Here is a 144179-nt window from a genome sequence, read left to right on the forward strand (position 1 = left end):
CAAATAATAAGTCTAACATGAAAATCAGAGAAGTGCTATGACGGCTCGGGGTAGGGCCTCATAGGATTGTTGTTATGCATTATGTGGAGAGTAATCCTAGAGGTTTTGATATTGAAAAGGATGATTGACATTACTAATTATAGGAATCATAAAGTTATGAATATCCCATTCATGGACTAGACTCTCAAATAATAGGTTATCACAATGTATGTAAGTGTACATTGCACTATGATCATATATAAGACATATATAAGTTGGATGGAATCCTCGTGCACTCAAGTTATTTATAGGGAATTGATTGGAATACACAAAGGATGGGCCACACAACTATACTAGCATACTCAAAGTGAATTCAATACTTGTTGGATCACACACGAGAAACCATCAAATGTGTCATACCATAAAAATTATGCCCTGGCAATGTACACCAATCCAGACATACCAAGATATAGTATGATCAAGGTGTAGTATCACAAAATTGTGACCCTAGCAATTTTTGACTGCATTAGGGTCCTCAAGCACGTGAGTTCGAATCCTCTAGCCTGATTGGAGACGGTGTTGACAAATGTACACTCCAATGAGAAATTGTAGGTGATTGAAGGTATTGTCATTTATGGCAACCTTGCAATCATATGGCACCGGCACTGACAAACTCTACACCGGGAGATAGCTTACCAGTAGCGGCAAAAGATGATTACCGACACCCTAGCCGATAGGATTTTGTTTATTGCTTAATGTATTTAATTGTAATATCTTTTTGTAAGCCGACAAGGCATATTGTAATAAGGATCATATATAAGTATGAGATATCGTAAAACATTTTGTAGGAGATATATGCATGGAACATAGATGAATATTATGTGCGAATATTAAGGCATATTTTGGAGTAAGGTTTATGATTATTGCAAGAACTTAAACCGGTACTGAACTTGGCATAGCAGATGCTTTTTGTAGTAGTACATCACATTGGATTTCTATAATCAATTTTTGTAAGTCAGTGAGACTTCCTTTTGTAATTGAGCAGTGAGCTCTAGGAAGTTGGCCTTCCTGCATGTGCAGGCATACATTTTGTAAGTAATATTCACTTATTGGCCAGTGAGAAAATATTGTGGGTCACAAATCCCATCCAGGTTTTTCCCACACCGTGTTTCCTTGCCAAAAATATTGTGTTATGGTGTGCTTTCTATGTTGTGCTTATTATTCTTACTTTTGCATTAATTCTGGTTTACCGACACACTATTTTGAAATGCATTTTGTTTAATAAGTTAGGAAAATCCTTATATCGGAAAGATATTGATTCACCCCCCCTCTCAGTATCTTTGGGAATCCTAACAATTGGTATCATAGCCTGGTCCTCTATTTTCAAAAGCCTAACAACTTGAGGAAGATTCTAACATCGGTAGAGATGGAAAACTTGAGAAAGCAATTGGAAACAACTCTTTCAGATTATGATGTAGAAAAGTTGAAGAATATGAAACTTGAAGATGATCTGAAGGCTGGACAGGATATCATTCAAGGACTTCAAGAAAATCTCACTATTGCTAGGAACAAAAGAAAAGAACTTTATGAGAAGATGCAAAATGATGACGGTGAAAAAGAAACTCTTAATGACCTTGTGAACAAATTGAGACAAGAAAATAGTACTACAAGGAATGAGATGCAAGGTATGACTATGAGGTTTTGTAAAGACACTGAAGACAGAAAGAAGAATGAAGATGACTTGGTTAGAAGAATAAATGATACTGGAAATGAAAACACAAGGCTTAGTCATGAAAATGATATGTTGAAGACAGATTTGATGCATACACAAAATGACAAAACTAAACTCATGAGATAGAAAGGAATCTTGGAAAATGAGTTGGCTGTTGTAAATCAACACAAAGAGAAATTCAAGAAAATTTTAGAGGAACTTGATAACATGTTAAAAAATCACCTGATGGAGATACAAATGGCCTTGGATTTGAAGTTAGTGAAAGCTCCGGTACTGAAAACAATCATGATCACAATAAACTGGTAAGACAACCTAATGCTTACAAATTCAATGGGAAATGCTTTAATTGTAACAAGTATGGTCATGTTGGGAAAAATGGTGTCTCAACCTTGCATTTATGTGAGGTTACTATTTATATTAAGTTTTCATTTGAGCACGAAATGGTGCGAAACTCTCCCTGAAGATTTTGGTTGGCTAGATAAGCATTCCGGTAAAGTTGCGTCGCAAGGTCACAGCTAGTTTTGAAGATATTAAAGTTTTCATCTTGGAGGGGTGCGATAAAATGTCTAAACTTAATTTTGGGGGCTTTAGAGGCTCTGAAACACCCTAAAAAGTGGCCATAACTAATGCAAGGGGTTACGAGGTGATAGAGCACTTCGCGAGCTTTCTGGCGCTTCAAACGGTTCATCAATCGGACACCCGGTTCTCAAGTTATGGCCTCCGGAAGTTTGTACTCCTGAAATAGGAAAAATAATTTGTATCGGATATATAAATGAGCTGTAAAAGGGAGCGACATGTGTTGATGTGTGCTTTAACATGTCATAGGGCATCTAGAAGGGAGATAAGGTTGGTTACACCTTATTGGGTGGTTTTAGCCCATCGTTTTGTAATATCGTTTGACGGTTTCTTATATTGTATCTCCTATTTAAGAGGTGTGTGAGATAGAGGTTGGGTGTAAGAGAGTCTTATGGCTATTGAGTTGCCTCTGAATCTCTGATTAGTGGTACTCCTGTGAAGAGCTTGCTCTGCAAGTATGTTGTAATCTATTTTTGATTGCTGAATAAAATATTGAGTTGCTTTTGGAGTGTGGGGTTTTTCTCCCGAAAGGGTTTTCCCCACATAAATCACTATGTTGTGGTATAAATGCTATTATATCTATTTCTATTTTCTATAACTTTGTAATGATTTGAAATTTTTTTGCATTACCCTGCTCTCAAGGTTAGTGTAGGAAGTTGTTTCCGCTACTTAACTTCCTTACAAGTGGTATCAGAGCCTGATCACCTTTGGTTTCAATTGTGGGCAGTTGGGTTTTTTGAACTAATCCAGATTTGAGTGGGAGCTTGTGCAGAAGACACTTTTTGATCTTGTTGTAGGAATATTCAGATGGCGAGTTTGTCAGGGAGAATAGAGGTGGAGAAATTTAATGGAAGTAATTTTGAGATGTGGAAGTTGAAGATGGAAGATCTGCTAATAGATCGAGATCTTTGGGATGCTATTGATGTGAATGTCCAAATGCCCTCAGATCCTACTGCGGTAGCTCAGTATGATGTTATGGACCAAAAAGCCAAGGGTCTAATCAGACTGTGCCTAACAGACTCTGTTCTAATCAATGTCCATGAATAAAACTCTGCAAAGAAGCTATGGACTAAGCTTGGTGAGATGTATCAAACGAAATCTTTATTAAATCAAATTTTCTTAAGAAAGAAATTGTATTCCTTGAAGATGGAAGAGGGTGGACGAATTGCAGACCACCTGGAAGCATTCAATATGTTGGTGGCTCAATTAGTATCCATCGGTGTTAAGATGGACGAGGAGGAGAAATGTCAGATCTTGCTTTGTTCTTTGCCTGATTCGTGGGATTCTCTTGTTATGGCTATCGGTAGTATTTCTATTTTTTTGAAATCTGAAGACATGGTGGGTGCCCTACTCGGTGAAGAGATGCGAAGGAAGGTATCCATCAGTTCAAAGGAAGCCCTAATCGTTCGTGGAAGACCTAAGGAGAAAGGCAAGAAGAATGAGAAGCGCGACAAGTCCAAATCCAAAGGGAGATCGAAATCTCCTAGAAAGTCCAAAGTCATTTGCTGGAACTATGGTAAACCGGGTCACATCCGTAAGGACTACAAAGAAGAAAAGAAGAAGAAGAAAAAGAAAAAGTTTGATTCTGATTCTGAGTCTGACAAGGAAGATGGTGATGCATTTATTGCGGCTTTGGCGACTCATGCAGGTAATGATGCCTGGCTAATTGACTCAGGTGCATCTTTTCATATGACTTCCAATAGAGATTGGTTTTCTGAATATGAAGGATTTAATGGAGGTAAGGTGTACTTGGGTGATGATTCACCTCTAGACATTGTTGGGCGAGGTAAAGTTAGAATCAGGTTTTCTGATGATAGAATAAAAAGGATTAATGGTGTGCTGCATATCCCTGGATTAAAACAAAACCTATTATCTGTGAGCAAACTGATAAATGTGGGTGTGTAGGTAGTCTTTTCTGAAGTAGGATGTAAGATAATTAAGGGTGCTATGGTAGTTGCTAGAGGTGTCAGGTTTGGCACTTTGTATAAGCTTGAAGCATACACTGTTGAGTGTAATAGCACTTCTGTAAAAAGTAAATCTGCGGATACTTCACTGGAAGATTTGAAGGTTTCACCTTCAGCAGATGGAAATGGTTTTTGGGTACCTAAGGGTGCTCTTTCGTCTGAAGCAAAGTTACCTGCAGAGAAGACTATGTTATGGCACTAGAGACTTGGCCACATTGGAGAAAAGGGTCTAAGGACCTTGAAAAATAAAAACCTTGTTGAAGGTTTGAATGATTGTAATTTTGACTTTGATTTCTGTGAGCATTGCATTTATGGAAAATAAAACCGCGTTCAATTTTACTCGAGTTCTCATAAAACTTGTGGTGTTTTGGATCTTATCCATTCTGATGTGTTTGTTCCAGTAGATGTCTCTTCGATTGGAAAATCCACATATTATGTTTCATTTATTGATGATTTTAGTAGAAGGACATGGGTATATTTTCTAAAGAGTAAATCTGAAGTTTTTAGTCGTTTTAAAGAATTTAAAGCAATGGTTGAGTTTTAGACTGGAAAGAAAATAAAATGTTTGAGAACTGATAATGGCGATGAGTTTTGCTCTAATGATTTTGATAGATTCTGTAAAGACTGTGGAATTAACAAGCAGAAGACAACTCTGTATTCTCCACAGTAGAATGGAGTTGCAGAAAGAATGAACAAGACACTGATGGAGAAGGCTAGGAGTATGTTGAGTGGTGCTGGTCTCGAACAAAAGTTTTGGGCTGAAGCTGTTGCCACTGCTTGCTACCTGATTAACAGGTCTCCTACATCAGCTGTTGTTGATAAAATGCCTATGGAAGCATGGTCAGGTCACAAGCTTTCATTGAGACGTCTTAGAGTTTTTGGTTGCGAGGCACATGCACATGTGCCAAAGGAGAAGCGAACAAAGTTGGAGAACAAGGCTGTGAAATGTATCTTCATCGGGTATAGTTATGGTGTGAAAGGATACAAGCTTTGGGACCCTGTTGCACAAAAGGTAATTTATAGTAGAAGTGTTATTTTTAGAGAAATTAAGTCTCCTTCTGTTACATTGCAGTTAGAACAGACTAAAAAAGAAGATGTGATTCAACTTCCTTCTACACTTGAAAGAGTTGAATCGAGACCCCTAGATAGGCAAGAAGTTGAGGAGAGCTCGTCTAGCTCTGAATCTTCAGAAGAGGAGGAAGATCCTCCAACTCAGCTTGTTCGAAGGTTTACAAGACATAGAAAACCACCTGAAAGGTATTCACCTAATGATTGGAGATGTATTTTTGCTCTAAATACTAGTGTGGATGAACCAAAATCTGTAGAAGAGACATTAAGTATGAATGATGTAGAATCCTAGAAGATTGCTATGGAGGAAGAAATGGCAGCTTTGAAAAAGAATGATACATGGGATCTTGTACCATTGCCTGAAGGACGAAAACCTATTGGTTGTAAATGGGTGTTCAAGAAAAAGATTGGTTCAGATGGAAGCATTGAGAAGTATAAAGCAAGGTTGGTTGCAAAAGGCTACTCTCAGGTTGAGGGTGTTGATTACGGTGAGATATTTTCTCCTGTTGCAAAAATGACGTCCATTACATTTTTGCTTTCTATTGCTACTGCTTATGATTTAGAGGTTGAGCAAATGGATGTGAAAACTGCTTTCCTTCATGGTGATTTGGAGGAAGATATTTATATGACACAGCTGGAGCACTATGTGGTGAAAGGCAAAAGTAATTTGGTCTGTAAATTGAAGAAATCTTTGTATGGCCTCAAACAAAGTCCTGGGATGTGGTACCATAAATTTGATACATATGTGTTGAGTTTGGGATTTGAACGTTCTAAATCAGATCACTGTGTTTATTATAAATCTGATGGTGATCATTTCTTATTCATTGCATTGTATGTTGATGATATGTTATTCATTGGTAAAGGGAAATGTATGATTTCAGAATTGAAGTCTCAGCTCGCTGCTAAATTTGAAATGAAAGATCTTGGTGCAGCAAAGCACATTCTTGGGATGGAAATTAGAAGAGATAGGGTGAACAGAAAGCTATGGCTAGGCCAGAGTAAGTATGTGAATTCAGTGTTACAGAGGTTCAACATGCAGAATTGTAAACCATTGAGTGTTCCTTTTATAGTTAGAATGAAACTATCTGTTTCAGATTGTCCTACATCCCCATTGGAGATGGAAGACATGAGCAGAGTGCCTTACCAGAGTGCGGTTGGAAGCTTGATGTATGCTATGGTCTGTACTAGACCAAACATTGCCCAAGCAGTGGGAGTACTTTCTAGATATATGTCTAATCCTGGTAGAGTTCATTGGGATGCGGTCAAAAGAGTCTTCAGATATTTGAAGGGTACTTTAGAATATTCTTTGTGTTATCATGGTAATTCAGTTGGAGACATGACTTCCCTTGATATCCATGGTTATGTGGATTCAGATTGGGCAGGTGATATTGATAGAAAAAGATCCACCAGTGCTTATGTGTTTACTTTGTTTGGTGGTGCAATTAGTTGGATGAGTAAGCGACAGGCTGTGGTTGCTTTATCCACTAGTGAAGCAGAGTATATGGCAGCTACTCATGCTTGTAAAGAGGCCATTTGGCTTAAGAGACTGTGTTTGGGTATTGGAATAAAACAAGGTACAGTGATAGTTTACTGTGACAGTCAGAGTGCAATTAGCTTAGCTAAGAACCCAACATTTCATGCCCAGACCAAACATATTGATATTCAGTATCATTTTGTTAGAGATATGGTCGAAGATGGTAGGGTGAAGCTGGTTAAGGTGGAAACTTTGATGAATGTTGTAGATGCTTTAACTAAGACTGTGAGCACAGAGAAGTTCAGATGGTGTTCAGAGTCTATGGGCCTTATGGCCCCTAGCAATTGATTCATTGTGTTGACATTCCCTTCCGCTCCTGCAAGGTGTTTGACAAGTGGGAGATTTGTTGGGAAAAATGGTGTCTCAACCTTGCATTTATGTGAGGTTACTATTTATAGTAAGTTTTCATTTGAACATGAAATGGTGCAAAACTCTCCCCGAAGCTTTTGGTTGGCTAGATAAGCATTCTGGTAAAGTTGCGTCACAAGGTCACAGCTAGTTTTGAAGATATTAAAGTTTTCGTCTTGGAGGGGTGCGATAAAATGTTTAAACTTAATTTTGGGGACTTTAGAGGCTCTGAAACACCCTGAAAAGTGGCCATAACTAATGCAGCAGGTTACGAGGTGATAGAGCACTTTGCGAGCTTTCCGACGCTTCAAACTGTTCGTCAATCGGACACCCGGTTCTCAAGTTATGGCCTCCGGAAGTTTGTACTCCTGAAATAGGAAAAATAATTTGTATCGGATACATAAATGAGCTGTAAAAGGGAGCGACACATGTTGATGTGTACTTTAACATGTCATAGGGCATCTAGAAGGGAGATAAGGTCGGCTACACCTTATTGGGTGGTTTTAGCCCATGGTTTTGTAATACTATTTGACGGTTTCTGGTATTGTATCTCCTATTTATGAGGTGTGTGAGATAGAGGTTGGGTGTAAGAGAGTCTTATGGCTATTGAGTTGCCTCTGAATCTATGATTAGTGGTACTCCTATGAAGAGCTTGCTCTGCAAGTATGTTGTAATCTATTTTTGATTGCTGAATAAAATATTGAGTTGCTTTTGGAGTGTGGGGTTTTTCTTCCGAAAGGGTTTTTCCCACTTAAATCACTGTGTTGTGGTATGAATGCTATTATATCTATTTCTATTTTCTGTAACTGTTGTAACGATCTGAAAAAGTTTTGCATTACCCTCCTCTCAAGGTTAGTGTAGGAAGTTGTTTCCGCTACTCAACTTCCTTACAGGTCATAGAGCAAATCATTGTAGATCTAGAAACTATCAGAACAATAACGCACCCACGGGTCAATGTTCTAAATGCAACAAAATTGGTCATAACTCAGAAAATTGTAGAATGAATGTAAGATGTTGTTCTTGTGGAAGGTTTGGACACTTATCTAATCAATACATAACACATACTGACATAGGAAATGGAAAAGTTATTCATAAAAACAATGTGACTTGTTATGCTTGTAACAAGATTGGACATATTGCAAAATTTTGTAGAAGTAAGGCATCATTGACAAATAACAAAGGACCTGTTGAAATGGGGTGACTGATCAGCAAAGTATTATACACTCAGCATGTATCCTCATCAGGGTCCGGGGTCGGGCTGGGCCCCGGGTAGGGGTTCGAGGGCCACAGCCCCTGAGGAAAGCGGGGGTTTGGGGGCGGCAGCCCCCGAGAAAGGTTTTTTTGCCATTTTTTCGTTGATGAAAACCGACATTGTAATAAAACCCTAAAAAGGCCGACTTTGTTTGTTGCCCTAAAAACTCATGTTATAAGCGGCTGGGATGCTTAAGACATTGTAAGGTTGATGTACTATTTTTTCTGGATAATAAGAAAGATTGGACGGCTATGTATGGTGGACGTAACCCATTTTGGGTGAACCACGTTAAATCTCTATGTTATCTGTGTCCTGTTTTATTACTTTATCTTTTTGTATTTAAATCTGCATATAATTGTTAGTTCATATTTGCTTCGGATCTGCTTGAAACCCTAACAATTGGTATCAGAGTGAGGTTTTCTGTAAATTGGCAGGACTTTCAGATTTGAGTGGGAGCAATGGAGGATTCCAAATTCAAGGTTGAAAAGTTTAATGACCAGAATTATCAGTTATGAAAAATGCAGATGGAGGATTACCTATATCAAAAGGATTTGTGGCGGCCATTGGAAGGAAAGGCAAAGAAACTGACCACAATATCAGATGAAGAGTGGGACATTTTAGATAGAAAGGCACTGGGATCCATTCGATTGTGCCTTGCGTCGTCTGTAGCATTCAATATAATAGAAGCAAAAATGACTGTAGATTTGATGGCAACATTGGCTAAGTTGTATAAGAAACCCTCGGCTTCGAATAAGGTATTTCTTATGAAGCATTTGTTTAATTTGAAAATGAGTGAGGGAGGATTTGTAGCGGAGCACTTAAATGAATTTAATACAATTACCAGTCAATTGTCTTCAGTAAAAATTACCTTTGTAGAAGAGGTTAGGGCTCTCTTGATTTTATGTTCTTTGCCAGACAGTTGGAATAACTTGGTTATGGTTGTAAGTAACTCTGTCTCTGGTAAAAATACTTTGGTATTTGATGATATTGTTGGTGTTATCCTAAGCGAGGAAATGCGAAGGAAAAGCACAGGTGAGACTTCAACATCATCGGGTAGTGTTTTGAATGCAGAAAACAGAGGAAGATCAAAGGAAAGAGGAAAAGGCCCTGGGAATGAGAAGTCACGAGGGAAGTCAAAGAAAGGATGCTCTCAATCTAGAGGAAAGAACGATTGCTGGTACTGCAGAAAGCTTGGTCATCTAAAGAAAGACTGTTCATCTCGAAAAAACAAAGAAGGAGACAAAAATGAAAATGATAGTAAGGAAGCTAATATTGCAAGTAATACTTTACAAGATGCTTTAATCTTATGTTTGGATAATGTTAATGATTCCTGGGTAATAGATTCTAGGGCTTCATTTCATGCTACACCCCATAGAAAATATTTTCTAGATTATGTTCAAGGTGATTTTGGACAGGTATATTTGGGTGATGATGAGCCCTGTCAAATTGTTGGAAAAGGAAAGATAAAGATCAAGTTACAGAATGGTAATGACTGGTTTCTGCAGGAGGTAAGACATGTTCCTAATTTAAGAAGAAATTTAATTTCTGTAGGGAAACTAGGTAGTGAAGGTTGCATAGTTACCTTCTCAGACAGTATGTGGAAGGTCACTAAAGGATCATTAGTAGTAGCTAAAGGTGCGAAGGTAGGCACATTATATCTGTGTACTGGTAACACTTACTCTACCTTAGTTGCTACAGATAAAGTTACTGCAGGGACAACAACAATAAATGTTGCAAGAATAGATTCGATAATGTGGCACCATAGGCTTGGGCACATGAGTGAGAAAGGGATGAAAATCCTTCACTCCAAAAATATATTGCCAGGACTAAAGAAGATTGATTTAGAGTTATGTGAAAACTGTGTTTATGGTAAACAAAAAAGAGTCAGATTTCTCAAGGTTGGGAAAGAGAAGAAGAGTGAGAAGTTAGAGCTTGTACATTCAGATGTATGGGGACCGGCTTAGGTATCATCTCTTGGTGGCTCTTGTTATTATGTTATTTTTATTGATGACTCAACCAGAAAAACATGGGTATATTTCCTAAAGCAAAAATCAGATGTTTTTGAAACTTTTAAGAAATGGAAAGCTTTGGTTGAGAATGAGACAAGAAAAAGGTTGAAGTGTCTCAGATCGAATAATGGAGGTGAGTATTGTAGCAAAGCATTTGAAGATTACTGTTCCTTAAATGGGATTTGAAAGTAGAAGACAGTTCTAGGAACTCCATAGGAAAATGGTGTGTCAGAGAGAATGAATAGGACTATCATGGAACATGCGAGGAGCATGAGATTGCATGCTGGATTGCCCTTACATTTTTGGGCAGATGCTATACATACTATTGTCTATTTGATAAATAGAGGACCTTCAACCCCTTTGGATGGTGGTATTCCAGAGGAGGCATGGACTGGTAAAAAAGTAAATTAATTTTTTCTAAAAACTTTTGGTTGCGAAGCTTTTGTCCATGTTGATAAAGAAAATAGAACCAAGCTTGATGCTAAATCTCAGAAATGTACTTTCATTGGATATGGGATAGATGAATATGGCTATCAATTATGGGATTTTGAAAATAAGAAAATAATTAGAAGTAGAGATGTTATATTCAATGAGAAGGTTATGTATAAAGAACAGATGCAAGAAAAGAAGCATGAACAGGACAAACAAGAATATGTGTTGGATGAGATTCCTAAAAATGAAATGCCACAGGTACCTGATGCTCAGCAACAACAGATTGTCCCACAAACTCCTGCAAGTGTTAGATGCTCTACGAGGACAAGTAGACCCCCTGAAAGATTTTCTCCTTCTTTGTATTCTATTTTATTAACAGATTCTGGTGAACCAGAAGAATATGAAGAAGCAATGCAGGTAGATGCCAAACAACAGTGGGAGCTAGGCATGAAAGAGGAGATGGACTCCTTGATGAAAAATAAGACTTGGGACTTAGTCCCTTTACTTGCAGAAAAAAGAGCCTTGCCTAACAAATGGGTTTATCGGCTGAAGAAAGAGGAAGGAGGTCAGAAAAGATATAAGGGCAGACTTGTGGTAAAAGGTTTTGCACAGAAAAAGGGTATAGATTATGATGAAATATTTTCTCCAGTTGTAAAAATGATTTCAATTAGAACTGTACTTAGTCTTGTGGCTACAGATGATTTACATCTTGAACAATTATATGTCAAAATAGCTTTTCTCCATGGAGATTTGGAGGAGGAAATTTACATGTTGCAACCATAGGGATATGAGGTCAAAGGAAAGGAGAACTTGGTGTGCAGGTTGAAGAAAAGTCTATATGGCCTAAAGGAAGCACCTCGACAATGGTATTTAAAATTTGATAGTTTCATGGTTGAACACGGTTATCATAGATGTCATTCTGATCATTGTGTATATTTTAAGAGATTTGATAATGGCAGTTATATTATCCTATTGCTTTATGTTGATAACATGCTTGTTGTTGGGTCTAACATGCAACATATAAATGATCTTAAACAGAAATTAGCCAGGTCATTTGCTATGAAGGATTTGGGTGCAGCTAAGCAAATTCTTGGTATGAGGATTACACGGGACAAGATAAATAGAACCTTGAATTTGTCCCAAAGTGAGTATATAAAGAAGGTGTTGAAAAGATTTAACATGCAGTATGCAAAAATAGTTAGTACACCTTTGGCTAGTCATTTCAAATTGACTAAGGAGATGTGCCCAAAGGCATAGGAAGAGGTTAATAAAATGTCTAACATCAGTTGTTGGCAGTCTGATGTATGCAATGGTATGCACAAGGCCAGATATTGCACATGCAGTGGGAGTTGTGAGTAGGTTTATGAGTAATCCGATATGGAACATTGGAATGCTGTGAAATGGATTCTTTGGTATTTGAAAGGAACTACTACGAAGGCATTATGTTTCAAAGGATCTAATGCTGCTCTGAGTGGATTTGTTGACTCTGATCTGGCAGGTGATATTGATTCATGAAGGAGTACTACAGGGTATGTTTTTACTATAGGGGGAACTGCAGTCAGTTGGATTTCTAGGCTGCAAAAGGTTGTTGCACTTTGAACCACTAAAGCTGAGTATGTTGCTGCTATAGAAGCCAGCAAGGAGATGATTTGGTTGCAATGTTTTATGGAGGAATTGGGTCAGACACAAGAGGATAGCCCATTGTATACTGATAGCCAGAGTGCCATTCATCTTGTGAAGAACTTTGCTTTTCATTCAAGGACAAAGCATTCAGCTCAGGTACCACTTCATTCGGACTGTTTTGGAGGAGGGTCAGTTACGGCTTGAGAAGATTCACACAAGTGAGAATCCTACCGATATGTTCACAAAGGCAGTTCCACAGGAGAAGCTGATTTCTTCATCCATTTCTATTGGTCTTCTTGATTGATAATTGTGAAATTTATACCAGTCAAGTCCTAGTGTTTTATCTAGCAGATGTTGCATGTACAGTGGTGTCATGCAGTATTAGTCTCCAAGTGGGAGATTGTTTGGTGTGGAGCCCGATCAGTCTCCAAGTGGGAGAATGTTGAAATGTGGTGACTGATCAGCAAAGTACTGTACACTCAGCACGTATCCTCACTGGGGTCCGGGGCCAGGCTGGGCCCCAGGCAGGGGTTCAGGGGCGGCAGCCCTTGAGGAAAGCGGGGGTTCGGGGGCGGCAGCCCCCGAGAAATTTTTTTTTGCCATTTTTTTGTTGATGAAAACCGACAATGTAATAAAACCCTAAAAAGGCTAACTTTGTTTGTTGCCCTAAAAACTCATGTTATAAGCGGATAGGATGCTTAAGACATTGTAAGGTTGATGTACTATTTTTGCTGGATAATAAGAAAGATTGGACGACTGTGTATGGTGGACGTAACCCATTTTGGGTGAACCACGTTAAATCTCTGTGTTATCTGTGTCTTGTTTTATTACTTTATCTTTTTGTATTTAAATCTGCATATAATTGTTAGTTCATATTTGCTTCAAATCTGCTTGAAACCCTAATAGGACCCAGTTTGAAAGGTAAAGAGAAGGTTGAAGAAGTAAAGCAAGAATTTTCAAAACAATGGATTAGAAAGTCAGATCAGAGTGTTAATGAAGCTATTCCTTCACCGATAGAACATAGTATCACTCCACCGGCAGGAGATTCTTCATCTAACTGAAAAGAAATCCTTTTGGGGTTATGACAACAAATTGAAAAAACATGCTAATTTACCCTTGGTTGATGGTGAGAAGTTGAATTACTTCTTTACTGGCAGATGTGTTAAGTTTCACTTAACCAGCAGGCATTTAATGTGGTAGTTGAAGGAAATGACATTATAAAGCAAGTGTTTTTGGCTCTTTTTCATTCATTGAGCATTCAAACTTCCTTAGATCGCAAAAAATTGAGCAAAGACATCCACAATGAGAAGTGAAGCAAATAATTCAAGCACTCATACCTAAAGGCAGATTAAGGTATTTATACAATGGCTTCCTCCTCTGCACCTGAATTCATGACAAACCCTACAGTAATTGAAGTGATTAAATGCCCTAGGCCCGTATTTAAAATCATTCCCAAAGTTGCGAAGAAGGATGATACCCTAGGAGCATTTTCTAAACTACCCAAAGGAGTTGCATATGTTGAGGACCCTAGAATTTACATACATTGTCATATTGAAGAACTAGCTGCTGATGAGATTATGAACATGTATAGGATAGTTATATGTGATGTTAATGGTAATGTAAAATCGGAACACAAGATAGTTGAAACCCTAGGTTTTGTAGAGATACTTAGCATCCCTGATTTTCCCAAGCATGTTATAAGGATTGTATTAAGCAGAGTACATGGGGAGTTCTTTTGGCTAGATTCCATTCATAAGATATTAAAAGAAGTAGTTAGGGTAGTGACAAGCTTACCTTCCATCGACAGTAGGACTGACAAGACTAAAAAGGTTCGAAATGACACTGTAATAACCCTAACCCATGCAACATATGACAAGAGATCCTTGAGAGTAAATAATGTAAAGGATATCAATGTAAGATTCATTAGCATGATTCTTGGATACAAGGCTAGACATGCCAATAGATTAAACTCTGTTTCTAGCTTATGTATCAAAAGTGCTTATGACATGGTAAACAATAATGAAAAAATTGACATATGTGAATGGTTAAAGGATGAGCTAATAGACAATCTGAAGAAAATCAAAGGTGATAAGAAAGGCATATTCAGATTTGGCAACTTACTTGTATGTCTATTGCTATATATCACCAAGGAAGTTCCTGGTAATGGTCGAAAGGATTTTGGATTTGACATACTAGTAGGAAAACAACTTTTGGATATTCTTAATAACATGGGAGATGACAGAGAGAAGAACATAATTGAACACTTTCAAGCATTAAAGGCTAGAATGAAAACTAGAGAAAGACTATCTCAATCCATAGTTGATAAATATCAAAAGGAGATATGTTATGTTATTAAGAAAGATGAAATTTGGATGGAGGCAGTAGTTCCAGAAATAGTTTGGGTTACAGAGATGGGTTATGAGGCAGATGAGAACATAATTGAAACTTATGCTAAAGCCCTTCTTGAAGCCCCCAAAGAACCAACAGAAAAAGTATTTGGAAATGTAGAAACTATTGAAAGCAAAGTTCAATCACATAAAAGAATAAAGAAAACAGAACAAATAATTAGAAAGGCAATAAGGTAGAAAAAAGTAATTAAGGAAGATATATTGAATAAAAATGGTATTAAGGAGAGTGACTTGGAAGGATTACAATTGGAAGCACATCTTTCACCGGTTGCTACCTCCTCTGACAGTGAAATACCGATAGAGTTTAAAAGGGTAGAAAGAAAAAGAAAACCCTCACCGGTACCCTCTCTTGCACCCAAGAGACCAAGACAAAAACAATAGGCAGTAAGGCTTCTGACAAAGAAACTAACCCCAAGGAAGAAGAAGGAAAAACAAGTTGTCCCTCCCTTAGACAACCTTTTGAGTGAGATAACTGAAGATGGTAACTTGTCAAATCTCAACAAGTTGTATAATACTTTTAGCAATGGAGAAAAGGGAAGTATAGAAAACAGTGTTATTCTACACTTAGATATTTACAAGAAATTTTTGATAGAAGTTGTAGATGATCTACCTAGTGACTTGTACAGAAGGTTAGAAGTAAGAAGGGTAGCAATTGTTGAATTGGACAAAAAGATGAAGATAGAGAAATTACTTGTAGTTCACCCAGTAAGATCAACAGAAGAAATTGATGAACTAATAAGTGAGGCTAACAGGACTGTATTTTCTACTGGTCACCAACATGTAGCATTAATGGTTGGCAGAGTAAATGAGATATCTAAAGAAACAACAGACAAATGGGATATCTTCTTTGTTGAGAAGGCAAAGCAAGAAGAGCTTAAACAACCAAAGACTCTCAGAGTCTATCAAAATGACAAGGATAAAGGTAAAGGCAAGGTAGGTGGTCCTCTGAGCATAAAGGTAATAGATAACTTGCCCCCACCTCCTTCTGATACTCCACTGGTTGTAAATATTGATACACCACCGGTAACAGATAATGTGGAGAGTATGGAGACAACACATGAAGACACCAATCCTGATTTAGATGTGTTGTATACAATGAATATTGACACACAAGAAGTCAACATTGTGGTTGATAAGGAAACAACTGAGAAGAGAGATGTGGCAACTGAGCCACTGATAGAAAACATTGCAGTTGAGACAAATGTTGAGGACACAGTTAGAAATATTGAGATTGGGATTGAAACACACACTGGACAATCAACTGATCCCCTGGATACTGGAAAGACAGATGCCACTGATGTACACACTGAAAAACCTACTGAGCAACCGACAACTGACAACACTGATAGATCTATTGAGATACCAGTAGTAGACAGTTCAGAGGTAAATAGAGAGAAACCGGTGGAAAACACTGAGACACAATCAGAGAAATCGATAGTGAAAAGATCAAAGAAATAGACAGAGGTACACATTAAAAAACCGAAAGAGAAAAAGGTTGAGGAAAAGGTTCAGATAGAGACTGTGCCACCAACATCAGCTGAGAAACCCAAACCCTTCCTAGTAGAGATGCAGACTCAAACTGACCTACAAGAAGTCACTACAAGAAAAGAGGTTATTCACACCGATGGATTACAAATTGTTAAGGCAGTCGAACAGTCATCTGGATCCTCCTTAACAGAATTTAGACCAATAAATGTAACAGAGGTATTGCTGGATTCCATTAAGAAAATAACCGATTGCAACGCACTTTCATACAAGGCAATTGATGATACCATTCCAATTTTGAAGATGATTGCACCCAAGTGTAATATAAAAAATAAAGATTCTTTAAGCCAATTAGATACATTGTCTAAGTACATAACCGACAATCTACTAACAATTAATCAGATCAATGAGGAGACTTTCAGTGAGAAAATGAATAAAGAGAAAGAAAAATTCTTTGCAGAGTCAATAAACAGATGTAAGGAAATTATTGATACATTATTACCGGCACTAGGAAAGACAATAATGGACTTCAAGAAATTGTACAGGGATTCATGTAAAACTAACATTTTGACAGAGGATATAGATAAAGAGATCAATAGAGCACAAAGAAAATAAATGATATTGCTGATAGTCTAATAGGTTCATCAGACCCCATATCAGTATTAGAGCAGGAAGTTGCAGGCTTTGAAGAGAAAATTGAAAACTTTGAAAAAGATAAGGAGAGAATAAAGTTTAAAGCTAAGGAACTCAAATGCAGACTAGGTCCAAAACTCGACATCCTCATCTCTTTGAGAAAAGAGATTTGTGAGGCTCTTGTTCTAGGACTTAAGACATTGGAAGAGAAAATGCACATACTCACCGATACCATCCAAAGGACATAAGCAACACTAAAGGATAGTGAGAGGTTCACTAACAACCTCAATTTTGCATTAGCGGATCTATATCAGATTGTAACCCATCGGTTATAGGGATCCAGACAAGAACTACACTCAATTGACAACCTTTTTCATTGATGCCAAAGGGGGAGTAGTAGAGGATGTGAAAAAGGGAGTAGTAGGATGAGAAAATGATTGACAAAAGACGTCATCTTCTCAAGGGGAGCACACAGTTTTGGTAAGATTTTTGGACAACACCTTTTGGATACAATTTTGGTTTTTTCTCATGAGTGTTGCCATCAATGCCAAAGGGGGAGATTGTGGGAAAATGCACACTCCAATGAGAAATTGTAGGTGATTGAAGGTATTATCATTGATGGCAACCTTGCAATCATATGGCACCGACAGGCACTGGCACCGACATACTCTACACTAGGAGATAGCTTACCGACAGCGGCAAACGATGATTACCGACACCCTGGCCGACATGATTTTGTTTATTGCTTAATGTATTTAATTGTAATATCTTTTTGTAAGCTAACAAGGCATATTATAATAAGGCTCATATATAAGTATGGGATCTTGTAGAACAGTTTGTAGGAGATATATGCATGCGACATAGATGGATATTATGTGCGAATATTAAGGCAAAGTTTGGAGTAAGGTTTATGATTATTGCAAGCGCTTAAACCAATACTGAACCTGGCATAGCAAATGCTTTTTGTAGGAGTACATCACATTAGATTTCTATAATCCATTTTTGTAAGTCAGTGAGACTTTCTTTTGTAATTGAGTAGTGAGCTCTAGGCAGTTGGCCTTTTTGCATGTGCAGGCATACATTCTGTAAGTAATATTCACTTATTGGCTAGTGAGCAAATATTGTGAGTCACAAATCTCACTGATGTTTTTCCCACACTGGTTTTCTCGCCAAAAATATTGTGTTATGGTGTGATTTCTATGTTGTGCTTATTATTCTTACTTAGTGCATTAATTCTAGTTTATTGGTACACTGTTTTGAAATGCATTTTGTTTAATAAGTTAAGAAAATCTTTATACCAACAAGATACTGATTCACCCCCCCCTCTGAGTATATTTGGGAATCCTAATAGATTGAAGATTGCTTAGCTTGCGGAAACAACCTCTTCCTTGGCCTCTATATCACCCCATCCGCACTCTGCCCTAGAGAAAGAGGTAGGACAAGGGTGTGGAACCACTATCCCCCCTTGGATAGGGGCATGGTGCCCTTTTCCTACCTAGACAGGGGAATGGAGCCCCTGTCCCTACCTTATTTTGGGGCAGGACCCTTCCTAGGGTTGCATTGTTGGTTGTGCATCGGGCGGGAAACTCCCCCAATGTCGGCCTATGATGAAAATCAGATGCACTAACATGTATTTAAGGGGGCATTCATCCTCTCATTTGAATAAGTGTGATGAGTGGGAAATTCACAAGCAATCAAGCATTCAAGCACTCTTTTCTAGCATTGATCACTCTTAAGTCTCCCTTCAAGGCTAGGTGTTGTATTCAAGTCAAGGATTCAATCATTGAAGAGGATATTGATTTCAACATTAAATTCCACACAAGCACTTCTATCAACATTGCTATCACAATCTCCCTTGAGGTGATTTACAATTCAGTCTTTCATTTACATCTACTTGCATGTACTTTCTTTCATTACTTGGTTAATTCTAAAACTGGGGTTTGACCTAAAAGTAAACCCCCAATCCCAACCCATTTCCCTCTTTTTTCTATGTGTAGATTTTAGGTGCACGACTGCACTTTTGGATTTGGGCTTCATTTGCAGAGGCAGAAAAATCTTTATTGTTTCATGAATTTTTTGGAGGATCATGTATATTCCCGCCATGGTCCGGACAACTTTTCCTTAAATTTGCAAGGCGACTTCATCTTAACATATTACTACTCGATATAGGTGCACAACTTCATCCCATATTCCAATCTCAAGTTATAATCAATTCTTTGTCACTTTTGCACTACATAATTTAATCAATTCCTTTCCATTTCAAACAAGGAAGAGGGGATCAACTTAACATTCCAAGTTCATTCAAAATTCAATTTACCATCTTCATGTGGAGAGATTGAATCTAGTGAATTATCTTCTCTTCTTCCTAATGTAACATGGTGAAAAGTGCTTGAATGGTAATTAATAGCGAAACTCTCATCTCTCTGTGAGGGAAAGGGTAGTTTCCTTCTTGATCTATCATTCACCATTTTCCCACCATTACATTTTGGTGAACCCAACATCTTGCATGCTTTCCTTGGAACAAAATTGCATATTTTTCATTTACAAGTTTCAACTTTCTGCAAACTTAGTGGTTAAATAATTTAAAACCCTAGTTTTTCAATTTAAAATTGAACTTGTTATTTGTAAAAATTGTTTGTGGTTATCTTATATCTGAAAATTGCTTTATTTGTCAAATTCAATTTCCTCTTTGCCTTGTTCAATTTGCAATTACAATTTACAAAATTAAGAGGTTATTTGTTAAAACCCTAATTTTCAAAATCATCTTGAAGCTGTGCAAAAATTGGATTTCCATTTAATTTTCAGATTTCTTATTGTTCTCAGATTTGTCTTCGATTCTACAATTCAAATTTTCAATTTCCCCCCTTTTCCCCAAAATTCAAATTTTAAAATTAAGTGGTTAGGTCATCAAACCCTAATTTTTAAAATTAATTGGATTTTGTGTGAATTTCAAATCAATTTCATTTACATTCAGATTTATAATTATTTTCCAAGGTGTCCCTATCCATTAGGTTTGATCCTTTTCAAAATTGCAATTCAATTCCTCTTTTTCTTCAAAACCCTAATAGGGTCCTATTTTCACATTTGTGCCTTCATTTCTCCCATGTAGAGATTGTAAAATTCACCAATTTTTTGGGGTTATCTTTAAAATCATCATAATATCCTTCCCTGAAAATTTTGAAAAAAGTTGGTCGGACTATGTGCGTTCCCGCCACGGTCCTCGACTTTTTTTCTGAAATTTTAGGAGACAGTTATGATTGTATTTAATAGCCTAAATCAAGAAGATTGGTTGATTTTATCGATTTTTGATCCCTCTAGAATCAGAAATACCTTCAAAATTAAACATTTCAAATTTCAAGAGTTTTTTTAAAATTAAAAGGTTAGTTATAGTTTTCCCTGATTTTAAAATTAAGTGGTATTCCCTTGGCCTTAATTTTAAAATTCCATTTTCCTTTCATTTTTGGAAATTTTGTCATTCTCTTCTTCCAAAAAAGTTCAAATTGTGTAATCATTATTTTTTTAAATTTTGCATTAATCAATTTTGTAAGCTTTGTTCCAAAATTTAAAATTTCAATTTTCCCTCTAGTGCCTGAGTTTTACAACTATTAGTCCTACCTATCCTATCCCCGTTAGACAAAGTATTATAATTAAGGCTTCCCAAGGTTTAATTACCGAGGAGATGGAGCCTAATTTGGGTGACTTCTTTAATGAAGATCATGCTAATTCTTCCCATCCTAATCATGTGCCTATTCACCCCATTGATGGATCTCATGATGAATAAGAAGCTTTAACTAGGGTTTCTTTAGATCAACTTTCCACATTGGACAATCAATTTGATAGCTTTCAACAATAGATGTCCCAAGAATACCCTAATAGTGAAGCTCTTCCATTAATTGAAGGCCTTAAGCACACGCTTCAAAGTGATAAGAATGTAATTGATATATTGCATGGCATTGCATATATTATTGATTCTAATATCATGCCTATCAAGAGTTGTGCCAAAACCCTAGGTTACTCACAACCTTCAACACAAGTCAATTCTTCTATTCCTTTGACTACTCCTATGACTAGTATTCCTACTTTCACATCCAACATCATGACTGATTGAACTCAAAATATCATCCCTACAACAAGTGGTCATGGGGGAAATCCCTCTTCTTCATTTAATCCTCCATTGTTACCTATGTCTTCCATAAGTATTCTTATTATTCCTCAACCAATCAGTGTGACACAAGGGGGCAATTCCTTCAACAACTTTATTCCTTTTTTAAGTGTCCCTTTTCCTATTCAATCATCACCAATTCCTACTTATCATAATGTCCCACCACCTTATTCTCAATCCATGCCTTCTTTCAATAACATCACACCATATTCTCAATCACCTATGTCTAACATCAACTCTTCTACCAAAATGACAATTAACAATCTTGCCCAAACCGTTTCTTCCTTACAACAACAAATTGCTTCCATAAGTCAATGCAAGTTTAGTGTGCCCACCTTTGATGTTGCGAGCCCACTTTCTCTTGATATTGTTAAAGGTGTGCCACCTAAATATGTGGAGATCCTATTGGCATATGTATAGAGTATGATGACATGTTAATACTGTATGTTGTCATTGATGTCAATATGCTGAGTGAACCGATATATTGAAGTTAAGCAACTGACAAAGAGAACCGGTATGATGTTGTGAACCAACATATGTGAAAAAGTGAAGCGGTATGCTTGTCCATGTGAACTGGTATGTCAAAAAGAGAACAAGAGAACCGGTATGATGTTGTGAACTAGAACCGGTATGTCGGAATGAGAACCGATATATGGAATGTTTTGTTTCAATGATTCATATGGCATGACTACTAGTCGGTAGTCTTAGTCTCAGGGTTTCCAATTGAAGTGAGCATTGTAATGGAGGTCAGATCATGTCGCCATGTCAGCCTTGTGCATGTGAAGGATCTTGCATGAAGAAGATTGATCCTATCTACCTCGGGAATGTGCGAAGTCTCTGCAAATGGTGGAGAACGTGTGATGGGTTATCGCCTCCAAGAAGTGGTGAAGAACGAATGATGAATAATGTCTTGAGATCTGATCAAGACCATTGTATTCAAATGTGAGTGTTCAATGATCAAGATTGAACTGACTAAATCTCTCAACCTAAGTGTTTAGGGTTTAGGGTTTATGCTATCAACCTATCTGTTTCCTATAAGGTCGATGTGGTGTTTCATGCTGAGGTCATTGGCAAATGTTGTGTGTGTATCTAAGTATAGAGATACATGATTCTTGCTAGACCAGTTGAGAGGATTGATACTTGCATAGTGTGTGTGCAGAAGAAAGGAAGTAAAGCGGATCTGCAATGGCATTGAGTGCTATTACCAGATCATTGTGATACCTGTTGATCTATAATCACTTCAATAGTTGGAAAATCCCTTAACAGGGTAGCTTTAACCAGCTTGCTGTAAATCCTTTAACAGGGTGACTCAAAGCCATTGAGTTCACAAAATCCTCTAACAAGGTAACCTCTAACAGGGTTTAACCCTTAACTGGGTATTCTAGCCATCCCTTAACCGAGTGATCCCTAACAGGATCAGTTCCTAACAGAACCTGTTGTAACAGTCTTTAACCAAACTTGGCTCCTAACAGAGAAGACTTCTAAAGAGTTCAAAAATAGTTTGTGGGTATTCATCCCCACCATGGTTTTTCCCAGTTGGGTTTCCACATGAAAAATATGTGTGTCATGTGTGATGCCTCTTTCATGTGATGTTTTGTTATTCTTGTATAGTGGTAAATCATGGTGATCTAGTAAATTATTGTATCTTTGATGATAGATTATCTATTTATGCACAAGGACAAAGTGGAAATGAGGGAGTAGGTTGTATGGTAAGCTAAGAATATTTACCGGTTCATGTCTTTCATAGTTACACTGTATTTAATCGGTAGTAATCTGGTTTGGACCGATGTTAGTGATTGCCAGTAGTTCACAGTTTGCAGTCAAACCGGTTTAGGAAAAGTTTTTGTGCCTGTACTGATTCACCCCCCCCTCTCAGTACCGGTTTGGTACTCACTGTTCATCATTGAGTTATCAGATCCCTCAATTGGAACTCTATAATGGAAAAGGTGATCCTCTTACGCATGTCAAAACATTTGAAATCTTGTGTACTGATTTTGTTTATGATCAATGATTGCTTGCAAAATTGTTTACAAGAACACTAAGAGATGAGGCTTTACAATGGTATTGCTCTCTTCCTTCTTATTCTATCACCTCCTTTCAACAACTAGCATATGCTTTCATCCAACAATTTCAAAACAATATTGGTCCTAAAATCACTTTGATTGATTTAATCCATTGTAAACAAGGTGTTAAGGAGAAAGTGACTGATTTCATTGGTAGATATAAGAATTTGTGTGCTCAAATTTCTTTTCATGTATCTAATAATGATATTCAAAGAATTTTCATTTCTAATTTGCAAAAAGATATCAGGGAAAAGCTTCTTTTGTCTGAGTTTGCTTCCTTTTTGCAGTTGTGTGCAACACTCCACAATTATCAACTGGCTGTGAGTCAAATGGAGTAATCCACTCCTATGGCTTTGAGTGATAAGGGGGAGTGTGTTCAACAACTATTTACAAAGTTGAAACCAACAAAAATCTTCATCAAACTCAACTATCCAATCAACAACAACCATGTGAATGCTACAACAGGCGTGCCTTCTATTTCTAAATTTTTCCAAAGAGAAAAACAGTTTACTCCTTTGAATGAATCTTTAAATAGTATTATGTCTTAGTTTTTGCACATAAATGTTATCAAACTTCCTCCTATAAAACAAATTGATCCTTGTAAACTTGCATCCCCTTATTTTGATAACAATTTTTTTTGCCAATTTCATCGTCAACCATGTCATGATACTGAGAAATGTTTTGCATTGAAAAATAAGGTTCAAGATTTGATTGATAATAATACTATACCTATGGTAGGTGTGAATGATAAAGGGAATAAATTAGTGGCTCCTCCTAATCAAAATCTTAATATTTTCACTGATCCCTTCCCATCTCATATCTCTAACGTTATTGAGATTGTGCCTAATTCTCTCTCTTATGAAGAATTCACCTATATGGCTCCAAACATGGTTAATATGGTAGAAACACAAGATACACCTAAAGATCCTTGTACTACATTTGACGCTAGTGAGACCATTAGAGTACCTGGTGGCCCTTTATACATAGTGGCGATAGTTAAGGACATCCCTTGCCGTGGTGCCCTAATTGATCCCTCCTACATGGTCAATGTTATCATTGAAGAGTATCTTTTCATGCTATGATTGCATAAGCCAATATATGATGCTTCTAATGTGGTTGTGAAGTTATTTGATGGCTTCTCTTGTCCTACCATTGGTTTTATCACCCTTCATGCTGAATTTCATACTAAATCCATGTATGTTGACTTTGTTATCATACCATCTTCTGAGCAATTCTCTGTGAAGTTGGGCTATCCTTGGCTATCTTCCATGAAGGCTATTGCTTCTCCAATCCAAAAGTGTCTTAAATTTCCTAACAATGGAGAAATCATAACTGTGAACCATAGCTTATTTCATCCATCCAAAAGAAGCTTGCTGTTCCTATTGATCTCTTTTGGCCTAAACAATTTTAATCTCTTCCATCAAGGAGCGATGCTCAATCTTATAAAAAATGAAAGAACAATATTGTATTATCCTTAAGTCAACCTAGATCCCCAACACTTGACATTCCTATTATTCTTCAAGATGAGGTTCTTCCCCTCACAGATAGAACTAATCTCCTTCCTAAGGAAGGTCATCCACCTAGACCTATGGATGTGACTTTACCTTCTCTTAAGGAGAAAAAATATATTCTTCCTAAGGTTAGACCTATATCTCCTCCTCATGATGGACCTGGTGTCCTTTCGACACCTAATATTCCTCCTTTCTATGACACAATTGCACCTCCTTCCTCTTATCGAGAGAAGAGGCATGATTCTCCTATTGTTCAACCAAAAAGACCTCAACCTAAACCTTCCACTATCAAGGAGAGAAACATTCCTACTTTTTCAAGTGTTCCTCCTCCTCCTCAGCCTTCCACTAAGACTCGATGGAATCATTGTGAAAGAGAACACTGATGAAGATGTCATGTTTGATCTTGTGAAGCTATCCCTCAAAATATTCAATCTCCTCAGACTCCGACAGTTGACATGATTCCATTTTCTCCTAAGCAAGATGTTCAACCTACATCTCCAAAGCATAAGTTGCATAAAACATGTGATGGTTTTACTCCTATTCATGTTCTTTCTTCTCTTTCTCTAAACTTTGATGAAGAAATGGGTGAAAATGTTATTCATAATGGCAATACAACTCCTAATGCTTCTGACAGTGAGTATGAGTATATGTTGATGTGGACAAACATTTATCAGATGAGTTTTCACAAACCCTAATCCTAGCTTCTAGAATCAAACAAAGTGACTTACAACATGAGAATAGTCCTTGTTTGGATCTTGTGATAGCTCCATTTGTTGTGCTCGATATCACTCCTCTAGCATGTTTCTCACCTTCCTGAAATAGTGATTAGGAAGATCGGGAGGCAGATGTCATGCTAGACTAGCAATATTAACACTACAATATTTCTCTCTCTCTCCTTTCGTTCTCTTTGTGACCATTCTTCTATGTGTATCCCTGTTCTTCTATTGTTCCCTTAATGTCTACTTGGGGATGATGCAAAGCATTGCGATCTTTTCCTAGTCTCTTTCATGTTGACTCAAAAGCATCCTCTCTTCCCTTTCTTCTAAGGTAGTGTCCTTCTTTAGGGAATGAAGATTATTATATGCATATACATACATGATATACATGAGTTATCATACAACATACTAACCCCAAGGAAAGTGACACTACCTTGTGTTTTGTGTTCATTATCCTTGGGTTTATTCCTCGATTGGGGGCTAAATCCTTGTGATAGTGTGTTCCCATCCTTCCTTCTCTCTCTTGGGTGTATCCTAACTTAAAGAAATCATTCTCGATAAGGTGTGTGCGATCACTTTAACATGGGGGCATACACTCCGCTCATACTTTCCTTCTTGTGATACTTAGAATTACCTAGTGAACTTTGTTTTTCTTGGTAATATTTTGTATCCTTGCTTTCATGACTCATAGTGAAGGGAACTTTGCTACTTGCAGCCTTGGTTCTCCCCTTCTCGATCTTCCCTTTTTCTTTGTCAATCAAAGTCGTAAGATCTCAAGTCTACTGGGGGCTTGGCTCATCTTGCCTCCTTGACGTTGTAAAAGTCTTTCAGTCTTGTTTCCTTAGACTTTACCGACAATATTGACGTACACTTATACTTTCGCTAAAGTGGGGGCTAAATGTAGTGTCATAAAATTGCGACCCTAGAAATTTTTGACTGCATTAGGGTCCTCATGCATGTGAGTTTGAATCCTCTAACTTGATTGGAGACTAAAGATTGCTCAGCTTGTGGAAACAACTTCTTCCTTGGCCTTTGCATCACCCCATCTGCACTCTTCCCTAGAGAAAGGGGTAGGACAGGGGTGTGATGCTCCTATCCTTCCCCTATTTTGGGGCAGGACCGTTCCTAGGGTTGCATTGTTGGTTGTGTATCAGATGGGAAGCTCCCTCGATGTTGGCTTGTGATGAAAATCAGATCCACTAACATGTATATAAGAGGGCATTCATCCTCTCATTTGCATAAGTGGGATGAGTGGGAAATTCACAAGCGATCAAGAATTCAAGAGCATTCAAGCATTCTTTTCTAGCATTGAGCACTCTCAACTCTCCCTTCAAGGCTAGGTGTTGCATTCAAGTCAAGGATTCAACCATTGAAGATGAGATTGATTTCAACATTCAATTCCACAGAAGAACTTCTATCAACATTTCTATCACAACCTCCCTTGAGGTGATTTACAATTCAGTCTTTCATTTACATCTACTTGTAAGTACTTTCTTACATTACTTGGTTAATTCTAAAATTGGGGTTTGACCTAAAGGTAAACCCCCAGTCCCAACCCATTTTCCTCTCTTTTCTATGTGTAGGTTGTAGGTGCGCAACTGTAATTTTGGATTCGAGCTTCATTTGTAGAGGCAAAAAAACCCTTTTCGTTTCGCAGATTTTTCGGAGGATAATTTACATTCTCGCTATAGTCTAGGCAAATTTTCCTCAAATTCACAGGGTGACTTCATCTCGACATATTACTGCCAGATCTAGGTGCACAATTTCATCCCATATTCTGATCTCAAGTTATAATCAGTTCTTTGTCACTTTTGCAATACATAATTCAATCAATTCCTTTCCATTTCAAACAAGGAAGAGGGGATCAACTTAGCATTCCCAATTCATTAATAATTCAATCTACCATCTTCATGTGGAGAGATTGAATCTAGTTAATTATCCTCTCCTCTTCCTAATTTAATATGGTGAAAAGTGCTTGAATGGTAATCAATAGTGAAACTCTCATCTCTCTTTGAGGGAAAGGGTAGTTTCCTTCTTGATCTATCATTCACCATTTTCCCACCATTACACAAGCGTAAACCATGAATATGTATAGCCCTAGGAGAAAAAATGAAATCAAAGAAAAAAGATCATTCAAGAAAATGACTTAGGTAGCTAACAAACACCTCTTGTCAAGAGTAGGACATGGATTTGGATAGGCTATGAGGCATGAGAAGGATGCATCTTGATGGGCATTGATTAATAGGATAAATTGATGGGAGACAATAGATAAGTTGACTTGGAGAGATGCTAGTCAAGAGGATATCTACTTGGATTTGGTTAGCACATTATTGATAGGTGTTTGGATTATGCACAAGTCTAGGTAAGCTTAGATGGATGGGAAGCTTAGTGTGATGGGTGGTAAGCTTAGTTTTATGGGGACTAAGCTCAATGTACTTTGGGAAAGCTCAGTTGGATGGGGATATCCTTATTCATAGTAGTGGATTATCTCGTCCTCTCATGTGGAAGGAGATTGTGATAGGATGAAAGTGGTGCGTGTTCTAAAAGTGTGTGACTAGGGTGAAGAATACCTGCACAAATGAGTAGGATTGGATTTGCACTGGAAGATGAGATGACTGGATAAAATGGAATATGCATGAATGGAATGAAGGGTTGGGGGAGAATGTGCTAAGTGTCCAAATAGATGGTGGATTCAATTTATTTACCTTAAAACTTGAAAATAGGTTTTCACCAAGGTACTTGCCCATAGCACCATAGTGGTTTTCACTGATGGACGAAATGATTTTTTCTTTTACTTTTTTGCATTTTTCAATTGTTTTTGTATTTTTATGCTTTTTGATTTTTGAAAGTTGGGATTCCCTGTAGATTTAGGCATAGAATCTCTTAAGATTGATGATATTCATTGTTTCATCCCATGTTTCTCCTTCTGGTGTGGCCAATTGATAATATTTAGAGCCATATTTAGCAGTGATAACTTAAGGTCCATGCGAATTAGGCTCAAAATTGCCTTTCTTTTCTCAATCTTGGAGGTTTCTCTGATTTTCCTTAAGGACAAGATCACCAAATTCAAACTCTTGCGTCTTGACCTTCTTGTTGTAACTAAGCCAAATGTGGTTCTAATAAACCTTGAGGTGACTCAAAGCATTGAGGCATTGTTCATCCAATAACTCTAGCTCTTAAAGTCATGCTACTCTATATTCTTCATTAGGAAGAATGTTCTATAGGTATATCCTCAGCGAGTGAAGCTCAATCTCAAGTGGCAGGACAACTTTGGAATGAAAGAAGAGTGAATATGGAGTGGCTTCGATGGGTGTGTGGATGTTGCTGCGGTAGGCCCAAAGGGCAGGGTGAATCTGTAAGTGCCAATCACAACCAACTTCATTGACTATCTTTTTTGAGGATTTTGATAAGGATTTTATTTGAAGTGTCAGCTTGACTATTTCCTTGTGGGTAGTACGAGGTCGAGAATTGATGTTGGATACCAAATTTGTGACATAGTTCTTTGACAACTTGATTTTTGAAAGGTCTTCCATTGTCTATGATAATGACCTATGGAATGCCATATCAAAGATGAGGTAGTTCAAGATAAACTTTTCTATTTGGTTGCCAGTGGTATATGTGGAATTACTTCCACCCACTTAGTGAAATACTTAGTTGTGGTGATGGTGAATTTATGGACATTAGGGGAAGTGGGCTATATTTTTCCAATGAGATCAAGCCCTCATTGTGAAAAGGGCCAAGGTGTGATGACCAACTATAATGCTTGAGATGGCGCATGTATCTCGTCTCCATGCTTCTAATAGGGCATGCATTTCTTGACATAATGATTGGCCTCTTGTTCCATAGTAGTCCAATAGTAACCCATTTAGAGGAGATTTTTAGCCAATGCACGACCACTTGAGTGTGCTTCACATATACCTTCATGTACCTCTCACATTGCTTGTTCAACTTCATTGTCTAAATACCTTAGGAGGGTTCCATCAAAGTGCCTTCAAAATAGGGTTTCTCCAAGGATAGTGTAGTGAGAGGATCAATGTATGAATGTTTGCTGCTAGGTTTTAGTGAGATGGTGTGGGATGGTTTAGTTACTCAGGTAGGTGTATGTGTCTTGATACTAGGGGGAATTGGGGTCAAAAAGTTCATAGACCATTTTAGATTATGGCATATCATATGTGGGAAACAAGATATGTTTGACTAGGAATTCATATCTGGTATTGTTCTCTGGCATTTGTAACAAGGATCCAATGACAACCATGGCATCTGCAACTCTGTTTGTTGCTTGGGAAATATTCTCAAAATGTATTGAAGTTAAATGATGTTTAAGGTCTGTGACCATGTGGAGATATGGGAGTAAATAGTCATCCTTTGTTTGATACTCATCATTCACCTACTAAATTACTAACTGAGAGTCTGCATAGCCACATAAGTCTATGATATTCCATGTGATGGCCATTCGAAGTCCTATGATGAGGGCCTCATACTCAAAGATATAACTAGCTAACTTATAAGACTTTAGAATGCAATGTCCATGCAAGATGACAAACAAGATGCCTGCACCTAATCCTCCTTGTGTTTAGGAACCATTAAAATATATCTTCTAGGGAGTGGTCTATACAATTGTCATTATGGCATCATCGGGGAAGTCCATGATGAGAGGATGGCCTAATTCAATGGGTGCTTCTACTAGTTGATTTGCAATGACTTGTCCTTTGATTGCTTTTCTATCTACGTAGTCAATCTCAGATTCATTGAATATCATAACCCATTTTGCCATTCTACCTGTTAAGGCTTCTTTGAGAAAAAGTATTTAGAGGGGTCTATTTTACAAATGAGCTTGGATTTTTGATTGAGCATATAGCGATGAAGCTTCTGTGTACTAAAGACTAGGGCGAGGCAAGCTTATTTATTTGATGTGTAGTTCAACTCATAACCCACTAGGGTAAGACTTATGTAGTAGGCAACATGTTCTTTACCTTTGATTGTCTTCTTGTGCCAAGAGTGCCCCAAGTGTGACTATTATTTTTGATAGGTACACGAGGAGCAATGTATCTAGAATAGGAGGCATGAGGACATGAAGTGAAGCGAGATATTATTTTAGTATGTCAAATACTTTTTGGCATAAATATTCCCATTAAAACTTTGTATTTGTGACATAGATGAGAAAAGGGGTGGCATTTGTTAGCAAGTTGGGCTATGAATTGCCGAATGGATTGAAGTCTACCTTGTAGACTATACAACTTCTTGAGAGTCTTGGGAGGAGGCATTTCCATGATGGCCTTCACCTTTGCAGGATCTACTTCGATGCCTCATCTGGACACAATGAAACCAAGGAGCTTTTCAGAAGTTACCCCAAATATACATTTCTTAGTGTTTAATCTGAGTTTGTGATTTTCAAGGCACTCAAATATTTGTGTCAATATTGTAATGTTTTCTTCTCTTATTTTGGATTTGGCAAGGAAATCATCCATATAGTCCTCCATAATGTCATGCAAGAAGTCATGACAGATTGTTGTCATGGCCCTCTGATAAGTTGCACTGACATTCTTCAACCCAAAAGACATCACTTGGTAGCAAAAGGTGCCTCATGGAGAAGTGAATGTAGTCTTGTGTTGGTTTTTGACCACGATCTTCATCTAGTTATATCTTGAAAATTCATCCATTAAGGAGAGCATCTCATGTCTTGTTGTGAGATCAACTATCATGTCAATATTTGGTAGAGGAAAGTCATCCTTTGGACATGCGTTATTGAGATCTTGGAAATCGTTACATATGTAGATGCCTCCATCCAGCTAATCAATTGGAGTAATGTTTGAGATCCATTGTGGATAATCAATAGGATGAATGAATCCCACATCTAGCATTTTCTTCAACTCTGCTTTGACCAATAGAGTGATTTGAGGATGTACCTTTCATAATTTTTTCTTAATAGGCTTTGCATCCAAACGAACAATAGGTGATGGACTACTAGCTCTGGGTCCAAGCCTGGCATGTCTGCGTAGGACCAGACAAAGTTCTACTTTGTGTTTTGAATGAAGGCTATGGTGTTTTGTTGCTCTTGATCATTTAATGTTTTCTTGATGAATGTGTTGGGAATTTTAGGAGTTCCAAGGTTGAATTCTTCGTTTTCTTCTATCAACATGTATAATGTATTAAGAGGAAGTACCATGAGCGGTAAGTCTATTCCCTCATCCTCTAGAACCATTGGTAGGTTTTTACTAGAGGATACATCTTTTATTTTTACTTTTTTTATGGTCTAAAGGTGCCTCATTGAGGTTTTCACCAAGGGACTCATGATTTTTCTCTTTATTTTCACTTTCATGACTAAGGGAGTTGACTTGACTACCAAAGTACGCATTTGGATGTAGCTGAATGCCATGAATCTTAGTGTGATATTCTAGGTTTTGTATATCTAAAAGTGCTAATATGGCATTATCATCTGTGCATATGTAGATAGCTAGAGCTCCTTGTTTGTCCCAATTGATTAGTTTAGGGTAAACAAGAGGGAGGCTGCCGGGGATGGAGGGGTTGATAATCATGATATAATTTTTGAAGAAAAAATCATCAGGGTACTCATAAGGCACTTTGTAGAACTCCTCTTTGTTGATGTCATTGACCTCAAAAGGTTGGGCAGTTGGAGAACCAACGATAATAACTTTAGGGATAGGAGAGTAACCCAAGCCTCTATTGTGTTTGTATGAAACAGGTGCAATGGGCTTCCTTTTAACTTGCTCTTTAGGTCCTAGACCATGTCCTTTATAACCCATCTTGTCTGCCATATAAAAAGATTTATGATACTTCTCTCTTGGAAAAACTACTGGATCATCATCTTCCTCCCTATACAAAAAAGAGGTTACAATGGTTTCCATGTGTTCTGCATCTAAAGGACCACACTGCTGGAAAGTTGTCTTTTTTTATTGAATGGTAGGTTTATTTGGAAATTTAATTTCTTTTGGTCTACAATATGATTCAGGATAGGCAGGGAGGTACCCCACATGGAGTGCATTTTGTAGACTATACTCTCCAAAACCTTTGTCAATTATATTTTCTTTGAGCTTCGGTGGAGTAGGATTTGAGGTGGAAGGATCACTGGGAGGAGTGGTGGATGATGTGGAAGAAGAGGAACTAAGTGGGAAATGGTGGATGTGTTTCCCCTCTAGCAGCTTACAATACTAGAAAGGTTAAGAATATACAAGGATGGTGACCTCTCGATCATTGGAGGGAAATTTTAATCATTGATGATATGTGGAGGGGATGGCTTGAACGGAATGGATCCATGGATGGTCGAGAAGGATATTGCATGGGAGATCAAGGTCCAATAATTGAAATGTTGTGTCAACTGTGGTTGGGCCAACTTGAAGTGGAAGCTTAATGGTGCCTTCAAAAACTCTTTCAGCGTCATCATATGCCTTGATAGTAATTTTTCTTGTAGGATCAACAAGTTCTTTAGAGAATCTCAACTAGTTAATCAACTTGTATGTACAAAGGTTCAAGGCGGATCCACCATCTATAAGGACCCTCTTGATTTTGTGTTTTTGTATAATGGACTCAACATAGAGAGGTTTGTTGTGCAAGTGGTCATTGGATGGAAAATCTTTGGAGGCAAAGATGAGGTGATATTGTACTGCAAGGTTACTAGTTAAGGCTTGAATCTGTGTGGCATTGATATTATCTAGTATGCACAAGACAAATAATGCCTACTCAAGGACTTATTAATGAATGGGTGAAGTTTTGAGGAGATCCAAGATGGATATTTGAGTAGGCATCTTACTTAGGTGATCAAGAATACTGTAGTGGGAAGTGGATGGTGCTGAGGAAGAATATGGAGGCGAAGCACCTTGGATAGTTACCCTTGGTCTTTTGGTGGTTACATTGCAATTGTTCAAAGGGGATCAATTCGAAGGAGAGGTTCCTTGAATGACTATATTTCTTAGAAATGGGTTGCTGGACAATGAAGAGGTAGGTGCACCCTGAACACTGATTCTTTCTCGACGGGGTGTAGGTGTGTAATCAATTCCTTGAATGGTTATGGTGTTAACATGGTATTTAGAGGGTTTGATGTGACCTACGAGGGAATCAAATCTCATGATGTTGTTCATGTAGTCATAAGAAACCATATGAGATGACAAACCTTTATCTTTGCCATGTTTAGGGAAAGGATATTGGTACATTTTTAACTTGTCACTAGCATTATTGTTTTTTACCACAATTTCAATATCACGCTTGTCAATGAGGTTCTGAATTTAATTCTTTAACCTCATGCATTTTCTAGTGGCACGACCTTGGACTCGATGGTACTCACAATATCCATTTGTTTTATACCATTGAGGTTTTGGTATTATTTCATTGAAGGGATGGGTCATAGGAAAGACTACTACATAAACTTGGACCAACTTTGTAAAGACCACCTTTATGGGCTCAACAAGCAGGGTGTACTCTTACTAAGATTGATTGTTAGGCTAGGATGGTCGATCAGGAATAGATATGGTGTTGTGTGGCTTTTTTTGATTTTGTTGATTGGATGAGTTATTGTTGTTTGATGGATTGGATTGTATGGTAGCAACTTGGACAAGTTTGACACTAGTCACATCATCATTGATGACATTTTTATTCTTGGACCAAAATTTAGGTTTATCGTAGGATGAAGATCCCTTAGAGTCTTTTTGGTATGATTTAAGGATCCCTTGTTCAAGGAGAACCGTTTCTAAGAGTAGGCCTTTTTTGGTGACCTCTTTGAAACTCTCTAGACATTGGAAACTTAAAGGATGAGACATTTATGGTACAAGGTTGCATTGAAACAACTCCACCTGATAGGATTCAGAAAAATCCCAAGGGAAATTTCTAATAAGATATCACCACCTTTGCAAAAAGTTAGTGAAGGTCTCTCCATTCCTTTGTTTAGTATTACATAGGTTGACCATGGATGCACCATTATTGATATTGTACTCATAATGAGCCACAAATATTTCGAGAAGGTCAGGAAATGATTTAATAGAGCCATGGGATAATCTCGTAATCCAAGTAAGAGTAGATCCACTCAAACTCTCTGGGAAAAGTCACCTGAGATAAAAATCACTATATGAGATCTCCTGGTAGGCTACGTGAAATTCCCTAGCATGATCTCTAGGATTTTCCTTACCCTTATACTTGTCAAATTTGGGCATCTCAAAACCTAGTCGGTAAGGTGTCAATGAGAGTGATAGATCAAAGTGGCAAGGATAGATTTATTTGAAGCTACATGTCTTCTTACAAGTCTTTTCTTTCATGGTTTTGATCGTATTTCTCATGTATTGAAGCTCTTTTGTTAGGTCTGGTGCTGGGAATGTGTCAATGTTTTGGTATCGAATGTGGCAAGAACCACTGTTGGAATTAGGGATGAATGGAATATGAGAAGACACTAGTGGAATGCTACCACCAATGTATTGGTATGAAGATGTGGTTGCTTGCAAACTGGTTGGAGGTCATGAAATAGGTGCAACGCTAATGGGTGGAATGCTTGTGTTTCAATATATTGGATTATATTGCTCAAAGGTATGGATGTCGTGGGTGGTGGGCTGGTAGGAGTAGTAGTGCATGGAGGCATCAAATTTCTTGATTGTGGAATTATGAGGGTGTTAAGAACATGCTTATCAACAAAGTCCCATAGCATGGGTGTATCAAGGATGGTCCTATCAAAATCAGTCGACATTATTGCCCCAAATGTAATGAGATCTTTTAGGAAGGTGCTAGGATTGGTTTGGATTAGCTTTTTTATTATTTCTTGATTAAATGGGTCATGCATGAAATTTTGCAAATGAGGTGAATGTTTAGGTTGGTCCACGAGGACTTCTTCCTCTTGAAATTCATGTTTGAAATATGAATTGGGATTAAGTAGTGTATCTCTTTGGCTAGCCATTTTTTTCTTTTGAGTGCACGCCAAGACCATAAAAGTGTAATTTCCAAATGGCGAGAGTGGAAGGATGGTTAGAGATAAGAATGCTAGATGGATAGATACGAGATGTGGGGTTAGGACTTAGTGCTTTGATTGAAAAAAAATGAACCTTAGGGTTTGATTAGATTGAGCCTTGGTCCTTTTATTAGAATTAGATTGGATTAGGTTGGATTAAAATCTTCTCTCACTTGGGACAAATAAAGTTTCCAAGCAAGATTAGATAAGGTGAAGGGATCAATGATTTGGCTATAAAGCAAGGTAAAAACCTAGCTAGGTTGAAACAAGATCCTTTGATTAAGATTGGATTTGATTGGGTCTTTTCTATTGGGAAAAACTTATGTTCCTAAGTAAGGTTGGACATGGATAAGGGTTTCAATCAGCCCCAAATGATTAAAGCTAATTAGGAATAATAATTGAGAGATAATTTATCAAGCACTATGCTAACTAGGGATTTTCAAAGGATGAAAAGATCTAGATTAACTTTTACAAAGTTTCAATCTTGCTTTATGGATAATGATGATTGGATGTGATTTGATAGATTGATATTACAAGGTCAATTTAGGATGGTTGCACTAAGTCCACATGGGGCATGAAATATTGGATTTGGAAGAAGATGGTTCGAAAATGAGTTGAGAGTAGAATATGATGAGTAATGGGTTACAGATAGGTGATCGATTGATGAGATAGATGAGACAGTGGGATATGACAATTACCGCTGATGGATTGAGACAAGCCTAATATTTAGTTACATGCTATTATTCTAAGAGGCTCTAGTTCAAAAAAATTGAAAAAAACATGGATAAAGTCATGATAATCATGTAGGAATGTTCAATGTTCTAATAGAAGCTCATGATTTTTGTACATAAAGATTGTCTTCTCTACAGTCTCTTTTGGCAAGGTTTCTTCTTCTTGAATTTGTGGTAAATGGACTTTTTGATATGCTTGAGGGATTTTGGGAGATATAACATTGGAAAATTTGTGATAACAAAGGTGTATGTTGCGGTCAACTTTGGAAATTCTTCTCTTGGCAAGAGATATTAGATGATAAAACACATTGGTCAATGTTGACATTTCAACAAGCATGAGATAAAGGGGGCCCAAGATTAGCCCAAATTTGAACATAACTGGTTTCATCAATTGTAAACACTTGAAGACATATAACTTAGGTCGGAAAGAGGATTCTGCTTGTTGATTCCCTACTCGAATTTCTCCATATACTTAAAAAAAGTAGATGGATAGAGATTTGGTAGCACTGAATCCCCCACCATGACACTCACTTCTTGAGCATACCAGAATCACATACTTTGAAGATCCCAAGATCTTATGAACCGGGGGACATATATGTCTACTTTGAATAATATGATGTGGGGCGGCTTTAGAGGTTCGACCTCCTGCACCAAGAAGCAAATGAGATTTTTTGTCTTTTAAAATAGTTTTTAGTTAGCTTTCAGGGTAATACTGGTGGCTATACGTGCGGTGGTTCGCTTAATTGAGAGGCCTCCCAACCCTCAAAACAAGGGTTTTTATGTGTCACATGGACATTGGGGGAGACATCTGTCGATATAACACATCGAAACTAGGTGAGAATGAATTTCGTCACCCTCATGAATATTTATATAGCAGATTGAAAGAGTACCACTTGGGTCGTTTGCTCACACTCGGCCTTAAGGGCTTCTCAAGAGGCAAGCCTGCTAAGGAAATATCATGGTTTCTCTTGCACCCCAAAAACATAAGAAGATACCTCCACGATACTTTGAGATTACACATAGAAATGCATAGTTGTGACAATCAAAACAAGCACTTGTTATTTTTAATTCATCATTGCAAAATGCATGTTATTTTTAGAACCAAATTGTAAAAAAAATGATAATGTGAGTGTTCATTTTAAGCAAGATTGCAAAATGCGATTGTTCATTTTAAACCATTTGTTGCACAAAGTAAAATTGTCTATCCTAGGTGTTATCAATTTGTACCATTAAAAAATATTTTAAAGAAACATTGCAAATATGGACGCCTTCAACACTTGCAAACTATTTGTTAGAAAACCCTTCTTGATGTCTTGTAGCTACACCATATTAGATGATCGTAAGCAATAATAAAAAGGAATGACTTAACAAAATGATTTACAAAGGCAAATAAAACATACAAAGATTATGCGATCCATTCTTGCGCAACTTCTCCTAGCTCGACATATCAAAATCAATGGTATGGGCCTTATGAGCTCAAAATCAACAAATTGCACAATGCACAATCAAATGCACCAAAATCTCTTTATATCTACTTCTCAACTTGATAATGGTTGTAAGAGAATTTTTCCATAGAATATAAACTCGATGTCATTATTGAAGCTTTAATTGTTCTTGTACACAATGAAAACTCAATATTACAACCAAATATGTATTCCAAAATGTCACAATCAAATCCAAACAATCTCGATGGATTTTGTCCCCGTTCCACCGTCCCTTGTGTTGGCTTGATGTTGATTATATTGATGTAATAGGTTGATTGATGACTTTACTTGTGTTTTCATTGATGGTAACCATGTTTTGTTAGTCATCTACGTCATCTAGACCAACCGGTAGTGGAATCTATCAGACAACAAAACTGCTAAGTTGTTGTCAACCGGTAAACAAGAATAGTGCGATGATCAAGCAACCGATACAAAAGATTGGAGAAAAGTTAGATGTTGTGGTTTGGAATATATGTTTATGACATTGGTACGAGTCTTTGATTGAAACCACATCAGCAGATTTAGAGTATTGAGCAAGTTATGATTGGAAGAATAGTCATAGGCAGGAAGAACAGAGAAGCGGTAAAGAAGAGTTACTTTGATCGGTTGTCGGTAGTTATTATGTTATGTTTGGCCGACATAAGTAAAGTGTAATGAGCAGGAAAATGTAAGAGGCGTCTAGGTTCAATGAACCTAGGAAATTGCTCGAAGGTTCTTAGACGACTGAACAAAGTTTTTTTAGGAGATGAAAGTTGAATGGTTTCATGGATCAAGAGTGAGAATTTGATCATGCAATGGAAGAAGGAGTTAGGGTTTGATGTTTAGTTGGTGGTAGCGGATCTAATCAGGCACATAGGTGCTAACAGAAAATCAATTGAACTTGTTGTCTTCCTAACAATTGCAACAAGAAAATCCTCTCACAAGGTCACTCCTAACAGGGTGTGGTAGGATCCTAACAGGTGCAAAGGTTAAATCCTCTAACGAGGTGACACATTAGCTTGTGTTTTGTAAATCCTCTAGCTAGGTAGCTCCTAATAGGGCTAGGTCCTAACAAGCCTTATTGTATAGCTCTTAACTGGGCTAAAACACTCTTAACCAAGTGTATCCCTAACAGGGTGTTGTAAGACCTTAACCGGTCAGATCTCTATACTGCAGATAGTTGACCTTTGTGGGTACTAATTCCCACCATGGTTTTTCCCATTTGGGTTTCCACATGAAAATCATACTGTTATGGTTTGCATGCTTTGTTGGATGTTTGCTTATGTGGTTATATTTCTTGCATGCATATTGATTTCGAGATTGGTGTAAGGTGTTATCAGATTAATTAAGTTTTTCCTTGCATTGATTCACCCCCTCTTAGTGCCTTATAAGTTTATCACCCTGTTCATCGTGCTCAATTTTAAGTAAGAATGGAAATCAAGATCATGCCCTTTCAGAGTCACTAAAATAATGTTTGAAATAAGAGATTTTGAATGGGAAGCATGATGCCACACTACTCCTCCCACCTTTAAATACTTTGTTAAAGTCAGTAATGAAGTTTTAAGTCATGAGAGTTTTGCATGCATTCAGACCATGTCAGATTTATCTAAGCTCATCATTACAAAAGTATCAACACCCTATCATTCATCTTTTATTACTCTTATTTATACTAAACACCCATATGACAACATTAATGTTTCCCATAAGCTAGTTGTGAAATTTGTAGTTTGCAGTTTTATGTTCAACCCGAGCAACAAAAAAAAAATGCTTTTTAAACCAATCAATTAGAGCACACTCATTTCAGACTTTAGAAACTTTTGAGCGAATTTCAGTAGCAGGTGTAGAGATAAATGCGAGAATATTTCAAGGAAATGCAATTTGTAGGCGTAAAGCCCATTTTTTTTCAACCTTTGCTATCGTCCTCCCTACTCACGCTGTAATAGGAGCGTTGGACAGGGTATGAACATCTATTGAAGCATAAAAACAACAACCAAATCATTTTACAACATGCCTCAAAGAGGTGTCATCTCACAGATTGCAATTACGATGATTTTTTCCAGTGTCCTTTCTATCTGTGCTGTTATGAGAGCTTTCATAGTAGAACAATGTCATCTCATGGCAAGCAATGATTGCACGATATTCACAAAATGGATTCAGTGAATAGGCTTTAGAAACTTTCAAGCAAATGCAATTGGTAAGAGTCAAGCAAATGCAGTGCATTGTAGGATATGCACAAAATGAAGTTGGTCAAAAGACTTCAATTTTTTTCAAGCAAATGCAATGGGTAGGGGTAAAGCCTGATTTCACAATCTTTGCTAGCCTCCTCCCTACTTAGGGTAGGGGTAAAGCCCGATTTCACAATCTTTGCTAGCCTCCTCCCTACTTATGGCAAAACAGGAGCTTTGGAACAGTCTATGGGGATCCATCAAAGCATAACAAATATGGATTTTTGTTCCATTCCCTAGTAGAAATGCATTGGTAGACTTGTAAGCATAATGTGGCAGCACAAACAGAGTCATGTTAATCGTTATACAAGCCATGGTCAAACACACAGGCTGGGCGAAATGACAAATACTCTGGGATATCGCAAAAACATTAACTTGCTCCACAACAATGTAGAGATGCCATTACTAATCTTAGCACTGTACACTCTCTTCAAACACCACTCTAACTATTAACACAAATACTAATAAAGTAATTGGGAATTTAACCAAAAGACAGAATTCATTGTAAACTTTCTTCGAACATTCATCTAATTGTGAATATGAATGATGCTAATGATGTAATTTGGAATTAAATATAGTGCATTCACAGTGTCTGTTAAAAGGTCACATTTTAAGGAAACTATTTGAGTTAAAAGACAATGCATTCACAACTTACATCCAAAACACATATGATGGTGATGGAGTAGAGAAGAATCAAACTACAGCAACTTTATCATGACTTTTAGAAAGTATGATCCTAGAGGTGGAGTGCATGGTAGATTAATGCAAAGTTCCTTTCTTTTCTTTTCAAGCAACAATTAATTGCATTGTTATAAAAGAGGTTCACAGTTTGATCCTTGATAATGCAAAACAAGAATTAACATTGTTGCTCCATTTTTGTATTTAGGCTTTTAGTAGAACTAATTGAAAGGAAACAATTAGGAAAAAAGAGAGTTCATAAAAAAAATAGAAAGGAATGAGTTCATAAGAACAAAATTGGGCGTGCCAAAATGTCGCTAGTAAAATGGAGATGTTAGTATTAAACATAAATCACTATGCATTCATTCCATTTATTAATGCATCAAGAATCGTTGTTAACATACAGGAAAATGAGAAATGAACAAATATAAGAGGTCATTACTTCTCTCATGATGCTCCCCATGCAACTTGATCTTCCTTTTCCTCCTCATCTCCACGATCTCGTTGCTCCAAGATTGCCGAATGAAGAGTGGGCGATTGGATGGAAGGTGAAATGTGGATTGCTCACATTTGCATAACAAAATAAGGATGGGTGGGTGACGATGTGAACATGATGAGTGTGCTATGGAGATGATTATGTTTTCACAATGAGAACATAAACTTGCTAATGGGATGGATTTATGACTAAAGGCTAGCATAAGGATGTGATGAAAAGTTGATGATTTGAGATGAATGGAGGCTCCAATTTATAGAATTTGGAGATTAGAAATTGATGGTCAAGATTGGAAGTTAAATGAAGGGTTGAGATTGAAGGAGAGGAGATGAAATGGACAAGTCACATAGGCTTTTGAGATGTGGACCAAGTGTCAATCCTTGGGAAGAACACTTGGCATGGGGAAGAGGGTAAGGTGTGCTCACACATGTGTGAGAAAATCTCAGGAAGAACACTTGTCATGGAGAAGAGGGTAAGATTTTCTGACACATGTGTGATAAAATCTTGGGAAGACCATGAGGCTAACAAGTGGAAACACTTTTAGAAAAGTGTAAGGGCTATTAGAAGGGGAGTTGTGACATGCAGACTAAAAGGGAAAGGTGTAGGGTGGCTCTATGGGGAAGGGAATTCTCACACATGTGTGAGCACTCCTTGGTGAAAGGTGAGGTGGATAGGTGAAATGGCTTGTGCAGGCAATTCATTTATGAGGGAAGTCACATGTGGACTTGGGTAGGTGTGTAACATTTAAAAATAGGATAAATGTTAATAGGGATTTAGCTTAGATTAATTAGCTTAATGAAGAGGGTTAAAAGTTGGGTTTGTAGGAATCACCAAATTAACTTAATTAATTATAAATTAATTTAATTAATTGTGATTAGGAGGAGGATTGAAATATTTGGCTAAAGTTGAGTTTGATTTATTGAAATAAATCAAACTTTAGAATAAATGAGATGAATATAATTAATTAATAAATTAATCAAATGGATGGAAGGGGGGTAACTAATTACATATTATTTTAATAAATTTGGGGATAATGAAGGGCTAACATGATTAAATTAATTAATTATGCGATGTAGGATAATTAATTAAATATTAATTTAATTAATTTTATGTGTCTACAATGGGTCTTATTTCTTCTTCTATTAGTACTGTTATAACTGCCAATAGATACTATACCACAATTAGTACAACTTTTTGAAACAATTCTTCCATTCATCTCTTGATTGTTGAGATACATATCATGAAGATGCATAAAAAAACCCTAAAATTACCTCAACCCGAGAGAAATCTTTTTTAGCCACTTGGGATGATTCATATGATCCAAAATTTAATAGTTGAGTGATCATAACAAAAACAATAATTCCATGGCACTCTGGGTACCAAAAAGATAAACAAAAACTTATTTTTGTAGGAAGATGATGATCTCCCTAGAATTATCAATTGGCATATACTTGAATTTCTTCACATTTCCATATAAAATGTTAGTGACAAAAGCTTCAAGAACATAATCTATCATCATGAAAATACTTTGACCTCTATGGATGGTAAGAAGATACCAAGATGCAAACATTCTAAAAAAGTATTAAGTATGGTGTGCATATGTATGGATACATTCATGCAATCTATGTTGATGGACTATTTTATGATGCTTATATGTTCAAGACATGATTACTATTAAACTTTATTTGAGATGGACATATTTATGTTAGTGACGATACACTTATGATTTGGATTATATATTAGTGATTTATTATGATTTTTATGAGATGTTAATCTATGATTAGGTGTAGAAAAGGAAATATTTCAAAGAGCCTACCAGTGACTTTCTCGTTAAAATATTTGGTTGGCTCTTGACCTTCTTGCTTTGTTTCTCCACCTGCAATGTCTTTTAACAAGTTTTTCACATCTCATGGAGTGAGAACAAGTATTTCATCATGCTCTTCATCCCGTGCTAGTCCCGTTTCCCCCTTTTCACCTTGTTGTTGCTGCTGCAGACCTTGATCATATGTGTCCATGGGGGTTACCTGCATAAGTTTTGAAACCTTTTGTATGGTGGGCCCCCTTTGTTTCTCTACACTAGAGGGAGTCATTCTTTTCCTTTTTTTGGGCTATACCTTATTTGGTGCTATGGCTTCATTTCCTCTGGATCTGAGTTTGACTCCACATTATGAATAATTATTAAATTCATTGTGGGATTCATTGTAGGCGCAGACATCTGTGTGACCATTGTTGTAACCAAAGGTGGAGGCATTATTGTTATAGTCGGTGCAATGGATGTAGTTGATGTGGTGGTGGGAGTTATTGTTGCTGAAGTAGTTGTAGTGGTAGTAGGAGTGGTGGTAGCCGTGGTAGTAGTGGTGGTAGGAACACTAGAGGGTTGAGCCTCTAGAGCAGGCTGCTCTACCGTAGCTACAAAACCTTCTATAGCGAGCCTGGTAGGATGAATTTCTACTTGTGGTGTGGCCCCTAGGCTAGCAGTAATCCTCAAACTCACCTATTTTGCCAAGTATTTGACTTATTTCATTTTCTCATTCAACTTCTGCCTCAGTTCTTCTGTGGTGAAAACAATTTTAGTTTATTCCTCTGGGTCTGTAGATGTATTCTTCCTTGACTCTATCTGTGTCCTCCTTGTATATTCCTTGTGTATTCTTGATTGATTATTTTGCATTGAGATATTATTTTTTTTCCCTTTGGAGGCATCGATTTTAATTTTGAGACTTAAAAATTTCTTAGTTCTATCTATTATCGACCAAGAGATGGTATCAATATCTACCACTTCTTGCTATGACCATCTAATTTGGTGGAACGACCTTTTATCTATTCCTATTTCTTTATACATAGGATCCAACAAAATACCATCATCATGTAGTTGTTTGGGTAGGTTGGTCTCAATACCAAAATCCCTTATTTGAGGAACAGTGAGGTGATGATAGTATTTCTCCTTTGCCTCAAAGCTATCCTGGAGATTGGCCCAAAAATCCTCCAGGGTAGGCGGATGTCCTTCATACACTTTATGCATCAATACTTTTAATTTATTGTATGGATCATAAAATTTCCTAGCATAATCGAAAGGCTTCAATATTCTTGCAATTCTTGCCCCGCAGCCTTGGCCACACAAATCTTTAGACATGAAAATAATGATGAACTTTGGGGGAAATCTTCACTTACCCATGTCAAGAAGTTCTTTGATATCCTCCTTTATCTACTCCTTGTAACTCTTAGGGTGATGGTATGGTGTTATGATAATAGGTTTGGCACCCAGTTCTAGTTCAATTAAATGCTCAAATCCCCTATTGAGAGGTAAACCTGTAGGTAAATCATTGGAAACAACACTATGCTTATCTAGAACAGATTATCAAGAATGGAGTGAATCTCAAAATGGTGTTTACCTTGCTTTCTTGAAGAGCTCAAGGTGTGAGCTAAATTTTTTGTTGCCCATGCTACTTACAGCTTCGAAAAATTATCTCCATCCTTTTTACTGAAACCTCTCTTGGTGCCCCATTCAATAGACCCTTAAGCAAAATATCTTTGCCATTGAACTAAAACTTAAACTCCATGGTTTGATGGTTGGTGTAATAACCTCCAATAGAATGTAGCCATTGCACACCTAATACAAGGCCAATGTCTCCAATGCCTACAACATAAAAATCATCAAATAACTCATCGTCACCTAAAGTTATTTTGAGTTGCTAGATAATTCAGGTGCATGGCATAGTGAAACCATATGCAATGGTGACATTGAAACCTAGGAACTCTTTTGTCTTCAACCTTCTTTTAATCACATAACCCCCATCTATAAAATTATGGGTTGCACCATATTAATAAGAATAGTTGTGCTTTGGCCGTCTATAACTCCTCTGACTCTGAATGGATGTCATCTAAGGGCTCCAGATAAGGCTGCTATAGTGACTCCTTTACTTATTTCTTTGTCTTCCTCTTCCCCTACTTCCTCATAGGTATCTTGAAAGTTTTCATTCTCATCTGACTCTGATTTTGGAATTTTTTTAATATAATACACCTATGCCCTGCCCAAATATCTATGGCCCTGAACCCACGACTCTTTGCAAGTGAAGCAAAGCCCCTTCCAATGAAGCTCAGTTCTTGTTACCTCATCCATCTTCTTAGGGACTGTATTTGGGATATTTTCCTTTGGAGTACTCTTGGTGGAGGGAAATAAGGAACCTTATTTTGAAAGATTCCACTTTGTTGCCAAGTATTGGATGGTTTAGGTTGCTGCACCATTATTTTATTGGGCATGGATACCTCAAGTTGCAAGAATCTTTTTATTTCTTCCTAGAGAGTAGATGGTGAAAAATCCTTAACCAAACCTTTAACGGGCTCTTCAAGACCTTCTAGGAAGAGAGACACAATTCTCTTTTCTGACACATTTGGCACCATCATTTTAATCTTTTGGAAATTTTCTACATACTCATTAATGGAACCCGTTTGATTCAACCCATCCATTTTTTTGACATACTCTTCATCGTTAATCTCAAACGTATGCAATAATCTTTGACCTCAATGATCAAAAGTAGCTGCTTTACTGTGCCCTTGAGTAGACATACCATGGTACCACCAATCATAGCCAGTTCCTTCCAAGTGTAAGGTTGCATATTATATAGCATCCAACTCCTTCATGGGACAAAGTGTGAAATAAGTCTACAACTTTTGTAACCAAGCCCTGATTGAAATCTTGTATGAGCCATCAAAAGTTGGAGCTGGAAATTTATTTATTTTTCTCTTAAGTTATCCTCCATGGTGATCTTGTTGAACTCTATATCTCCTCAGATTCACCGTTCCTTGCATTTGAGTAACATAGTTATTGTAGGGCACTGCATTATTAAATCCTTCATTTTGACTGTCATAAGATACTTTGATTGCAACTAACTCTCTTGCTAACTCTTCCATTGTATTGGGTGGTGGGTTGGTTGTAGTTGAGTTACCTTTAGGTATGAATATTGGTTTTTCATTTCTAAGAGGAGAGGTACTTTGCTGAACTTTTGAAGAACTCCCTCTTTCCTTAGTAGATACTGGATTTTGAAGTTTTTCTGTCAGTAACCTTATCACTTCTCTTGTTTTAGAAAGACTATTAGTGGTTTGATTTTGGCTCTTTTGTAACTCTTCAAGGATTTTCTTGTGCATCTCCTCAACATCAGCCATCTCCTTCTTTTGTTGGTTATACCCTTCACTTTCTCTTGAGAGAGGGTTTCTTGTTAACCTTTTATTGTTTCTCCCTCTATAAGTATCTCTTTTCCCTTTCACTCAACTGCATAAATGTTGTTAAACCCTCACACATTCAAGATCATGGCTCTAATACCATTCTAATAACCTTCGCTACAATTTTAAATCAGATTTACAAAATTCCAATAACCCAACTCAGATTTATGATTTGTAACCAAACGGTGAAATCGAGTATGCCAAAAATTGGCACTAATGAACTTATAAACACTTAAAACCCTTATAAAATATAGGAAGAAGATTCTATAGAAATATTGGCATTACAACAACATACAAATATATGTTTGTGATAGTCTACAATTATTCCATGAAGCATTACAAAATAGACTCCAGAAATGGAGCTCAAAGCTTCACAAATTCACTATAAATTCCAAAATACTCTCCAAACTACTCACACTTCCCATGATAGAAAGATGCATGAAATAAATGTCTAATACATGCAAGATCAACAATATATGCTATTATTACCAACAATTCAAATCTGAAATTAAACTAAGGAACTACAACACACTATTTATTACAACTCCTATAAAAACAACACACAAAAAGTCTCTTTCAAGCACAATTGCAACCCCTGGATATGATTTCCACTGGAGACTTGTAAACACACGCCCTACAAGCCTCTATCCCCCTAGTTTATCTGTCTAGAAGATTACTCCTTCAATGGTTTCTTAGCCTTTGAAGAAGAAAAACTCTGTTAAAATCTTAAGATAGAATGAATCCAAAACAAGTCAAAATCACTATAAAAGGCACAATATTCAAAAATCATTTTTGGGCACCAAAATCCCGATGTGAAAGAAGAGGGAATCCTTGATGTAGGGACTTTGTGGGGTCATAACTTTTGACTTGGTTGTCCATTTGGGCTGAAATTTTATGTGGAGGTGTATCTTGAGGAGTTTATTGGATTTCCATTGAATCTAGTTTGATAGGGCCTCCAAAAATTCAAATTTTTAGGGCCGGATTCCTTCATCTAAGGCCTCAAAATTGGCTTTCACTTTCTTTTTCGATTTTTTAGAAAGTTGTTTTTTTTAGTTAATTTTGAACTCGTAATCTTTATGGGGTTATAAAGTTGGCAATTTATTCATAGGAATTTTTTTTAGATTTCTAAAAGATTTCATGATTTTTGGGATATATTTGAAAATTTCCATAAATGACAATTTTTTGGATTTTGTAAATATTTGCCCAAAAAAGAAATTTTTGGTGATTGTTTAAAATAGGGACTTTTTCATTGTACGGGGAGAATGGTTAGAGTTTTCAAAGAAGAATAATGAATAACATTTGATCCATACTTGTGTTTATTTTCTGATTATTTGGTGTTATATTGATTATGTTTTAACTGGCTACATCAATCCTACATTTCAAAATTTGTAATCTCCTTTCTAAAAATGCATCTCCACTTCCACCACTTGAATATAAATTTCCATTTTATCTAACTTCTTCATTTAAACTCAAGAAGACTAATAATTGCTAATTTTGAGATTCTCCAAACCCCCTTGCCAATTTTGGCTCCAATTAATTTAAAATTATATTTAACAATTTGACATTAAAATCTGATTTGATTTTTTTTTCCATTTAGAACATTATTTCCTAAATTGTTCGCAGGACTTGACTTACTAATTTTGGATAAATTGGCCTACTATAAATAGTAAGTTTTATTTTTGAAAAGGGGACATGACAAAGGATGAGGAACTACCTTATGCAAGGCTTCTTGAATAAAATTATGGTATGAAGGTGAAGTTTGAATCAAATCCCAAAGGGAGATCTTAGCTAAGATATCATGGAGTTTCTCAAAAAGATTAGGTTCCTTATCAACAAGTTTCTTAAGATGAGAGGGGGAAGGAAGGGAAGTGAGAAGAACAAGGGTATCTTTCTTTTTGACACACATTAAATGTTTGATGTATTTTAGAACCATATTTATGTTCTAGTTGTCTTTCCATAGTACTCCTTTCACGTATGTATCTTTAAACTCTTAAGATGTTAGGAGGTTTCTTGGGTTAAGATTCTCATAACTAGCATGAATTGTATTGACTTGATTAAGCTCTTGATTCTTCAAGGATACATCTTTAGAAGGGAGAGCATCAAGGAAATTTCTAATGATTTCATCGTCTTGTCTTTATGGGTAGGGAAAAATTTGGGAAAAGGACAAACATAACTCATTAATGCTTCATCTCTAGTGGGAATTTCATTGAAATGAAAAGAGGGTATGGTATTAGATAGTGAAAATATCATCCTCTTGCATCAAATGATCCTCATGGGGGAGGTACATTTTAGGATAAACATCATTATTCAAAGATTCATCCTTAGGAGGAAGATGTTTGAAAGAAGTGCTCATAACCTCTTCTTGCACCAATGTGCTCTCATTGGTAGGACCGAATTGGGGAGAGGGTAAATCAATGTCCATCAACACCTCTTCTCTAGGAGAGGTACCATTTATAAAAGGTAAAGTAACATTAAGGAAGGTGTTTATGATATCATCCTCTTCCTCTAGGATATCCTTATGGGAGAGGAGCATTTTAGGAGAATGATCAACATCATTCATTAAAACTTCATCCTTAGAAGAGAGAGTTTTAAAAGAAGTTTCAATAATATTTTCTTGCACCAAATTGAACTCATGAGTAGAAGGATCCTTAAGAGAGGGTAAATCATAACTATGAATGGAAAGATTAACTAAATTGAACTAGCAAAAGAAGATAACAACTCCATATGCAATTATGATCTAATGTAAAAGCACATATAAATTGAAACAGACACATACATAAAAAAATATTTTTGTATTTTTCTTATTTTAAAATGAAATGAACATGCAAATTAGAATATGCAATGTAAGAAGGATGACTTCACCAAAATGTAATGGATGGAAATGAAATCGGGTAGTATTAGGACCTAACTTTTATTTCATTCATACATTGGAATATGAAAGCACAAAAAGGAGCGATTCTCTTTGACAAAATCTTATGAAAGAGAGTCAAGGAATACTTTTAGGGTTTTGATTCCTTTACTGCTATGAAAGGGAATATGACAAGGATAAGAGAATGTAGAACTGAAATGAATAAACAAAGACACGTGAATAAACAAGTATTGAGATACTCTAAAAGATAATATAATTGAGATTTAAAAACATAGATCTAAGAAGGGAATTCTGTTGTGCACCTATAATTGAAATCTGGGCTAAATTGAGAGGACCAGGATGCTCAAACTAGGGTTCCCAACACCTTAGTGTAAAAATTTGAATTCTTATGCAATCTAGGTGACACCTGTCAAATTGGAACCTATTTTGGGAGGACTATGGTGCTCCAAAACACCCTAGTCAGGACCATGACACCCCAAAGCACCTTGATTTAGGCATTTTTTGCTGAAATTTGGTTGGATGCTCTGTCTCTAAGTCTTAATGATGTTTTGATCTTCTTGGCTCCAATGAGTACCTATAGTTGTACACAAGAAGAAAGAAATGGGGTTGTTGATAAGGGTTAGCCTTAGGTCAAATCTCCAATTTGGAATTTGATAACTCAATGATGAATAGTGAGTACCAAACCGGTACTGAGAGGGGGGGGGGGATGAATCAGTACACGCACAAATTTTTTTCCTGAAATGGTTTGATTGTACTGTAAACTACTGGCAATCCCTAACACCGGTCCAAACCATACTACTACCGGTTAAACATAGTGCAACTTGTGAAAGACATGAACCGATCAATCTTCTTAACTTTTCATACAACCTACTACCTCATTTCCACTTTGTCCTTATGCAAAAACAAATAATCTATCATCAAAGATATAATAACTAGCTAGATCAACATGATTCACCGCTTGACAAAAAACAACAAAGCATCACATGAAAAGGACATCACACATGACACACATATTTTTCACATGGAAACCCAACTAGGAAAAACCATGGTGGGGATGAATAGCCACAAGCTGTTTTTGAACTCTTTAGAAGTCCACTTTGTTAGGAGCCTAGTCTGGTTAAAGATTGTTACAACAGGCTCTATTAGGAACCGATCCTGTTAGGGATCACCCGGTTAAGGGATGGCTAGAATACCTAGTTAAGGGTTAAACCCTGTTAGAGGTTACCTTGTTAGAGGATTTCATGAACTCAATGGCTTTGAGTCACCCTGTTAAATGATTTACAACAAGCTAGTTAAATCTACCCGGTTAAGGGATTTTCCAACTATTGAAGTAGTTAAAGATCAACAAGTATTACAATGATCTAGTAATAGCACTCAATGCCAATGCAGATCCACTTTAGTTCCTTCCTTCTGCACACACACTATGCAGGTATCAAACCTCTTATCTGGTCTGGCAAGAATCACGTATCCCTACACTTAGATACACACACAATATTTGCCAACAATCTCAACATGAAACACAACATCAATCTTATAGGAAATAGATAGGTCGGCAACATAAACCCTAAACCCTAAACATTTAGGTTGAGCAATTGATCGGTTCAATCCTGACCATTGAACACTTTGCATTTGAATACAACGGTCTTGAAAAGATCTCAAGACATTCTCCATCATTCATTCTTCACCGCTTCATGGAGGCGATAACCCATCACGCGTTCTCCACCGTTTATAGGGACTTCACACATTCCCGAGGTAGATAGGATCAATCTCCTTCATGTAAAATCCTTCACGCGCACAAGGCTGATGTGGCAACATGATCTGATCTTCATTACAATGCTAACTCATCACACGATGTCATCGGTTGAATCACACAGGCTTGGAACACTTCAACCGGAAACCCCGAAGCTAGGACTACCAACTGGTAGTCCTACCACATTCCATGTACCGGTTCACATTTCAACATACTGGTTCACTTGGACAAACATATTGCTTCACCTATTGCACATATACTCGTTTACACCACCATACCAGTTCTCTTTGCTAGTTGCTTAGCTTCAATATACCGGTTCACTTCTTAGCATATTGACATCAATGACAACATACAATATCATCATGTCATCATACTCTTGCATAGATGCCAACAATCTCCCCCTTTGGCATTGATGGCAATATACAAAGATATCACTCAACATCACATCTTCTCCCTATTGTTGCAGATATCTTCTCCACTTCACATCTGCTCCCCCTTTGACAACAATGCCAAAGTGGAGGCACAAGCTTTCCTGTTCCACTATGCTGCTCCCCCTGAGGAGTAGCATCCTTCAACACATCAATCCTGAAAAAGATTGGACACTGCAATACCTGACTGATGTGGAGCACATACTTTTAGTTCACCTGTTGAAGGGGCAACACCCCTAATTCACCTCTCAAATAGGTAAATGAAGCCTTTGGTAGAGGCTTGGTGAATATATCTGCTAACTGCTCCTTACTGGAAACATGTTCCAATACAACCTCTTTGTTCTGAACCTTCTCCCTCAAGAAATGATACTTGAGCTCAAAGTGCTTGGTTCTAGCATGCAAAACTGGATTCTTGGAGATGTTAATTGCACTTGTGTTGTCACAAAATATACTTACCGGTTCAGATACAAGAACTTTGAGGCCATTCAATACATGCTTCATCCAAATAGTTTGGGTACAGTTCATAAAAGCTGCAACATACTCCGCTTCTGCTGTAGACTGAGAGATACAACTCTTCTTTTTACTCATCCATGAGACTAGTCTACCGCCGAGAAAGAATGCACCACCGGTTGTGCTCTTTCAATCATCAACATTACCAGCCCAATCAACATCAGTATATACTTTGAGACTGAAGTCATTGCTGTATGGATACCACAATCCATACTCTATAGTTCCCTTCAGATATCTAAGAATCCACTTGACTGCTATCAGGTGTGATTCTCTTGGGCTTTTCTGGAACCAAGTGGTAATGGCCACTGCATGTGCAATGTCTGGTTTGGTATGCACTACATAATGTAACTTACCAATCATTGATCGGTATTCCTTCTCATTTACCACCACTGAGTCATCCTCTTTTGATAATTTACAACCAGTCACCATTGGTGTACCAATCAATTTGTTGTCTTCCATGCCAAAAGTCTTCAACACTTCTTTGACATACTTGGACTGAGTGATAAAGATTCCATCTTTGATTTGTTGAATCTATAGTCTAATGAAGAACTTAATCTCCCCTATAAGTGACATCTCAAACTACTTTTTCATCTCATCTGCAAAATCATGACTCATCTTGTCATCTCCTCCAAAGATAATGTCATCAACAAATACTTCACAGATCAGAATCTGATCTCCTTTTGATTTCAAGTAGATATTGCTATCTTTACTTGTTCTTTCAAATCCAATCTTCACAAGATGGGAGTGCAAGCGTTCATGCCATGCTCTAGGTGCCTGCTTTAGTCCATACAAGGCTTTAAGTAGCCTACACACCATGTCACTGTCTTCTGATAGGGCAAACCCATCTAGTTGCTCTATATACCTCTCCTCTTCAAGTATTCCATTTAGGAATGCAGATTTTACATCCATTTGGTATACCTTGAATCCTTTAAAAGCTGCATATGCAAGAAGCATACGAAGTCCTTCCAATCTGGATACTAGAGCAAGGGTTTCTCCATAGTCTTCTCCTTCTTCTTGAGCATACCCCTTACACACCAGTCTGGCTTTGTTTCTTATCACTGTCCCATCTTCATTCAGCTTATTTCTGAAAACCCATTTGGTACCAATGATAATTTTATGCTCTGGTCTGGGTACCAAGGACCATGTAAAATTCTTTTCTATCTGATCAAGTTCTTCTTCCATTGCCTTGATCCAATCTTCATCTTTATGTGCCTCTTTGAATGATTTAGGCTCAAATTCAGAGATCATAAATGAGTTTTCTCTGACCTTTCTTCTTGTAAGGATTCCTGCATCCTTGTCTCCTATGATTTGCTTTGGATCATGATTGAGTTTGACATACCTAGGTATGTTCTTAACAGCTTCCTCTTTCTTTTCTTCATCATCCTCATCTTCATCAACATCAGCATCTACCGATATAGGAACACAATTACTGGTACTGGGCTGATTTGCAACCGGTTCCACTACTGATTCATCTCCTACATGCTCTCTGCCGATTTCCTTTGATTTATCAGAGTTTTCATCAACCCTAACATTGATTCTTTCAACAATTATTTGAGTCCTATTGTTGAAACATTTGAGAGCTTTGCTCTTAGTGGAATACCCTAGGAATATTCCCTCATGACATTTAGCATCAAACTTGCTCTAATGTTCACTCCTCTTGATATAACATTTACTACCAAACACTCTGAAGTAGCTTAACACTGGTATCTTACCAGTCCAGTACTCATAAGGAGTCTTATCCTTTCCTTTCTTGATGAGTACCCGGTTCATTGTGTAGACTGCAGTGCTCACCGCTTCTCTCCAAAAGGTGTGAGCAACTTTTCCTTGGATCAACATAGTTCTAACCGCTTTAACCACAGTCCGGTTGTTCCTCTTTGCTAAGCCATTCTGCTGTGGATTCTAGGGGTTAGACAGTTGCCTCTTGATGCCATTCTCTTCACAATATTTGTTGAATTCACTGGAAGTGAATTCCCCTCATTGATCAGTTCTAAGGCATTTGATTCTTCTACCACTTTCCTTTTCTACCAGTGCTCTGAAAGCTTTGAACTTTCCAAAGGCTTCAAACTTGTCCTTCAAGAATGTGACCCACATCATTCTTGAGAAATCATCTGTAAGAATCATAAAATACCTATCTCCTTGCACACTCCTAGTTTTCATAGGACCACACAAATTAGTATGCACAAGATCAAGTAAATCGTCTGCAGTGAAAGATTTACCTTTGAAGGTTGAGGAAGACATTTTCCCCAGTTGACACTCTCTGCACAAAGGATTTTCTGGTTTGCTCAGCACAGGTAAACCTCTAACTGCCTTGGTCTTACTGGCCTTCACAATGTTATCAAAGTTTACATGGCAGAGTCTCCTATGCCATATCCAGCTATCATCAAACTTAGCCATAAGACATGTACTGATATTTGCATTCAACTGAAATAGGTTACCTTTGGTCTGCTTACTGGTGGCCATCAGTTCACCATTCTTTCCTTTGATTTTGCACACTCCATTTTCAAATTCCAGAGTGATTCCACTGTCATTTAGCTAGGCAACACTCAAAAGGTTGTGTCTAAGACCTTCCACCCAATACACATTGTCAGCACTGCTCTTTCCATTCAGAGAGATAGACCCTCTGCCTTTGACCATACAAGGTGCATCATTACCAAAACAGAAAACACCACCATCATACTCTTCCAAAAATAAAAACTTACTCTGGTCACCAATCATATGATGAGAGAAGACACTGTCAATAATGTTAGGCCCAATATGGAAAGCTAATGTACTGAGAGGGGAGGGGTGAATCAGTACTTCAAAACATTTCTTCAATAATAACTTAACTCTTATGCATAAACCGAATAGTGCAGTAATGTAATATAAAGCTAAAACAAATAGATAACAGTCATACATAATTCACTTCATAACACATATATTTTGGTTACGCAGAAACTCTTGGTTAGAGAGAAAAATTGCGGTGGGGATGGCACCCACAACTTCACTACTACAATAATAAAGATGCTCGGTTAGAGCTACATGTTTAGCTATTTCTGATAGCTTACCCTATTAGGAGTATCAAGATCTGTTAGATCTACCTTGCTAAAGGATTTATACAACACTTAATCTAAATGCTACACCTGGTTAGAGGATTTACAATTTATAGACTTGATTAGAGTCTTTTACCCTATTAAAGGTATCTCTTACAAGCTTCAAAATATTACAATAAAATTATTACAAATATCTGTAACTTTACATCTGAAATGTTATAGCAGATTCTATGTGCTCAGAATAAGATACCTTGCTTGTAGCATACCTCAGTAACCCATATAGAAACTTGGTAAACCCTTCTGTTTACTCTGTTATGTGATTGTTCACTGAAAACCTTCTCGGTGACTTCTGTGTCTCTGTAACAGTCTTCTTACAGTTATGCACACACACCTTTAACTCATAACTCATGTTGTATATATAGATCTCTTAAGACGGTGATCCAATTCATTGCTTTGATCTTACAAACACAATTTATTGAATGAATAACCATGCAAATAGTTTCATTGGTTAAATGACCTCGAAATCATACACAATCATTAAGTGCAATTTTCCAATGTGATAACGGTTAGATGTGCCTTGATCTTGTAACATGTTTTCATATGTATGTCCAGGTTCAATGAATCTGGTAACACATTTCACTTGGTGTAAGTCAACTCGGCGTGTCATCTTTGCTGCTCGATAAACATGAAAAGATACTCGGTAGATAGCTCGGTGTATACTGCGTTCTGTAACTGCTTTCTTTAGTAACTGACTAGACTGTTCATACCGACTGAATATCTAAGTAATAGTAACCGACTAGAGTATATAGTATAAATTTGACATAAAACTAATGGAAACTTGATAAGTAGTAACAATCTCCCCTTTTGACATTAGTTGAGATGTTTGACAAAAACTACTTTCAAAGTTATAACTCAAAAATCTATATACTTTGCAAAATGACTATACTGATAGTATATACAATAGTCAATAAAATAATATATCAGATATACTCCCCTTGTTAATATATTGTACATAACTCTGATTTTGCATGCTTGGTTCTGTTCTTGTGTGCTTTTCTTACTATTCTGTATACTGCTCGGTTCACTGTTCTGGGATACTCTGCTTATTCTGCTTGGTATACTCCCCCTGTATACTATACTCTGAATACTATATCATTCTCTCAATATTGTATCAAAACTGTATCATTCCCCAAATATATTGTATTACTCCCCCGAGACTGTATGTATTACTCCCCTTTTTTGACAAACATCAAAAACTTAATTTCCATTCGGGGGTGGGAACTGGTCAAAAATGGATTTGTACTTGTTCTGGGCGTTGGTGGGAGCGACAGAGAGTGCATCCTTTACACTGTCTATTAAAGAATTTTGCACTTGAATATCAGCCAATAGTGATATTAAGCCATCAAGAGTGCTTCCCTCTTGAGTAGTAGATAAGGATGTGGCTCGATTGATCTGTTCTTGGACTGATGAAAGACGAGGAAGGAATAATGTCTGAAGTGTCATTATGTCCATTTGGATCTTGTGTTCTTCATTTCTTAAGTCCAATTGTTGAGCCATGAGCTGTTGTAACCTTGTATAAAAATTCTGAATTGAATTTGGCTCTGTGGTCAACTTGCTTGAGAGATTGGTGATCTCTTTCTCAATTGTCTCTATTTTATTCTTAATGTCTTTAATGAATAAAAAAAATGTGCTAAGTTTCTGAAATAAATAATGAATCTGCTTGAGTTGAGGAGTCAACTCAACAATAAATTTGACAAGTTTGACTTTGCCAATAGCTATAGCTTTTTGTACCTCTTCTATCATTTTGGCAGTGAGCTCTTTGTCTTTCAGCTTGCTCAAATACTCAGATGCATCAACTTCGGATGTTTCTATTTGATTAAGGAGTTCATCCAGTTGAATATGGATGGCTGCATCGGTTGATACTGTAGCTGTAGGTAGCATATCTGATAGTAGTGTCTTCACCTTCTGAAGTACTTTATTCTTCTTTTGTATGGCCATTTGCTTTTCTTGTTTGGCCTTTTCTTTGCATAGTTCACCAAAATCAATGAGTGCTTACCTCTTTAATTTTGATATATCCACATTGGGAAACACTATTGGTTTAGACAAATCAACTTTGAAACTATGCTTTTTCACTTTCTTTTCTTTACCTTTGGCTAGTTGGACCAAGACAATAGCTTGGGAGGCTTGCTGACCCTTGGTAGGTTGCTCGGTAGAGGCAACACTTTGGTCAGTTCCTATAGCCTCTGTGGTGTCTTTTGGTGTCTCGGTACTGGGTGTCTCAGCTGCAACATTTTTAGTGCTCGAAGGTGCTTGTGAGGGCTGTTCTAGAGTAGTATCTTCTCCTGCTGTAGACTTGTGACCTTCGGTGCTTTGCGCTGTATCCTGAGGAGTTTCGATAGAGACAGGTTGATTGACCGGGGGATAAGGCTGAACTTGTTCTAAAACAAATTCACTAGATACAAGTTTTGCATAAGCATTGCCTTCTATCATTTCCTATTCCAGTGCCTCTGTATCCATGATATCTTCATCTATTTGAATGGTGTCTGCAGGGTCTTGCTCGGTAACATCAGGATCTTGCTCGGTGACATCTACTCTTTCAATTTCTGCTTGCTCACCGACATCCTTTATTCTAAAGATTTCCTGCCATTTTTCTTTTGTTTCATTTTCTACATCTAGGTAGAGTCCATTCATCAATTTTAAAGCTCTTTGTTTGATTTGGAAACATTTGTGGTAGTTTGTCAGATGTTCTTTGATTTTAGCTACCGACATGTCTGGAAAGAGATGTACCAAACTTCTTTCTCTCATTTGCATATCTTTATCCATTGCATATTTCCACCTGTTGTCAATATGCTCATACAATTCTTTTGGAAGAGAGTTAGATACTTCCAATGGGACCACTTGGAATTTTAGAAGTGTGCAAATGACAGCTTCTTCAATTTGTCTCTTCTCATCATTGTTCCTGGTTTCATACTTCACATATCTAAATGAACCAAATCCTCCATATTCTTTCAGATTAGCACAAAAATTTTCAGCACTATGAATATTTTCCTTCTTGCTCTTGACAATCTGGAATTTGCTTGTATCCTTTGATTCTGTATCACTAGACTCTTTTGCCAAAATGAGTCTCTGAGTAGACTTCTTGTATGTCTTTGTTACCTTGGGAACAATAACACTCTTTGTCTTCTTACTCGGTGAGGCTGCAAATGCTCTAGTGTTAGGTCTTTTTGTTGGAGGAGTCGGTAGGGCCTTTGAAGTGTCATGTTTCTTTCTTTTTAACACTTTACCCTTAGGCAATTCGGTGCTTAGTGTTATAGCTACCTCTTGAGCTTCTGATTCCTCTTCAGTGATGGCAAGAGTGCCTTTGACAGGTGTAGAGGAAGAGTCTTCTCCAAATTTCTCTGACAATGCCTTAATCATCTTTGTTGCCTTTCTTGTAGCTTTGGGTACTACAATACTCATTTTTACCTTTTCCTTCACTTCCTCACAGGTACCATACCTTAGCTCGGTAACATGCCTCGATAATGTAAGAAATGCATCAATTTGTTGTTGTGTGATCTCAAAATCAATCTCATAACCCATAGGTGGCAAAGATTGAGTCCTTGGCTCCACACCATTCACATAATAGTAATCGGTGTCTACTTCAAAACATATGTCATCTTTATATTTCTCCACTAGCTTGGGTAGAATTCGGTACCTGTTATGCATTTTCTCTTGGAATTTACTGAAGTAATCATCCATGATATCATTGAAATTATCTCCTAACTTCTTGATGAAGTCATTAATCTGATGGGTGATCGGTCGGTGTAGTTCCCAAACAACTTTATCGATCATTGGAAATAATTTTTCAAAGTAGAAAAACATGCATACCAGTAATGATCCAAACTTTAGAGTATTAGCCGAGTTGTTCTTCTTCGGCTTCCTGATGGTGTTCAGATTTTCAAATAGGTTCTTCAGTAATACCTCACAATGTTCAATTTTCATTCCCTTTTTCACAATTTTGTAAGCCAGGTCTAATGCTACATAGAGTACACTGTTTTCCCTTGCCGATTGGAAGAAACAGTAACCAATTACTCTAATGGAAAACTTTAATTCTACATCAGTGACATTGTTCATTTTTAGTCCTCTATAATCTGATTCTACTCTGATTAAACTGATCAGTTCCTTCTGTGATATCATCTTCTGTGCTCGTGCATGATCATAGATAGGATAACCGGTGATCACATGAATGATTTCCTTGGTAATCTTAAATGGTTGTTCTTCTAACCACATGAAATCATCATGAACTCTGCTCAAAACAAACTTGACCCACTGGGGTTTGAACACACGGGGATAGGTTAGGGCTTCAGTTAATCCCTTGATCTTGATGTGCTCGTACTTGCTATCCAATTTACCATATGTGCACAACTCATCATAAGTGTCTTTAATTTCAACATGACCGAGTTCTTCAACACGACATTTGGTGAAGAATCTCACATCTTCGACTAGTAACACTCTGTCCGGGATAAGTGAAAATGCGGTTTTGTCATCCGGCTCAGAAGTGACTTTGGGAGTCAAAGAGTATTTTAGTGAGGGCTTCTCTACATTCTTGACAACTATGGGATCTTGGATCTTGGGTGCCACTGAAGATTTCAGATAAAAGCTAACAAAGAGTCCTTAGGGTTTTAGGATTTCAAATGATAGATGCTTTATACTTAGCAGATAATGACAACTAGATACGCTCAGTAAACTAGCTTAACAATGTGCTGAGATTTGATGTAAATACCTTGAATTTGCTTTGTAGGAGGTTTGATCGCCTTTGAATCACTTTGTTATGCTTTCTCGAAAACTTGGTAAGTGAAAATGACCGCGTAAATGCCTTTAAGTACACAATATGCCTTATCAGGCTCTGTGCAGGTTAGGTCAAAAACATTAAATGCACTCGGTTCCACTTAATTTTCTTTCTTTTTTTTTGCTTTAACCGAGTAACCAAGCTTCCTTCATTTATCGACTTGATAGGCTTCCTGTATTCACCGACTTGATAGGTTTCCTGTAAAGTGCTTCAAAAGACTTTAATAGAATTTCAAACTTACTATTACATCTCAACTATGCAGATTTTGAATTAAGTACATAATATAATAGGAACTGTTAAGATTTTAACCTTTAGAGAATGTAGTCCCTTCATACCTTTATCGATTAATTTGGAATAGGAGCACCTAACTCGGTAGGTAAGGTGCTTTCTTCATTTGACACAACTTCCTTCTTTATCCAAATCATCTTCAATTTTTCTTTTATTTCTTCAATGTCTTTTCTAGGTTGATCTCTGCAATCTCTAGCCAAGTGTCCAGCTTTGTGACAATGAAAACATGCCATACCAGGATTTCTCCATGATCTTCGGTTGTTCATCCCAAACCTTATAAAATAGTTAGCACTAATATGTCCATATCTTCCACAACATTCACACCATATCCTTGTATTGTAATCCCATGGTACTGCAGAATATTATCGGTAAGGATCTGTGTGAGTTTGGTAACCTCTAGTATTTGCTTGGTGTGCATACCATATATAGTTCTTTTGCTTAAACCAACACTTCCCAGTACTATGTCCATATCTATTGCAGTTTTTACAAAACCCTTTGAATTTTTCCTTTTGATAATTGTTAATAGACTTTGTCCTACATTGGTTAGATGTATGACCATATTTATTGCAATTGTAACAATAATCTTTGGACTTAGTGACATTCGATTGCTTACCTTTTCTGATTTGGCACATGTTGGCAGTGTGACCTTGATTTCCACAGTAGTTGCAAATAGGCTTCTTTCTTTTGATGTTATTCCTGATTCCAGCTTGCTTTGATGATTCTCCTCTCTCGTTAGTGTGAATTCCTTTCTTGGTAGAGTCTTTTCCTTTGTAACCGAGTCCTGCATCTTTGTTGGGTCTTCTTGTATTCAGTTGCTCATCCAACATCTTTGATGCTTCATAACTCTTCTTTAGTGTTTCTTTGGATTTCTTGTCTGTTTCAAGTTCATCGGTCAACCTTGATACTTCAAGTCTCAATGTTTGGTTCTCATCATTCTTCAGAATTGCTTCATGATGTACATAACCTAGTTGATTTGATAGGTTTTGTTGAATTCCAATCAACCTTGTGATTTCATCATTCTTATTAGATACTAAGACTTCAAGTTGATGTTTCTCTCTTTGTAGATCTCTTGCTTTATCCTCGGTTGTCCTTAATGCATTAAGATTTTCAGTCATCTGTGTGTTGGAATGTTCATGTTCTCTTTTCATTGCTTTCAGTTGATCAGCCGGTGCTTTGTTCTTTTCTTTCAATATTCTAATCATTTCTTCAGTCTCTTCAAATATACTGTTCTCAGATGATGTCTCAATTTGTTCCACTAACTCTTGAGAGTCCTGCAAATCATCAGATAATCTTCTTCTCACTTTCAAAGATTTTTGCACTTGTCTTTGCATGTCTGCAATCACTTGATTAGCATGATCCAACTCTTCTTGTAGATACACAATCCTTCGAGATTGTTTATAGCCTTCCATTGATAAGATCTTTCTCTTTAGGCAGTTAAACCCTTTTCCAAGATATGAGCTCTGATACCAATTGTTAGGCCCAATATGGAAAGCTAATGTACTAAGAGGGGAGGGGTGAATCGGTACTTCAAAAACATTTCTTCAATAATAACTTAACTGTTATGCATAAACTGAATAGTGTAGTAACATAATATAAAGCTAAAACAAATAGATAAATGTCATACATAATTCACTCCATAACACATATATTTTGGTTACGCAGAAACTCTTGGTTAGAGAGAAAAACTGTGGTGGGGATGGCACCCACAACTTCACTACAGCAATAATAAAGATGCTCGGTTAGAGCTACATGTTTAGCTATTTTTGATAGTTTACCCTGTTAGGAGTATCAAGATCTGTTAGATCTACCTTGCTAAAATATTTATACAACACTTAATCTAAATGCTGCACCTGGTTAGAGGCTTTACAATTTATAGACTTGATTAGAGTTTTTTACCCTGTTAAAGGTATCTCTTACAAGCTTCAAAATATTACAATAAAATCATTACAAATATTTGCAACTTTACATCTGAAATGTTATAGCAGATTCTATGTGCTCAGAATAAGTTACCTTGCTTATAGCATACCTTAGTAACCCATATAGAAACTTGGTAAACCCTTTTGTTTACTTTGTTCTATGACTGTTCACTGAAAACCTTCTCGGTGACCTCTGTGTCTCTGTAACAGTCTTCTTACACTTATGCACACACACCTTTAACTCATAAATCATGTTGTATATATAGATCTCTTAAGACGGTGATCCAATTCATTGCTTCGATCTTACAAACACGATTTATTGAATGAATAACCATGCAAATAGTTTCATTGGTTAAATGACCTCGAAATCATACACAATCATTAAGTGCAATTTCCAATGTGATAACACGTTTTCATATGTATGTCTAGGTTCAATGAATCTGGTAACACATTTCACTCGGTGTAAGTCAACTCGGTGTGTCATCTTTGCTGCTTGGTAAACATGAAAAGATACTCGGTATACAACTCGGTGTATACTGCGTTCTGTAACTGCTTTCTTCAGTAACCGACTAGACTGTTCATACCGACTGAATATCTCGGTAATAATAACTGACTAGAGTATATAGTATAACCTTGACATAAACTTAATGGCAACTTGATAAGTAGTAACAAATAATCCACTCATTGGGATTATCAAAGTGGGAGACAAGAGCCTTCTTGTCTGACACATCTTCCTTGACTGCAACAAACACAATATCTTCATTTTCTTCATCTTCTGATTCCTCATCAGTGACACCTTCATCAACTGCAACAAAACAGTTTCTCCGGTTTCCTCCTTTGAACTTCTTCAACCTTTCCGGTTTGTCCTTGTTATCACCATTAGGGCAGTTTAAGCCAATGTGTCCTATCCAGTTACAAGAAAAGCATTTCAAAGGGAGCTTACCCCTGTATTTACCAGTTCCCTTGGGAAGTCTCTTGGCAAGAAGAGCTTCAAATTCCATTAGAATCTCCTCATCATCCATTTCTCTACTTTGTCTTTGTTCACAACTAGTACTAGCTTCTTTGCCTTTTGTAGATAGTGCAACAGATGCTCTGAAGGCTGATTCAGTCTTATGAATACTGCCATCATAGTTATTTAGCTCATAAGCTATTAACTTTGCAATGATGTAGTCCAAGGATACCTTTGTCTTATCTATAGACCTCAACTCCTGAATAGCAACAACCCTTATTGCATAGACCAATAATAAGGATCTCAAAACTTTGCTAACAACAGTGGAATCTTCCATTTTACCACCTGCACTCTTGATATCTCCAACCATAGTTTTGATTCTTATTCCATATTGTTGAATGGTCTCTCCTTCAACCATCCACATGTCTTCAAATTTCCCTCTAAGGCTTTCTTCCTTAGCTTGTTTTACATGCTCATCACCACCATAGATATTCTCAAGAGTATCCCATACTTCTTTGGGATTTTCTTTATCCTAGACATCAATAAACTCAATGTCAGATAAACTATTGATTAGGGCTTCCATGACTTGCCCGTTCTCCTGAATCTCTCTCTTTTGATCATCGGTGAGAATATCGGTAGGGATAACATAAGAATTCTCAACATAGCTCTAGCGTTGACCACCCATGCTTCTGATGTATATCTTCATTCTGTCCTTCCATATTTTAAAGTTATCTCTGTTGAACTTTGGACCTTCCCTCTTCATCATTACAATAGGATCTTTCCCTCAAGCAGTTAAGCTTACAACACATACAGAGGACCTAGAGGATGCTCTGATACCAATTGATAACTCAATTGTGAATAGTGAGTACCAAACCAGTACAGAGAGAGGGGGGGGGGGTGAATCAGTACAGGCACAAAAACGTTTCCTGAACTGGTTTGATTGCAGACTGTAAACTACTGGCAATCCCTAACACCAGTCCAAACCAGACTACTACCGGTTAAACACAGTGCAACTTGTGAAAGACATGAACCGACCAATCTTCTTAACTTTTCATACAACCTACTCCCTCATTTCCACTTTGTCCTTATGCAAAAACAAATAATCTATCATCAGAGATATAATAACTAGCTAGATCAACATGATTCACCGCTTGGCAGAAAACAACAAAGCATCACATGAAAATGACATCACACATGACACACATATTTTTCACGTGGAAACCCAACTGGGAAAAACCACGGAGGGAAGGAATACCCACAAGGTATTTTTGAACTCTTTAGAAGTTCGCTCTATTAGGAGCCTAGTCCGGCTAAAGACTATTACAACAAGTTCTGTTAGGAACCGATCCTGATAGGGATCACCCGGTTAAGGGATGGCTAGAATACCTGGTTAAGGGTTAAACCCTGTTAGAGGTTACCTTGTTAGAGGATTTCATAAACTCAATGGCTTTGAGTCACCCTGTTAAAGGATTTACAACAAGCTGGTTAAAGCTACTCAGTTAAGGGATTTTCCAACTATTGAAGTAAAGATCAACAGGTATTACAATGATCTGGTAATAGCACTCAATGCCAATGCAGATCCACTTTAGTTCCTTCCTTCTACACACACACTATGCAGGTATCAATCCTCTTGTCTGGTCTAGCAAGAATCACGTATCTCTGCACTTAGATACACACACAATATTTGCCAACAATCTCAACATGAAACACAACATCAACCTTATAGGAAATAGATAGGTCGGCAACATAAATCCTAAACCCTAAACATTTAGGTTAAGCAATTGATCGGTTCAATCCTGACCATTGAACACTTTGCATTTGAATACAACGGTCTTGAACAGATCTCAAGACATTCTCCATCGTTCGTTCTTCACCGCTTCATGGAGGCGATAACCCATCACGCGTTCTCCATCATTTACAAGGACTTCGCACACTCCCGAGGTAGATAGGATTAATCTCCTTCATGCAAGATCCTTCACGCGCACAAGGCTGACATAGCAACATGATCTAATCTTCATTACAATTTTAAATCATCACACGATGTCATCAGTTGAATCACACAGGCTTGGAACACTTCAACCAGAAACCCTGAAGCTAAGACTACCAACCGGTAGTCCTACCACATTCCATGTACTGGTTCTTATTTCAACATACTGGTTCACTTGGACAAATATACCGCTTCACCTATTGGACATATTCCGGTTTACACCACCATACCGGTTCTCTTTGCCAGTTGCTTAGCTTCAATATACCGGTTCACTTCTCAACATATTGACATCAATGACAACATACAATATCATCATGTCATCATACTCTTGCACATATGCCAACAGAATTAACCCTAAGTGAAATAAAAATTGAACTTGAACTAAATTGGAAAAGCTTGCCTTTTGAGGGCAAGACTGAAATGCTTGAATGTAAATGATTATACCTTCAATAGGCGATGCAATGCTCCTAGGATAAGTCCTCCATGTGTTGATGCAATAACATGATAAATCACATAAAATCCATCATGAAATCATAATTAAAACATAATATGGAGATGCCTGGATGTAGCTTTTTGCTCCTTGAATTAGATCTACTCTTGAAGAAGAAGAATTGCTCTTTAATTGATGATAATTTTAGCATATGATTAGATTATGAAAATGAATTAAGAGAGATGCCTTATATAGGGATTTTCATAATTAAAATCACCTTTAGGCCGGCTTAGAATTGATATATTTTCACATGGAGTAGGATTTGGATAGGGTAAGATTCCCTTAATGATCTCCAAAAAATCAGGGAAATTTTTTTGGGACTAGGTAGTATACTACTTGGTTCAACCAACTTTTTTTCAATTTTTTAGGGATGCGAGATATCATAATTCTAAAGATAAATCCAACTCGATGGCTCAATCCAAGATGTGTAGATATGCAAAACATGCTTTGAAAGTTGAAATTAGGGTAACATTAGGATTAAATTAAGATTAAAATAATAAAGGGCACACCTAGAATTAAGGGCCCAAATAAGAGTGTGATGATGTAATAACGTGGAATAAGATCCATAACATTAATTTAAATCAATAAAGGTCCTATAATGCATAGAGGAAAGGGAAATACTAAAATAGGTGCTAGGAGAGTGTGAAATTGGACACACTAATAAAGGTGTACAATTTACGACGCTACAGTTACATGACATAGGATTAACATGCTTGTCACCATGCTAGTTAGACCTATCTCATAGGCTTGTCTATATAAACAAGGTCTCATATGTACATTTCACGAATTACATAGATTTCATATGCACATTATTCATCACATTCAATCTAATACATGTTTGCATTTATTATTGCAAATTCATTCTCTCGCTTTTCTATATTGTGAAAGGATATTTTGATTTGTAGGTAACGAATCCTTGAGTGACTTTAACATACTTTGGCTAAATGAAATATCTATTATGCAATTTCAATATCATGAAAATAATTTAAAGAGATGATATATTATGACCATATTAGCTTATTCCCGTTGGAAATGATCTTTATTATAAACAACATACATGTATTGAATACAATATACTTGATTTACAATATTCCTCTCCTCTCCTTAAAAAATAATAATATTTAAATGTACTTTATATCTTTTTATCTTATACATTTTGTCTTTTATCTAATGTGTAAAAATGTTATAATTAAAAAGAATCCTCTCTAGAAACCATCATATTAATTCTTTCTTTTGTAGTGGAAGCCAATGATGCAAAATTGAAAAAGTATGATTGTCATTAATGTATATTGCAAGTACTATGATTTCACTAATAAACTTTCTTTTGAGTTTCAATAATATTAAAAAATAAAAATGAAAGAAAATAAAAATCTAAAATATTAACATTATTGTGTAATATTTTACAATCATATTAACAAAGTTGAAAGAAACAAAAATCTAAAATGTTTTTATCAAACCATTAAATGCAACGACTAAATAACAATGGTAATAATTGTTTTGTCATATTTTATTATTAAAATCTACTTTTCTTTTGGAGAAGAGTTTTCTTTCAAATAAGTCTCTTGAATATGATTTTCTTGGTAGAAAATATAATATGAGTTTATTTTGTTGTAATTAAATTTTAAAATTATATCTTTTGGTTTAAGATAAAAAGTTGTTTATTGAAGATATTTTATATGATTTTATAATTAAATAATAATAATATAAAGGATAAAAAGTTGTTTATTGAAGATATTTTATATGATTTTATAATTAAATAATAATAATATAAAGTCTTTTGTGAAGATGTACGATAATTTATATAACAAGAATTTGAAACAAATGAAATTCTTAAAGATATTAAATGGGGTGGATAGTTATCTAGTTTGTGCTTTTTCCTTTTAATTGTGGGTTTGTATTTTTTTTCTTTTTGTTTAATTATTCTATTTGGGTTCACTCAAGTGAACATTTTGTTGTGCTTTTTAATTGTGATTTGGTCGGGTTTCATCTTTTTGTGTAAGCATTTCAAGACCCATTGAAAATTGATTTTGTCTAATTAATAAAATATAATAATAAACAATTATTTATTTAAAGTTAAGTTTGAAAAATTGGTATTCTTTAGTCTAAGATTAATTAATCATTTTGATAGTCTATAATTGTATACATAAACAATTTCATGGACAATAAGATAAGAATCCTCTTTATTGAAAATATTTTAAATCCAATTTTATGACTAGAAACAACAATAGAAGCCTATCTTGTTGTAGTTACATTTTAAAAATAACATTGTTTGTCTAAAGATATAATTATTTTTTATATTCTAATTATGTATATAATAGAAGATGACATTGTTTTGTTGATTGTCAACTTACCAAAGTGAGTAAAACTTCTCTCGATTATATTTCTCATATGCAATTGGATCTTGGATTAACTTCTCAACCATCATTTCCTTCCCCAACTCCTGAGCTTACCTCTCCTAATCTTGAGCCCCCACTTTTTCGAATGTAGCCAAAAGCTTTAGTGTTTGCCACCTTTCCCTTAATTGAGTTCGAATTAAAAATTTCCCTTCTAATTCTATGGTTAATACTACTTGTGATTTCGCTGATAGCACTATTATACTTCTTATGACATATTTTGATGATGATTCCAATAAGATGGATGAAAAAGTTAAAAATAATGCAAAATTATGTATATTATTTTCCAAAACTAGGAATTTAGATTTTGGGAGTATGTGGATGATCTTCCTTAAGTGAGTGATCCTTCACGCATGGAACTAGGTGCTTCTTTGAGCACTACACTTGTTGTAGCTCCTTTAACATCTTTCGTACCATCTCTTTAGAGTGAGATGGGGGATGTGAATGATTTGCTATAGACTATGTTATACAATACCCTTTGTTTTTGCTTGTACGCAATGTTATTCTCATGATGTGCTATTTGGTGTGTATTTAGTCTTGTTAGTTCTCTTTGGATAACCCTTGATACTCCATTGGTTCTTGCTTACAAATAGAATGCATCCATTATGACATCCTTCTATATGTATGTTGATTCTTGTATTTGTCATAAATGCTCTTTGTCATAAATGTGCTTTTGTTTCATCTTTTTGTGATGATGCAAAATGTTGAGATATTTAGGTCTAAATTGTGTTGACCCAAAATTTTCTGTTTATTCTTTATGTTCTCTTCCTTCTTTTTACTCGTCATTCCATTGTATTTGGGGGATGAGGTATTATTTGTTTTTGGGAGATTGCATTTGTACATGGGCACTTCACATGTCCTAGTAGTTGGGACACATCTTTGCATCTTTATGTTTGCATTTGTTCATAATTCTCCCTAAGCTACACTTAAGGGTAGTGTTAGTGTAAATAGGACTATTTCCTATCCAATTTCCCCATTTATAGTGTGATTAAGGTGTTGGAGAGTAAAATGTATCAATTAAAATAAAAAACTTTGTCATTCAAAAATCCTCAAGTCAGTATAGACTTCATGTTCTTGTGTCCATATAATTTTCCCACTACTGTCAACCAACAAAATAGATTAAATTCCTTGTTCATTTGTTACCAGAAAACCTAATTTGAAAAGAAAACATTCCCTTTGTGTCTTTTTATTGTTCAATTTTCTCTTCAGATTATGTTACCTAAGGCTAAATCAAAACAATTGCAAATATCATAATTTCGGTGACAGATATTCAAAATGGGCAAGAATGATCACAAAAGTTTAACTTGAAATGGTCAATATTGAATAGACATTTGGATGTCAAATAATAGAGAAAGGAAACCACCTAGAATGAACACCATTGAAGAGAGAAAATTTTAGTCTCTTTGACTAGAAAGTTCCTTAAAAGAAGACACCTGTCGAAGAGAAAATTATGATTCTCTTCGATAAGGATTTCTTGCTGGATAGTTCATTGACAAGACATTGGAGTTTGTGGAGACATTTCATGAGTCTCTTTGATTATGTATTAGCCAATAGGCATATAAAAGGTAGATCATCTAGGAGAGATGTCTAACACTTTTCGACAAGGAATACTGTAAAGCAACACCTTTCATCATTTGATATCGAAGAGACTTTATTTGAGTCTTTTCGATTGCATAAAAGAAATTTAAAAATATTTTTGAACAAATTTAAAGAGAAATTTTATCAAAGAGAGAATAAACTTTTGTTTTCAACAAAAAGAAATCCTAAGGTTTGTGTTGTGGAATAGATACACAAATAAACACATTATCGAAGGGGAATTTATTGAGTCTCTCATATGAAGTAGAAGAAGGTGATGGAGATAACTAAAGTTCTCATCGAATAGACTTTTTGTCATCAAGTAGAGAAGAAAATTGTCTCTATGAAATATAATGCAACCTCAACATATTAAAGGAAGCTATCAAAAAGATATGATAGATCGAGAAGACATTTTTTGTGTCTCCTCATTGCAGTAACATCTCATCGAAGAGACTTTCAAAATTTATAAGATTGTTTATAAGTCTTGTCAATCAATTAGAGGATGGGTTAAAGGGAATATTATAAAAAATAATCATCAATTAAGAAACATCACATTGAATAGAGATTGATGGGTCTCACCAACTAGTCATAAGGGGGGCGAGAAAACTTCATCGAGGAGATAATTTTTCTGTCTTCTCAATTGGGTATAAGAACACAAGAGATGGTTCGAAACAAATACATTGTGATTGAAGATAATTTGTTCTGATGTGGACGATAAGGGTTGTCACATCAGAGGTAGAATTTGATAATTTGAATGCATTAATGAATGCCTTGCTAACAGTAATGGTCACATGAGTGGGGATTTACACATAGAGGTGGGTAGAGATTATACATTTAATTCGAAGGGCACAAAAGGATACACAATTTGAAGAGAGATAAATTGAAGGAATTAAGTCAAGGGTCGAGAGAAACCATTTCAGAATATAATTACGAGTAAGTATCTAGATCTTGCCTCACACAATTTTGATAATTGAAAGGAGTTCAACCCTAGGGTTTTCCATTTCAATTAAAAAGGGGATCATTGAGTCACAGGGGATACACCTGAGAAGCCCAAAGCCAAAAGTTGAAAAATAAGGAAGACATACAAACCAAGACCCAAGAGATCAAATTCCTAGTGCCTATCCTAAATCAAGAAGGGGCCAACAGTTAAACCCTAATGCTAAGAAATTAGAAGACAAACAAAGAGAATTAGGGGATATATTGATGTCTAAGAGGGGATATTACTCATTTATGTTTCATTACACAAAATAATGTTTAGACATGAACCTATGTGTAACCCATGGTGGCTGAATTTAGGGAGATTAGTTGTGCCCAATGTATATGTAAATGCAGAATTGATGAAAGTGATTGAAATAAGCTATAACCCAAAGACAAAATGAATATGTGATGCTCAGAGAGAACCCATTGTGGCAATGACTAGAGAATATATTTTCTTGGTTTTTGGGTTGGATGATAGCTATGACAAATAATTGATGTCTAGAGATCTCAAGGAGGAATACCGCAAGATGGATACCACTTATAACAGATGGAGATTGCCTATGCATCAACCTAGGATAAAAAGGAAAAAAAGCTTAGAAAGTTTGATTTTGATGACACGCATCCTTTCTCTGTGGAATTATTTGAAGAATATTTTTAGTATGCTTACTACTCAGTCTCCTCCTCTTATGCCACTCATTCCAATAGTTTTAACAACTAGCATACAAAGTCATGATGACCGTTCTTTTGATTATGTGGCATATTTGGCACACAATATTAATGCAGGTCTTCATTCAATTTAGAATAATTATAATTACATGTGTTTTAAGTATTATTCCTTTCTTATGCATATGTTTTTGTATGTGGGCCAAGAAATGAAAATATGGATAAAGCATTTGAAAATAATGAATTATGATAGGAATGGTAATTTGAGACCTATACGAATGTGGAGTTGCCATCTTTTATGGATGACGAGGGCACAATAATGGCACAAGAAGAATAGAGGGAAAAGCTAGTAGCTATGTTGTTAGAGGCCTTGGAGAATATAAATGATGAGGATAATGTGGTAGGCAATACAAAAACCATAATGGATGATATGTATTCCCTAGAGTATACCATGAGGCACCTAATTCTAAATGTGAACACCTACAAATCTATGAATGCATAGATCGCATCGAGGCTGTTAATCTTTTCATTACAAGATAATCATGGAGATACCATCAAGGACCAAGTGACATTCAAGAAACAGGTTGAATACTTTGCCATACTGACCATGGTCATGGGTATTCATCAAAGGATTCAAGATTATGAATGTGCACTAGTAGATTTTTTACATTATGTCTTACAAGTTTTTTTATGTTATTGTCTTAAAGAAACCTAAAAAAAAAACTATTAAGTGATGTGAGGGTGGCAGTTGGAAGCTTTTTTTCTCTCTATAAAGAGTACCACAACCATTACTAGAAAGGGATTTATAAAAAAAACATTATTACAATTATAGACTTTGAGAGCACCTGTTAGTTTTCTTCCTGAAGCTGTGAATGAATATAATTGAATGCTTTTGAATTTGGTATCATCTGTTATATTGGTTAAAGTAACCAAGATTATTTGCTATCTTTACATGTGGAATTTATGTGTCATTGATTTGAATACCAAGGGTATCTCAAATTGATTAAAACGTCATTCTTTATGATTTATTTGCTTGGTTATCTCAAGGAGGGATTAAATTCATTCAGATAATTCATAGTAACAAAAGACAACTCATTTCATTAAGGAAACACACAATTGGCAGATTCATATAAGATATGTACATAAAAATTGTGTAACAGAGTAATTCAGAACCATTGAGGAAGCATAAATTGACTCCATTGCCCAGTGGAAGGAAGGCATAAGTCACAAAAACTTAAATTACACAAAAAATTTAATTCCTTTGTTTTCTTGTCATAGGAGTAGAAGCCAACTTGTATATTAGTAATTCACATGCCAAAAACATTTTCTAAAATACTATAATTTGCTATATCTCTTCTCAAGGTATACCCACCTAGGCCAAGCAAAGCCCGAAGAGCAGGGAATTGCAACCATATTGATTTATTTTGTTCATTGGCCAAAGTTGATTTCCAAACTTGACCATAGAGGTTGGCATACTCTTAGAGTTTGACAAACTTCCAATTTTGGGAACCAACATAAGGTACATTATCTAAGTAGTTTCTAGTTTGGACCTTTTCACACATATTCACATGTTAAGTTTACTTAACTAGAGTTAGGAATCTTTCTAGTCTCTTGTAGACATGTGATATTATCTTGTAGTTGTTACATTACATAGAATTAAAACACTTGTCATCATGCTAGTTAGTCTTATCTTTCAACCGTGTCTATATAAACAAGGTCTCATATGTACGTTTCATGTATTATATAGATTTCATATACACATCATTGATTACATTTAATCTAATATATCTTTCATTTATTATTGCAAATTTATGATTTCACTTTTCTCTCCTATGAAAGGATATTTCGATCTTGTAGGTGATCCTAGGAGCTTGAATCCTTGAGCGACACTAATATACTCTAGCTAAATGAAATATTTGTCATGCAATTTGAAGATTATGGATAGAGTTTAAAGAGATGATATATTATGGCCATATTAGCTTTTTATGTTGGAGATGATCCTCTTTTTTTTTGAACAAAAGTGGCAAGCCACTGATATATATATTAATAAGATAATTGATTCAAGAGCTCAATAGGGAAAGAATTAGGAAGAAAACCTTATATCCTTGCTCATATACAATGAACAAAGAGGAAACGAGGCTATGAGAAGGAGCCCCCCAAAGATCCAAAGAGAGAGATAGAACCTACCCATAGTACAATCCTCTTAGAGGCCAAATTTAGAGTAGCGGGTCGGGACAAGTCCAAAAGAAAACTTAAAAAACTGCCCCCACAATCAGTAATCATGAAGACTTGGAAAACATAATTCTAGTTGTTGGAACACTATAGAGCTGCCACGACTGGTTACCGGTTGTGTTATACCAGAACTTTGATACCGGTATGTTGTCCTCTTAATTGGTTCATAAAAGAGCCTCCATTACCGGTACTAGATGGCTGGTTAAGAAGATGACTCCGCTACTGGTTTTGTTATACCGGTGGAAAAAAAATGAATAGACCAACACCGGTAATAACAAGGAGCAGTAAAATTTTTTTGGGTCATATCAGTTGCCAACAAATTTTATTACACGTCAAAATGGAGCATATTCTAATCAAAAAAAAACCAGAGCCATAATTACTTTACTCGTCCATGGCTGCATCATCCTGGGTTTGAATTTCAGGGGTATCAAAGGCTCGAATGTTTACCTCCCATTGCACCGGCACTGCATCTTCTTGAGGGTGACGAAGGACCTCCCAGATATTGGCCTCTGTGTGTTGTCACAGTCTGCCATCTCTCGAAGGGGTCAATGCGGTCTTTTCCCACTCCTCAGCCACTTCGGGGTGAGAAGAGGTAGTCCATCCCAAGGCCTCATCCTACACCAATGCGTTGAGGTCTGGCACCCTATCTAAAGCCCATCCCCTTTCTACCGGTTGCAAAATTGGTAGACTGGGACCAACATTTTCTATGTCCAGGATCACCATGAGAGCCCCAACTTTGATTCTGACTCTATGCACAATATGCTCGTCCAATTGTCTGCCAAATTGATGCAGGCTATTCTTTACATGGTGGAAGTTTTGTCGTTCGAGGGCATGCTTTATTCGATCATAAAGCACCATGTAAGCATGAATGGATTGAATAAAATGTCATGGAAAAAGGTCCCCAAAGAGAGCCAACCCCCTGCCATAGATTATAATTTACCAGGGCTTCATGGAACGAGGCCGGTGCAAGCACATCCTGTCTTACCAACTTAAAGAACACTACTTCAAGCAGAGGAATCGATTGCAAGAGATCCAGAGCGTTGGACAGAAAAGAACTGAGAAGTTGATAGGGAAAAATAATTCTTTTGGCTTGAGGGGACAAAATATCCTCACCAATGAAATCTTTGACAACTCTTCCCAGTTGTAGGTTGTGCAGAAGAAAAAGTTGGTTGAGGTCCCTGTCATTGATGTGTCCATGAAAAGCCGCTGAGGGTTTTGTAATTCGCATTGGAACCCGGTTGTTCCATGGCATATACTCCCAATGCATTTGCTTGCACCCTTCGCAAGAGCCATTCTCCATATTGCAGAACACTGAGATACTTCAAAAATCAAAAACTTCGAAAATTTCTGCTGAGAACTGTGTACATAAAAGTAGGGAAGTTTCCATTTATAAGCAAAAATTAAATGATCCTTATTATAAACAATATACATATATTGACTACAATATGTTTGCTTTTTATATTGAGTGAATATTATAGTATTCCTCTCTTTTGCTAACATTTTATGGTAATATTTGAATGTACTTTCTCTCTTGTCTTATAATTTTTTTTTTTTCATAAAATAATAAAATTCTTATAATCTAAAGAAATAAATAAATATCTCATATCTATTAATTTAATGAAGAAAATACTAAAAACCATCATATTGATTCCTTCTTTTCTAGTGGGAGCCAATGATGTTGCTAACTAGATTACAAAAGTATGATTGCCATGAAAGTGCTATCATGTTAGTAATAAACTTTCTTTTGAGCATATTTAAATAAAAAGCAAACATCTAAAAGGTTTTTATCTTACTTTTGAGTTATTGTGTAATATTTTACCATAAAAAATATTACCATTAAATGCAACGAACAAATAACAATGGTAATCATTGTTTTGTCATATTTTTTTGTTTATGTTACTTTTGTTTTGGAGATTGAAGTTTTTTTTAATAATCCTTCTTTTAAGGAAGGTCTTTTGAATATGATTTTATGGGTAGAAAATATAATTTAAGTTTATTTTGTTGTAACAAGGTTTGAATTTTTTTTTTTTTGGTTGTAATTTATACAACAAGAATTTTTTAAACAAATTAAATGGGGTTGTCGATGGTTATCTATTCTGTGCTCTTTTTTTTGTTGTTGTGGGTTTCTACTTTTTTCTTGCTGTTTAATTATTCTATTTGGGTTCACTTAAGTGAACATTTGTTGTACTTTAGTTGTGGTTTGGTTGGGTTTCATCTTTTTTTTTTTCTAAGCGTTTCAAGACCCATCGAAAACTATTTTTGTCTAATTAACAAAACACAATAATATAAATTTATTTGTTAATGTTAAGTTTGAAAAATTATAATCTTTAGTCTAAGATTAAATTAATCATTTTGATCTAGTCTATGATTGTATATATAAAAAAATTCATGAACAATAAAATAAGAACCCTCTTTATTGAAAACATTTTAAATCCAATTTTATGACTAGAACCAACAATGAAAATCTATCTAGTTGTAATTACACTTTAAAAATAACATTATTTGTCTAAAGCTATAATTGTTTTTATATTCTAATTATGTATATAATAAAAGATGTATGAAATCATGAATGAGATCAAAATATTGATAAATGCTTATTATATAAATTGTGGAGCCCCAGCTCTATTTACAAGTTACATAATGGGGTAATTTAGTATTTCCCAATCACATAGTCAACATGTTACTTATTATTATAAGCTTGTGTGGAAAGGACAACATGGGATATGGGCCCTATGAACACCTAAATATCTTGTTTGGGAAGTGGGTTTATAATTCTTTGTCTTTCAACTATACATTTGTAGGTGCTAACTTTTGGGTATATGACTTTGATGTTATTATTGGTGAATGCATCAATTATTTATAGAAAGCGATTGTATCAATGTATTTATTATTTTGAAAAAAATGTTGTGTTTTTAAGAAGCTACCTCTCTTCAAAGAAAAAGTAATAATATTAGGAATCTTTGAAATTAATCATCAATACTAATGAATTATATACCTTCAAAATTGCTTCTTTGAAACATGAAAAATATCTTATATTGCTATACCTACTTAAATGTGTTGTTGAAAAACATTAAAAGACATATGTTTATGGTTATTTAATCTAATAGAAAATTAAAAAAAATCATTATATATATATATATATATAAATGTGTTGTTGAAAAACATTAAAAGACACATGTTTATGGTTATTTAATCTAATAGAAAATTAAAAAACCATAAATAACCATAAAAATTAAAAAACCATAAATAACCATATATATATATATATATATATATATATATATATATATATATATATATATATAATGATTTTTTTAATTTTCTATTAGATTAAATAACCATAAACATGTGTCTTTTAATGTTTTTCAACAACACATTTAAGTGGGTATAGCAATATAAGATATTTTTCATGTTTCAAAGAAGCAATTTTGAAGGTATTTAATTCATTAGTATTGATGATTAATTTCAAAGAAAACATTAAAAGACACATGTTTATGGTTATTTAATCTAATAGAAAATTAAAAAAAATCACTATATATATATATATATATATATATATATATATATATATATATATAAAATTAAAACCAAGCAAAAATTACATAGAAGGCAACCAACAGGTTGCCAAAAAGAAAATAACAACTCAACAACAAATTAGATTACATGCTTACAAAATAATAATTACAATTTAAGATTACACTTTAGTGATAGAAAAAGTAATTCAATACTTTGTCGTTATGAATGATTCGATATGATAAAGACAAAACAAGTTACATCCATAAGTATAACATAAAAAATTACTACACCTAGAAATCATAGAAACGTGTGTTGCATTATGTGTTTTGTGGGACCCAAAAAACTACACTAGCATGTCAAGATGGGTGGTTCATCCCTTAAAACACCTAGATTCTTATTTTATCATGGAAAACCTAAGGTTTTCTACAATAGTCATAATACCTACTCCCCCCCCCCTCTCTCTCTGTCTCTCTGTCTCTCTCTATATATATGATACCCCATAGTTAGATATTGGTGTGTTATGAAGATATTTGATGATTTTTTGGGTTGTTATGAAGATATTTAAATAGGAATCATTGTAATGCTTACTTTATAAATCACTAATTAAGAAAGATATCTTTTCTTATTAGCTTCATTTGGTTACAAGCAGTATATTTTTTTATATTTGCAAACCCATTTTGAGTTTGAAATACTAATATTCCATATTTTTTGGGACTAAAAGCAATGCTACTATTCTTATTTATTTAGTCTCACAATTTGAAAGTGACTATTTTCTTGACGACACTCACATATTCTTCTTTCATCTTGCAATCATGTATTTTATCACTATGTTGGGTGAAAATTTTGTAAACTGGTGAAGGTTTACAAAATGTGAGCTTCACGACAGCACATGAGATAATATCTCTCACAAGGCAAGATATGATCTCTCCTAATTGTAAAGGACAATTCCCCCTTTCTACTACAATTACTTTCTATTCTATCTACCTCTAACTTTACACTATTCCAAGATGAAACAACAACTTAGTCCTATTTTTTCAGAACCAGTTATATCTAATTCTCTTTTCAGAACATATTCCTTTAATTAATACAATTTTAATTTTGCAGTGATATTAAAACTAAGCTAACTAGGAAGTAAAGTGTTTGTGAAAGAACAAAGTCTTTTGTTACTTCTATTTTCTGAAAATGACTTGGGGATGGGCCTTGTGTACACCAAGAACTCAAAGATTCTTTTGAATACCTAAGTCCTATCAACCACTATAACCCAAACACAAATATATTGCTAGCTCAAAGACTTACAGGTATATTACTAGATTTTCTACTCTAGCAAGATAATCAACACAACACAAAGACTTTACTTCATATCCTCTCAATATAAATTTTGGAGATAACTTGTAAAATCTCAAAGACTTTAAACAATTGTCTCAACCTATTCCCAATCCTTGAATTTTATATGTAACACAGAGATTACCTATAATAAATCAAACAATTCTTCAATATTTTGCATCAACAACTATACTCAACTTTAATCTTTCAAGAAAATATGACATAAAAGACATTAGAACATTTATACCATAAACAAGATTGATCTCAGTGTAAAGTTTGGAAGCCAAACTTGTCTTCTCTTTGATTAAATTGCAAATTTACAAAATGAACATCAATTCTCAATTTTCTCTTCACTTTGGCAGCGTTTTGTTGCGTAAACAATGATGAAAAAAAGATCCTTATTAAAATAATAACCCTCATATATATAGAAGATGGGTGCAACATGAAAATAGGAAAATGCAACTAATTCTAAGACTAAGTCAAGAGAAGAGTTTGATTTGACTTAGGACTTGTGCACTCAACATGTGCACATGAGAATATACAAAATGACACCTGAGGCGTCGATTGACATAACAAAATGCCACTGGGAAAAACATGAAAATGACTAAGTGTCATCTTCTTCATGTCGAGTCTCTTTTCTGGAACTCTTCAAATTTATACAATGCATTCTTCATTTTAACTCTATCAAGTCCCTAGGTATTGCCGATGATGATCTTGACTTGCATGATAGAATCCTCTAAGTTAATTCAACACTTCTTTTGTTTCTTTAGAAGTGAATCCATAAAATCCAAGATGAATTGAAGATCAAGCAATCTATCAATTCAGAACAAAAACAAATCCTCTCTATCAATTTCAATAGTCACAAGCGAGATAAATTCTTTGATGACCTCATCAACATCAATTTTTTTGCATTTTCATCAGTGAAAGCACATGAAATTTCAGAGATTTTATCAAATATTTATTTCTTTTTGTCAGCACATTCTTTCTGGGCTTTCCTCATGTCCTTGACTAGGTGCTCTACAATGTTCATTTGATGTTCCAATGCCTCTTGTTTCTCAACATACATACACCATGAAGGAATAACACTGTTCTTTATGAGATCATCTGGATCAACATATTCATGTTTTAGCCATGCTTCAAAGTCCTTCTCTTGTGATTGAAGTTCTTGGGAGAAAGCCCCTATGGTGTTGTCCACTTCTATCCTTATGACATCAAGGTTATTAACAATGGTCAAAGATTAACTTATGAGTCATGTACCTTGACTTAACATCCTATCCATCCATTCTCATATGGCTCTACTCTATGACACTACTTGCTCTTCTCTTTTCACAACTTGTTCATCTAGTGATGAAGTCACTGGTTCGAGAGCTTCTGTGAACTGTTAGACAGATTTGATACCAGGAGAAAAACAAGAGGGGGGGGGGGGGGTGAATAAGTTTTCCATCAACAATCAAAACTATTGCAGATTATAACCTTTATACCAGAGCACAAGGAAACCAACACAATGAAAGATAAAACATGAAAGCACAACACACACAACACCAATATTTTGATGTGGAAAACATAGTAAAGGGGAAAACCATGGTGGAAAACCCTACCCACAATCAAATAATACTTTTACAATAGTATGTGAATTAATTATAATGGGGATTGCACTTACAATCAGGCCAACCACCTAGAGCTCAGTGCTCATAACAAAAGAGAAGTCTCACTAACTTACAAAAGTATTGAACTACACTCCAGAAAGAATGAACTGTGAAAATAACATCTCCTAATGCTTGATACAATTCTGGTTAAGCATAGATATCTGCCCTACAACACCAAAAACCTTATGCTGAATGATATATCACTTGTTTGCACATAAACCTTCCTTTGATAATGTAGACATAACCATCAATACCATATCATACCTTTAATCTCAAAATTACATGAATAAGTTACCTATAAATACAAATCATCAACCTTATGATAAAGTTGGCTAAACCCTAAACCCATAAACCCATAATTACAAAAATTACATCACACAATATCACCAGACCAATATTATGAATTACATTACATAGCATGGACCTAAATCAAAATCCCAAACAACTATATCTGTCGTAAATCATGCTAAGACCAGTCTCCAATAGGTTTTAACAACCGGTAGAAACTCTCAGTCCAATAACAAATAATATCTAACTGGATCTAAATAGGACCACCATATTAGCACACTAGCCAATGCGAAGCCACCAAACAATTGGGACATGATCAAGAAACACATTCAACACTTTAGAAACCATTTTCATAAGCCTGACAAAAATCACTGAACCATATCATCAAATATCGCTAATTGGTAGAGCTAACCGGTACTAGGAAATACCAACCGGTAACATAAGTGATAGCTTTCAGAGCTCACCAAATCATGAACCGACAAAATATGAAAATCATATAACCATCCTAAATAATCATCCAAAACTAAATCTAGGGATCTGATCATACCAGATCAGAATCATAGCTAAAACCAAGATAAACACCAAGTCTAACTGGGATAGGTCCAACCGGGATAGAAGAACCATATCCAACTAGGATACAGTGTTGACATCAATGACAACACTTAGCCAAATCCAACATATTGCCAACAATCTCCCCCTTTGGCATTGATGGCAACACTGAATGTGAAAAACATCAAAGTACCAAGGAATGCCAACAATATCCAAAAGATTGATATGGAATATATCTCCCCCTTAGATTAATAGTTTTTCACATGAGCACCATCTCCCCCTTTGACATCAATGACAAAGGACAGATACCAAACAAAAAAGAAAACATAACCAAATGACTGACTACTCCCCTTAAGGAGCAGCAACATCTCATCAACCCGAATCAGAAAGTATGTCTGATAGGCTTATCGGATTGATGCACTTCTGCATCTCTAAGTCTCTTCCGGAGGGGTGGTGACCCCCAACTGATCTTTGAGATATTCAAAACTATCTTTAGGCAATGATTTTATTATAATATCTGCAATCTTTTCCTTAGTAGGCACATAAATCAATCTGACTTTCTTTGGTTCAACTTTTTCCTTCAAGAAATCATACCTTATAGAAATGTGTTTTGATTTGTGTTATTTTGCTCCTTGAAATTTTCTACATCCAAAGAATTTTTTTGTTTTGTGGTCTTTCTTGAACTTGAACCTTTCAAAAAGTGGTTCAAAGTTCAAAATTCAAAGTCAGTTTATAAGGTAATGGCTTTGTGTTCAATAGGGCATCAATAGACTTTGTAATAGTTGTTGTTGAACTCGAATCTTTGAACCTTTAAAAAGGTGGTTCAAGGTTCAAGGTTCAAACATGTTGTATTAAGTCCTTTGTGGGTCATGTTCGTAAAGCGTGAGTCCTTGTTTGACCGAATGTTTTGTTCTCTAGTGCAGTCTTGAACTTGAACCTCCAAACTACCTTTTATGGTTCAGGGTTCAAAGTTCGAAGATAGATAATTTTGAAGACAAAGTAGTGAAGTATCGGCATATAAAGGAATATTTCGGATTTGAATGATGAACCTTAGAGATAATGAATGATAACGTCATCTATACTAGAGATAATCATGTTGAGAAAAGATATGAAAGGAGAAGGTATGCGGGAATTAATAAGGTGTCAGGATCAAATCCTTTTGGCACAATTGGCACAGATAATCATACAGGCAGGAATCATAAAGAGTCATGTAGCTGACATTTTCAGGTTATGTTATAAGTCTATTTCTTTGAAAATAAGTTATTGGCCTCTATTGTTTGTTCAAATCAGTCAGTAGGGGAGTAGCAGCGATGGTAGTTTCTTTTCTCAACTTTGTGTGAATTTTTGGTTCTGCATGAAAGGTGAGCTCAAAGTTCTTCTTTCTTCCCTGTTAAATTGCATAAATTGAAAAGTGTTCAATATTTTAGTTAGTTTAGTCAATTCTTCTTGCTGTACACTTTTCCTGGTTATTGAGTAAAGATGAGACCAAAACCACCTCAGCTAGACCTAAAATCTGGCTTAGTCTATTCCCTGCCTGACATAGGAGACACCTTCTTACCATTAGTAAATTCAGAGGAATTTCATGAAAGAACATGTAATTCTGCCAATACCCCTTTAGTGCAAAAAATTCTAGACAGTGGGTTAATTGAAGCTGCAGCATTTCCCCCTGTCGTATCATGTCCAAAATTAGTTTTAGAATGTATGAGCAGATATGACCCTGTCGAGAGGTGTATTAGGGATGTAAAGGGGGAAAGTTTGCTGGTAATTAGTCGGTAGACCATTGCCATAATAATGAGAATTCCTGAGAAAGAACAATACGAGGACTAGACGGTTTGCAAGTCACAAGGGCTTTTCTCAGAAAAGAAGGCCTATTACCGAAGCGTTATTGCCAGGAATTGACTGTTGAAATTCCAAAAAGGGGGTTCTAGGTTGCCAAGCCCATTAACCCGTGATCACATGATTCAAGAAGTAAGGGATATAATCATTCTCTTACATAGGATGCGGGGAAATCAAATTGCCTATTACTGGGAAGATTGGATGTATTTCTTTGTTCAGGTTATTTTTGGTGAGAAAAGATATATAGACTGGGCCGAGTTAATTGTAGAGAGAATGCATGAAGGCTTAAGCTACTTTGGAAACAAGAATTTTTATATGTATTCCTATCTTATTTATTGCTTAGCTTGTATACGCCAATGGACAGGTTTATTCCATGAAGTTTGGCAGGATGATATGAGTACTATCCACATTTATAGCAACATAGGGTAGCAGAAAATTATTATAAAGTTCAAAACATTTTTCTGGGTAGGATAGTATTTGAATTAAGAGGAGACATGCATAAAAGATTGACCAAGGAAGCTATGCAATTTATAAGTACCTACGACAGTTTCTACATTCAGTTTTCTAGGTTCACTTATTTGAGGGTTGGTGGCTTTGAAGGAGAACCCTATAAATTGCCGAGGTATTTCTTTGATAGACAGGTGCTAATGGAAGTAAGTAGGTAGCTTGCCTATATAGAAAAGAAATACAGAGAAAAGCATCAAACAGGGGTATCTTTCCCTATTGAACTAACATATTACACTTGCAATAGTGTTTCAGATGCCTTGAACCTTGAACTAGAGTTCAAACAGTTCAATTTCAAACTGTATGTTCCTCACGCTAACTTTGATATTAAAGGCTTTGCAATGGCTCATCTTATAATTAGGGAACATTTTTAGCATATGCCAAATCTAGAAGACTTCTGGGTAGACTATGAGGATGAGTATGAGGTCTGGAAAAGAGCCCACCTAAGATTCACTGTGCAACAAGTAAGAGAGTATGGCCTGGAAATGGACACCGCTCATATTATGGATAATGGAAAAGATTTAATTGATTCATAGTTTGTTGAAGATAGGCAGCCAGAGGTAATCTCAGAGATAAATTGGGAGAAAAATGAGGAGGAAGATATTCAGACTAGAACTCTCATGGTCATACGAAGAACAGAGAAATGGCTTAAACAACACAGATTTAGGAAAAGTCAGCAGAGGGGTTCAACTTCATCCTCTAAGAGCCTGGTTTCTAATACATTTATTCAATCTTGTGATGTAGGTCATTATCACAAAAAGGATAGAGGTGAGCAGAAAAGCAAGGCATTACAAAGCAAAGAGAAATTGATTCCTGTTAGAGTTACCCGCTCTAAAGCCAGGAGTAAAAGAAAACCCTCATCTCCAGACACAGTAGTGGTTGATCTTGAAATGGATGCCATTCAAGATAATCCAAGTTCAGAGCAACAAAATATAGAGGATGAGGATACCAGCCAACAAGAACCGGAAACCTTTCAGGTGGACTCTACCATAATAATAAGAAATGAAAAAGATGTAGGAACTGCTTCTGAAAAGATTCCAGCTTCCACAGGCCCAGTCTGGTTAGATAATATGCTTGGCAGCAAGAAGAGAAATATAGTCCCTGCCTCCATTCTGATAGAGGATATGGTGAGTAAGTGCTTGGGAAAGACTCCCAAAGCCAAGAAATCAAAGACTGTGTCAAAAATTGATTTTGACGTTGACAATAGAAATTGGGTGGCATCAATTGCACATCCATTGATGGATGCTAAGATAGAAAATCCTACAGTTCAGGATTTTGCCATTGAAAAGGTGAACATAGGGACTTCTACTCGTGCCATAGACGTCCTTCATCTCGAAGCTTCAACTAAGAAGATTATCACAAGGACTTGGAAGGATGAAATGGACAAACATCAAATGAAGGAGATGTTGCGTAGAATGGCAGAGTACATTGAGGCAATAAATAGTCTGAATCCCCAGCCCTTGTCGCAACTGCCTACGTCATTTGATCCAAAGTCCCTGGTCAATCAGAAAACCTTGGAATAGATACAAAAATGTAGACTGATAACAGAGACCGTAATGGAGTGGTTGGAGTGGATGCGGAAATCTGGAGCTGAGTATTTTGTGAACCCGAGTAAAGTCCATAATGGGGCAATACAGGTAATGAAAGAATTGGAGATAGAAATAAGTAATTGGAAAAATGAAGAGGTGGAATGGGCAACAAGGACTGCATAGATGTGAGAAGTACAAACTTACGAAGTTATGAAATTCCTGGTTGAGAAACCAGTGCCATGACTAGATGATAGCATCTTGTATGTCTGCCAAAAGAACATTGAATGGAGGAATTCTCTGATAAAATAGGCATATGAAGAATTCACGAAATTGGTAGACTAACTTGTAGAGTTAACCACCTCCATGCGAAATGAGCTCCTATGCATTGGAATTAAGTGCCTAAGAAGTGACGGGACACTAGAAATGGTTGAAGCAATAATAGAATCCTTTGAGAAAAAGATTAACTATGTGAAAGAGGCTAAAGGCTTGGTCTCAGATGACCTAACTGTTATCGCTAAAATTGAGTCACTTCTCTTCCTATGCATTGGACATCTGGATAGCCACTCCGATAGGGTTGTGCAGGTTCACAAGGAAAAGGAGGTGTGGAAACAACATATAGCACACGTGGGGCTTCCACATAAGCTTGTTATCTAGTACTTCATTACGGTGTATTCTGATTGGAAAAAGAATCTATTTCTTAAAACTATTTCATGTTTTCTAGACAATAGGCTCTGTTTTCTGGTAATTTGAAAAGACAATTTCATTTGGTAATTTTGTCGAACTTCACGGGGCGGAAAGTTAGTTTTTCCGTGGTTCCTGCTTTTATTGTAAGCCTTGCTGTGGCTATATAAGGGATGAAAAAGACTCTGATAAGGTCCAAAATATTTTTGGGGGAAAAGGAACAGTTTTTATGAATAAAATTGTTACAGATTCTGCAGTATTAAATTTGTGAGTTTAATAGATTTGGATGGTAATCTCTGTGTGGATTTAGTTTGAATTAGGAATTTGTTACTTTTCTTCTCATTATATGTGAATGCACATAGAATGTGTTTTTCCCTGAAAAATAAATGATTGAAGTGTGTGAACTTCATAACAGAATTCATGCTATTAATTAAGAGTATATTCATTGTGTGCTGACAAATGAATATTGATCTGCCTTTTAGTACTTTCGGGTAAAAAGTATGCAAACAAAATTGCTATAAATTAAGAGTTGATTGAAAATCATTCTTCATTGGGGAGCTGTACCCATATGCAGAGGATAATTATTCCTAGAATTATCCAACTGTTAGTTGCTTTGTCTTTTAATTAATGGGCATACAGAGATTTAAAGAATACAATGTATAAAAGACAAATCTATTAACTAACAATTTGGAATGAAATACAAGATTCTTTGACATATCAATAGCAAAAATATTATCACGGTGAATAACAATAGGTTCATCATAACTTACTCTTATATCTTTCAGCATCTGTTTCATCCTTAAGATCTGAGTACAGTTAGTTGCAGCAGCTACATATTTAGCTTCAACAGTAGACAATGAAGTACATGATTGTTTCTTGCTAAGCCATGAAACCAATTTCTTTCCAAGAAAGAATGCACCACTTGTAGTTCTCTTCTGATCATCCACATCTCCTACCCAATCAGAGTCTCTATATGCACATAGTCTGAAATCATCATCTTTTGGATACCATAACCCATAGTCTGTTGTACCTACTAAATATCTGAATATCCTTTTGACAACAATACCATGAGTTTCTCTAGGATTTGACTAAAATATAGATGCAATACAAACAACATTCATTATGTCTGGTCTAGTTTGAGTTAAGTACAACAGTCCACCAATCATTGATTTGTATCTACTTGGATTAATTCTAGGAAATTCATCATCCTTTGACAATTTGCAACCGGTTATCATAGGAGTACTGACAGGTTTGGAATTCTCAAGTCCAAACTTCTTAAGCAATTCCTTAAAACCTAAGAAAAAATTCATCTCACCAATAATAGACATTTCAAATTCATTCTTCATAACATCAACAAATTTCATGCATAAAATTTCTTCTCCTCTAAAAATGATATCATCCACAAAGAATTCAATGATCGATATATCACCATGCTCAATCTTATAATATAAGTTACTATCATCATTACCTTTGCTAAATCCGAGATTTGAAAGATATTTATCTAATCTAGCATACCATGCTCTAGGGGCTTGTTTCAAACCATATAAGGTTGTCTTCAATCTGCAAACCATGTCCTTGTCCTTTGATAAAGAAAATCCATTAGGTTCGTCAATGTATACTTCCTCTTCAAGATCTCCATTTAGAAATGCATATTTGACATCCATCTGATATACCTTATAGTTCTTGTGTGCAACATAGGCAATAATTAGTCTTATCACTTCAATTGTTGCAACCAGAGCATAAGTTTCATCATAATCAACTCATTCATGTGAATAAATTTTGCAAACCAGTCTAGCTTTATTTCTTAGAACTTGATCTTCCTCATTTAATTTATTCATGAAAACCCATTTATTTCCAATAATATTCTTATCTTTAGGTCTAGGAACCAATTCCCAAGTCTTATTCTTTTCTATCTGGTCCAGTTCCTCTTCCATTGCTTTCATCCAATTCTCATCTTTACTTGCTTCAATAAAAGATGCCGGTTCAGTTTGAAAAATTAAAAATACCTCTTTAATAGCTAACCTTCTTCCAGTCATCACACCTTTCCTTTTATCTCCAATGATTTGATATTCAGAATGATTCAACTTCACATACCTGGGAGTTTTCTAAATGTCTCGACTTTCTGATTCTTCCTGCCCTTCATTAGTCACTGTGGAATTTTCCGATGTTACTGGAGCAATTGTATCTATGCTCTGAACTAATTCTTGCACTGCCAATTCTGATCTAATAAATTCATCTTCCAATCCATAGTCATATGATCTGATTTGATTATTATCCTACTCATCCACCTTGACATTTATGCTTTCCAGTATCCTATTCAATCTTTTGTTATAACATCTATATGCTTTTCTCTTAGTGAAATAACCTTAAAATATACCTTCATCACTTCTAGGATCAAATTTTCCTAATGCATCATCTCTTCTAATATAGCATTTACTTCCAAAAATTCTGAAATATTTGATAGTAGGAGTATGACCAAACCATAATTCATAAGGAGTCTTACTGGTATCACATTTTATGTGTACTCTATTGAAAGTGTATATAGTGGTATTGACATCTTCTCTCCAATAGATATTAGGTAATTTAGCTTCCATCATTATTGTCCTTGCAACATCTAATATAGTTATGTTCTTCCTTTCCACTATTCCATTCTGTTGTGGGGTTATAGGTGTAGAAAATTGTGTTCTGATTCTATGCTTCTCACAAAAATTGTTGAACTCACCAGATGTAAACTCACCGCCTTGATTTGATATTAAACATTTTATCTTCAATCTTGTTTCTGTCTAAACCATTGCTTTCAAAATTTTGAATTTCTCAAGAGCTTCATATTTTTCTTTCAAAAATGTAACCCACATCATTCTAGAATAGTCATCAATAAGCAACATAAAATATATATCACCTTGAAAACTTTTAGTTCTTGCTGGTCCACACAGATTAGTATGAATAAGATCAAGAATTTCATTATATCTATCATGTATGCTTCTGAAAGAAGTTCTAACTTTCTTACCTATTTGACATTCTCTACATACCGGATAATGAGGTTTAACAATCTTGGGGAAATCTCACACAACTTGTGTTGAACTGATCTTGACTATGCAATCAAGGTTTACATGACACATCCTCTTATGCCATAACCAACTTTCATCAACCTGAGCAATCAAGCAAGCCTTCTCATCGAAGTTCAGATGAAAGATGTTTCCTTTGGTTTGAGTTCCAGATGCAATCTCCAATTCATATCTATTGACAATCTTGCATTTTCATCCTTAACTTGCAAATGAAATCCTCTATCCACCATTTGACCTACACTCAAAAGATTATGCTTCAATCCTTCAACATAATAAACATTGTTAGTATTAGTATTACCATCTAAGGATATTGTTCCTTTTCCTTTGATCCTACATGCCTTGTTGTCTCCAAATCTGACTAGTCTGCCATCAAATTCTTGTAGAGTTAAGAACTTCCTCTTGTCACCAGTCATGTGATGTGAGCATCCATTGTCTATAACCCATTCATCCTTTTCTTCAATTTTAGTAGCTAAAGCCTTCTCCTTAGTATGAGTTGCTTTGATGACAAGTTCTAGAGAATCATCCTTGATAGAAATAAAGACCCAATCTTTACCAGAGATTCCTTACTGAATCCACTTATAGGTTCATCATCATCACCAATATAATAACATGATTTATCCTTATTCCTTCTAAATCTAGGTTTGTTATGATATTCTAGATTAGGCTTATAATTGCTCATAAATATTTCTTGATTCCTAGTAGCTCTCTCAGGGAATCTAGAAGCATAATGACCAATCTTATTGCATGAAAAATATTTAAAAGGTACTTTTCCTCCATACTTACATCCAACCGGTCCTTTAGGGATTCTTCTAGCAATTTGGGCTTCCAACTCTTCAAGTTCTCTGTCTTCTCTCTCAATGTATTCCAAATCTTTTACATATAACTCCTTCCAATATATCTTCTTCTTACTAGAGGCAGATGCTTTAAATGCAGTCTCTATTTTAGTAGCACTCTGATCTCTAAGTTACTCAAGCTCAAAAGTAGTCAATTTCCCAAGTAATGTATCTCTGGTAATAGGGGTACTTGACATTGTTCAAAGTTCATTAATTGCAGCAGCCTTCATCTTGTAAGCCAGAGGTAGAAATCTCAGAATCTTTGACACAACCTCATCCTCACTAACTGATCTGCCACAACATTTGATTCCAATGACAATCTCATTCACTCTATCCATGAAATAACTTGTCTTCTCATCTTCTTCCATCTTCAAAGTTTCATATCTCACCCAGAAACCTTCAAGTTTTGGAATCTTTACTGCTTGGTTGCCTTCATAAAGAGTTTCAAGTTTTATCCAGATCTACTTTGTATTCTCCAATTCTATGACATTCAATAACTTTTCATCAGATAGGGCACTTAGTAATGCTTCCTTTGCTCTGACACCATTTTCAACTCTCTTCTTCTCATCAATAGGTGCTCGTGTTCCATTACTAGGATCATGAGGTATATACCCTTTCTCCACTATCTCCCAAACTCCAGCTCTAAGACATCTAAGATGAATCTTCATTCTCTCCTTCCATATTTTGTAATTTGTGCCATCAAATCTAGGACACTCCTTCTGATAGGGATTAAATATAGAGCTAGATTTTGGTGCCATCAAATCTCCTCAAGTGGTTAAGCTTTTGCAGAGAGGACTAGACTCTGATTCTAATTGTTAGACAAATCTAATACCAGGAGAAAACTGAGGGGGGGGGGGTGAATCAATTTTCTATCAACAATCAAAACTATTTTAGATTATAACCTTTATACTAGACCACAAGGAAACCAACACAATAAAAGATAAAAGATGAAAGAACAATACACACAACACCAATATTTTGATGTGGAAAACCTGGTAAAGGGAAAAACAACGGTGGGAAACCCTACCTACAATCAGATAATACTTCTGCAGTAGTATGTGAATTAATTAAAATGGGATTACACTTGAAATTAGGCCAACTACCTAGAGCTCACTTCTTATCACAATAGAGAAGTCTCACTGACTTACAAAATCATCAGACTATAATCTAGAAAGAATGAACTGTGAAAATAGCATCTCCTAATGCTTGATATAGTTCCAATTAAGCACATATGTCTTCCCTGCAACACCAAAAACCTTTTGTCGAATGATATATCACATGTTTACACATAAATATTCCTCTGATAATGCAGACATAGCCATCGATACCATATCATACCATCAATCTCAAAATTACATGAATAAGTCACCTATAAATACAGATCATCAACCTTACGATAAGGTTGGCTAAACCCTAAACCCATAATTACAAAAGTTACATCACATGATATCACTAGACCAATATCATGATTTATATTACATAGCATTGACCTAAATCAGATTCCCAAACAATTATATCCACCAAAAATCACACTGAGACCAATCTCCAACACGTTTCACCAACCGGTAGAAACCCTCATTCTAATAACACAAAATATCTAACCAGATCCAAATAGGACCACCATATTAGCACACCAACTAATGCGAATCCACCAAACAATTGGGACACAATCAAGAAACACCCTTAACATGCTAGAAACCATTTCCAGAAGCCGAACCAAAATCACTGAACCATATCATCAAATATCGCTAGCCAGTAGAACTAACTGAGAACATAAGCGATAGCTTCTGGAGGACCAAATCATGAACCAATAGAATATGACAAACATATAACCATCCTGAATAATAATCCAAAATCAAAACTAGGGATTTCATCATACCGAATCAGAATCATAGCCAAAACCAAGATAAACACCAAGTCTAACTTGGATAGCATAACCATATCCAACCGAGATACAACATTGACATTAAGGACAACACTTAACCAAATCCATCATATTGCCAACAATCTCCCCCTTTGGCATTGATGGCAACACTGAATGTGAAAAAATTTCAAGTGCCAAGGAATTCAACAACCGGATCAACATCTTCAAGTTTTAGCCATGCATCAAAGTCCTTCTCTTGTGATTCAAGTTCTTGGGAGAAAGCCCCTATGGTGTTGTCCACTTCTATACTTATGACATCAAGGTTATTAACAATGGTCAAAGCTAAACTTAGGAGTCATGTACCTTGACTTAACATCCTATCCATTCATTCTCGTATGGCTCTACTCTATGACACTACTTGCTCCGCTCTTTTCACAACTTGTTTATCTAGTGATGAAGTCACTGGTTCGATAGCTTCTGAGGACATGGTTACTTTGATGAGTATTACGATGAGCTTCTCAATTCATGGCTTGAGTTGATCCCTTTTCACCTTATCCTCATCATATCTAAATACTAAGGCCTCTAGAGCTGATTGAGCATCTTGGATAGTAGAGTCATGAGTTTTCTTTCCCAACTTGATCCTATGGATTACATAGTCTGATTCCTAGATTTGATCCATATCTTTATCTAGAGGAGCAACAACAACCTTAGAATACTTATTCTTTTCTTTATCCACCTTTACACTTGACAAGGTTTTATCTTTCTTGGTAGCCTTAGGTTTGATGGGAACAAGTTGACTAAATCAAAATCTTCAGGAGACACTGCTTGTTTTTTCTTTTGGGAGCACTGGAAAATAGCCATGGTGGAAAAGTTGAATCATCATCATCACCTACTACTACATCTTGGGAGGGATTTATTGAATCTTGAACAATGGTAGCTATAATAGGAGATGTCATAGTGACAAAATTGGTAGGATTTTCAAGGGATCTCATCTGGACTCATTAGACCTAGTAATAGTTTCTGTCATAAACTTGTCAAAATCATCCAACATGGTGGCAGACATCTCAGACAATATGGGAAAAGCAGAGAAAACATTCTCAATGTTGTCATGGGGAGCATCTAGGGTAGATTCACTAGCACTGGTAGAACAAACATGAATCACATTGTTAGGAGAAATACAAGTGACCACAAGGGGTTTTGAATCAGAAGTAGAAAGAGGAACTTGCATCTTGTTGTGGTAGACCTTCTTCATCATATTCTTCTTGTTCTTGATCAACTTCATGATCATATCCTAGCTAGTTAACATCAATAGGTTCCTCATTAGAGTGCTCACCTTCCAATTATTCATTTGGTGCTTCAGACTACTATGTCTCATATATTAGGATAAATGGTGAACAACTGAGAGGGGGGGGGTGTGAATCAGTTGTTAACAAATTATGTGAATTAAAGCACTTAAAACCTTATACCAGAATAACTGATTAAGCATTAAAGCATAATTGAAAACCAAAGAATCAATACCATGCAATAATAACACATAACACCATAATTTGTATGTGGAAAACCTCAATGAGGAAAAACCACGGTGGTAAACCCTACACACAGTCAGATGATACTTCTACAACAAGTATATGATTACAATAGGGTCCTCCACATTTAAGAAGGCACACTGCCTAAAGTGCACTGATCATCACAATGGAGTCTCACTGACTACAAATATGTCAACCACCTCAACATATTTGGACTACAATCCAGAGATAAGAACTGTTAGTGATAGCATCAAATATTCCAGATTACAGTTCCGGTTAAGCTCAATAACGAAGGTCTAAAACCTCTTCCATAAACCCAAATCAATCACCTATGATTGACCAAATCCTCTGCACAAATGATTATTACATTATTTTTGCCTTGCCATTCCAATATAATCTACAATGAGATCTTACATATATTTATACCAACCCGGGACCTAACCAATTAGGTCGGCCACCCAAATGACAATTCAATAGATCCATTACATAATCCTGAAATAAAATCATAACACATGTTGGCCTAAGGCAAAATATATATCATCTAATCAATAAAACAACCTAGAATCGCATAAGAGGATCCACCAACACATTACATGAAAACTGGTCCATAACCTAGATAGTACCAGACCTAAATTAGATCCACACATGCCAAAGAAATGACACCAATCAATCGAGGCACAAACACAATCACCATTAGCATCCTGAATCCCTTCTAGAAGTTGCACCAACACCACTTATGCATTACATAAAATATCTTCAATAAAGCTCTACCAGTGAAACCCTTACCAAACTTATAAAGCAGACTTACTGGAACATGAGATAGCATCCGATCATCAAGTCAATACCAAATAATTGAAACATAGTTCAGAAGCATATGAATCATCCATACAAACTTATTCCATCAACCAAATCATACCGGTGACAATCAACTGATAGTCTTCCCAATCCAATCCTTCTATTGGAAGCCGATAAACAACCATAACAACAAGTGTTGACATCCATGACAAAAAATAAATGCAACATAATCAATTCCATCATATGACCAACAATCTCCCCCTTTGGCATTGATAGAAACACTAGATGTGAAAAACATCCAAGTGCCAAGAAAATGCCAAACAAGTCTCCAATGGAAGACCGCCAACAATCTCCCATAGAATGATATGGCAATGGAGTTCTAAACAAAAACTAAAATAAAAGACCAAATACTGCCAAACTCTCCCTAAGGAGTGCAATGAGTCTAGAATCAAACAGAATAAGAAAACTCTAATTCTGAAGGCTAACTACTCCCCCTGAGTAGTAGCATTATTTCATCAATCCGGAGCAAAAGATAGCTTTGAAAATGCATACCAGACTGATGCACATCTGCATCATTTAAGTCTCTACCGGAGGGGTAGAAACCCCCAATTTGTCTCTCAAATACTCAAATGATTCCCGAGACAAAGGTTCATTGAAGATGTCTGCTATCTGTTCTTTGGTGTTCACATAAACCAATCTGACTTCTTTTGCTTCCACCTTTTCCTTCAAAAAGTTATACTTGATTGATATGTGCTTAGTCTTGGAGTGAAATACGAGATTCTTTGATATGTCAATAGCTGCAGAGTTATCATAGTGGATAACAACCAGATCATTACAACTCACTTGTATATCCTTCAACATCTTCTTCATCCATAGAACTTGAGTACAATTGGTTGCGGTTGCAACATATTATGCTTCACTAGTAGATAAAGAAATGCATGACTGCTTCTTTCTGATCCATGAAACCAACTTCTTCACAAGGAAGAATGCTCCATTGGATGTGCTCTTCTGGTCATCAACATTACCTACCCAATCTGCATCTATATATGCACATAAAGTAAATTCATCATCTTTAGGGTACCATAAACCATATTCGGTTGTTCCTTGCAAATATCAAAATATCCTCTTTATTGCACTTTCATTATTTTCTCTTGGATTACTATGAAATCTTAATACAATACTGACTGCATTCATTATATCCAGTCTAGTCTGAGTTAAATATAGCAAACCACAAATCATGGATTTTTATCTTGTAGAATTTACTGAAGGGGATACATCCTTAATTGACAATTTTCACTTGTAACCATAGGAGTACTAACAGAGTTTAGAATTTTCCATATCAAATTTCTTCAATAATTCCCTTAGATACTTAGTTTGACAGATAAAGATGCCTTTATCAGTCTGAGTAATCTGCAAACCTAGAAAAAATCTTATTTCTCCAGTCATTGACATTTCAAATTCACTCCGCATATTATCAGAAAATTCCATGCACAATTTTTCTTCACCTCCAAAAATGATATCATCAACAAATACTTCAATAATCAGAATATCATCATTAGTGATCTTATAATATGGGTTACTATTAGCATTACCTTTTATAAAATCAAGCTTCAAAAGATACTTATCCAACCTTTCATACTAAGCTCTAGGAGCCTGTTTTAGTCCATATAGGGCTTTCCTTAATCTGCAAACCATATTTTTGTCATCTATCAGTAAAAATCCATCTGGTTGCTCAATAAAGACTTCTTCTTCAAGTTCTCCATTCAGAATTGCACACTTAACATCCATCTGATAGACCTTGTAGTTCTTATAGGCTACATAAGCAAGAAATAGTCTAACAACTTCAATTCTAGCTACCGGTGCAAAAGTTTCACCATAATCAATTCCTTCCTTCTAAGAGTATCCTTTGTAGACCAATCTAGCCTTGTTTCTTACAACTTGTCCATCCTCATTTAGTTTATTTCTGAAAACCCATTTAGTTCCAATAATATTCTTATTTTTAGGTCGGGGAACTAAAGTCCAAGTATTGTTGTTTTCTATCTGATCTAATTCATCTTCCATAGCTTTCATCCAACATTCATCTTTAAAATCTTCAATTACTAATGCCGGTTCAATCTGAGAAATGAAACATACCTCTTGATTTTCCAATCTTCTCCTTGTCATAACTCCCATGTTTTTGTCTCCAATGATCTGATTTTCAGAATGATTTAGCCTTACATACCTTGGTGTTTTCTAATTTTTAGGTTCTCTGTGCTGCTCTTCAGTTACAATTGACTTTTTTAATGATGCAGAGGTAACTGGTTCAATATTCTATTCTAGTATAGGCACTACCGGTTTAGTTATGATCATTTCCACTGTCGGTTCACTGCCATAAGATTTAGCTTGGTCTTTGTACTACTCAGCCACTTTCACATTAGCTCTCTCCACAATTCTCTCCAATCTTTTGTTATAACATCTATATGCTTTGCTCTTAGTTGAATAACCAAGAAATATTCCTTCATCACATATAGGGTCAAACTTTCCAATGGAATCATCTCTTTTGATATAACACTTACTTCCAAAGATTCTGAAATATTTAAGAGTAGGAGAATGACCAAACCATAATTCATAGGGTGTCTTACTGGTATCTCCTTTGATAGGAACTCTATTGAATGTATAAACCATTGTACTTACTTCTTATCTCTAGTAGATATGAGGCAAATTAGCTTCCATCATCATGCTTCTAGCTACATCCAAAATGGATTTTGTTCTTTCTTTCCACAATGCAATTCTGCTGAGGTGTCCGAGGTGTAGATAACTATCTCCTAATGCCATTTTTCTCACAATAGCTATTAAATTCACCGGATGTGAATTCACCACCTTGATCTGATTTTAGACACTTGATTTTCATTCCTATCTCTGTCTCAACCATAGCTTTAAAGATCTTGAATTTCTCAAAGGCTTCAAATTTCTCCCTTAGAAAAGCAACCCACATCATTCTAGAATAGTAATCAATGAATAACATGAAATACATATCTCCTTGAAAGCTTCTTGTATTAGCAGGACCACATAGGTCATTATGAATCAAATCAAGAACATTATTATATTGATTAGGTATTCTCTTAAAAGAAGTTTTGATTTGCTTACCCATTTGACATTGCTTACATACCGGATTATGAGGCTTCACAATCTTAGGTAAATCTCTAACTATCTTAGTTGAACTGATCTTTACAATACAATCAAAATTTATATGACACAACCTCTTATGCCATAGCCAACTTTCATCAATATGTGAAATCAAACATGTCTTTCACTGGAGTTCAAATGAAAGATGTTACCTTTTGTTTGTGTACCGGTTGCAATCTCCAATCCTGATTTGCTAATGATTTTGCACTTTCCATCCTTGAATTGTAATTGAAATCCTCTATCTACCAACTGTCCTACACTTAAAATATTATGCTTTATACCTTCAACATAAAAGATATTATTAGTGTTATGCTTACCATCCAATGAAATGGTTCCTCTTCCTTTGATCATGCACGCCTTGTTATTACCAAATATGACTTGATCACCATTAAATTATTGTAAGGTTAGAAACTTTCCTTTGTCACCTGTCATATGATGAGAACATCCACTGTCTATTACCCATTCATCTATGTCTTCAACTTTTGCTGCAAGGGCCTTTTCGTCATTTTTGATAATTGGTTCCAGATCATCTTCCTTCATAGAATAAAATACCTAGTCTTTTCCATTACCGGATCCACTAGCTGAATCTCCTGCCGGTTCTTCTTCTGAGTCATCAGTTACTCCTTCCTCATCAACATAGTAGCATAATTTTTTTTGTTTCTCTTGTACCTATGCTTGATCTGATATTTAGGGTTAGGCTTAAAATATCTTCTTGCTCTTTCTTCCAATTTTGAATTCCTTTAAGGACATCTAGATGAAAAATGACCTATCTTATTACATGCAAAACATTTGAATGGAGATTTTCCTTCATACTTACTTCCTGATGGACCTTAAGGTATCCATATAGAAAATAGGGCTTCAAGTTGCTCAAGCTCTTCATCTTCTTTCCTAATCTCTTCCAATTCCTTTGCATATAACACTTTCCAATCTTGCTTGTTGGTTGATGATGTAGATGACTTAAATGAAATATCAATCTTTGTAGCTCCAGGAGGACAAAATTCCTCAAGCTCAAAAATAGATATCTTCCCAACAAGAGTATCTCTATTGACAGAGGAATTAGGCATAGTTCTTAGCTCATTAATTGCAGTTACCTTCATCTTATATGTCGGTGGTAAAAACTTTAACACTTTTGAAACAATGTCTTCCTCACTCAAAGATCCACCACAACACTGAATTCCTAATATAATTTCATTTACCCTTTCCATGAATGCAAAAATTCTTTCATCTTCCTCCATCTTCAAGCTTTCATATCTTACCCAGTAACATCCAAGTTTTGCAATTTTAACAGTAGGATCACCTTCATTCAGAGTCTCCATCTTGTACCATATAGCTTTTGCCGATGATGTGTCTGATAGTCCCATGATTTTCTGATCTGATAAGGCACTTAAGAGGGCTTCTCTAGCTCTGCAGTCATTCTCAATGTTCTTATCCAAGTCTACCGGTGCAGGAATGCTAGATGCTGGATTATGAGGAGTGTAACCATTCTGAGTTATTTCCGAAATTTCCTTACCAATGCATCTTAAATGAGTCTCCCTCCGAATCTTCCATACTCCATAGTTATTTCCATCAAGCCTAGGGTGGTCCTTCCAGAAAACATGAGTTGAACTATTAGTTGCCATAGGATCTTCCTCAAGCGGTTAAGCTTCTGCAAAAAGAGGACTTGGCTCTGATACCAATTGTTAGGATAACCGATGAACAACTAAGAGGGAGGGGGGGGGGGGTGAATGAGTTGTTAACATATTATGTGAATTAAAGCACTTAAAACCTTATACCGAAATAACTAATTAAGCATTAAATCATAATTGAAAACCAAAGAATCAATACTGTGCAACAATAACACATAACACCATAATTTGTACATGGAAAACCTCAATGAGGAAAAACCACGGTGGGAAACCCTACCCACAGTCAGATGATACTTCTACAACAAGTATATGATTACAATAGGGGCCTATACATGCATGAAGACACACTTCCTAGAGCGCATTGCTCATCACAATGGAGTCTCACTGACTGCAGAGATGTGAACCACCTCAAGATATTTGGACTACAATCTAGAGAGAAGAACTATTGGTGATAGCATCAAACATGCCAAATTACAGTTCTGATTAAGCTCAATACCAGAGGTCTAGGATATCATGCCCAAATTGTTGGGCAAAAATACACAAAAACATTTTTTTTTGAACACTTAATTACTTGCGAACTATGCTTAATTAGATGTGACAACTTAACACGTTGTTCCAAATGAAATCTTAATTGATATTAAAATGGGATTCTAAAGTGAGAGATGGATTAAAATTTAATTAGAAGTCTTAGGTTTCAATTTTAACTCCTAAGCAGCAGGATTAGATTTTACTTGTGTAACCATTATGATAACTCCTACTATCAAACATAATAAATTAATTTTATAAGGACAATATCCTTTTTGATATTAAATAAATTCTCTCAAATGTCCCTTCAATTTTAGTTACATTTTATAATATTTACATAGCCCAATTTCTACTAAATTGACATTAATACAATTTCTTGAATCAATATCAATTATTTTTCTAAAATCAAGTTTCCCCAATCATTGATATTATAATGTCTTCATTTATAACTTAATTAATTCTTAAACCTATTAATTCAATATTAACACGATTTCAATGTATTAATGTTAATTAATTGATAAAATAAAATTAAAGTGCCAAACGTTATTATAATAATTAAATTATTTAATAAAGGGTTCCATTTGGGTTAAATAAGTTCGCAAGATCAAGTCCATTAACTTATTTTAGAAAAGCATATTATTCCGCTACAATACCCTCTCACTAAAACAATAATAATCATTCGATAACCTTCATTAAATTATTCCAACTAAGGTATACCATTAGAATTTCCAAAATATATTTATATAACTTAAATAAGCCTAGAATCCATTAAATCAATATTATTTCAAGCTTAGTGTATTAACATTAATTAATAGAGCGAATGAAAATAAAGCTTTTGAATTTGACTAATAACGTTAACCAAAACAAATATAATATTTGCCTAATAAATTCATTTCACATTAAAGTCGAATTTACTTTAGATATAAAATATCAACTATTTAATATTTGGCCAATATTGACCTTATAGGTTAAAATAAATATTTTACTTTTTAATAGATTCCAACATTAAAATTTACAAAAGAAAATTTAACTTAAACCTATATATATATATATATATATATATATATATATATATATATATATATATATATATATATATATATATATATATATATATATATATATATATATATATATATATATATATATATGCACACACACACACACACATAAATATATTTACCTCTAATATAGGTTTCATTTTAAAATATCAACCAATAACAATGGTAGAAATAATCTTTTATAACAATTAGCTATATGAGATTTTTTCCATTTCAAAATTTGAAATGGTATTCCCCCTCTTTTTATTTATTATATTAATATATTCTTTTTACAACCCTAACTAGTGTTTGTTTTATTCTTATAACTTAACCCTTATTCTCTCTTTCCAATTTCTGATTTTCTAACCCTAACCCGAAATTGGGTTAGGGCTTCTTGTTCTAACATGTCTTTCTCTATTTTTTTGTTTGTGTCTGTGTGCAGGTGTGGCGGCCATGACGGAGGAGGTCGAGCAAGGAAAAAGGGCCTAACACCATATGTTGGAAAAAGGGTCGAAAAAGGCTTGGGTACAAGGTGTATGATGGAGTCACAAACTTGCCACACACCATATGATGTATGGTGGGCCTATGACCCCATCATAAACCAAATGAAAAATGAAGGAAATGATAAAGTGGAATCCAGGTTGAGACTCAAAGTCCACCGTAACTCAACAATACTGTCAAAAGCAAAGTTTCAACAATAGTGAATGTCACTTGGGTTGATTGACTCAAGCAACACGACAAACATGGTGTTGTTTGGGCCAATGAACACGATCAACACCACACAGTGAAATAGTAGTAAGTCGACATGAAAAGGAAATAAAATTCATTCAAAACATCTTTATTCAATACCATGAAACAGGTTTTCAAAACCCTAGCAAAATAAAGAACAAGAGGCGAGAATAAAATATCATACCTAAAAAGATTGAATAAAATTTTGATCAAATTTGAATAAAGCCTCCTCACCCACGGATCCAGATAGATTAGGAAGGAAAAACAAAATCCAAAAGCACTAGAAAATAAATATGGATTGAAGAAATAGTTTCCTATTTGGATTATAAGAGTGATAATAAATATCTCTTAGTGCAATACATATGTGAAAATCAAGTTTGTGAACCCTATTTGCACTTACCAAGGTGCATTTTGGGTTTACAAACCTGATTTGCACCTACAGGTCAAAAAGGTAAAATAGAGGTGTAAATTGGGTTTATAAACCCGATTTGTACCTTGGAAGCACACTCGATGTAAATCGGGTTTATGACCCTGATTGACACCTAAAATTCACACTTAGTAAGAAATGGGAAAAACCAGGGAGAAAAATGCGCTTATGATGACAAATATGTCTCGTAAAGCATGCATAGAGCTTTGAAACCAAAAATGGACAAAAATTTGTGCGGTTACCTCAATTTTTTACACAATGTTAAAATTGAGGATAACACACTATCAATAATCTATTTTCATGCATAAGATAGTTGTGTTACAAGTGTGGTTGTCATTGCACCAAAAGATCAACTTGTCAATGCCCGATACAACCACTAGACTTATAGAATCCACAAGAGGTTGTCAAACCATGTCGTGAATCCCTGCGAGGGATGCTAGCCCATTGCCAGCAATCCCCCTCCTAGCATCACTCATCGCGGCCTACATGATTCAAACCTATGACCAAGCTCTGATACCACTTGTTAAAAGTGTGGTTGTCATTGCACCAAAAGATTGACCCGTCAATGCTGATACAACCACTAGACTTATAGAATCCATAGGAGGCTGTTAAACCATGTCGTGAATCCCTGTGAGGGATGGTGGCCCACTACCAACAAATTGTACCATGTATAAAAATCATAGACATAGGGTTTTCAATTGTTTTTTAAATTTGGAAGTGTATGTCTTATTTTCTCTTTGAAAATCTATATCTTTTACTGTCGAATTCATAACCTACACATAAAGAACAGGAAAAAATGGTTGTATTGCATAAGGTCCTGTCTAATTCAAAACCCATATACTGTTGGTGTTTCCACCTCCATGACGACTATGATGACGAGAAAGAGACATTACCCCTAGTAGGGAAGAGACTAAATGAAAAATAAAATATTGAATTGACAAAGATTATACCCTAGGATTGATATGGTGGTGATGAAATTCTCTTTAGATAAGTCCTCCAAGTGTTGATGTAGTAACATGATAAATCATAATAAAATTCATCATGAAGACATACTTGAAGATAATTTGTTTTATCTTGATGCTTCTTGTACTTGGGTCTTCTCTTGAATGAGGGAATTAGGAATGCTTGAATGAAACTTGTGGGTTGTGAATTAAGATTTTAGAATGATAAATGATATTCTTATAAAAGGTTCTCATGGTATTTTCACATTTAGGCCAACTTCCAATGGTTATATCAAAATATTAGGACCAAATCACAAATGATGGGAATAGACACTTCAACATGCTCAATTTGGTCCCATTTTGGAGAGACTAAGGTGCTAGGCACCATACTCCACCAAAAAAGGGAAAAATAAAGGTGGTTATGGGGTTCATGGGACCAAGACATTATATTAGGTCACCTCATGAACATATGATGACAATTTGGAGGAGATAAGGCCAAAATAGGCTCAAAATGAACTATAAGAAGACACACTAAAGAAAGGTCCCCAAAAGAGTGTGCAATTGTAAAAGGGTTAGAATTTATAACACTACAATATGCTTTTGCTAAAATATCATGACCTTGTAACCACTAAATAAAGCATTGGGTATTTATTAAAATCATGCTATATCAAGCATATACCAATAAGGAAAAAAAATGAACCATTTAAAACCCTAAAGTAGCCAAACCCCTGAACAAAAATAAAAGAGATCTATTGGTTTCATTTTTTTATTGTTATTTGGAAAGGCATAAATTGCATTTAAATCAATACACACCAATATGTGAAAAAATATAAGTATTATTAGTATAAAGAGGTACACTAGAGGATATCTGTAATGTATGAAAATAGGTGTTGACAAGCTTAGGCATACAAACTAGGAACTAGACCTATTGCAAAAAAGCATTACATTAAGGAGGAATGAGATCAATAGATTCAAACTCAATTGTGTGAAAAGGGTTGAATGCTATTTGGATTCCACTCCTCTTTGTTTGAGTTGAATTGGATATTGTAAAGATGTAAAGTGAATTCTAATATAGGGCTAAAGACAAAAAATTGATGTAAATTAACATGAACCAATAGTTTCAGATTTAAGAGTCAGTTGTAAACATAGATCTAGAATGAGAAATATTAGTAGAACTTGTGACTGGAATCTAGGCTTGAAAATGTGGGACACTGATGCTTTGGGAAACCTTGGCCTTAAAATGTCAAGTTTAGATGAAAGAAACTTTTTTGGAATGAGAATGATGCTCATAATCTACCCTATAAGTTTCATAAGGATTTTTTCAAACATAGGTGTGTCAGGTGACCTTGTCCTCCACTTTTTGTTCTTGCAACAGCTACATCTAATTGCACCTATCTATATTATCCGATTCTGTAATTACAAATTCAGAACCTATAACTTGCACCTACAAAAGAGAGAAATATATTGGGATTAGGGGTTTGCCTAGGTCAAACCTTGGGTTTGGAATTAACCCTTGAATTAAATTAAAATATTGAAGTAAAATGTTTAATGACCTAATCATAAACATTCTTGCATGGATATTGATGTAATTTGTTGCTCCGTGATGAATAGATCTTGAAAAATTATTGAAGGATATGGTGGGATGAAATGTTTCCTTGATGCTTGTAGACTGGAATGCGTGATTAAGAAAGATGTATATGTGATGTGATGATTGCCAATGTTAATATGAATTAGAAGAATTCTCTTATATAGGGTTTTCAAGGTATTTACCTGATTAGGCCAACCTCAAATGGTCAAACTGAAATATCATGATTTGAAACCAACTAGTTGGAAATAGGCACCGACATGTTCAAATTTGGGCCTAGTTTTAGGGGACAAGGGTTCCCTAGGCACCATTGTACACCCAAGACAAGATGAACATGCCAAGGATAAGGTGCACACAATCCAAGACAAAGGTTAATATCACCACATAGACAAATGACATTAGTTTTGAGGTAAGAGGTCATTAGATGAGAGCTAAAATGGGTCACACTAAGGTAGGGGCACAAAAAGGGGAAAATTGTATAGGTTACAAATTACGATGCTACATTTAGCCTCCACTTTAATGGGAGTATGAGTCTACATGCATACTCATGGTAAAGTAGAAGAAGAATAGAGAGAGATAGGACCAAGATTATAAGGAGACAAGACATCACTAAATTTGAGGGATAAAGCCCCCAAGCTTATGATATTAACTCACACAATCTCATACAAGGACACACAAAATGAGACAAAAATAAACAAAAGGAAAAAAAGATAAACAAAAAAAAAAGAGACAGAAAAGGTATTAGTACTAACAAACAAAGGCCCCAAGTCAACTAGTTGAAGAGACCTCGATAATCAAAATGTCTCAACCACTAATATAATTCTCTGAATGCTATTGCATAGCACAAGTGGTCAAATGGAAAGAGAAAGAGCATACATAAAGTGATGAACTATGATCCAACAACTAGAAAGGTATGGTATTCTATGAGCTCATAGGGAAAGAGAAAGGAAATATGGATTCCAAGGACTATCAAGCTATGCTATGCTAGGTGATCCAAGAGAGAGAGAAGGAAAGAACATGGATTCTACACGCTAGCAAGATGTGCTATGCTAGGTGATCCATGGGAGAGAGAGGAAAGGAACATGTATTCTGTGGGATAGCAAGCTGTGTAATTCTAGGTAATCCACGAGAAGACAAAGGAAGAGTCAAAATAATCTAGCAAGCTATGTAATACTAGTTCCACTCATACTATAATGGGGTTCCAAGAAAAGTTTTCTTATTACAAGGTAATTTATTTGTGCAAATTGAAAGGAAATATTTTGCCAAGAGAATATTTCTTATTACAAGGCAAGCATTTGCAAAGGTGTTAATGGGACATCACAACAAGGATAACCAAAGAAAGCATAGTATGTAATGAAATCCTACAAAATTGAACAAGGATAACCAAGGAAAGCATAGTATGCAAGGAAATCCACAAAATGAATTGAAAAAGGATAACCAAGGAAAACATTGTATGCAAGTAAATATGCAACATAAATTGAAAAAGGATTACCAAGCAAAGTATTGCATTCAATTAAATTCACAACATGAATTGAAAAAGAATAATAAAGGAAAGCATTGTATGCAAGGAAATCCTACAAAATTGAAAAAGGATAAACAAGCAGAGAATTGTATGGAAGGAATTCCTACAAAATTGAACAATGATAAACAAGAAAAACATTATATGCAAGGAAATCAACAACCAAGATAACCAAGAAAGGTATCGTACACAAGGAAATCCACAACATAAAATAAAAAAGAATAACGAAGTAAAGGATTGTATGCAAGGAAATCTACTTGACATAAATTGAAAAAGGATAACCAAGCAAATCATTGTATGCAAGGAAATCCACAACAAGGATAGCCAAACACATCATAGTATGTAAGGAAATATTACAAAATTTAATTGAACATAAGCAACAAGGAGGCCAAATATATGCACACCCCTGCCTCCCTTAAGACGTCAACTAAGCCTTATGTTGACATCTTAAGGTATAATTGAGAGACAAGGATAAATACCCTCAACACCAAGGAGATATCCTTTAAGAAACAATGCACATAACTCCAAGCTAAAGAGGTATAACTCTTTTGAATCAAGGGAGAGATAGTTGTAAAATTTTCACTTGCAACAAGTGTTAAGAGATCCTTTTGAGGGATGCATAGTGAAAGGAGAAAGAGATCATTGCTTAAAAATTTCTACCTCTGAAAGTAGAGGGGATATTTAATAACGATGGCATCTTTGAAAGGGGATGGATACTAAGAATACACACTTTTCCTATTGCTAGGAAATGTGGATTTTTAGTGAAGGATTACACACATTCACTAAGGAGATATTATTTATAAAATACACACCTTTTCTAGGAAGAATAGGTCCTAACCAAGGAACACATATGTACTCACATGAAAGATAATTCTATGCTAGAAAGAACATCAAGTTATAAAAGTGTAGCATTGTAAATTGTATGCACCTTTAATTAAGGTGTCCAATTTACTCTCTCCTAGCACTAATTTTAGCATTTCCCATTCATCTATGCATTATAGGACCTATATTAATTTAATATTATGAGCCCTATTTCACTTTATTATATTAATACTTTATTATTTGGGCCCTTAATTTTAAGCACACCCTTTATCTCTCATCATTTTAAATTAATTTTAAGTTCCAACTTCAATCCCTTAGGAGAGTTGAACACTTTGGTTGATTGTTCTCCTTTGATATTGATATGATTGGATATGAAATGATGCAAATAATAGGTAAAATTATAGTGAATTTACAATGTTCAACTTAAACAAAAGATATAAATTGAAATTTAGAATAAAAGGACAAATGTAGAAATAGGACACAAAAAAGAACATGCCATTAAAATTTGGGCCTAAAAGTGGTGGTCAAGTATGCTAGGTTCCTTAACCCTTACAGGTGTCCTACAACTTGAGGCTTTGGATCCTAGATCAAAATTCTCTTCGAATCATGCTCTCTTCAATTTAGTCAAAAAGTGTTAGACTGGTGAGAAAATTTACATAGTCCATGGGTTTCTACCTATTGAAATATAGAACTATAGGTCTTAGTTTGTACTCTACAACTCTGTAATCTTTAACAATGTTAGGTCATCCAAGGGCTTGTCTAAGTCAAACCCTAGGAAGGAATTAACCTCCACTATAGAAATGGTGATTAGAAAAGAGAGCCCACTCTTGGTAGGGAAGAGGCTGAAAACATTAAGAAAATGCAAAATTTCCAAATGATACCTTTGCTATGAATCTTCTTTCCTTGAATCCTCCTAAAAGGTTGATGTTACTTGATAGGAGTTAATGCACACCTTCGTTCATGTCTAGGGACTCATAAAATTTATCACGGATTCTAACTTGAGTGCTTCAATGATTGACTTCAAATATCTCATTTACTACCTTGGAGATGCTTGATTAAAATTACTCAATTGGAATTTTCTTGATGTGAAGAGTTGTTAAATTGAGGGGGTGAAAGTTGTATTTATACAGAACATCAGAGGTTTTGTGATGAAATTTTGGAAAAAAGGATGACATTGGGGAGCACTTTATAGATTAACATTTTCCTTAGTATTTGAGGTTCAAATTTGGGCTTGGTTTGACTAGACCATGGCACTAGTCACCATAGTCTAGGAGGACTAGGGTACTATGCACCATAGTCTTGACTCTTGAGCCAAACTTGAGGTTAGTGAGCATGGAATTGTGTTGGGCATATAGATTTAACCATGGGATGAACACAATTAGTCAAAATTAGAGGCTAGAGGGAAAAGCACCTAAGTGAGCTCCACATGGATGTGAATTGCTGAATGAGTGGTGAATAAAGAAGAGTCAAGAGCGTGCTAGAGATTGGAGATATTATAGAAATAATTGTCTAAAAATTATAATTATGGTGATCTATACGTCTCTAAGTGAACATGGATAATGAAGAAAACCTATATACGTCTCTAGGTGAACATGGAGAATGATGGTGTTTGCAAGTAAAGACTCTTTAAATATAATAAATAATGAAGTAAAGTTGTATTACATAAACCTTGTAATAGATGTTCATGAGGGAAAGTCTACTAGTAGGTCTGTATTAATAGTTGAAAAGAAAAAGGGAGTCAAATTATAAAGAAATCTCTAGTTAAGACATGACAGTCATATGAATTCAAATAGTCATTAAATAAGTTTGTGATGACATTCTACAAGGTTGTGCACAATCAAACGTAAAGGTGAAGAAGCAGATGTATCAGATCATAAAGAATTTAATTAAAATCCATAAAAAAGAGAAGTGTTGATATATTATGCACACCACATGAACAAATGTCAAAATAAATAATTTCTTTTATTCATATGAATTCGAATATTCATTAAGGAAGTTTGTGATGACTTTCTACAATGAAGTGTTGATAGAATGACATGTAGTAGAATAATCATTTACTATATAATAATAATCTCTAGAAATTAATTTTTGTCTATTGATTATAGGGTATGTTCACGATTTGGAGTTATGAAGCCTTGTGGAAAGCATTAAGATAAAAAAATTAAAATACAAATGAATGCCACTCAAATTTTCACTAATAGTTAGATATGTTAGGAGTGTAATTTAAAGTTTCCTAGGGTTGGGGTTTTTTGTTTTTCCTTGGTTGTAGAGTTCCTTTTTGAAATCATTTTGGTAGGTTTTCTTTTTGTTTGGTGACTTTGTTTCCTGGTCACCTTTAGATTAAGCTCTTTCCTCAGGCTGTAGCTATTCTGGCTCCAAAATGACAATGCCTCTATATGATGCCAAAGGCATACCATTCAAGTATGACAAGTTCATGAGAGCGATGTTCCTGGGACCCACAGATGACATGGAGGAATTTTTGGCAGCGATGACATGGATGATGTTGCCGGTTTGCATTTGATGGAAAAGCTTGCTCATGGTTAACATTTTCCCGGCCGTTGTCACTGCGATGCGATGGTTACATCGGGTGAGGCAGTTAAAATACCGCCGGGTAGGCGGTTTACATTTTGGGTGACTGCCAATTTTATTTTTATTTTTTTTGAATGGCCACGCAGCCATTTTTTTTGGCTAACTCACTTTATTGCGTCCACAAGTTGACTAACATTGGCAGCCACGTGTTATGGGCACAATTTTCAATTTTTTTAAAATTTTTTTTGAATGAAAACTCAATTTTGCGAAAATTGAAAATATATTTTGCCCAGGAGCTGCATGTAGAATGCAATGGTGGAGGCGAAACAAAATATTTGATTGTGTAAATTCATGTCCCCGGTTGAATCACTGAGCGAAGGAGCTGCGGTTCAATTGTAGTTATAGGTATGCATTGTCAAAATATCCGTGGCTCCGAAGGGGAGAACAAAAGACGACTGCATGCATAACGCAAGTTGTCTGGGTATATTGTTAGTCCTATTGTATCGCCTGTTAACACACAGGTTTTTTCCATGTGCAGGGAGGAGGTATCGTAGCGCACATGGGGTGGTACGATTGAATATTGTGTGTAGGGTTATGGCGGCATCTGTAAATTCAAACTCTAACAAATAACAATAGTTTTATGATTCCTTTGTCAACCCTTTATTTAAAATTGTAAATTTTTATATCATTTTTGTATCGTAGAGGTGGTTGTGAGTGTGCCCTCGGGAGGTGTCAAGAGGACAACGATTTGGGTGGAGGCTTAGGCAGCTACGGTAATTTGAAACCCTAAGACATTCAATAATTTTTTTTTAATTTCCTGTGTCATTTTGTGTTCTATCTATGAAAATTAGGCATCATCTTGCAACATTGTCATGTCAAGATACCAAGGTTCCCTGTTTGATTGTTGACAGCTCATTATTGAGGGCTGATTTTTTGGATTTTGTTGAAAACCGTCAGGGTTTGTATTGTTTGTTTGCGGTTTGGTGTGTGTTAGTATATATATATATATATATATATATATATATATATATGTCAATATGAAGCAATACACACACACACACACTCACACAGACACAGACACACACACACACACAAACATGTCCTCTGCAATATAGAGGAAAATGATAGAATAAAACATAGATAAAAGAAACTATGGAAATATTATGCTCTGTTTCCATTATTCTCAGGTGCTCATTAGATAAAAAAAGAAAAGCTAACCCTAGTGGTCTCTAACCCTAACACGACAGTATGCATCTATTCTGGCTCCAAAACAGGCAAATATATGACATAAGTTGAAGCTATTCTGGCTACATATAGAGGCAAACAAGAAACGCAAACAAAAAATGCAAACCATGATGATTTTAATCAAAATCCAAATTGATATAGGAAAAATACGAGTTATAGAGGTGGATTTCAACATACCCCAAGCCACAGCATGACATAGAAAACTACAGTCCCATAAATCCCCCTTCAACAATGAGCCAGAATAGACAGAGGCTGCTTCAACAAGGAGCCCTTCAAAAATAATATTTTCATTCGCACATTAGTCTTACTTTTTCCACGTTAGACAAATTAAAAAGGCACCATGTTTGCTATCATCAAACAAACAACAGATCAACTCCTAATTATCAGCAAACAACAAATCAACTCCTAAACAAGAGCAGGTCACACACAGTCAAGGAATGGTTGCATCAACCAGTCAACAACCTAATTTTGAGGAGTCTATTTGCATCAAAAGGCAAACCATAACATGTAAACGAGGTCAAGACCACGTAAAAGAAACTCAATTTGAAACAAAACATTTTACCTCAATTTCTCTTTCATGTAGCTATTAGGTCCCTGCCACTTGTATTTGCATATATATTTATTCTCGGACATGTATGTTGAAGCATGTCATTGGTATGATATGTCCTTTTTAGAGCTAGAATAGACGTGTGTCATGTATGTCAATTCATGTCGTTGTTACAATCTCATTTTGAAGCCAGAATAGACATGTATGACACAATTTGGAAACACCTAATCACACTCGAAAAGTGCAGAATAAATATATATGCAAATATATGTGGGAGGCTATGTGTATTGTGGCTCGATAGTGGATGCATCGTACCAACAACATGAATTGACATACATTTCTGAGACATGCATACCATGCCAACTTCTTGTGGTGCTCTGACCCATGGTCTATGATGTGGAGTTGTTGAGTTCTCGGTTTTAGTCCTCAGCGCCCATACAAAGTTATGTGGACATGCCGGAGGATGGCTGTGGCATGCTTCATGGTTACCAATGGTTTATTGTGCATAACATGCACATTAAAAGATTGCAAATGAAGAAATCATGTTTGGAGGGCATCCCGACAGGAAGAAGAGGCCGCAGGCTGCAAAACTTGGTACTTTTGTCAGAGAAAAGACTAGCACAAAACTCAAGTTACTCTCGTAGTGGGACGCCTCTATTGTGGCTGCAAAAAAAAGTATGGGGGGACTAACACCCCATGTTTGTGGCAGGTTTTTAATCATAGGTTTTGCATTTGATGGCTACTTCTATCTAACACAACACTGTTAGTTTGTATGATTTGTCTATTTTAGAGCTATAATAGACACAACCTCTCGGACCATTGTTCATGTACGGGTTGTGATTTGATGCAGCTAACAATGGTAAAGCCAAAGGATAACATGCGATTCAATTTACAATAGGCATTTTGTGTTCTATTTGTGAAAATTACGCACCATTTTGCAACATTGTTGTGTCAGGATACCAAGGTTCCCTGTTTGATTGTTGACGGTTCATTGTTGAGGGCTGATTTTTGGGATTTTGTTGAAAACCGTCAGGGTTTGTATTGTTTGTTTGTGGTTTGGTGTGTGTTAGTATATATATATATATATATATATATATATATATATATATATATATATATATATATATATATATATATATATATATATATATATATATATATATATATATATATATATATATATATATATATATATATATATATATATATATATATATATATATATATATATATATATATATATATATATATATATATATATATATATATATATATGAAGCAATACATACACAGACACACACACAAACATGTCCTCTGCAATATAGAGGAAAATGATAGAATAAAACATAGATAAAAGAAACTATGGAAATATTATGCTTTGTTTCCATTATTCTCAGGTGCTCATTAGATAAAAAAAAGAAAACCTAACCCTAGTGGTCTCTAACCCTAACACGACAGTATGCATCTATTCTGGCTCCAAAACAAGCAAATATATGACATAAGCTGAAGCTATTTTGGCTACATATAGAGGCAAACAAGAAATGCAAACAAACAATGCAAACCATGATGATTTTAATCAAAATTCAAACTGATATAGGAAAAATACGAGTTATAGAGGTGGATTTCAACATACCCCAAGCCGCAGCACGACATAGAAAACTATAGTCCCATAAATTCCCCTTCAACAATGAGCCAGAATAGACAGAGGCTGCTTCAACAAGGAGCCCTTCAAAAATAATATTTTCGTTCGTGCATTACTCTTACTTTTTCCACGTTAGACAAATTAAAAAGGCGCCATGTTTGCTATCATCAAACAAACAACAGATCAACTCCTAATTATCAACAAACAATAAATCAACTCCTAAACAAGAGCAGGTCACACACAGTCAAGGAATGGTTACATCAACCAGTCAACAACCTAATTTTGAGGAGTCTGTTTGCATCAAAAGGCAAACCATAACATGTAAATGAGGTCAAGACCATGTAAACGAAGCTCAATTTGAAACAAAATTTTTTACCTCACTTTCTCTTTCATGTAGCTATTAGGTGCCTGCCACTTGTATTTGCATATATATTTATTCTCGGACATGTATGTTGAAGCATGTCATTGGTATGATATGTCCTTTTTAGAGCTAGAATAGATGCATGCCATGTATGTCGATTCATGTCGTTGTTACAATCTCATTTTGAAGCCAAAATAGACATGTATGACACAATTTGGAAACACCTAATCACATTCGAAAAGTGCAGAATAAATATATATGCAAATATATGTGGGAGGTTGTGTATTGTGGCTTGACAACGGACGTATCATACCAATGACATGAATCAACATACATTTCTGAGACATGCATACCATGCCAACTTCTCGTGGTGCTTTGACCCATGGTCTGTGATGTGGAGTTGTTGAGTTCTCGGTTTCAGTCCTCGACGCCCACACAAAGTTATGTGGACATGCCAGAGGATGGCTGCGACATGCTTCATGGTTACCACTAGTTTATTGTGCATAACACGCACATTAAAAGCTTGCAAATGAAGAAATCATGTTTGGAGGGCATCTCAATAGGAAGAAGAGGCCGTAGGCTGCAAAACTTGGTACTTTTGTCAGAGAAAAGACTAGCATGAAACTCAAGTTACTCTCGTAGTGGGACGCCTCTATTGTGGCTGCAAAAAATAGTATGGGGGGACTAACACCCCATGTTTGTGGCAGGTTTTTAATCATAGGTTTTGCATTTGATGGCTGCTTCTGTCTAACACAATGCTATTAGTTTGTACGATTTGTCTATTTTACAGCTAGAATAGACACAACCTCTCGGACCATTGTTCATGTACGGGTTGTGATTTGATGTAGCTAACAACGGTAAAGCCAAAGGATAACATGTGATTCAATTTACTATAGGAGATGAAGTTAGTCAATAACAAGGCTCAAGAATAGACAAATGGTATTGCGTGTTAGTGACATGTTATCCAATTGTAGCCGTTGAATGTAAAATATAGTGTAAAACGTGTGACTAAGCTGCATGTTAGTTGGACCATATCATTGATTTCGAGTTGGAATAGAGGTGTCTGTCCTTGAGTGCATAACAATAGTACGAAAATAGGTGGCTGATATAGACAACTCTAGCATAGCTCTGGCACTATGGCAAATGGACAGATATAATTTAGGTGATATAAATTACTTAGTGGTAGTTTATATTGAATGTTAAACTGCATTTTCATATATGAACATGTAGGTTACTTCTATGTCTTTTGAAATGCATGTACTTCCCTATGTAGACTACCAGTAACATTAGTTATCCATGCAGGTAGTTGATTTTCAAGGACTATTGAGTAGCCCCTCAACAAACATCAAGACGTTCCTAGGTTGTTGATCTCTCTCCCTTGTTTAATACTACTTGCACTGTAATGTCCCCTTATTAATAATCTTTGGGCTTGTGCAACTTTTTGAAAGGCACTTGTTATATATATATAGTTTGTTGTATATAATTTTTTTATGCGATACAAATGTATGTATAAATTTCAGTTCCTAATCATGTAATATTAATGTCCTTACTTTTACTAAATTTGATAATAATGAAAATGAACAATGCAATTGGCTGATGCCTTATATTATATGCTATAGATGCACCATATTAGACAATAAGATATAATTTTCCAACCTGAATGCAGTACGATTGTTATTTATGGATCTTTGAGTCATGAAACCAGTGTTGAATATATGAACCAGAAATATTGATTCTTGCAAACTATGTGTTATAAATTTGTATATATTCTATTGATTTGCATGAGAGTGTTAATGTTAATCCTAGTGTATTTGTATTTCTAGATTATTGATGCTCATGATGTTTGAGAAGTACATGTGTTCTATGATCCAACTCTGATTTGAAATGTTATTTGGGCTTCTGTTTCAGATGTCTCGGGTTGGCATGACAAACTCCTCACATGTCTATCCTTCAGAGTGTTTTTTTCTTTTTTTCTTTTCATAAATTAAGACTACGTTTTTAATAAATAATAATATTCCCATGTCAACAAAGAGATGGAAGCTTTAGAATAGACACTCCTTTCAAAAGACTTGTGTCTTTCAAATAATGAATTGGAGGTCTCTGTACCCATTAATTATCGTCAAAGACTTTGTTACTGATAATGAATCCTTGTGTATTCTCTGACATAGATTGACCATCTTGATTGCTGCACACTCGTTTTACACCATCGATTTTGTAATTAGTGGCTGCGATTGACTAACCTGTCGGCAACACACTGTAGGAAAGGTCCATTTTGGAGCCAAAATAGACGCAACCAATTTGTTAAGCATGTTTTCCATCCTTCTTTATCAATCCTTAAGAAAGTCTAGTTTTTGTGTTGTATTTTGGATGGGGAGAACACACGAAGCCTTTTTAACAGTGTTGGCAATGGATCATAGTCATTATTTCATTGCAATTGCAACAAAATATGTTCTAGAGCGGAATGTCATGGATAGTTTATGACTAAACCGTTAGCTGGGTTGTACATAACACAACGACATGCTGACTTTGTATTAGAATGTGGGAATAAATGGTCATGTGTTGGCTATGTCATTTGTGGTGAATGTGTGGTGTTATTGATAGTGTGAAGAATATGAATTGCATTTTTTTTATGTTTCAGTTCAATCACGTCAATTACGTTGCAAAAAAGGTTGAGGGAAACTGCTGATCTTGATTATGGGTTACTGGAGCTAAAGGCAGATGATCTCTTGGGAGTTGGTCGTGTTCTCTTCCCAGTGACACGTGACATCGGCCTGCCTGTAAGCTAAGTAGTTTTAATGGATTATGCAACATGTAGTATTGCTTGGTGTTGTCACTATTTAATGCTTGTGATTGGAGAATCAATTTGTATACCCAGTAGAGAGTTGGGCTTTCATATGTGGGACCAGTTTGACATTCATATTTGAAAGATTTAGGAGTTGGGATTTCACATCTGGGAGTAGTTGAGGATTCGAATCTAAAAGAGTCAGGAGTTGGGCTTTCAAATTCGCGACCAGTTGGAGATTCAAATCTGAAAGATTCAGGAGCTGGGCTTTCGCATCCAGGACTAGTTGAGGATTCAAATCTGAAAGAGTCAGGAGTTGAGCTTTCAGATGTACAACAAGTTGGGGATTCAAATCTAAAAGATTCAGGAGTTGGACTTTCACATGCACGAGTAGTTGAGGATTCAAATCTAAAAGAGTTAGGAGTTGGGCTTTTAAATGCGGGACTAGTCAGTGATCCAAATCCGAAAGAGTCAGGAGATGGGCCTTCAGGTTAGGGACTAGTTGGGGATTCAAATCTGAATGAGTCACGAGTCGGGTCTCTAATTTTGAACCCATTATCAAGTCAACTTCTTAGTGACTGCACAACCATACTGGTAATTATTTATCTTATATTTTTTTTGCATCATTGCATGGCATGGTTGCTGGAAGTTGGGATTTATAAGTGGAAATGTAGATATATACACAGGTATAAAATGGATCGATGATGTGTGCTATTTTATTGAACAACATTATGATAGTGGCTGTGGTGGTGAGGAAGATGAGGCAATTGGAAATGTAGATGAGGGTGATTATACTGATGCTCCAGGCGGTGAGAGTGAAAAAGGGGACGTTCATGGTGAGCACGAGGTGAGCATAGAGTAGGAGGTTGAACAACATCGTGATTCTATCAGTGCTCATGAACAGGAACAAGGAGGAGGGGCGAGTAACAAGGAAGTCCACTATTAGTTATTATATGCTGGTTTATCTTTATAATGCTTGACTAGTGCAAAATTGAATGTGACTCTTTGTCTCTATTGTGTGTGCGCAGCAACAGGCTGATCACAAAAGATAACATATTAATGGTAGGTTGCACTACTTTTGTCTCTTCTGTTATTGTTCCAAAAATGGAGGCCATCAGTTTTGGGATCCGGGGAGGCTTAATATGCATAGAGCCAGATAACATCAACTACCATTATTGGGGATTGCACGATGTAGTCGTCAACCGTGTGGAAGTGGACAGCAGCGCGGATCATACGAAGAAATCACTGATGCACTTGAAAAAGAGGGGGTCTAATATTGAATACCAAATGGGTGTATGACATAGTATGCAAAAAAAATGTGTCACTGATCGGGTGTGCATGAAATATGGCAAGAAAACACATGATGAGCTTCCTACCAAAGGGAAGAAAGAGATAAAGGAAGCAATGTGAGTGTACGACAACAGTTCGATTAGGGAGGTGAGAAGGAAGAAGGTTTTAGAGTTATTGCAAAGAAAGAATATTGCAACAAAGGTAATTTTTAATGATCGTATTGTTTTGTAGTTTAATAAATTCCTTTAAACATGTGAAGAATGACTTATTGACCTATCCTATCCTGGTGCCCAGATTTTAAGTGACAGTGTAGGCCATGGCGAGGAGGTTCTAACATCAAAGGCTAATTGTGAAACAAATGTGCCAGTGAATGAGGCTGCATCTGTTTCATTGGGGAAGAAAAAAAAGAAGAATGCAGCAGAAAAAATAAGGCCGACTTCAGATATCAAACAAAAGAGGGTGCACCTGTTTTGTCGGGGAAGCAAAAAAAAGAAGAATGTTGTGGAAAAAAAAAAGCAAACTTCACATCCTGAAACAAACGTGTGAGTCAATGAGCCTACATGTGATTCATTGAGGAAGAAAGAAAAGAAGAATGCTGCAGAAAAAATAAGTCTGCCTTCAGATGAGGCGACACGTTTGTCATCGAAGGTGATTGTCTGTTGGCCTGTCCATATGTGTGTTTTCATTGCATGGTATACTTTGCACTGCACTATGTAGTATGTTGACTATTTCGTCCATGTCATTGTAGGTTGATGGGGTCCGTGGAGAGAGCATGGACTGTCTCGTGGTATTGGATGACACAAAACACAGTGTGCCCAAAAAATTAAGTCAAAAACCTTGGTCATCTGTTACGTATGTTTGTTTCGTCAAAGAAGCTAAAGGAGACGTCGAATGAAAAATTGGGTACATGCAGTGGCAAGAAGATTGTAGAGCAGTCTCCTAAGTTGGGGCAGATGATGGATGATAGGAGCAAAGAATAGTCAATGCAGTTGCCTGATGACACTGTGTGTAGTGTTCCCAAAAAACCAAGTCCAAAATATTGGACATCTATTAGGAGGAAGAAGCTGAAGAAGATGACGACTGAAAAACCGAGTGCATGCAGTGGCAAGATGATTGCAGAGCACTCTCTTAAACTGGGGTAGAGGCTGGAGGATAGGTGCAAATATGAATAGGTAATGCGGTGCCATTGTGCATGACATGTAGTGCTATATCATGACATGGTGTGTTATACTATATAGTAACTCTTTTTTTATGCAGTCGATCGTGGTATTGGACGAGAAACTTCAGAAGTCTATTTCGAGGGAGAAGCTGAAGGAGGCGGTGATGGAAATTTGAGTGCATGCAGTGGTGAGAATATTTCAGAGGAGTCCACTCAATTGGGGCAGACATTGGAGGATAAGAGCAGAGATGAATAGGTATTGGGCTCTTCTTTTGGATAATAGGCAGTGAGAGGCAGTGTTATACTGGAGAGCATTTTTTATGATGTTGTGGTTTGTGTCCATTATTTGTGTTCCTGTTATTGCCTTAGTCTTGTAAAATTCATCAGCCTTGGTCTAGTAGTGTTCATAGGCATATGGGTTTAATGCGTACTTACACTCTTGTACAATATGTCACATTTTGCGGCATAATCTGATAGAAGAAAGTATTGAGAAAGAGTCTGGGGGAAATGATGATGGATGTACAAATGCAAACCGTGATCATGATGGGGGCAACGAGCCGAGAGAGACAGCTACTCTAGTACTATTGTACTACATGTCCATGAATTCATTTGACTATGTTTGATGGACATCTATAAAGAATTTAATTTAAGAAACCGTGTCCACTCGTTACTAATGTAGGAAACCGTGGAAGACAAAGAAGAGTGCACCAATGAAGATGCTCATGTTGTTGCTATTGGAGTTGAAGTCCACCTACTAGTGGATGGGGTAGTGGTTGGGGAAGGCGTTGTTGATGGCCTAGGGAAGGGTGTAATGTGTCATACTATTCCACTCCCATGACATTGTGCTAAATTTTGCATCGTCAAAGTCTTTGATGCAAATGCCTAGCTGCCTTGCCCAGGTCCTTTCGCCGATTTCTTGTCGGATTCCCTAAACTCATGGGTGGTGTGGCCTATTGAAGACCTGGTCTATTCCCCACCCATGGTAAGTTTTGAAGATGACAAGACCCCTTCCTCTGTCTTCTCATTCCATCCTTTACCTTATTCCAATGGAATGAAGTAGGCAACACTCGTATGATGTCATTTGTATGTGGCAGGATAAAGTTGGCAAAAGTGTCCAGCCACAAAAAGATGATGTTAAACGTGGCCCTGCGATCAGACGGGTAAGTCAGAGGCTACGATCACTTGGCATCACCCCTCCCAAGTTGCATAAGAATGAGAAGAAGCGTAAAGCATTTTACGGTGCCATCAACTCCATTGCACAATCCAAAAAGTGGAGGTGATAATTTTCTTTGATCATAGTTGTTGTTCCTCTTTCCTAATATTTAGAGCAAGATACTGTGGTGGAAGATCAGTCTTGATAGATTATTCAGATGGGATTTGGAGATGTTATATTGACATGGCTTTTACCTTACCATAGTTTAAACCCTCTCAATTATTGTTTATGTTTTAGATGAATTGTACTTTATTTTCAACCTTTCCTGCTATTTTAAGCAACGTAACTGTAAAGGCTTGATTTCTTGGACTGTTTCATGGTGATCCTACACCATCAACTACCCTTTAATAACTTCACAAACCTGTCTTTGGTTCGCAACATTTTTAATAATCATAGTGTATGGTACAATAAAGTCGATGATAGTTGTTTACTATTCAAGTTTTGTTCAAGGTCTCTTATCAAGTTTTGTTCAAGGTCTCTTATATATTGCATATACATAGGTTTTGTTATTACATAGCAATAGGGTCCCTGCAACTCTTTTACGTATACAGATCAAGTGGAATGTTTGATTGAAATTGTGAACCATGTGCTCTTTCCATTGTAGCTTATGACAGTTGAATATACGATTGTTATTGTTTGTTTTTGAACATTGAATCTGAAATGAATTAACAACCAAAAAATAACCAAAAAAAAAAAATCTATTAAAATATACCAGACTTCCATTATAGTTTCATGGTAGATGTGTAATAAGTTGGATGCAGGATGAGAAGTGGTGACTGATGGAGTTATCTTCCCAAAACATGGATTCCCAATTGGTAGGTAACGTGCCACCCAAGTGCTCAGTTTAGTGAACATGTCAACTTTAGTGAACACGTTAACTTTTGTATTGTACATAATGTTATTCATTCCAAAAAATGCAACAGATAGCTGTTCATTTCTTGTTGGCATAAACTATTGTTTCCTACATTTTTCATGTTGTCTTGCCCACCTGTCTACTGATAATTCTTTTTGGCATTGTTTTCAGGGATGGCAATGAGAAGAGCACGGACAAGAAAAAGAAAGGGTGTCGAAACATTTGTTCGGCAGAATGGAATGCCTGCTACGAATTAAAAGGTGAATGGGATGACCGATGTTCTCACCTCTGACGATGGTTTAGGGAATTCTACAAGACAACCACCATTGCCCTTTGTAGACTGGAACAATGGGATGGACACAATGAATTTTGACACCATGCATGTAGAACTGCTAACGCAGAAGGTCGAAATGGCCCACGCTAAAAATGAAAGGCTGAAGGGAATTATTTCTGATCTTGAATGGAGACTCACTAAAGTGAAAAGGAGATGCACTAAACTTAATAAGAAATGCATTGAACTCAATAACAAGTTCATGGACTTGGATGATAAGAATATGGACCTTGAGCTGGAAGTGCATAGTTTGTAGATGGTGAATGAGAGACATGGGGTAGTGCGTGAGGCGTGTGCTAAAAATAGCAAAATCATAAGTGACCAGATGTAGGGGATGCTAGATGTTTGTGCGCAATGCGCTCAGTACTGGAAATAGAGGTACGCCAAGGTATTTGCCTCTGTAACCGATGAAGATAATGGGAATGATGTGCCTCCCCTTACTCCGACCACTGGGGGAAATAAAAGTCATTTAAATACTCAACCTCTGCCTCTATAACAGACTTGCATTGTTATGAAAGTTTTGTAGATGTATATTGCCGACTCCTGTTCAATAAAACATCAGCAGTGGCACAGACTTTTTGTAATAAGACATATTCTTTCATTTAGGAAGACACTTTGTATGCTTCATGAATGGTTATTTTCAATAAACTTGATTGACCGAAGTTTTTCTTTCTAGTTCTTTTCTTTGGGAGCCCTTCTTGAACCAGTTGTAAAAATATATTAAGAGGTGTTGCCACCTTGTCAAAAAAAATAAAAAAATAAATGTGATTGACTTCACTTAAACAACTTCAATGGTTAATGATTGGTTTGTTGTACACTTTTTCATGCTTTCTGAATGGTTCTATGTGGCTTTTCTACACATCTTGTATGATGAATGGTTTTCGCACTTCTCTTAATGACTTCCCAATCAGTGTTCGCTAACCAAGGTAGGTGAATCTATACCTAAAACCTAACTGTAGGTTAAAGGTTTTTATATAGCGGATTTAAAAGAACCACTAATTGTATGATGACAATTTTTCTTAACTTCCATCTGCTTATAATAGTTGCTTATAGAAGACTGAAAAATGCTTATTTATAAATGATGGATAAACTAAATCACAAGTACATAAGAGAGCCTACTCAGTGAGGTATTCTTCTTCGTAAATATTAACTTCCACCTACTTATAATAGTTGCTTATTGAAGATTGAAAAATGCTTATTTATAAAGGATGGATAAACTGAATCACAAGTACATAAGATAGGTTGCTCAATGACTATTATTCTTTGTAAATATTAAATATAGTTCAATGAGTATTTAACTATTTAAGATTTATCACATGAAAGGTCTGTTTTGGAGCCACAATAGCTTTAGCCCACATGAAAAAGGTGTAGTATAACACGCAGGTTAGTTCTACTTATATTCTGTAAACAAAGAAACCCAAATTGAAAGTAACACTTCATATATATGTGACAAGTGTTAGTCAATCATTTTTGCTGATTCATTGATTGGCTGCCCACCAATTCCATGTCATTGTCTCACGGTGAAATAGACTAACACACCATGTTAGTCGATTTCACCGTTTCGTGGGCATAAAGGAAATGGCGACTTGTTAGTTAGCGAATCAGCAAAAAGGACTAACATGACGCGTTAGTGTTAGTTGATTTTGCCATTTTGTGGGCATAAAGGAAATGGCAGGCATGTCTATTCTGGCTTCAGAAAGACAGTACATAGTGACTAACATGTGTTTTATGTGTGCGCTTTACACCGTCAATTTTGCAATTAACAGTTGCGATTGAGTAACCTGTCACTAACACATGAAACTAACGGTTGTGATTGACTAACCTGTCACTAACATGTGAAACTAACGATTGTGATTCGAGTACTGGCTAGCCAAATTTTCCTTTTCGCATGTGAAACGATGAGATAGACTAACATGCCCCGTTAGTCCTTTTCGTTGATTTGCTGACTGGCTGGCCACCATTTCCAGTTGTGTCTATTTTGGCTCCAAAACGGACCTTTCATACAACATGTTAGCGACAGGTTAGTCAATCATAGATGTTAATAGCAAAATCAATGGTGTAAAACGCGCGACTAACACACGTGTTAGTCACTCCATACTATGTTAGTCGATTTCATTGATTTGCGGACTCTATTTACCATGTTTGACAACTTTGTTGATAATTTGTACTATATGTAATTTATGTTAAATTTTTAAGTTTCCTTGTCGATCACTTATGATATTATTTTATACTATATGCTAGTGTTATACGCGTTGCCTTTTATTTTATTGCACCATTCCCTTTGATGACATGTAATGGATTGTTTATATTGTAACAATAATGCATTTCTAAAACCTAACCTCCTTAATTAATCTTAATTAATTGATATATCTTATACAAAACATTGACATACTTGCATGATCATGAAGGAGAGAAAATTGTCTTCAATCCAAGTGTTCACAATTTACACATCTGCATTCCATATCTCACATCTTAATTTCATTGCATATCAATATTGCATTATTACAGAAATCAATGCTATTCCTTTTATAGTAGACTTAATTCCTATGACATGTTTAGAGAAAGGATTATATTTATTAGATTATCTGCATTCCATATCTCACATCTTAATTTCATTGCATATCAAAATTGCATTATTATAGAAATCAATGCTATTCCTTTTAGAGTAGACTTAATGCCTATGACATATTTAGAGAAAGGATTATATTTATTAGATTTAAATTAACATATAAAGTATATTGGTTTCTAGACAAATAAAGTGCATAGAGACAAACATATAAATTGTAAACATAATTGACACAAACATATAAATCGTAAACATTCAAGACAAATGACGTATAAAGATCGTCTATGTAACCATAGAAATTAACTGTTTTATAAAAAATAGCATAGTCATATAGGAGCAGTTATACATTTTTAATTAGAGGACCTCCTCTGCGTTTGGAATCTACTCTATATCCTCACAAGCCTCCGTGTTGGCCGTGGACTACCATAACCCATGAAAATGGGGGTGTAGTCCATAATAAGCAGGTTCCATGGAAAGAATGTCGTGCCATCCTCTATACTATCATCGGAGTATGGCACTAGGGACCGTCCATGTCTCCAATGGGGTGTGTCAGCACACATTATGTGAATCTGAGGGAGAGTGACTAGCCAGTACACAAGGGCGAAATACACTGGCCATAATCGCCTATACAAAGCGACCGTCAACGGAGTCGAAAATCTAGTGAATGAGATCACATCTTCTATGTCGACAGTGTACATATTGTCCTTGGTATAATGTCTTCCCATTCAAATGGTCCACTCAACGGCTTGTCTGAGAGTTATTGTTCGAATAATATTTGAAACAATGATATCCGGGAGGCACTGAAATAAGGTAGACTCCTCGTCATTCTCTCCCAACCTCTCTAGTAGTCTGCAGATACATATGATAAGAGTGTTAGTAATATAACTATAGCATTCAATAAATGTAAGACATAAGAGTGTTAAGCACTAAAAAAATGCAAGACATAATCACACCATAAGAGTATTAATTATTTAACTAGAGCATTTGATAAATTGAAGACATAAAAGTGTAATACTAAAAATTAAGTTGCATAAAACCCGCGCCTGTTGCTCGATGTATATGTGAAAGCCATTTAGTGATAAAACAGGGCGAAAAATAATGGACCTGCATACAAAGATACATTATAAAAGATGGTTAGGGACAGTTATAGTAAACATTACAACACAACTACAATAAACAAAGTTGTTCCATATTACACAACAGGTTGAATGAAGAATGGCTAAACATCAAGCACATATATGACATAGTTACAAACATAAAGCTTAATCTGAACAAATAATACCAAAATTAGTATCGACGAGGATCATTGTGTGATCCCTGTCCATGTAAAAGACCATCAAAAGCCAATCGCCGATGAGGACTCCTGTGGCCAGGTGTTGAGGGGGTGCCGAACACTATCACACATAAGTCTGGATCACTTTCACCGACTACAAGACATGACGACTAAATAAACACATGCAACATTCACATGTTTAGAAACCACTTACAGGTGACACTAGAGTACCAACCTGTATCAGACACGACCGATGTAGTGGCAAGGACATGTGGTTCCAGTGCTTGGTCCAATTGCCTCTTTCTCCTTCTCCTCCTAGAAGTCTCAAAGGGGAACTCAAAGGTGATAGGTTGCTAAACATCATGACAGATCTCACTCCTAGTACTATGCCTATGTTGCTGCCGATTACGATGAGATACCTGACTTGCATTGAACCAAGGCTACATACGTTCAATGGTTGTATTGGCTGGATTAGTAGATAGACTAAAATCAAATGACATGGCATCGGCATTCTGAAGATCAGCCATGAACCTATCTAGACAACCTACAAATGCCATTAGTTTATCACCTAAACCTGACATTGTTTGCGACAATATGTTTAACTTTCTATTTTCTTCGTTCCACATTACAGTGTCCACATACTCTAAATTTGAATGTGCATTAGAAATGGTATCGACGACAAGTTCAGGTGTTGGGTTTTCATTAGTATTAGCAGATGTCGGAGTCGACATAGGAATAGGATCCGTATGAAACAAGATCTTAGGGTGAAGTACACATCTTTTAAGTTAGCAAAGATAAACATTCACGAACATCCACTTACCCAGAACACGTGAATCATGGAATGAATTGTTCATCATTGCAACAAATTTCAATGCATGCTTGCACATGTTTCCTTGCAAATTCCATGGACATTCACAGATGTAGAAGTGATCCCCAAATTCCCTAACCACATACCAGTTGCATGAGGACTGACTTTTTACCCAGTACTAACCAGGAGTAGTGTCACCTATAACACAATCGACATCAGGAATTGCCTTTTCCCTCTCCATACTAGTTTGCAAATGTGTCAACCTGTAGTTTTTAATAAATCCAAAATGCTGCAATTCTCACTTATGCTGGTAGAGTGGTTCCACTTTATATACAAGTATAAATACAGATTGTCCATCCTCCTCGAGCATGTCTTTTTATCATCTCTTAGGTGCAGTGACTTCAATTTTCAATGGTATGATTCGATGGCATTATTTGTGTCCTGGTTAGCATGAGTGAAATTCCTGAAGTTTTTCGCCCACATAGTTGGCAAAAAAAAAATTGAAATAAAGAAATTAAAAATAGGAGTAGGATGTCAACTACCAAATGACAACCAAAATGGGTAACAAGTCATAAAGCCACCACTCGAATCTAATGTCGAACTCACCGATATGGCCTTCTCCTTGACACCATGTGCTGTAGAAGTACTCTAGAAAACGTGTCTGATCACTAAATTCAGCAAAGAAAGTGTGCAACTCCTCTACAGTGCTTTGTTTACTTTCATGCATTGCCATAATTATCGCCCCTAGACGGTGAAAAATGTCCATTTCTCTTTCCTTCGTTGCATACTTGTACACATTCTTCAACCATGCTCAATGCACATGCCAAATACAAAGTATGACACAACATTTAGAAACACTCATGTTATGAACAAAATGTTTAATTGGGCTGAGCCAGGAGCTTGCTCATTTGAAATAAAATGTAGAGCAACATATCATAATGTTTGATTTCATGTAGATAAAATTTTGCTCTTGCACTTACTCTATCGCTTGAATCTCTACACTCGCATCATCCGTGATAAATGCATTGATCCTCCAATCAAGCCTCTTTTCCTTTCCTCATCTCCATAACTCCATCAACCACACCTAGATATCCTCGATCTTGTTCCTTGATCTCACAACCCATGCAACAGGCACCCTCGATTTTTGCTCATCGAAGACAAGACACAAATACAATTGATACTATTTTAAACAAAAAACAGGAAGATCATGACCATCCATAGATCAAATGGGCTGCATGAAAATAGGTTAAGTTCAAAGAGACTTACCCCATATTTGTTTGTTGCGAATGTCGAATCCATTGAGATGATTGAGTCATGCAAGAATTGTACCATCATGTCAAGCATCTAAGCTGTTTGCATTCCCATAATGAAAGGTTTGTCAGCACCTTGTGGCTGCTGGAAGAAAAAGAAATTTGCCTCATCCTATTTTTTCCATTCTAAGATGCTAGTGGCATCATGCACATGCTTTCGTGATTGAATAGAATAGACCCTCGTCGCCGCGTTCATAACATCCTTATGTGTGATGAATGAATCTCTCTTCTTCAACATGTCATGAAAAATAGGATCATCAAGATGTTTGTCCACAATAGCATCAACACTCACATCCATCAACAACAACCTCTCTATATATGCTTTGCATTCATCGGAAAGGTTTGGTACAAATTGAGAGCACAACTCATTGCTGGTATCATCGATGGCATGAAAAGCTTCACCATTCTTGTCTACATGCAATGATTGCTTCAATATCAAGATGGCCACATCTGGCCTACCATATAACACCTTAACAATGAAGTGGCATGTACAACCTCTTTTTTTCTGATATGTCTGTGTGCGCTTCTTATTCGTTGACTTTTTCCTATTGTCTTCTGGTCCATATTGATAACTCAATGATGAATAGTGAGTACCAAACCGATACTGAGAGGGGGGGGTGAATCAGTACAGGCACAAAAACTTTTCCTAAACTGGTTTGACTGCAAACTGAGAACTACTGGCAATCACTAACACCGGTTTGAACCAGATTAGTATCGGTAAAACACAATGCAACTTTGAAAGACATGAACTGGTCAATCCTCTTAGCTTTCCATACAACCTACTCCCTCATTTCCACTTTGTCCTTATGCATAAATAGATAATCTATCATCAAAGATACAATGATTTACTATATCACCATGATTTACCACTAAATAGGAAATAATGAAACATCACATGAAAGAGGCATCACACATGACACACATATTTTTCACGTGGAAACCCAATTGGGAAAAACCACGATGGGGATGAATACCCACAAGCTATTTTTGAACTCTTTAGAAGTACACTCTATTAGGAGCCAAGTCCAGTTAAAGACTATTACAACAGGTTCTATTAGGAACTGATCCTGTTAGGGATCACCCGGTTAAGGGATGGCTGGAATACCCGGTTAAGGGTTAAAACCCTGTTAAAGGTTACCTTGTTAGAGGATTTTATGAACTCAATGGCTTTGAGTCACCCTGTTAAAGGAATTACAGCAAGCTAGTTAAAGCTACCCTGTTAAGGGATTTTCCAACTGTTGAAGTGGTTAGAGATCAACAGGTATCACAATGATCTAGTAATAGCACTCAATGCCAATGCAGATCCACTTTAGCTCCTTCCTTTGGCTCACATACTATGCAGATATCAATCCTCTCAATTAGTCTGGACATAATCATGTATCTTTGCACTTAGATACACACACAACATTTGCCAACCACCTCAACATGAAACAACACATCAACCTTATAGGAAATAGATAAACCCTAAACCCTAAACACTTAGGTTGAGAAATTTAGTTGGTTCAATCCTGACCATTGAACACTTTGCATTTGAATACAATGGTCTTGAACAGATCTCAAGACATTCTCCATCATTTGTTCTTAACCACTTCATGGAGGCGATAACTCATCACGCATTCTCCACCATTTACAGAGACTTTGCACATTCCTGAAGTAGATAGGATCAATCTCCTTCTTGCAAGATCCTTCATGCGTACAAGGCTGATGTGGCGACATGATCTGACCTTCATTACAATGCTCACTTCAATTGGAAACCTTGAGACTGAGACTACCAACCGGTAGTCATTCCATATGAACTCTTGATACAAAACATTCCATATACCAATTCTCATTCCAACATACCAGTTTCGGTTCACTCTTCGCTATATTGGTTCTGGTTCACTCTTCGACATATCGGTTCACTTGGACAAGCATACCGCTTCACTTTTTCACATATGCCAGTTCACAACATCATATTGGTTCACTTTGTTAGTTGCTTAACTTCAATATACTGGTTCACTCAGCATATTGACATCAATGACAACATACAGTATCAACATGTCATCATACTCTGCACATATGCCAACAATATCCCCCTTTGGCAATGATGGCAATATGCAAAGATGTCTCTCTTTCTGCATCACATCTTCTCCCTATTGTTGCAGGTATCTTGTCTGCTTCACATCTTCTACCCCTTTGATAGCAATGCCAAAGTGGAGGCACAAGCTGCCCTGTTCCACTATGTTACTCCCCCTGAGGAGTAGCATCCTGCAACACATCAATCCTGAAATGATATATCAATGGAAGACCTGACTGATGTGGAGCATATATCTTTAATTTACCTCTTGAAGTGGCAGCACCCCTAATTCACCTCTCAAATAGGTAAAGGTAGCCTTTGATAGAGGCTTGGTGAATATGTTTGCTAACTACTCCTTACTGGAAACATGTTCCAATACCACCTCTTTTTTCTAAACCTTTTCCCTCAAGAAATGATACTTGAGTTCAAAGTGCTTGGTTCTAGCATGTAAAAATGGATTCTTGGAAATGTTAATTGCACTTGTATTGTCACAAAATATACTTACCGGTTCAGATATAGGAACTTTGAAGCCATTCAATACATGCTTCATCCAAATAGTCTGGGTGCAGTTCATAAAAGTTGCAACATACTCTGCTTCTGTTGTAGGCTGAGAGATACAACTCTGCTTTTTACTCATCCATGAGACTAGTCTACCACTGAGAAAGAATGCACCATCGGTTGTGCTCTTCCGGTCATCCACATCACTAGCCCAATCAACATTTGTGAACACTTTCAGGTTGAAATCATCATTGTATGTATACCATAATCCATAGTCAATGGTTCCCTTCAGATATCTAAGAATCCGCTTGACTGCTACCAGGTGAGATTCTCTTGGGCTTTTCTAAAACCGAACGGTAATACCCACTGCATGTGCAATGTCTGGTCTACTATGCACTACATAATGCAACTTACCAATCTTTGATTTGTATTCCTTCTCATTTACCAATGCTGAGTCATCTTCTTTTGATAGTTTACAACCGGTCACCATTGGTGTACCAACCGGTTTGCTATCTTCCATGCCAAAGGTCTTCAACACCTCTTTGACATACTTGGATTGAGTAATAAAGATTCCATCTTTCATTTGTTGAATCTGCAATCCAATGAAGAACTTAATCTCCCTTATGAGTGACATTTCAAATTCCTTCTTCATCTCATTTGCAAAGTCATGACTCATCCTATCATCTCCACCAAAGATTATGTCATCAATAAATACTTCACAGATCAGAATCTGATCTCCTATCTTCACTTGTTCTTTCAAATCCAATCTTCACAAGATGGGAGTGCAAGCATTCATACCATGCTCTTGGTGTCTGCTTCAGTCCATACAAGGATTTATGTAGCCTACACACCATGTCATTGTCTTCTGATAGGGCAAACCCATGTGGTTTCTCTATATACACCTCCTCTTCAAGTATTTCATTTAGAAATGCAGATTTTACATCCATTTGGTATACCTCGAATCCTTTAAAAGTTTCATATGCAAGAAGCATACAAACTCCTTCCAATCTTGCTACTAGAGCAAAGGTTTCTCCATAGTCTTCTTCTTATTCTTGGGCATATCCTTTACATACTAGTCTGGCTTTGTTCCTTACCACTATGCCATCCTCATTTAGCTCATTTTTGAAAACCCATTTGGTTCCAATGACATTTTTATGCGTCGGTCTAGGTACCAAAGACCATGTACCATTCTTTTCTATCTGATCAAGTTCCTCCTCCATAGCCTTGATCCAGTCTTCATCTTTATGTACCTCTTTTAATGATTTAGGCTCAAATTCAGAGATCATACATGAGTTTTCTCTGACCTTTCTTCTTGTAGGAATTCCTGCATCTTTGTCTCCTATGATCTGCTTTGGATCATGATTGAGTTTGACATACCTAGGTATGTTCTTAATAACTTTCTCTTTCTTTTCTTCATCATCATCATCTTCATCAGCATCAACATCTAATGGTGTAGGAGCACAATTATTGGTAGTGGGCTGATTTGCAACCGGTTCCCAGAAAGTTACTACCGGTTCATCTCCTACATGCTCTCTGCCAGTTTCATCAGGTTTCTTAGAGTTTTCATCAATCTTAACATTGATGCTTTCAACAATTCTCTGAATCCTATTGTTGAAACATTTGAGAGGTTTACTTTTTGTGGAATATCCTAGGAATATTCCTTCATCACATTTTGCATTGAACTTTCTCTGATGTTCACTCCTCTTGATATAACATTTGCTACCAAATACTCCAAAGTAGCTTACTACTGGTGTCTTGCCGGTCCAGTACTCATAAGGAGTCTTATCCCTTCCTTGATGAGTACCCGGTTCATTGTGTAGACTGTAGTGCTCACAGCTTCTCTCCAAAAGGTTTGAGTGACCTTTCCCTGGATCAACATAGTTCTAGCCACTTCAACCATAGTCCGGTTGTTTCTTTTTGCTAAGCCATTCTACTGTGGGGTCCGGGGGGTAGATAGTTGCCTCGTGATGCCATTTTCCTCACAATATTTGCTGAATTCACCAGAAGTGAATTCCCCTCCTTGATCAGTTCTAAGGCATTTGATTCTTCTACCACTTTCCTTTTCTACCAATGCTCTAAAAGCTTTGAACTTTCCAAAGGATTCACACTTATCCTTCAAGAATGTGACCCACATCATTCTTGAGCAATCATCTGTAAGAATCATAAAATACCTATCTCCTTGCACACTCCTAGTTTTCATAGGACCACACAAATCAGTATGCACAAGATCAAGTAAGTTGTTAGTAGTGAAAGTTTTACCTTTGAAGGTTGAGGAAGACATTTTCCCCAGTTGACACTCTTTGCATAGAGGATTTTCCAGTTTTCTGGACATTGGCAGTCCTCTAACTACCTTGATCTTACTGGTCTTTACTATGTTATCAAAGTTTACATGGCAGAGTCTCCTATGCCATATCCAACTATCATCAAACTTAGCCATAAGACATGTACTTATATTTGCATTCAACTAAAATAATTTACCTTTGTTCTGCATACCGGTGGCCATCAGTTCACCATTCTTTCCTTTGATTTTGCACACTCCATTTTTGAATTCCAGAGTGAGTCCACTATCATTCAGTTGGGCAACACTCAATAGGTTATGTCTGAAACCTTCCACCCAGTACACATTGTCAACACTACTCTTTCCATTCAGAGAGATGGACCCTCTGCCTTTGACCATACATGGTGCATCATTACCAAAATGAACCATGCCACCATCATACTCTTCTAGAGATATAAACTTGCTCTGGTCACCAGTCATATGCTGAGAACAACCACTGTCAATAATCCACTCATTGGAATTATCAAAGCGGGAGACAAGAACCTTCTTGTCTGACACATCTTCCTTGACTGCAAAAAACACAATATCTTCATTTTCTTCATCTTCTGATTCCTCATCTGTGACACCTTTATCAACTGCTACAAAACAATTTCTCCGGTTTCCTCCTTTGAATTTCTTGAACCTTTTCGGTTTGTCCTTGTTGTCACCATTAGGATAGTTTATAGCAATGTGTCCTATCCGGTTACAAGAAAAGCATTTCAAAGGGAGCTTAACTCTGTATTTGCCGGTTCCCTTAGGAAGTCTCTTGGCAAGAAGAGCTTCAAATTCCATCAGAATCTCCTCATCATCCATTTCTTTGCTTTGTCTTGGTTCACCGCTAGTGCTAGCTTCTTTTCCTTTTCTGGATGATGCAGCAGATGCTCTAAAAGCTAATTCAATCTTCTAAACACTGGCATCAAAACTATTTAGCTCATAGGCTGTCAATTTTGCAATGATGGAGTCTAGGGATACCTTAGTCTTATCTATTGACCTCAACCCCTGAATAGCAGCAACCCTTATTGCATAGACCGGTAATAAGGACCTCAAGACTTTACTGATAACAGTAGAATCTTCCATTTTTCCACCTGTACTCTTGATATCTCCAACAACAATTTTGATTCTTATTCCATATTGTTGAATGGTCTCTCCTTCAACCATTTGCATGTCTTCAAACTTTCCCCTAAGGCTTTCTTCCTTAGCTTGTTTTACATGCTCATCACCACCATAGATATTCTCAAGAGTATCCCATACTTCTTTGGGATTTTCTTTATCCTGGACATTGATAAACTCAATGTCAGATAAGCTATTGATTAGGGCTTCCATGACTTGCCCATTCTCTTGGATCTCTCTCTTTTGATCATCGGTGAGAGTACCGGTAGGAATAACATAGGCATTTTCAACATAGCTCTAGTGTTGAGCACCCATGCTTCTGATGTATATCTTCATTCTATCTTTCCATATTTTGAAATTATCTTTGTTGAACTTTGGACCTTCCCTCTTCATCATTACAATAGGATCATTCCCTCAAGTAGTTAAGCTTACAATACAGAGGACTTGGAGGGTGCTCTGATACCAATTGATAACTCAATGATGAATAGTGAGTACCAAACCGGTACTGAGATGGGGGGGTGGGGGGGGTGAATCAATACAGGCACAAAAACTTTTCCTGAACCAGTTTGACTACAAACTGAGAAGTACTGGCAATCACTAACACCAGTCTGAACCAGATTACTACCAGTAAAACACAATGCAACTGTGAAAGACATGAACTGGTCAATCCTCTTAGATTTCCATACAACCTACTCCCTCATTTCCACTTTGTCCTTATGCATAAATAGATAATCTATCATCAGAGATACAATGATTTACTATATCACCATGATTTACCACTAAACAGGAAATAATGAAACATCACATGAAAGAGGCATCACACATGACACACATATTTTTCACGTGGAAACCCAACTAGGAAAAACCACGGTGGGGATGAATACCCACAAGATGTTTTTGAACTCTTTAGAAGTCTGCTCTGTTAGGAGCCAAGTCCAGTTAAAGACTATTACAACAGGTTCTATTAGGAACCGATCCTGTTAGGGATCACTCGATTAAGGGATGGCTGGAATACCCGGTTAAGGGTTAAAACCCTGTTAAAGGTTACCTTGTTAGAGGATTTTATGAACTCAATGGCTTTGAGTCACCCTGTTAAAGGATTTACAACAAGCTGGTTAAAGCTACCCTATTAAAGGATTTTCCAACTATTGAAGTGGTTAGAGATCAATAGGTATCACAATGATCTAGTAATAGCACTCAATGCCAGTGCAGATCCGCTTTATCTCCTTCCTTCTGCTCACATACTATGCAAATATCAATCATCTCAACTGGTCTAGCAAGAATCACGTATCTCTGCACTTAGATACACACACAACATTTTCCAACCACCTCAACATGAAACACCATATCGACCTTATAGGAAATAGATAGGTCGGTAGCATAAACCCTAAACCCTAAACACTTAGGTTGAGAAATTCAGTCGGTTCAATCCTGACCATTGAACACTTTGCATTTGAATACAATATTCTTGAACAGATCTCAAGACATTCTCCATCATTTGTTCTTCACCACTTCATGGAGGCGATAACTCATCACGCGTTCTCCACCGTTTATAGAGACTTCGCACATTCCCGAGGTAGATAGGATCAATCTCCTTCATGCAAGATCCTTCATGTGCACAAGGCTGATGTGGTGACATGATCTGACCTTCATTACAATGCTCACTTCAACCGGAAACCATGAGACTGAGACTACCAACTGGTAGTCATGCCATATGAACTCTTGATACAAAACATTCCATATACTAGTTCTCATTCTGACATATTTCACTCTTCGACATACCAGTTCTGGTTCACTCTTCGACATACCGGTTCACTTGGACAAGCATACCACTTCACTTTTTCACATATGTCGGTTCACAACATCATACTGGTTCACTTTGTCAGTTGCTTAACTTCAATATACCGGTTCACTCAACATATTGACATCAATGACAACATATAGTATCAACATGTCATCATACTTTGCACATATGCCAACACATATGAATACCAATACCTTCAAAAACAACTCTCCTATTATCAACAATAGTCATAATGTCATTAAATGTAGACAAAGAATAGGAAATAATGTGTCTACGAACCGGTTGTACATCTTTGTTGTATGCGTGTTGTGCACAACACTATCGTGCTCAATGTGCTGGTTTTGGAGGAATTGGGTTTCAACACCTCCGTGCAATGATTCTCCTTTGATGAATGCATCCAATCTACTCAATTGAATTGCTGCACACAGGTCTATCATTGAATCATATTCAACACAAATTGGTGTCCACTGAATATCCCTTGAACAAAAATGACGCAAACCTTCACCACCATCTTGAACTTCCAATACCATAATGTCCTACCATTTCTGATGTTTTCCCATTTTGCTCCTGTACATATCAGAGAAAGAAAGAGATATCATCAATACTAAACAACCATAGTGATGATATCTTCAGTGTGATACTATTTTGAGATAGTGGTTGATGTCAAATGTGTTTGCCATGATATTGGTCGCTTGGCACAAATGACCAAAGCTACTTTACTGTTAGAGCTTCATCCTGTTAGCACATATTTTTAGAAAATAGTTTTGTGCTATATATGGACACTTTTAGTTTCATCATAAGAGCATTTACTGGTGGATTGTATGTATAGGTGATATGTTGCAGTATCTTCATGAAAAAGCATCACTTGGGCATATTAAAGGGAATGTTGAGTACTATGGCATTTTGGCAATCCTCATCTTCACAATTACTTTCATTGTAGAAGCACTTTTGGAGGATCAGCATAGAGCAGGGTCATGAACATGTTCACAGATGCCAGTGGTATGTGTTGGAAATGGATGCCTCTATTCTCGCTTGAAAAAGATAGTACGGATTGAGTAACCCATGTGTTAGTCACGTGTTTTACACCGTTGATTTTGTAGTTAACAGTTGCGATTGACTAACCTGTCAGTAACATGTTGTACGATAGGTCTATTTTGGAGCTATAGTAGCTAAGGCTATTTGAAATATTCCTCCAATTCACTTGAACTTTGTTCATACTCATCGGTTTAAATCTGACTGATGAAACAGTGTGAAGAAAATTTATGTGCTCTATCAGCACAACCTCTGTTGATGACCTCCACATATTGGAGTATGTTTTGGCTATCGGGAGTGGTCTCCATTTGCTATACCGATACCCAATGAGTCTTGACTAACATGTGTGTTAGTCGCATGTTTTACACCATTGATTTTGTAGTTAATGATTTTGATTGACTAACCTGTCAGTACGGATTGACTAACACGTGTGTTAGTGGACCATTTTACAGCATCCACTTTGCAATTAATGTCTGTGATTGACTAACTTGTTGTTAACACACTATATGAAAGATCCATTTTGGAGCTTAATGGAGCTCGGAGTAGCAGGTTTGAAATCATCCTAATGACCCAATGAAGTCATCTTTGGCCATCGAGGTAGCTTCGCTGATCGGATGGACAGAAGGATAATAAGCATGCACGTTTCATCTAGATCTAATGATTGTTGCTATACTGCATGATGGACATGCACAAATGTTATCCAGCGTCGCTTCATGACCAACGTGGGGCTTGGAAAAAGAGAAGGTCCATCAGAGAAAAATACCATATCAGGATAGTGCTAAAATAGTTAGACCGATCCCTGATGGCACAAAGAATCAGAAGGCGGAACCATCAGTATTACCTATATCGATAAAGCAGACTTGGAAGTATAAAGCATAAAAGTTCATCAGAGACTCATCGAGACTTTGGGAGGAATAGAAAAAAGCTATTCCAACCCTTGATGAAGATAAAAGCACTTGCAGGGATATCGGTGTAAGTTATACCGATAAAGTAAACATTAAGTGAGGACTCATTGGGATATCGAAAGAAGAAGTTTTATGCTATGCCGAGTCCCGATAGGACTATTAAGGTGGACGAAGAGTTGGTAGGAGTTATTCAGGGTGAGTTATGATGATAACACAAGGGACTTAGTCAGAATGTGGAATGGTATATTGATATCATCGGGGCATCAGAGGGACATAAAATGAACTATGTCGATCCCTGATGCCATAGAGAATTGGAAGTCGGAACCATTGGTATTAACTATACCAATAAAATAGACTCATAAGCATAAAGCATAAAAAGGTATCAGAGACTCATCAGGACTTTGAGAGGAATAGAAAAAGGCTATTCCGACCCCCGATGAAGATAAAGGCACCTGCGGGGATATTGGTGTAAATTATATTGATAAAGTAAACATTAAGTGAGGAGTCATCGGGACATCAGAAGAAGAAGTTTTATGCTATGTCGAGTCTCGATAGGACTATACCAATAATGCGGGGGAATTAGTCAGAACGCAAAATGGACATAAAGTGAACTATGCCGATCCCTAATGCCATAAAGAAAAAGAAAACCAAAGGCGAATGCATCAGGTAGATTTATGCCATTGGAGTGTGAAAACAAAAAGCAAAGCTGAAACTGAAGGAGTGCCCATCTGGATAAAGTGAACCATCGGGATAGGAGAAAAATTGCTATCTCGAGACCCGATAAGTTGGTCAGAATAGATTGTGTCGATCAGACGGTGAAAAGCACTAAAGTCATAACAAACAACGTGAAACAATTGAATCATTGGGAAAAGTCTCGCCGACTAGCCATTTGAGGTCAGATGATCAATTCATCAAGTCTAAAGAGTTTAAGTCCTTTTTATACCACTTCAAAGGAAAGAAGCTGAGGGAAGCAATGCCAAATATCACACTAGAGAATGAGGAGGAAATGTTGCAAAAGCCTAAAGTTGATATTGATGCAGAAATAGAGACAATGACCCCTCAGAGGAAGGCAGTTGCTAGCAGAGGCAGGTGTTATTCTTTTCCCATGATGGGATTTGAGTGCATCTTTTATTTTTGATAGTTTGTTACATTCAGACAATAAGGACTTCAAGTTGAATGTCCATGGGGTTAATGATATATTCATTGGATGAAGATATGATCTGGATGAACAAGCAATGTTGTTATGGGCATTGTACCCACCAAATAAAAGGCCAAACACAATAGATGTGGATAAAGATTTTGGTCACATGATGACCCTGAAAGTTGGACAAGTAGATCCTATGGTCACTACTGACATAGGCAATAATATTTCAAAATTCAATAAGGCTCAGATGAAACACAAGATAGTAGAGAAAAATAAATATAAGTCTTTATATGAGGAAACCCTTAAGAGGAGTGGGCATCCGATCCCTCAAATTATTGATTCAGGAGGCCAGTGGAAGAAGAAATATGAAAAACTAGCTTATGAACACACTAAGTTGAAGAGGGAGATGAAGGCCATCAGAGCTGATACTGCTTGTGTATTGATAAGTAAAAGATATGATAACATGGAGAAGGCATTGAACAAATTCTAGGATTTATATCAGAAGAACATGGACAATATGGTTTCTAATACCAGAATTGGAGATAGACTCAACCTATTGTTACAAGATGCATCGACTAGGGAAAAGGTAAAGAAGAAGGTTCAGGGTTTGCTTGTCACACATGATGAATTTATGAAGGAATTGAGATCTGAATTTGACGAACACCAGCAAATTGTTGAGCATGGGGTTCCCAGTTTGGTAGATGATGCAGGTGTGATGAAGGATAAAACTGTATGGCTCTATAGGAAGAAGAAGTATCTTTTTGTGCACACAGACTATATTGGATTATTTTCAAGTACATGTTATGTATGCAATTAGTTCCTAAGGATTAATATACAAGGTTCAAGGTTTCTCTTTTCTAAATATTGTGCATGCTTTTGTGTTGATGATTTATCTTCGTCCTCTTCATAAATCTATCATTTGATTTTCTATGATGTGTCATCACATGTTGTTACATTAAATATGAGATAGGGTTTTTCATTATTCCAAATTTTATATTAAATGATCTTTGCATATTTCTTTTAAAGTCCTCAAAGTATTCTTATTCTCAACATACTATCATAATCATTTCTTTTGAAGGGCATTCACTGGAGATAAAGAGATTGTTGACACCCCATGATTTTGGAGACAACTAAACAATTGTAGATAATTTAATCAAAATGATAACAAGCATACATACACAAAGACAACATAGATGTGGGCTCATAAATTTTCTGATTGTATATTAATATTCTCTCATCGAAGTTGTACATAGACACAAAATGATCCTCCAAAATGCCAAAACAAAAGGCTGTATTAAATTTTGTGAGAGCTTTCATACAAAATTGTGGCAATCCCCATTCTAGGTAGTCCTGGTATCCACTTATAAAAAATAGGATGCGACAAGCTTCAAACTTCCCTACAAAATATTCCCATCCTAACCATAATTCCCCCAAAAAACTTACACCAATTACAAAATATTTTACCAGTAGGGGCACAAGTGATTGTGAAAAGTATTCCTCTGCATATTAGGTTGCCTATGAACTACCACATGTCGAAGCATCGGTGGGACCTTCCTCTGCTTCTACTTCTTTCAAAATATATTTGGTTTCCCATATTTTGAATGTATCATCATCAGGCCACGAGAATTTAATGATTTTTTTCTTTAGTTTGTTCCAACTCTTCCATGATTTTGTCAACTGTTTGAATTCATTCTCCAAAAAACCGAAATGTGATTTTATTTTATCAATTTCCTCAATAGTCTGAATAAATAAAGAAGTATCATCCATGTTTATAATGTTATTAATTCTCTAACACAATTTATGACCCAAATCCTCAATCCATACTTCTTTATCTTTTATCTTGTTGGCGCTCAAAAAAACCTCCAGAAAACAATTCAAATTTTTGACTTGCATACTCCTTTCAGTACAAGTTTGCCCTCCTTTTGATGCTGACTCCATTTGCCACAAACCTGGACAACTCATTTGCTAATTCACAAGTAGGTCTGATTATGACATCAACACCTTCTTCTCCCTGGGACAAAGAATATATAGTCTTGAAATCCACCTCTCTGGCGGTCCATTTATCCAAAATTGGCTCCAAAGTAGCCTTTTGACAAACCTAGCCACTGCCGTTGACAATCTGTATGGCTGAAGGAACTTCTCAAAATGTAGCCAACCACCTTTGGTGACTACAAATTGATGTGCCATGGTGACTATTGGGAAGATTGTCCCTCTTCCTTTATTCGTCAGCTCTACTTCTTCTAGTCCTCCAATTTGCCTCATAATCTCATCAATACCAATCTTCAAAGGGACCTAATAGGGGAGAAAATATGGGGTTCCCCTGAAACCATATACTCTGAAAACAATGGAAACATGATATAAGATTGTGTCACCCCAATTGTGCACAATCTTGATGCTCTCTACAAACTCCTTAGGTTTGATGAATTCAAGGAGAGCCTTTGGGATCCTAGGGTTCTCTTGACATAGAAGAATTCTAAGCTTAGATGCAAAGCATCTATCAAATTTTAGATAGCTAGCATCTTCTCTGTCCCAAGACAGATCTGCACTCCATAACTAAACTAGCATGTCTTCACCATCCCTTTCTCTTCGTAGGTCCATATCTTTTCCAAAATATTCCACGCCTTTAAACAAGAGTAAATGTATCAACATGGAATACCAGGCAAAAGGTCTATCCACTTTAGCATTATTTATTCCAATTAAACCCTCATGAATGAGATCTGCAAGATAAGGTGCAAAATCATATGCTACTACTAAGGACGGGTTCAAAATTTGTGCCATCATAATCATATAATGAGTTGGCATGGCATTCTTTGCATCTTCTCTAAAAATTTGACATAGAGACCAATATACACCCTTAGCCCTTAAAGTGAAGAAATTCATAGGGAAAGGCTCCATTGTGCTAGGGCCTACCAATGTTAACCCTCCTATCTTTGCAAAAAAATTCTTCAATGGCCCATTCCTAAGATGATCCTTCTGGGCATCATATACCTTCTTGAGAATTTAAAAATCAATGGGTTCTAAATAACTTGAGGCTTCATTCAGCCGGAATACCCTTGTGAGTTCATCAACAATGATTTCAATTAGGGGCCCCCCGTTTACATTCCTCATAGTCCTAGTGATAGGGTCATAACTTTTTGCAATTTGGGTCAACAAATCAATGTCCATGAAAACTTCAGGGACCACAAGTTTCCCAACATCTAATTCCCATATATTATTTATAGGACTAGGTGTATTCCATTGGCCAAACCCTACCCTGAACAGACCTAAACCTGTCATGCCTATCTGGGGATCTCTCAACCAACATCCCTTGTCATATAAACCATCACCAATCTAAAGGCAGAGATATTTGGGCACAAGTTCCTTTATCTTGGTTGCACTATTTGTGGATTGAATGAATTATTCAAGAAAGTCATTGCAAATAGCCCTCTCTTGGTAATCTATCTTTCCCTTAAATTCTCTTCGCGGTGCCATCTTATCAATCTAAAGCTATAATCACTTCAATTGTTATTGAAATAACCCCTTCTAAATTTCCAGCACCAAACAATGCCATACAATTAGGTATTGCAAAGCACAACCATAGAAAAACTTACTTGTCACCTGAGAAATCACAAAAATTGCACACCTAGTCTCTGCTAATCCTCTTCACAACTTTTTGCAATTTGAATTTCAAAACAATGTCTTATGGAGGTACCTTAAAGACAACTAAGCATTAATTATCATCAATAGGGCCACACACTTCTGTAATTAATTCTTTTAAATTTCAAATTTCGGCTCGAACGGACCAAAAGGGCTTCTTCTGAGTATTTATCCCTTCAGTCATTCATCCACAATGAGTAAAGGTTGAGCATCTTTCTATTGCGGTCTACTGATAATTGTTAGATCATGCGGATTCAACGCTCCCTTTAATCACTTTAGTCTTCAAAGTTGGCCCATCATTCTTCACTTGCCTGCTCTTTGTCACTAATCCGTGATGGGTAAAGGTCAAGCATCTTCCCATTGCGGTCTAGCGACAGTCATCGATTTCCTCTAGACTTTGGAATTTGTCACATTGGCCAAGCCCACCATTCAGTTGCTAGTCCGCGAAGAGTAAAGGATGATCATCTCTTCATAGCAGTCTAGCAACAACCGTTAGATCATGAGCTAATCATTCATTCCTTAAGGTCCTTCGTTACTTAGCCATCACCAGTAAACCATCATCGCTAGCTATCTCCATTAACAGTATGGATTAACTAATTGACTGAACCTGCCGCTAGTGGCTTGTTGCTGGGTCGCGATGAATATTGAACACACAACTTCCCATTGTGGTGTCATGACAACCGTTAGATCAAATGAAACTTATCTGGGCTTTAAGAACCCAACGCATACATAAAGGACTTAGGACTTTAGGAAACTATGAAACATTTCAAATTTAATTAAAACCCGCCTAAACCTAGAACTCAAAATGGCCCCTTTCGACAACATGGTGACCCTTCCAGTTAAGTGAAAAAAGCAACGGGCAAATAGAAGTGATTTAAAGGTGAAATTACAATGGATCAATCAGAATCTATCCAAGAGCCAAAGTGATTGGTAAGACCTATGCCAACTGAAGGACGACTGGTGCCAAATAATTGAATTATTGGAAAAGTTATGCCGATTAACCATTGTGAAATTTGATTGCAAAATCCTAAACCTGCCATTATTAAATGTAGAGAACGGGCAGATTGGTGTTCACACGAGGCAAATCATAGGAGGATTTCAGTTGACTAAATGCTTGTAATCCGTCAAATCCATATATGATGAGTCGGTACAATGATTTTGCATAACAGCTTGAAGCTAATAGAGAGATTGAAGCAATATTAAACTACAGAAAAGATAAAACTAACAACTATAGATCAATACTTCATGTGACAGAAAATTTGTATTTGACTACATCAATACTTAACAAACATTGTGTTAAAAAATTGGCAACAGTGTGTAAGAAGCATTGGTTCTTTACAAATTATAATGTCCACCATCCCTCATCAGTACATGTAGATGAAAATGACATCTTTAAACATAAAAATATTGTCTACAAAATGACCATCGAAGGTGCTCTATGCACCTACAATGGTGAGCCATTACTAACATAGTGTCAGCTGACACTTTTTCCTATATACCATAACAAGATGTTTTATAACATAGTGGGTAAGTACCTAAAATAGTGCTACTGCTAATTTTACAAAATTAAGCCTATTGTTTGCAATAGGGTCATATAAGTGTAGTGAGTGACATATGCAAAAAAATAAATTGTAGATTAACAACAAAACTAATTCCCAATGTATTGGAGTATGACAACCATGTTCTCTCCAATCTCCATTACTTTGATAGCAGCTGGTGTCGAGAGCCAGTTATCATCGGAGTTGAGTAGTCTATGGAAGGGATCCAGATTCCCATTCCTCACCCCTACCCTAAACACCTCCCATGCCTCCTGGATGAAGTTCTTCCTCCTCTCCCATGTTGCCCTTTTTTGGGCAATTTCCTTGTCTTCACTGTCTGACTCCTCTGATTCATAGGAGATGTAGTTGGTGTGGTTAAAATACACGGGCAGACAAAGCCGTAGATCCTCTGTATGGTCACTTCCTTTAAATCGAATATGTCAACCATAGGGAAAATGACATCCTCATAAATAAACCCATCACACTAGTGTCGATTAGCACCCAATATACCATTAGCCACCTGCCATACAACATTCCAGAGGACATTGTTTGCTTGAAATAGTCGACTGCATTGGGCCTGGATTGATTCCTCTCTACATAGACAACTGAGACCAAAATGATGCACCATCGGTTCAGATTGAGTCTTCTAGGATTAATACTACAATCTGAACCATTTCTTATATAAAGTTTCAGACTTTCTAGAGAAGTCTAGAGACCAGAAGAGGCCCGAATTCCAATCAAGGTTCATCCGAACAATATATCTTTACTATTATGAGAACTTGTCAAGTTCCCTGCTCCTACGTACTTTATCTAATTGACCTGATACCAATCTGCCAAAGTGCATGAAAAAACACAAAGGTCTCTGGTTTGTCCTTCCATTAAGGTATGGCCTACATCTAGCTAAAGCGAAGCTCCCATGCTCGATCCACATTCACCGACATAAAGGGCGATCCTTATACTAAAATATAGCTTGTGTTAGCACATATTTTTACAAAATATTTTATGCTATATAGATACCTTTTTCTTTTATCACATGAGTATTTATTACTGGTTTACATGTGCAGGAAGCTTATTAGCACAAGTAAATCTCTCTAAGGATCAGTTGTTTCGAGAATGTCAAGGTATCACTTGGGCACACTAAGGGCATGCATTGAGTATAGACTGCACAAGGAATCCATTATGAAGCATTTTTCAAATAGATGGGTCATTATGGTGTGATCAAGGATTGTCTTCTACCATGTTTCAGACCCTGTGGAGAAGTTGGGATCATCAATTTACAAGATGGATGGCTCATTTGTGCTAAATTGCAAAATTTTACATATTGACATAGGTAGTCCTGATGAAACCACATTGGCAAGCCAAAGGAGGATTATCGACATCACTTATACCGATGAAATAGAGCGCAGACTCATTGGAGCACATTAAAAAATACTCAACTCGGTGCACCCTTTTGGAAAGATCGTTCCATCAAGATAGCTTGTTCTGATGAGGAAGTAGGTGGTTTGTTTCTATCGGCTTGGATTGTCTTATCACCAAAGCATATAAATTTTTGTATCAATAACCTATGAAACCATCGGTATAACTTGTAATGATATGGACAAGATTATAACATAGAATCAGGAGATCAGAAGTAATAAGAAATTTTTATCTCGATACCCGATGACTAAAGGAAACTGAAGGCGAGCCCATCAGAAATAAGAACCATATCGTAGTAGTGCAAAAATAGCTAGACTGATCCCCGATGATATGGAGAATCGGAAGGCGAAGCTATCAGTATTACCTATACCGATAAAACAACTCGGAAGCATATAACACAAAAGTGCATCAAGAATTCATCGGGACTTCGGGAGGAATAGAAAAGGGCTATTACAACCCCCGATGAAGATAGAAGCATTGGCAGGGGTATTGGTGTGAGTTATATCGATAAAGAAAGCATCAAATGAGGATTCATCGGGACATCAGAAGAAGAACTTTTATGTTATGTCGAGACCTGATAGGACCATGGTAAGTGTGAGGAGTTTGTTGGGATAAGTTGTGTTGATAATGCGGTGGTCTTAGTCAGAACGCGGATTGGTACATTGAGATCATCGGGGTATCAGAGGGACAAGAAATAAACTATACCGACACCCGATGAGTTAAGTAAAAGGAAACCAAAGGCGAATGCATCAAAGAGAGTTATGCCAATGGAGTGTAAAAACAAAAGGCAAAGACGAGACTGAAGTGATGCCCATCGGGATGAAATGAACCATTGGGATAAAGAAAAAATTGCTATTCCGAGACCCGATAAGTGGGTCGGGGTAGTTTGTTCCGATCAGAAAGCAAAAAGTGGTAAAGTATTAACAACTAGTGCCAAACATTTGAATCATCGGGAGGAGTGTCGCCGATTAGCCATTGGATTTCTTGATGAGAAGAACTGACAACATAGTTTCCATTAAATGCATCAATTGAGTAGATTCATTTTTGCATGAAGCAAATCTATCAAGATTGCAATAATCAATTATAAAGATTGCAAATCTGTCCCATATAGCCAGTATTGCAGAGTAGCATTTCTCACGAAGTAATTGTAGAAAGATATTAAGTGATTACTGAGAAAATTTCTGAGTTACTGAGTATAGAGAAAGAATTTGTAGAAATGGAGGGGTCAAACTCAAAAGGGAAGTGAAAATCTGTCGAAGTATCCAGTACCGCAACAAAGAAATCAAAGGGTGAGGTCAGTAGAAACCTAAATCAGGACATGATAGACCAAATAGGATCTCCAAGAGGTAGG

This window comes from Cryptomeria japonica, chromosome 4 (genome assembly GCF_030272615.1).
Source record: "Cryptomeria japonica chromosome 4, Sugi_1.0, whole genome shotgun sequence".
NCBI lineage: Eukaryota > Viridiplantae > Streptophyta > Pinopsida > Cupressales > Cupressaceae > Cryptomeria > Cryptomeria japonica.